The 144,179-nt window shown below is 38.5% G+C and overlaps 3 protein-coding genes and 1 pseudogene across 10 annotated transcripts in view; all 4 read right to left on the reverse strand.

Annotated features, from left to right (window-relative positions):
* Positions 1-26,508: 26,508 nt before the first annotated feature.
* VCPKMT (valosin containing protein lysine methyltransferase) lies at positions 26,509-33,750 on the reverse strand. Of its 2 annotated transcripts, XM_081140609.1 has the most exons (6): positions 33,437-33,749; positions 33,233-33,343; positions 32,991-33,063; positions 32,010-32,129; positions 30,200-30,304; positions 26,509-27,529 (listed from the first exon to the last, which is right to left on the reverse strand). In XM_081140609.1, exons 1-6 carry the CDS (start codon positions 33,700-33,702, stop codon positions 27,515-27,517), a joined length of 690 nt encoding a protein of 229 aa, XP_080996735.1. In that variant the 5' UTR covers positions 33,703-33,749; the 3' UTR covers positions 26,509-27,514. The 2 variants fall into 2 exon arrangements, with proteins under 2 accessions (XP_080996735.1, XP_080996736.1); XM_081140610.1 differs by lacking the exon at positions 30,200-30,304 and having other exon boundaries at positions 33,437-33,750.
* Positions 33,751-33,957: 207 nt separating this feature from the next.
* SOS2 (SOS Ras/Rho guanine nucleotide exchange factor 2) lies at positions 33,958-112,420 on the reverse strand. Its single transcript, XM_081119648.1, has 23 exons — positions 112,187-112,420; positions 94,777-94,902; positions 91,047-91,178; positions 89,992-90,156; positions 83,093-83,296; positions 79,234-79,377; positions 75,826-75,936; positions 70,199-70,297; positions 58,573-58,700; positions 57,424-58,079; positions 56,961-57,042; positions 55,097-55,219; positions 53,601-53,704; positions 51,796-52,018; positions 47,609-47,728; positions 47,294-47,456; positions 46,650-46,767; positions 45,253-45,425; positions 42,695-42,811; positions 40,806-41,067; positions 40,252-40,293; positions 37,148-37,257; positions 33,958-36,034 (listed from the first exon to the last, which is right to left on the reverse strand). The coding sequence occupies exons 1-23, from the start codon at positions 112,271-112,273 to the stop codon at positions 35,525-35,527; spliced, it is 3,999 nt and encodes a 1,332-aa protein (XP_080975774.1). The 5' UTR covers positions 112,274-112,420; the 3' UTR covers positions 33,958-35,524.
* Positions 80,585-81,619, reverse strand: LOC308548325 (large ribosomal subunit protein eL6-like; annotated as a pseudogene). Its single transcript has 2 exons — positions 80,969-81,619; positions 80,585-80,791 (listed from the first exon to the last, which is right to left on the reverse strand). The product of its transcript is annotated as a large ribosomal subunit protein eL6-like (transcript).
* A 4,562-nt stretch (positions 112,421-116,982) lies between the features above and the next one.
* L2HGDH (L-2-hydroxyglutarate dehydrogenase) overlaps positions 116,983-144,179 on the reverse strand; it is a 32,333-nt gene continuing 5,136 nt past the window's right edge. For 3 of the 6 annotated variants that reach the window (XM_081160147.1, XM_081160148.1, XM_081160144.1), the window contains 7 exons: positions 142,518-142,649; positions 138,538-138,700; positions 137,336-137,370; positions 131,042-131,209; positions 129,987-130,144; positions 128,510-128,641; positions 116,983-119,022 (listed from right to left, as the gene is read on the reverse strand). In XM_081160147.1, coding sequence (XP_081016273.1) covers positions 118,827-119,022; positions 128,510-128,641; positions 129,987-130,144; positions 131,042-131,209; positions 137,336-137,370; positions 138,538-138,694 — 846 coding nt within the window. In that variant the 5' untranslated portion in view covers positions 138,695-138,700; positions 142,518-142,649 and the 3' untranslated portion in view covers positions 116,983-118,826. Of the gene's footprint in view, positions 119,023-124,287; positions 124,448-128,509; positions 128,642-129,986; positions 130,145-131,041; positions 131,210-137,335; positions 137,371-138,537; positions 138,701-142,517; positions 142,650-144,179 lie in introns of all 6 variants that reach the window. The other 3 variants (XM_081160143.1, XM_081160145.1, XM_081160146.1) reach the window with 3 other exon arrangements.

Raw genomic sequence — 144,179 nt, forward strand, 5'->3', positions numbered from 1 at the left:
ATGCATCTTACAAGCAAGAAAACGGAATCCTAGAGAAAGTAATGACTTCTATTTGCTTTAGGAGTCCATGGCCTCCAAAGACCCTTTGTCTTAACATTCTCCGAAATCCTTGTGGCTGAATTGACTTTGCAACCTGGGTATCCTGGACCCCAGTCCTGTGCTCTCTCTCTTTGCTATGTTCTATCCAGTCATGCTGTAAATTGCCAGAGAATAAGAGAGGGAGGGGAGAGAGAGAGACAGAGAGAGAGAGAGAGAGAGAGAGAGAGGGCGGGCTACTTAAATAGTGCCAGCAATTCTGCCTGCTGTTCCACTCAATGAAGGGATATGAACCCGCTGCTCCCAATCCATCTTGGTCTGGGCCTCCCTCTCACTGTGTAGAACTGGCAAAGCTTTATGTAGTTCTAGCACAGCCCCTAGGTACAGGCCAACTCTTCACCTGGGGCTCCACGGAAGAGACACTATGTATTCTGTCCCAAAACTAGAGGAAAAGCTGGTCCTATTGGACTCAGCGAGAATGGTGTCATGGTCTCCAACATGGCAACTTCTGAAAGGATCCTCAGGGGTAATTTGGACCATTCTCACTGTCTTTAGGACCTAAGCCTGGGTGCGATGTGCCTCTGCTTTAATCATGGCCCACACAGGAGGCAGGCTGCCAAGAAAGGACCCATTCAGAGCAGGGCCAGGCGTTAAATCACCCCGCGGCGAGCTCTCGCTGGAGGGTCTTACGGGCAGGGGGCATGGAGAGAATGACAACCTGAACAAACTTACGCATCACTGACCTGTAAGAAGCATTAAAATACTGAAGAACTTAAGGACTTAATGACCTATAAAGATGGAAAACGTTGAGATGCAGAACTCAGTCATTCAAAATGCATTCTGCAAGCCATGTTTACCATCCATGAAAATGGGGGAGCAATACATTTAGGGTAAGGTTGCCACAGTTCCCCAAGAGGGTGGGTTAGAAAAGTGGTCCTGAGTGCCCAAGGAGACGAAAGCTCTCAGGTGCTCCCATTGCCTTTCTGTCACCATTCGAAACTGCAGCCAATTTGCCACTCCAGAGACTTCTGAACTGTGCAAGATGCAGAAGCGTTTTTCTGGGAGAGATCCTCTCCTGGGGAAGATGCCAGGAAGAGATGGGCTTGGCAGAAGCATCAGCAGGTAAGGCGGCTGGAAAAATGTATTTGCAGAAACACCGAGGGGAACTTACCAGAGAGCAAATTAGTCTCCTACCAATGCCTGTTGCTTTTTTTCTTACCAGTCCTTAGTTACTGTGTTAGTTTGATAGGGCTGCCAAGATAAATTACAACAAACTTAATGACTTAAAACAACAAAAATCAGCTCCTTCACAATTCCGGAGGACAGAAGTCTGAAATCAAGGTTGTTGACACGGTTGGTTCCTCTGGAAGGCCTGAGGGAGCCTCTGTTCCACGCTTCTCTCCGGGCTTCTAGTGGCTGCTGGCAACCCTAGGAGCTCCTCGGCTTGCAGACACACGGCTGTGATCGCTGCCCCTGTCTTCACATGGCCTTCCCCTCTGCGTCACGAATCTCCCCCTCCTTTCTCTGTAAGGACACCAGCCATCGGATTTGGAGCCCATCCTAAATCCAGGCTGCTCTCATATAAAGATCTAAAGATCCTTCACTTAATCACATCTGCAATGATCCTATTTCCAAATAAGGTCACATCCACAGGTACTGGGGATTAGGACTTGGACTATCTTTTGGGGGCCACGATTCAAACCGCTACAGATGGGAAACAAGTTTCACTTTCTCACAGCTGCCCATCTGAATGCTGATTCTGAGGAACCACCTGACATAACTCCGCTCTCCTGAGGGCAAACACGATGGGCCTGGGGCACAGCACTGAGCATTCGCTTCAAAGTTCTGCATCAAAGTGCTCTCGTGTGCGCTCACTTAAGCCTTGCCACGAAGCTGTGACAGTTCTGGGCTAGTGCATAAAGGAGGAAACTGGTCTCGGGAGGCTGCGGGACTGCCCAGGCTCACAGAACTGGCACAGTCCTGCCGCTCTCCTGTGCTGCGTTTCGGCTGGGATCAGCTACTGTGAGGAGTCAGGACCAAACCCTACTGTCTCCAAGGGAGTGGACGGCTGGGAGACCCTTACCCGAGACCAGGGGTCTAATCAAGATCCAGCATCATGCCAGCCAGTGTGTCACCCGCTGCTCCCGGGGATGGTCTGGCCACTTCTTTTCTCTCTCAGTTTCCCGTGACTTCCTTCGACTCCAGCGCTACGGACCCAGAGAGCCCTGTGCGTGCCCGGCGCCTTGGCCTCTGGGAGGAGCTCAGTAGATGTGACCAGACGATTTTCGTTTGCTTGTTTCTGGCTCAGCAGGCGGCCTTTTGAGAACGCACGGCCGAATAAAATACATCTATTTCCGGGACTCCGCCATCCAGGGGGCCCACAGACATACTCTGATGGACAATGAAACAGAAGCAGTGGGTTGGGACACTGGTCTCCTTGCTGTCGTCATCTCAAAAATGAATGAAAACCTGAAAGCGGAGCAGCCAGGGGCGCTGCTGGTGCCGCCCTGCCAGGTGGGGGCCCGGTGTCTCCAGGGGCTCTTGCTTCTGGTCTTGGTCAGCGATGCGATGTCAGCTTCATCTTTAGGAGTCTTCATGGCGGAGCCCAAAGGCCTGAGGTTTGCTCGTCCGCCTCAGCCAAGGCCACTGCTGCCTCTTCTAGGAATCAGAGACGCCTGTGGCTTGAAGGGCCCCAGCGCCCCGCTCAGGGCTGCTGCCCCCCGACCTCTGTCGCCGCCTCCCAGCCCTTCGGTTTCGGCCACCAGCATGACTAACTTACCATCGCTTCAAACTCCAGATTTCAAAAATCAACCCTATGTTCCCCTCTGACTTGTTACCTTCTAACTTTTTCCATCTGCTTGATGACACCACCTAGAAACAGGTGTCCCTGTTTGGCCCCCCCTCTCCCCTCTCCTCTCTCCTCTTCGGTCTCTAACCACAAGACGGGAGGTGCGGCGCGGAGACGAGGAGGTGAGGGGGGAGCCGACGTCTTCGGGCACCCCCACGCCGAGACAGCCATGTGCTCTGTGCTGACTCGCTGCCCGGCTCAGCAGCCCGGTGAGGTGGGGACAGTGTTCCTGCCCTAAGTTTACAGGTGAAAAACAGAGGCTCAGAACGACTCAGGGCCCTGAGGCCAGGCAGCTCGGGGGCAGAGAAAGATCAGAACCCACGCCATGCCGTCCCCCACTGCCACGTTCAGCCTGATTCATTCTCTCTGGGGACTCCCAGAGGTGCTGCTTCTCTCCTGCCTCTGCGGGCACTGCCCAGCCCAGGCCTCGCCATCTCCAGCCTGAGTCACTGCAAAGCTTCCCAGGATTCTTCCACCCCCCTTTTCCTGCTCCGTTTGCCCGTGTCCAGCTGCTGTACGATTCCTTCCCGTCTCCTCGGCGCCGGCCCGGGGGCTGGACGTGGGCAGATCCGCAGCACGTTTTGTTACTAGAATGGTACGGGCCTGGCACAGAGGAAGTTTACTTTCCAGCATCTAAGCAGGATGCTTTCGTAGGCTGGGTGCCTGGAGAAGACGCAGGCAAGTCACCCCAGCTACGGGCTGGCTTAGTCCCGCGCTTGACTTGCTGACCATCCTGTGACAGAGGAGGAGGGTGGAACTTGCGCAGGAAGCTCCCGTCCGCTCTGCGGGCTCCCGGCGGCTGCTGCTTTAATCGCCTCCCCTGCCGAGCCCGCAGCCGGCCTTGTTTCTCTCCCGCTGTACAACGTCAGGGGAGGACAGGAGGTCCCAGGGTGCTCACACTTACGCCCCAAATCCCCCAGCTTAGGGGGGAGTTTGTAGAAGCCACAAGTCAAAGGAATTGCTGGATCCTCAGGTGACTCGGATGAGAGAGGCCCAGTAACTTCAGCGTGACCTGACCCGGGAATGCCTCAGGATGCGGGTTGGACAGAGGGGAAGGTGGACTGGGCAGAGTCAAGTCCTCTGTGCTTATCTGGTGTCATCGGGAAAGTGTACACGTTTGAATCGCAGATATTCCCTTTACCAAGCTGGGTGTAGATCAGAGGGGTGTGGTGCTAGGGGGTCCCAGGGTAACATGGTCCCTGGTGCAGGGCCCATTTGCCAGTTACCAGACACGAAAAGCACAGCTGATTCTCCTTTGCTGTGAGAGTGTCACTGCCCGGAATCCCGCCCAAGCAACTCAAAATACTTGACAAATGCACCCGTTCTGTTTCATACATTTGCCATCATCTGACTTACCTGTCATACCACACAGCAAAGCTGTGTTTTATATGGAAATCTAGTCAGACAGCGAGGACACCAGACTCAGCAGTTACATTTTCTTTTCACTTAGAGCAAGTCGGTGCAGCCTCTTTGTAGGGTCCTTTGGAGATCTCAACTGGAATTTAAAATACAATTATCCTTTGACGTAACAGTTCCACTTCTAGGACCCCCCCCCCCATGGATAACAACAACAACAACAACAACCACAAAAACCAAGTCAACACAGAAATACACACACGTGTGTAAATATTTCAGAATTATTGGTAAGAACACAACTCTAGACACAGTGAAACGTCTTTAATAGACGATGGTGAAATGGATTCCGACACATCCAAACAACGGGGGAGGATGAGGTGAATCTCTGTGCGTATGCTGACTATGGAACATGCGACAAGATGTGTTACGTGAAATGCCAAAGGCGCAGGGGAGTGGGCAGAGCACGCAGCACGTGTAGTGTGTAGATTTGCCGCCGCTGGGTCCTTTGCTATTCTCCTCACTGAACGATCCTGCTCCCTTTAAGCTGGTCCTGGTGGTTCTAGGGGTGGTTCATATAAGTACCCTTTTAAAAACCTCTAACACTGAGCCTGGTGCTGGGTCCTTGCACCATTTGTGGACTGAAGAGCCGAGCTGGGTCCCGATTCTCACCCAGCACCATAAAGTCAGGGATGAACACTGGAGATTATAAAAGAGCCCACCTCTGTTTCAGGGAATTTCCAGACCAGCAGCATTGCAGGGGCAGCTAGACCAGGGGATTAGGGACCATGAGGTTCAGCTCCATACATTCCTCCTTGGAACAGCACGCCATACAAAGTATATGTCGCCGGCCGGGCGTGGCTCAGCGGTTGAGCGTCGGCCTAGGATCCAGGTGATGGAGGTTCGGTTCCCAGTCAGGGCACAGGCCCGGGTTTCGGACTCGATCCCCAAGTCGGGGACGTGCAGGAAGCGGCTGATCAATGACTCTCATCATTGATGTTTCTATCTCTCTCTCTCCCTCTCCCTTCCTCTCTGTGAAATCAATAAAGATATATTTAAAAAAAAAAGTATACGTCCATGAGGAGTGTCTAAATAGTTCTAGCCTCTTAGGTTTGGTACCTTGATTCTCAAGGTCATAGAGCATTGTGGGTAAGAGCAAGGCTCTGCAGCCGGATTCCAAGATTGAGTCCTGGTGATGCCGTCTATTAACTATTTGACCTTGAATGAGTTACTCTCTCACCTTAGTTTTCTCCTCTGTAAAATGGGGATAATCCTAGTATCTATCTGCTAAGGTCGTCATGAAGACTGAACAAGTAAATACAGGTAAAATACATACCAAGTACTTAACCAATGCTATTACATCCTTAAAAACTGGTCTATTTCAGGAAACCATTCATATTTCTGCATTTAAAGCTTCAACCCCCTCACTGCCTCTTCCCTTGCCAAGCTCCCTGAGGCCATGAATTAAATAACAGACATGATCTTTGTCCCTTAAGTGCAACAGAGCAGTTGTTCCAAAGCAATGTTTTCTACTGCAATGCAAATTAATGTAAACTATTCATTTTATCTCAAAATCATTTTGGAATCCCACAGTCATTAATTTCAAACTCAGACTTGCCTCGGTCCTTAATTATTAGTTATTTCTCAGGAGTCCAGAATGTAGTGCTTTCATTCATTTACATAAAGCTTAGGTGCCCCCTGTGGTGGTGGTGGTGCTGCTGGTGGTGTCTGAAAGGATCTCCAACGGAGCACTGGGGCTGGAGTGTTAGAAACTCCCATCTGCTGCTGCAGCAACGAGACACCATCTCAGTGGAATCTCTAGGCCCAAAGCACAGCAGTTTCCACACCGTGTCGGCAGGAAGTGGGATTCCAGAAAAGGAGGTAGCTGTGGGATCCTGAGCAAGCCCTCACCTGCCTGGACCCGCATTTCATCATCTCTGAAACAAAGGGATTGAAATAAATAGTCTAGGGGTGCTTTCCCGTCCAAAAGAACTCTAAGTAGATCTGAACCCTGTCTCCTGAAGCTGGGCTGTTTTTGGTTTAATTACACTGAAAACAGTCCCCTCTGACCCCAACATTGCCACCACACACCTAAGCACACGGGGGTGGTGAGATAGTAACAGCAGCTCCCATTTATTGAGTGCTAAGTGCCTGCGCTTTATACACACACTGCACTTAATGCTCACAATAGAACTGTGAGGTTTATTAATTTTTCAGATACCCAGAGAGGCCAAAGTGAAGGCTGAAGTGGGAGCCTAGATTCTCCTCTGTAGAAGAGGCGCCTGGACTGGATTCCCAAGGTCCCTTCCAGCTCTGTACCATCCTGTAAGTCCAGAGCCACCGCACTCTCAAGCCTTCCAAGTGGGCCGCATTCGGGGCGGGCCCGGCACTGGCGATCCCTGTGCGATTCCTCCTGACAACAAGGTCTGAAACGGCACCATCGTCTTTGGACTTCTCCTTTCCAGATGTGCTGTGTTAGCCACGCTGGCTCTACGGAGCAGCACCCCAGGAGCTCTCCTAGAGCCCGTGCGAGTCTCCAGGGCAGATGGAGATTCGCTACTTTTGATTCCAAACCCCCACCCTTCCTGGTAAAAACTCAGGCCCCTCCACAGTTTCACTCAGGAGAGAGAGTCAGCTGAGTTCCTCGCCGACGGCTCTCGGCCTGCGTCCGGCCACCGGGCAAGGCTACACCAGAGCCCGGAGTGATGTGACCTCACTTTTGGTGTCTGGTGTCAAAGCACAGACTTAAGTCTCTGATTCTGTCATAGCTGTACGTTTTCTGAGCCTTTTTCTTCCATCCCCGCCACACACACACACACACACACACACACACACACACACACACTCATTTTCTCATTCATTCTCCTTTTGACGATATTTCACAGTTGAAAATAAACACATCAAAATTAAGGCCGTGACAAGAACGTGTGTACAAAAGAAATGAAAGCCTGAGTTTTTAAAACCTCAGTCGCTGAGGAATGTCTGTGGAACCATCCTTTTCAGAGGGCTGAGGGCTGCCAGAGATAGAACCCCTCAGAGACTCAGGCGCGCTCAGAATAAGAAACACGCACGTTTATTATGAGCAGCTGCATTCGTCTGAGTGCCTGGAGGGATGTGGGAGGAAGGTGGCATTCACTCACTGCTCTGGAAAAGGCTGATGCCAACAGCACCCAAAGGAACAAGCTCCCAGTGCCATGGGTGGCGCCTACCAGGAAGCAGCATCCACACAGGCAGGGCTGTGTGGGAGGACTTCCTGAGCAGCTCCCCCAAATCCTCCAACGAGACAGCCCAAGGGCCCTTAGTCTGCGGCCTGCCTGAAGGGTGGGAGAGGGGCAGGACCCAGCTAGACAGCCTGCAGCCCCCTCCTCAGCCCCTCAGGGATGAAAGTCCTGCCCTCTGCAAAGGAAGGCGCCACTTTACTTCCAGTTGGGCCTTCACTCTGGATGGTGTTTAACCAATAGAAATACAGAACACCCAGTTAAATTTGAATTTAAGATAATGTTTCAGTATAAATATGTCCCAAATACTGCATGGGGCATCCTTATACTAGAGCATTTTTATTTCCTATCTGAGTTGAAATATCACTGGGGTGCTGTATTTTATCTGGCTCTCACGCCCCCTACAGTTTCCCTCCCGCAGGCCTTCCCAGGGAGTGTCTGTTCTCACCGTGTGCTCTCAAGCAGACACCTGGGCACTCGGATTCTCCTGGGATTCCTGGTAAAAAGGCAAAGACTTCGGATCACATCTACTGAACAAAGCCTCCAGGGGTGGGACCCAGAAAGAAACATTGTCTCCAGTTGTTACCTAGGTGATTCTGATACACATTTGTATCGGTTCTCTCTTGCTTCTGAACAAATTACCCTGAAGCACAGAGACTGGAAACAACCATAACAACATTTATTATCTCAGTTTGTAGGGGCCAGGACACTGGCTCGGGGTCTCTCACGATGCTGCAGACAAGGTGTTGGTTCAGGCAGCAATCATCTCATGGTGCCGCTGGTACCGGAGAATCTGCTCCCAAGGTTGCCCACAGGACCTTTAGCAGGCTTCGGGCCCTTGCTGCCTATTAGCAAACATCAGTTCCTCACCACAAGGCTGCTGGCTCTTCCCAGAGCTAGGGGTGGGGTTTGGGGGTAGGATGAGGAGGGAGACTCCCCAAGACAAATCCCAAGGAAGGGAATTACACAAGATCATGAACAGGAACCCCTGGGGGCCATCTTCCAGGCTGCCGACCACGATATTCCAGCCTGAGAATTACTGCTACAGATCCGTCCTCAACCTACTGCAACCGAGACCACATTTTAAAAATGGGAGCCAATTTCTTTCTTTACTATTTTTTTTTTCCTATTTCCATCCGTCTATCACCCTTTGGGGATTTGAGACAACAGCGAGGAAGTAAAAGAAAAAAATAATGAAAATGACAATCTTAGAAGAATAGCAAAAAGTTAAAATTTTAAATGTCTGCCAGTATTCCTTGAGTAGAAGGAAATTATTTCCAGGCGTAGATAGCTTTGTCCTGAAAAACTTTAGCCCTCGATGTTGCTCTTGAAGAAACTCCCGTGAAGACTTCTGGAAACATGAGAAGCAAGTTGACCAAGTGTCTCAGTTTGCCCAGGACGCTCCCATGTCCTGGAAAACCCCCCAGCCCCAGGCAAAAGGAAATGACTGGTCACCTTCTTAAGCAGAAGCCAGTAAGAAATCGCATCGGCCCCTCTGCCCGTCTATAGACTGAGCGGGTCCACCTCGTGATGAAGCGGAGAGAGCTTTCAGCTAGAAGCCCGCCCAGGTGTGCCCTTAGCTGTGGCCTTAAGCTATCTCGTACAGAAGACAAGGGCCATAAATCTGCTTTAGTGAAGTGTTAAAATAACGATGCACACGGAAGGGCCTCGTAAAACGAGAGGTGCCATCTGGATGCTCCGCTGCTAATCTGAAGACGGGAGCCACTCCCACCACCAGCGGCGGGACTAGAACAGTCACTCCTTCCCACTTTTGCATTTGGACCTGACATTTTCTCTTTCAATTGAAGCTGGCTGCGCTGACCTCCTGAAAAGGTGAGCACGGCCCACAAAAGCCACATTACACACCTTTAATTTTCATTTTAATTTGCCATTTAATCCCCAAATTACACTCTTCCCTCTGGAAAATGCTAAGCTACCAAAAAGGGCGGTCATCTCTCTTGTATCCTCAATGACAAGCTTCCCAGAGAGGCTGTGGGAAGATTTGATAGAAAAGACATGATTCATTTTTTATAGCTGCACATCTCCCAGGGAGAGAGCCCGTCACTGGCATCGCTCCTCCCCTCACCCTCCTCCACTTCCATTCCTCAAGGTCTGGGAGACTTTTTTTTGTTGGTAAGAAAGGGCAGTCATCTGTAAATTGTGTTCAAGTGCTCCCCCCTCTCTGCTTTCCTTCTGCTTCCACCAGCTTTGTGCAGGCCTACACATTTATATGATGTAAAGTCTCTAACTCAAGATAGACGATGCCGCCCTGGCCAGGTGGCTCCGTGGGCTGGAGCTTCGTCCCACTCACCGTAAGGCTGCAGGTTCAATTCCCAGTCAGGGCATATATCCAGGTTTTGGGTTCGAGCCCCAACTGGGGCACATATAGGAGGCAACTAAGCGATGTTTCCCCTTCACATCGATGTCTCTCTTTCTCTCTCCCCTTCCTCTCTCTAAAAGTCAATAAAAACATATCCTCGGGTGAGGATTTAAAAAAAAAGACAGACAATGCCATTTATGCGCGGCCCTGACCCTAACCTCTGCTCCCTAGGGGACTGTCCCCTGCTACTTTGCAGCCTTGTAACCTAGAACCTCTCTGAGCCTCAACCGGAAGAATGACGCCTGGCCTACCAGCAGCAGGGGGTGGTGTGCAGAGACCAAATCAAAAAAGATTAATGTAAATGAAAGATCTTTTAAAATCTTAGTGTCATATAAATGTAAGGTGTTTAGTTTTTATTAGAGTCCTTCCTTTGACATATTTCACGTATCTGGGCAGCTCAGTATTTCCCAGAGTATTATTATTTGCATTATTTAATAGGTGAGAATTCCTACTTACTGAACTTAGCAAGCTTACCTAATAATTACAGTAATCTTTAAGACTGCCCACAAAGCTGTTGCCTTATGATTTCTGTTTTATAATTTTAACTCTTAAGAGGCTGATTTTGGCCCCTGCAATTTAGACCAGTCTCCAAGGTGTGTCCTTTCCCTGGCATTCAAGACAATGATGTTTCAGTTTATGCAGAATTTAGCTTTTAGTTTTCTACCATTTCTACAGTTATAGAGTGTTTTAAAATTTTATTTTTGAAGTCAGCAGTTCTACCTCAATAAAATTGATTTTTTTTAAAAATGAGCAATGTTTAGCAAATCTTAAACAAGCACCATAATTAAAGAGAAGATTTAAAACATTTTCCCCTGGTTCATTAAGATGTATGCTAGCTTTAGTTAATACATAATTAAAACATTGCAGCAATATCCAAAGAAATGACAAAAGAAAAAAAAAAGTTCATCTACAACCCTACCAGCCTGATACAAGGGAAGAGACTGAAAATGAAACAAAGTAAATGGTTTCATTATAGCATTTTTCTTTTGAAGGAGAAAGGATGGGAGGGTTGAACTCAAAGACTTGACCTTATACCATAGAACTTTTTCACCTCTCCAGGGCATTTGAGAAGTAGGGGTTAGGGTCAGGGCCACCCATAAGCTCTCTCAGAAAATTCTTGATGGAGCTAGGCAAAGATACTGTATTAGTTAATCTTATGTGTCAACTTGGCAGGGTCACGGTGCCCAGATATTTGGTCAAACACTACTCTGGATGTTTCTATGGGGGTGTTTTTGGATGAGATTAACATTTAAGTTAGTGGACTTTGATGAAAGCAGAGTGCCCTCCCTAACATGGGTAGGCGGCACCAATCAGCTGAGGGCCTAAATAGAATAAAAGACTGGGGGACCCCAACTGAGTCCCTCAGCTTCTCTCGGCTACAGCACTTTGTAAACACTGCTATATAGTGTCCGTTGTAATAGTTACTTATCACACTTCCTAAATTAATAGTAAGAGCTAACATTTGAGGACTTTGTATCTGCCAGACTCTGCCAAGCACACATTCTTTCACTAGTCATCCAACAACCCCATGTGGTAAAGAGTAGTATTGTCCCCATTTTACAAAGGAAGAAACTGAGGTCTAGAGTAGTTAAGCCACCTGCCTTAGGTCACCCAACTGGGGTGCAGCAGAGCTGGGACATACACCTAGGTCTATCAGAACTAGGGAATGCTCTCCCTAATGATTAGCTCTGTGACCACGGGGAGTTGTTGAACTGCTTTAAGTTCTGATAGTCTTGTATGCACCCTGGGGCACCTGTCTATCTCCTAAGCCTGTAGTGAGAATTCAGAAAATCACATGTGGAGAGGCATCTAACACAGTTCTTGGTGTATTCTCAGAGAGCAATGAGAATTTCTACTATAGATCCCCCATGTCCTGCATCACCAGCCCCTGTGCACAAGTGGAGGCAGTTTAATCACATGTGTGAACAGGGGAGCAGCCAGATTTGCTGGAAATCAATGACCAATCTGCCACATTCATAGAAGTCTCATTTTAAGAAATATATTTCTTGCCCAGCCGGGCGTGGCTCAGCGGTTGAGCGTCGACCTAGGATTCAGGCGATCAGGGTTCGATTCCCGGTCAGGGCACATGCCCGGGTTGTGGGCTTGATCCCCAGTCAGGGGCGTGCAGGAAGCAGCCGATCAATGACTCTCTCATCATCGATGTTTCTATCTCTCTTTCCCTCTCCTTTCCTCTCTCTGAAATCAATAAAGATATATTTTAAAAAAAGGAAAAAAAGAAATATATTTCTTCCTGAAAAGGGCCAATGAATTTGAACAAATTTTTTAATGTTAAGACTTTTAATATGTTAAATGAATATCTTCTTGAATATATTTATGAGAAGTCTAAACTACTCTATAATGCAAACCTTTTGACAAATCAAACATTCCTTAAAATACTGATGAAATATATCTCATATTTTAAAAATAGCCGTAAGATTATTAGTTCGCTGGGGCTGCCATAACAAAAGAGTGCAGACTGAGTGACTTAAAGAACAGAAATTTGTTTTCTCACAGTAATGAATGCTAGAAATCTGACATGAAGGTGTTGGCAGGGCTGGTTTCTTCTGAGGTCTCTCTCCTCGGCTTATAGATGGCTGCCTTCTCCCTGTGTCTTCACATCATTCCCCTGTGCCTGGCTGTGTCCTAATCTCTTCTTCTTATAAGGACACCAGTCATATGGGTTTAGGCTCCACTCTAATGAACTCATTTTAATTTAATTGCCCCTTTAAAGCCCCTATCTCCAGATACAGTCACATTCTGAGGTACTGGGGGTTAGGACTTCAACATATAAATTTTAGAGGGACACAATTCAGCCTAAAACAAATATTATATTCACAATAAAAACAGATTTCTATTTATTGGACATTCAGAATCATTGACTGTGCATAAAGAATATATTTATATTCACTAACTATATTTGAGAAAAATATATGCACAAATATATTCATACGCACATGAATGAATACTTGAAATAAGCTTTCAGTTAACTGGTTATTTTGGTACATTTGACAAGTTGGCCATACGGTGAATGGATACTTTGTGGAATTGTATCTCTGAGAATTAACAACTGAGCATGTTGATCCAGAGCTGATGTAAAGCCTGGGTGACCAAAACCTAATGAGACCCCCACCCCCAAGAATATCACAAGGTTACCTGTGAGAGAAAAGCACCCAAAGCCAACATCATCTACTAAAACAGCAACAGCAATGAGTGAGTTGACAGGTAGCCAGCAAGGGGCCTTCTGAGGGAAGAGAGGAGGAGGGGGACTTCTGAACCCGGGAAGGCCAGCTGGGTGGGCAGCTCCCCTGAGAGAGACTGGGGATACTGTTACATATCGGATACTGTTACATGTCCTGAGGGTAGGGGAGGAAAGGAAAGAGAACCATAGAGGTAACTCCTGTTTCTGCATTACTTTCTCCCCCCTTTTCCCAAATCTCCACCCATCAGGCCACAGGGCCACTTTTGTGTCACAAATGCTGCTTGCAAGTCACCCCAGCAATAGATCCTTAGCAGCATAAGCTCCTTGCTGTGGAGGCCCAAGTCCCCTCCTTCATTCAACGGTCAAAACCCAAGGACATTAGTGGTGAACTCCTTTCTTCTCCACATCCAAGTCCAAATCTAGCTACATCCCCTCCCCCCCTTCCCATCAGCCCTGCTGAAGAGGTGGCCCCCCTTGTTCCAGAATCAATTCACCTGCCTGCGCCCCGGGTCATTCCTTCTCCCGGGCTCCTCCACACCTCAGTCTGCCCACCATCTGCTCCTCCCGGCACCCCGCCCCCCTTATCTTCAGCCACGGCCTCTCCCCTCACCCTCTCCTACAAGCCCTCCCCGAGCCCAGCCCTCATTCCCGCCAAAGTCTAGGAAACAGGCCGCAGCTCCCCCTCCGCTCTGTCGCCGCCCTTCTCAGGCACATCCGCTCATTTTTTGCAGGATCCCCGACAGCACCTGCCCCGCGCATCGTAGGTGCTCGAGGAAAGGTAGTTGGGTTAATTACTGGGCCGAATAATGGGATATTTATCAAGAATTAAATGCAAGGAGCGTGCAGGACGCGGGACTGCTCCGGTCTTTAGCAGGGGGCGCGGTGTCACCGAGACAGAAGAGCCAACCCGCAAGGCCCGGCCCCACTGGGAACGCGACCGCCGGCGGCGCTGCGGGCTCGCGTGAAATGAATGCACGTGGTATTTGGGGGCCTCTTTTGCTGAAAAGGACGGTGTCCTTGGGAGGAGGAAGCGTCCTGGACAAACGGGCTGCGTGGGGAGGGCGCCGAGGGGAGCGTGACCGCTGCAGGGTGTGCGGGGCGCCCTCGCTGGCTGCAGGCCTGGTGGCTTTCCCTGGCCTGCGCCCCTTTCCTCAGCTATACACGCGGAGCACGCGCAGCAATCTCAGGGTGATTGTCCCCCCGCCACGTCCGCCGCCACCTCCAGGGCCGCGCCCTTCCAGGCAGCCAGAGCTCTGGGGGAACCCTGCGGCCAGGCCTTCGGGTTCACCGGAGGAGCCCTGCCCATGGGCCAGGCCCTGAAGGCCCCTGGGTGCCCAGTGTCCAGTGCCCGCCGCAGTCTCCGCAGCAGCTTCCCACGGGCTGGGCTGCGTTAGGTCGGGCCCTGGGGCTCCCACAAATCAAAGCAACATTTACAGCCGCCCCGGACCTGCAACCCAAAGTGCTTTCTGGAACAAAAAAAGAAGACACAATGTTGCGCTGAGGAGTCCTTTCATTTAATAGGGCCAAGGAGGCAAAGTGAACACATTTGCAAAACCAGGCCAATCCTCTATGCTCCAGGAACAATAATACATAATAATAAATAATAAATAATAATAATAATAGGAGGACGACGACCAAGAGGAGGAATACGAATCTGTAAAATGCGTGGCATGTCCCGGGCGCTGCCCTACAGTGCTCAGTTCCTTTAGGAGCCGGCTCCCTTACAAGACACCAAGCAACTCGGTTTGCTGGTGGCCCATTGAACGCAAATGAGGAGAGAGATGGTGACTCTAGAGGTACCTGGTTATCTTCCATGAAGAAAAATGAGGGCGAAGACTGGTAAGACTTGGGCCCAAATCAGCTAGGGTCTGAAAGGAAGAAAGTCTGATCCACAGTCTATCTCCAGGCCCTTCTCCGGACCTTCGGCTAAGAACCCCCGCTCGCTGGGAGACCCACAGAGGGCGCGGGGGCCGAGGGCAGGCCTCCTGGAGAACTGGCCATTCCTTCTTGAATGGGGCCCTGGCGATGGAGAAAGGGACAGAGGGACTGGAGGGGGGTTCACATGGCCACTCTCCTCAGCGTGGTCAATACGTGGTGTTCGTTATTTGGAAAGATGGCAGCAAAACGCCCTGGAACCTCCTGGAGGAGTTGAGTCAGGGCACCTCTCCTGTGGTGGGAAAAGTGTTTCTGGAGAGCCAGGGGCTGGAGCCACTGCACCCTCCTCTGGCCCTGACCTGGGGAGGCTGCTCAGGCAGGTCTGGGCCCTCTCTTTGCAGACTCCCACTCTCCTGGCCAGGGTCCCCATGGAAGGACAGCAAACAATGACATTCTTTTTGCTGCAGAATAATGGTCACATTTTCCAAGGCCATCTGGCAAGTTATGCCTGTGCTCAAGAGGCATTGCTAAGAAAAATAAAGCCAAAGAATTTCTCCAGCCTTTCACCAATTAATTACAAATCTACTTACAGCCTTCACCCTTCCTTGCGCGCGCGCACACGCGCACACACACACACACACGCACACACACACACACACACACATCATACTCCACTCACATTTCACAGATCTGGGCAGAGATCTTTATCTAAATACAAAGCTCTGAATTGCTAAGTGGCAATGTTAGCTTGGGTCTTATGTTAGCCCTAATCACATTTAAACATTTAAACAAGATCCCATAAGGCAGCGCTTATATCAATTTTGACAGTCCTGAGCCCATCCATATACAACGGCAACATTTAATCTAGTTTCCTATTGGTTGGTAATTTAATTCCCCTATAACTGCAGCCAATCACCTGTCAATCATCAAAGCTGCCCTTAATATCAACCCAGACTCTATTATGGGGAAAGTAAGTGGTTGTTTTATGTTTTTCATACATTAGCCCTCATGAGAATCAGGGATCATTCTGGAAACTTTTGAAATTCATGGTCTTTTTTTTTTTTCCTTCCCAATTTGGTTTCAGGATGCCGTATAATCATAACATTAGGACATCAGGCATCCCATATAAGAAATAACAATTTTAAAACTACCTTACCAATTTATTTGGATAACATGGTGTGATATAAAAGAAAATTAGGCTCACTTCCATCTTTTCAAATACCTGCCTGCTCTGGACTGGATGGAGAGGTGGAGGAGTGGACATCTGGGGACAGAGGTGGTGGATTTGCTTTCTTTTTAAAACACAGTTAAATCAAATCACTCCCACAATGGGATTTTGTTTCTTCACTTGTGTATTATGACTAGTTTTATGATGTTTACTTTTGTAGTTTGATAGGTTGAGATTTGATCAACAACACTATTCTAGGAAGCTTGTAAATCAACTGCTAAGCAGATAACTTTCTGGGGAAAGTGGTGGTTGAAAGGACCTTAAGATAGGAGCAGGGCAGAAAGGTCTGAAGGCTCTACCGGCAAGGACCTGCTCCACTGCAGGGGAGAGAAACCCAACCCCAAACCAGCAGAACAAAGTTAACCGGGTTATATAACTGGGGAGCCCAGGGGGTGCAGCTGGCTTCAGGCATGGCTGGTTTCAGAGGCTCAACCAGAGTCACCAGGACAGTGTCCCGATTTCTCTCTTTGCATCTAAACTCTGCTTTCCTCTGTGAGAACTTTTATTCTTGGGCAGCTCAGGCTTATTTAATCCTTAGCATTAGTTACCCCAGAAAAGAAGTGCCTCTTATCCAGGAGGGTGCGGTGAAGTTAACTCGGGTCAGGCGACACCCACCCCTAAACAGTGGCTGGGACAGGAGGCTGTTTGGCTGGGTTTGGTCATGGGGCAGGTGGAGGGGTCAGTGCAGTGGGTTTGGACAGAAACTTGGTCTTTATCGGGCGGCTGGGCGAGTCTCATGGAGGACAGACATCACAGCCACAGCCGCCCACGACACGCAAAGATCATGAGCTAAGACAGAGGCAGCGAAACAAACCCATTCTGCTAAGACGGCGAGAGGGAAGCAGAGGATATGCCCTGAGGAGGGTGTCGACCACCAGCGGGGAGCTTCCCCCTGCGCTGCAGGCTCCGGCCCATGAGCAGGGTGAGCGGCTTGGAGTCCAGGTTAGGACAGTCTCTGCCACGGCTGTTCGCACAGATGTGTACAGACGGACTGGGAGCGGGAGGCTGTTACAGCAGCGAAAATGACGGGTAACGAGGCCCGAGCTGAGGCGATGGCAGTAAAATCACAAACTGCACGATACACTGGTTTTATGTAGAGGCAGGAGGCGCGGAAGACGGCCAGAGAATGAGGAGGCCGTTCGTAAGGCTAGAAAGGGAGGCAGAAGAGTCTATGTGGCAGAGATTTTGCTCAGAAATAGACACGATGCTAGCTGGGCACGCAAAGGAAGATAGGCAGGCAGCAGGCGGAGAGGGGAGGCCAGCGCCCCGGAGAGGGGAGGCCAGCGCCCCGGAGAGGGGAGGCCAGCGCCCGGGAGAGGGGAGGCCAGCGCCCCGGAGAGGGGAGGCCAGCGCCCGGGAGAGGGGAGGCCAGCGCCCCGGAGAGGGGAGGCCAGCGCCCCGGAGAGGGGAGGCCAGCGCCCGGGAGAGGGGAGGCCAGCGCCCGGGACAGGGGAGGCCAGCGCCCCGGAGAGGGGAGGCCAGCGCCCGGGAGAGGGGAGGCCAGCGCCCCGGAGAGGGGAGGCCAGCGCCCCGGAGAGGGGAGGCCAGCGCCCGGGAGAGGGGAGGCCAGCGCCCGGGAGAGGGGAGGCCAGCGCCCCGGAGAGGGGAGGCCAGCGCCCGGGAGAGGGGAGGCCAGCGCCCCGGAGAGGGGAGGCCAGCGCCCCGGAGAGGGGAGGCCAGCGCCCGGGAGAGGGGAGGCCAGCGCCCGGGACAGGGGAGGCCAGCGCCCGGGACAGGGGTCAGAGACAGAGGTCTTGAGAGGGGGATCCACAGTGAGTCTGCGGCAGGAAACGTGAGAACCATCAGGTCTGGAGGAGAGTTCACGGGGGTGAGCTGTGAGGCAGGCAACAGAGAAGGAAGGGGAATTGAGCAACTAATCGCCGGGCAGAGGGAGCAAGTTGAACCCACTTGAGTCTAACAGGAGGGAAGTTGTAGTTCCCAAGAGCGAAGGAATTAGACCTCCATGCCCAACACCGACCTCCAGGGTTGGTTCTGTGTCCCTTGGTTCATATCCTCGCTCCTTTCACAAGTGAACTCCCAAAGGAACTCCGACGAGCAGCCGCCGGGGCTGAAGACTGATGGCTTTCTTAGCGCCAGTCATTTCCGCCCTGGGCTAAGCTGTATACACTTGAGACCTGAGCTTCGTATTATTAGCATTAATGTATTCTTTTTTGGGGTTTTCTCTCATTTCTCAGGAATAAGACCAAATATTAAAAGAGCAGTCCAAGCGCCACTGTTGTGCAAACACCTGCACTGTGGGCCCGCAGGCAGTGTCACTGCGAGCTGGGGACAGGCGTAAACAAAGGCAGGTTGGAGGGGTCAGTGCATGAAGTACACAGACGGGAGGTGTGTGAGCCTCAGCGCATTTAAGTGGAGGACTGCTTGTCCCTGAAGCCAAGGGAGAAGGCATTTTCAAGATTTCTTTTATTGTTTTGTGTGTTCTCCCCCCTAAACATTCCTTTAATTTTGGTACTTCCCAGGGTCTTATCTTGGATTTTTTTCCATCTATACATTCAGGGTGATCTCTGTAAGACCTCACTGTTCACTACCCACCCGATCCTCTGCCGCGAAACCTATGTCTCTAGCTGCCCATCACATCATATCTAACCAGAGTGTTCAGGCTGTGTCCCGAAAAGAACGCCATTGAAAAGGGACATGATTCACACGGCAGATGTCGTTTTTTGTTTTGAAGTTAAAACAAAAAATTAAAATTATAACCATTGATTCCAGAGTTGTGCACCTTGTATATATGACAATTCTCTGGCAGGTGGTAATAAAACCTCCAGTTCCAATAAAACTAGTATATTAAAACACCTTTCCAACAGAAAGCATTTTAAAGGGACCCTTCCTGATGTGCGCAAGGGCACCCCGGGGGCTGTGCAGCCTCGACTCCACCAGGATGCTCCGCGGGCACCTCCACCGCCATTTCTTGTTCGGTCGAGCTCTCAGCTCCACCCCTCCCTCCCATTCTCACTGCTACCGCCCGAGTTCAAACCCTCCCACCCCAACAGCTCTTGCCCCGGCCATTGTTAACGCCGCCTCCCGCATCTCTTTGCCTCATGTTTTGCTCCCCTCCAGTCCATCATCCAGACCATCCTAATCTTTCTAAGGTGATTTGAGCAAGTGACTTTGCCGTTTGATGTCTTCCCATTGCCTACAGAATCCACCTTACACTCCTGAATACAGCCTAGACTCTCCGTGTCCTTCCCCTGCCCCCCGCCTACCAGCCATTGGCTACATACCCTGTGCTCCAGCCACCGCCACGTTTGATACAGTTGCAGGGATTTGTCTAGAACAACTGATAGGTTGCCCAGTGGATTCCAATTCGTCCTTTAAAAATCAACTCAATGGTCCCCTCCTGAAATCTTCCCTGACCAACTCGGGCAGCGTTACCACGACCCTCCTCTGTGCTGTCGCTGCGGCTTGTACCTTTATTATTGGACATCCCCGAGCTGCAACTGTTTTTGCATATGATGCACGAGTGAGCAGCGTAAGGTTATGGATTGCATTCTGTTGATTTGTTTTCCCCTAATACCTAACAGAGTACTACTAATGTGTATCCTGGACACTTAGCATAGTATCTGGTGACTGAATTGAAATAGCACCTAGTGTGTCGAATGTTTCGGACAAGTCACGGATGGTGGGTTTGATAAAGGCAGAAGGGAAGATAACTGTGGGAAAACGTCAACAGCGACAAGCCCTATTTCATTTGCTGTCCCCTCTACCGTATTTTGAGGGGTCTGCAGGAACTTCTCTGCCAAGTTCTGCTCCTGCCCTCTGCGGCCTCCTCTAGTCTGCTGTATCGGGGGCTACTTCTCTGTTTTGCTTTGGTATTACATTCTGCTGGGAAGTACCAAATCAGTAACGCCGTCTATCTTAACGTTTTACACGCTCTTTTTGGCAACAGCAATCTCGGAGTCGCCTCCCCTGTGACTTCTTACTCGCCCCTGCCTGTGGTGAAGGCGGAGTCTGGAGAGGAGGCAAAGGAGTCACGGCGGGACATAAAGGCAAATGAAAGGCACGCTGCTCGGAATCCCTCCTTTTTGACAAGCAGGCTGTTTTTCCTGGACCACATTATGTGTTTACTTAAGAAGACTTCGCACCTCTCTCATTTGTATGCGTTTGCCTTTCTGAATTCTCAGAGTGAACAGCTGAGGCTTACGCTGGGGAGATGCCTTCTTCCCTGGCGTCATCCTATCCCCATACGGGATGTACTCCGACCATGACCACGGTGCCAACCGGTAGATGGCGCTCTCGTTTTACACAAAGGGACGCGAATACACAGGGTTTAACTTGCCTAAAACACAGCTAGATGAGGTAGTCATCAAGTGAGCCATTTTTTCCTTAAGAGAAAACAGAACGTTGGAGCCTGGATGCACAAAGGGAAGGTGGTAGGATTTAGAACTGAACAGGGACTGTCTTCCAGAGTAAACTGGGAATTCGGTTTCTACAGGCCACACGAAGCCTCCGATATTCTCTCCTCTTCCTTCGACTCTCAGGTTAACCACCAGACACTCAACCAGACAGAGGTACCAGACTGACTGTGGGCGTCAGATACGTGCTTGAGAGTGAAAGGAGAGCTCCAAACAACAGAATTGAGAAAAAATCCTTGTGACAAGATTTAGAAAGAAGATAGCTATTTTAAAAGCACATTATTGTACCTACATTCATAAATGGCACTGAAATCCAAAGACACTCTGGTTAAACATTTATTATTTGTAGGAGTGTGAAACTTGTTTTTCCTGTTTTTAAGTTTCAAGAAACCAGGCCGATGCTCGATGTGAATGAGATTATTCTTTGCACCCATTCTGAATGTGAATGTAAAGCTTCTCATCTAAGTTTTGAATAAAACATGCTATTTATAATTTGCAGCACCCCAACATGCAGCTGTACTGTAAACACCGTACAAGCGGGTTTTCAGGACACATTCCTATAAGAACAAGGTCAGTTCCTGACTGTAGATACATGAGGTTGTTTGTACTGTACACACACAACTCTGACAATGATTTATCAAAGCACTAATGAGCCAACTCGAAGACCTGGAACTCAGACTGTTAATGCCTGGACTCAGTAGATTAACAAGTGGGAATAAAAGTTAACCTTTAAAAATTTACACCAAGAGTGTTTAAAAGCATTGACCCATCAAGGCTTTAACAGATAGTGGTACTTTATTAAAGCTAATAGCATGAAGGAAATGTGCTAACACTTAGGCTTCTAAGAATTGTACCTAGAGTAGCTTTTTCAAAAGCTTTCATTTTGTTTTGCAAGGAAGTAGCAGTTTTCAACCTTGTGAATACTAAAGTGTGAAATTACTCTTCATCAAAATGCTACTGTATAACAGTAATTGTCCCTAAAAATTATGACCAACTATTTAGTGTTCATGATAATCTTTTCATCAACTGAAAACAAAAAGGCCTTGAAAGTTTAATATAATGCAGTTAAGCACATGTGCTATTTTATACTGGCCGATGGAGAAGCAGATATAATTCAAGGTTCTGACTTTCATTCTTGTCTGTTGGCACATAGTCTAAGGGATTAGTTAAGCTACTGCATCCCACCACACATACTTATGACATGGTAAAAGATCATTTATCTAGAGGACAACTGGTACAGAGGCATTTTAGGGTCACCTTGCTCTTTTAAGAGTTAATACATCTAACCTATGAAGATGGTTATGCGGATACATCAAGTGCCAGACTTCAAAAAAATGACCTGCTGTACTTTAATTACCTGCTACCTAACTGGTCTCAGTTTAACAGAGCTAAGAGCCAAAGAAGGAAGAACTGGCTAAGAATCCAGGGCAATGGAATGTTAATCTTGGAGCTCCAGCCAGCAAGGCCAGGTTCCCATATTTAGAAATGAAGATTTTCTCTGTTTCTATTGGTTTTTTGTTTTTTTTTTTTAGAGAGAGAAAGGGAAAGGGAGAGAGAAACAGCAATGTGAGAGTGAAACACCGATTGACTGCCTTCTGCACACCCCCTACCAGGAATCAAGCCCAGAACCTGGGTACGTGCCCTGATCAGGAATCGAGCTGGCAACCTTTTGTTATGCGGGACAATGCCCAGTTGGTTAACTGAGCCACACAGGCCATGGCTCTACTGGCCTTTGAATGCTCAAGGAACTTGCTTTAGAACCATAAAAAGGAACAGCAAAGGTTTCTCTTCCACCATATTTTCTTTCTTTCTAAAATTGCTCAAATAATAGCACTGTGAAGCATTGTCAACCTCCTCCCATCATGATGGAGGAGTGATGTTTACATGGGTCCTAAACTGTCAAAAAGATGCCCACATTTTGCACTGTAACACGGGTAAAAGTCAACTGGCATTATTCACATGCTCCCAGTCCCCACATGTAAAATAATTCCACCCCTACTATAATCACATTTACAGAACACTTACTATGTGTCAGGTACCTACATGCACTGCATGTATTAAACTGATTTAATCCCTATGGCAAACTATGAGGGAGATACTATTACCCTCACCTTACATGTGAAGAGACTGAGGCACACAGAGTTTAAGTACCTTCCTCAAGGTCACATAGCTAGTTGTGGCAGAACCAGGATTCAAACCCAGATAATCTGGTCTAGAGCCTGTGCTCTGACAACACTGTTTTCAGAATGCACATGGGGAAAACATCATCCAGATAATTTGCTCTAACATTTTTAAAGTCTATTATTTTGAAAACTGTATTGCTATTAATAAATTACATAAAATGTATCTCACAATCAATGGACACACTAGATCTTCACAGAACTCCGCCAATACATAAAACCTAAGACAATGTTTTAAATGACCACAGATACTAATTGTTTTAACCTATCTGGTGAAAATGATTTGGGAATTTACTGCTTTCCCAACCAAAATTATGTAAAAACTTTGTTTTTCCATTACTTGATTTTCAGTAAAATTTTGTTCCCAATTTTTTCCTGTATTCATATTAACCTGAAGGTGTCTATGGTATGAAAACTGAATATTTTACTTTTACAATATTTATTATCAATGAATCAAAAACTCTTTCAAATTATGATGTTCCTGAAGAAAAAGAAAAACTGAAAGTCAAGTAGCTGGCCAAAACTTACAGGTACAAGGTACACTATAGCCAAAGACAGAGCTTTCAGTCTTTGATGTAAAAGCTATTTACAACTCTAGTGAGGAAGATACACTAGTTTGAAAAACTAATTAAAATTAGTAGTTTCAAGTATCTCAGATGTAAAATCGGGCATTATATAAAAGGTACTTTCAAGGTGAATTTTTAGAACTTGAATTTTAACCTCTTAAATGTCTCTTTCTCATAGAAGATTGCAGAGAAATGTTTTACGAATTACAATTTATGTAGCTTTATGAATGACATTCAAAAATTCAAAAGGCAAATCAGAATGCAATGGACAAAAGGATAAATCAGATACAATTTTCTAAGAAAAAAATCCAGTTTCACTTATACTGTTATGATCTGAATGTGTCCCCCAAATTTGTATGTTGAAACCTATTCCCCCAAAGTGATGGTATTTGGAGGTGGGGTCTCTGGGAGGTGAGCAGGTCATGAAGACGAAGCTCTTCATGGCTGGTGTGGCTCAGTGGTTAGAGTGTTGGCCTGCACATCAAGGGTCTAGGGTTCAATTCCTGGTCAAGAGCACGTATCTGGGTTGCAGGAATGTCAATGTATCTCTTTCACATTGATTTTTCTCTCTCCCCCTCCCTCCCTCCCTCCATCCTCTCTAAAAAATCAATGGAAAAAATATCCTTGGGTAAGGATTAAAAAAAAAAAGGGGGGGGGGCAGGGAGATCACCTGCCCTTCTGCCATGTGAGGTTACAGTGAGAACAGCTGCTCATAAGAAAGTGGGCACCTTGATCTTGGACTTCCCAGCTTCCAGAATTGTAAGAAATAAATTCCTGTTGTTAATAAGCCATCCAATCTATAGTAATTTGTTATAACAGCCCAAACAGACAAAGCTAATCACGTCATATTCTGAAAGCAACTCATAATAGGTAGGTAGGTTTATTCTTTAAAATCCGATTTAATTCACCTTTGAAATGCAAGTGTGATTCCACTTGAAAATATTCTATTTTAACAACTTCCTTTCTATAAACTATTTAAAGACAAGGTCAAGCATTGCCACCTACAGGGAACCTTTAGAAAAACAAGTCCTATTTCTATGACCCTCATTTTTTAAATGAATACATCTGTAGTCTGAGTTTAATATTGTATTTGGCATCATATAATAAGGAAACTTTCAAGGAAAAGGAAAAAAAAAATTTTAAGATATGCTGTGTAAAAAATCCCATTACCAATCATCATGGATTACTACTTCCTAAAATAATTAAAAATAACCTAACTTCACTAAGTTCACCAAACATATGACCTCTGGACCGTTGGTTATGAACTGTAGCAAGTTAATATTCAAAGCTATGCAGCCTCAAAGATCTTTAGTTGTAGCTGGTATAGAGAGGAGGCCCAAGTCGCTGGTGACTATACCTGCTAACGGTTTTCTTTTTCCAGCTATTGAATTCCCCTTTCCACTTGAGCAGTATCACCTTTTTCTTGGCTAGATTCTCTAAATTTTCAGATATTTAGTCAGTTTCTGAAGCTTAGTCCTGTTTATTTTAAAATCGATTTCGTGGAAGATTCCACATCGGATCTAAATCTCCTTTCCTCCCTACGCCGCAGTACAGGCCCGCTCTAATCACGGAGAGTTCGTTTTTGTATTTCTCCTTTCTGTGCTCTCTTCTCTTTGGGAAGCAGATGCTAGGTTTCCTTACTGCAATAGCTCTCAGTTTAGGCTATCCTAAAACCATCTGGAGCTCTTTAACAAAAACACCATGCCTCTGATAGCAGCTTTTAATTTTCCAGGTGACCCCATGTGTAGCCTAGTTTGAGAAACACTGCCTTATTGTGGTGGCTCCCTACTTGGCTGTGTTCTAGTAAGTGCCCTACGAGTTTCTGTGCACAGACTAACCCCCACTAGCGTGAAAGACCAGAGGCTCACTCCCGAGCAGCTCCACCCAGCACTGGCTGTGTTGAGATTTGAGAGTTGGCTATATTCTGACAGACCCTCTGCAGAGTGGAATCACCTCACTCATCTGTTGCCCCTGCCTTTTAACCTCCTCCGATTGCAGCAGAAGTTCCATAACCCCCAACTCACGTATCAGCTCTCAGGCTGGCAGGATCCACTTCAATGCCTCTCTAACAGTTCCCATGCTACCTCTCCAATTCCATTCCTGTGCTCTGGATAAAACAGCAAATGTGCTGATCTGCTAGGTAAACACAAATCCGATCAGGTGGAAAAAATGCTGGTCTGCCCTTCTTGGAGGCCTCCTGAATCTCGAATTATTCTCAGGCCTCCCTCCTGTGGTTTCTAAGAGCAGACAGCCGTTTTCTCCCCCAGGACAGAGCCCAAAGGACTAAAATTACACTCCTCCACACGACCTCCCCAGGCCTCCCTGGCTGGGGCGAACGGTGGTTGGTGACAGGGCATGTTCTAGGAACTGGCACCTCTCAGCAACCCCGGCAGTGCTCACTGGTCCTAATCACCAGCAGTTCTCTGATCTTAGAACATGGAGACGTGGTAACTTTTAACTTCCACTTTGGCCTTATTTCATAACAGGGAGAAATCCCAACCGACTCTGTTACAAATTACTTTAACTCTACAGCCAGTAACTTAGGTCAGTTCCCCAGAAAGTGATGAATGTATGCGAGTGACTTTTTTTTTGAGGCTTCACACTCAGCTTTATTAAATTCTAACATTTTGTCAAAATTGATGCAAGTGATTTATTAAGGAGATGTTAAGTCAAGTAAAGGACTGGGAATAGGACAGGAAAGGGAGGAACAACACACATGGGTGTGATTACGGCCAAGTTGAACAGAGGGTGACTTCAGCCTGACTTCTCTCCAGGAAGTTTTGGAGTGTAAGGTACACCTGTCCAAGGTAAAGTGGGCTTTTATACAGGAATGTCGAGGGGCACTTTAGGCTGAAGACCCACAGGTATACTGTACGTTACGAGTATAATGAAAAGGAGAGGAGGGTGAAAAAGGATGTGAGGAATCTGGGTGGCCTACTACAGCTGGTCAATAGTCCTAAGACTTCACTAATAGCTGGTGCTCTCTGCAACAAAGTATCACATGCTTAGGTCATACTAACTGCTTAGTAAACTGCTTAATAAAATGCTAAGGCCAGTATGAACAAAGTATTTGAAAAAGAACAGCAAAACAAACTAAAGACTGAAGTAAGCCTGAAGGAAAAACTGTTCTCTTGATGTTGATCCTTAATTTCTCTAAAGAGGGCTGCTTTTGCTCTTTCTGGAAAGCAGTTATCTACTTTAGATCTTCATTTTCTTCAAAGCCATTTCTGAAACATTCACAAAGTCACAGGATCTCAAAAAGAATATTTATTTTAACACATAAAATGTGCCACCTAGCACCAGAATTCTATCATCTACTATTACTCTTTGGAACTGATGAGACTTGACAGATCAGTCTGTGAGCAGGTGATAACATAAAAAGACTACACAGAATCAAAACCATTTGCTAAATGTATATAGAACTACATTTGTAGTTATTTAAACACGTTTCTGTTTCATATAAACAAGTTAACACCAGTGATTTTTAGCCACTTTTTCCTGGAAGACATACATGAAAAAAGTACATGAGCCGCATAAATGCACGAGGCTGAAAATGGGATTTATTCTCACCCCATCCCCTCTCCTAATCTTCTAACTTTCATTCTTACCAACTCACTACAGTATAATTTACTTTCTAACTCATGTAGACATGTATCGCGGAGGAAAGAATACAACTTTGGCCAATGTAACTACACAAAATATTTTTGTGGTTTTTAACATAAAAGAACATTTAAGTATTAAAGCTATCGTAAAAGCAACAAAGTGGAAGATACGTATGATAAAAACCACTGCATAATTATGTTAAAATGAAACCTTTTAAATTTACCTATCTTGAAGACAAACTAAAATTTACTGATTTGAATTTAAACTTTATTACATAGCCATATATATTTCTCTTTAGAAAATGGATCAATTTATCTATTTCTGGAAAATAAGCCAAATCAACCATGCTGCTTCACTGTTTATTTTTGGCAGACTTTAGGCTAACCTCAATACCAATTTTTATCTGAGGAGTGACTAATACACAATGTTTCTTTTAAGCATAAAGTAAGTTGGATTTCAGGCCCACTGGCTGGTAGACCGGCAGTCATTTTTTGTTTTGCAGGCAGCTCACGATGGTTGTCATCTATATATCAGACCTCTAAGGGTATTCTGGAAAAACCTGTGAACACAGTCTTCCCATGCTATATTCACATGCTCCATTCACATCTTTAGCTTACCCAGGTTGTTAGAGGCTTGGGTAAGATGACTAAAGATTTTACGACAGAAATTTCTGTAAGAAAAAAAATGGAAACTTTACAGAATGAATTCTTATTACAAATGAAGTATTTACGGGGTACTTAATACTAGATAATATGCTTAGTAATGGCTAAATGCAATTCAAATGAACCACCATGCATAATGTTTAGAGGACTTGCTGATCCCTAAAGCACAAGTAACCAAAGGAAAAAAAGATACATTAGACATCATCAAAATTAAAAACTTTTGTGCTTAAGGACATACTATCAAAAAAATGAAATAACAACTTAAAGAATGGGGAGCCCGGCCGGGTGTGGCTCAGCGGCTGAGCATCGACCTAGGATCCAGGCGATCGGGGTTCGAATCCCGGTCAGGGCACATGCCCGGTTGCGGGCTTGATCAATGACTCTCTCCATCATTGATATTTCTATCTCTCTCTCTCCCTCTCCTTTCCTCTCTCTGAAATCAATAAAGATATATTTTTAAAAAAATAAAAATAAAAATAAAAATAAAGAATGGGGAGAAAGTATTTGGAAGTTATGTATCTGGTAAGAAGAGTCTATTATCTAGAGTACATAAAAAACTTTTACAACTATCATTTCTTCATACCAACTAAGCAAGATGACTATGATAAAAAAGATGGACAATGACAAGTATTGGTGAGGACATGGAGAACTGGAATGTTCTAGTGGCTTTGGAATATAGTTTGGCAATTCTTCAAAAGCATTCCCATATGACCTAGCAATTCTATTCTAGGAATATACCCAACAGATTTGAAAACATATGTCACACGAAAATGTTTACATGAATATTCGCAGCAACATTATTCACTGGAGCCAAAAAGTGAAAAATATTAAAAGGTCTATTAACTGGCGAATGGATGAATAAGGTATGTGGTATAACCATACAAAGAAATATTCAACTATAAAAAGGGAGTTAAGTACCGATGTGTGCTACAACATAGCCGAGCCTTAAAAACACTGTGCTGAATGAAACAAGCCAGACCCAGGAAGCCACATCGTGTGTGATTCCATTTATAAGTTTCCCTCATGCGTTCCTATGAAACCTTTCATGAGCTGAAATGGCATAAAGCGATGAGTATCCCTGCTTTTGCATTATGCCACTTCGCTTTTACGAAAGACTACGTCAGTACTCATTTTCACTAAGCAAAAGAAATCCAAATTCTATAAAAGAAATTCACTTTTATAGAAGCCATTACCGTATGAATGCAGGTCTTTCATAAAAGCAAAATGGAATAACGTGAACTTTCAGAAAGCAAGGGATACCTGTATGTGAAATGTTAAGAATATGCAAATCCACAGAGACAGAACATTGGTTACCACAAATTAGGGGCTAGGGGGTGGGGTGGGGCCAGGAGGCAGAAACAGGAAGTGACCGCTAAAGGGTATGGGGGTTTCTTTCTGAGGTAATGAAAATGTTTAAAATTGGAAAGTGGTGATGGTTGTGCAACTGTGAACAAACTAAAAACCTCTTTAAAAGGGTGAATTTTATGGTACATGAATTATATCAATTAAAAGAAAAATGACTTTTTGCCAAAATAAAGCCTGTATATTTAGAAAATAAAACCTTTATGCCTCAAAAGAATTCTACTTTTAAAACTACACAACTTCAGCTAAAACTGACTCCCTTAAGGCATAAACCATTTTTTTATCTTTGTATCTCCAGCATCATGCCACATAAAAGTTGCTTCATTTGAATTACTAATCCCACCACTCCTCTTACCTATAGTCCTAACATCTATTTCTGATCCCCAAAATTACAAGTTATTTGCTTTTGACTGGAATTTACATAATCAGAACATTTCATCACAAATTCAATCAAAGCAAAAACAACAGAAAAAAAACGTGTGTTATTAAATTTAACATCCTTAATTCACAAAATTAATCATGTCCCTGCCTTATACCAACTTTAGTCACATATACTAAAGGTGCTAGAATAAAAAATGGATACAATTCTTCCTTTCTACAGACTCATACTCTAGGCATTTCAGAGGCAACTTGCATAAAATGTAATTGTTATAACAAGTAAAGAAAGCAGCAAAAGGGGAATATACATAAATTCTATTCAACTGAGTGCAGTTCTCATTAATGGATAGATCTGCCTTGTTATATTTTACTTTTTAAAATGTATTCTTTATTACAGTGTAGATGACACAAATATTATATTTATTTCAGGTGTACATAGTGATTCAACATACTAACTTTCCTGACCAGGAATCTAACCTGAGTTGGAGTGCTGAAAGTGCCAAATCTAACCTGAGCTGGAGTGCTGAAAGTGCCAAATCCTAGCCACTAGGGAAAGGTGGTTATATTTTACTTTGACTAGTAACAAATTTTGAATGGTTGGAGAAAGTTCACAAAGGTCAGAGCTGGCACTTAAAACCTCTAAGAAATAACAGAAACTTATATAAATAGCTAAGTTACTTGTCTGAGGTAATGCCCCATTATAAAGCTATATAATTTACAGCTGGAAAGGACTCTTAAAGAAGAAGCCTGTCTTATTTTAGAGGAAGAACCCAGGCCAGATAAAGTGACCCTTAATATTGAGAATTAGTGCCTGAATCCAGTGAAAAATCATAGCTTATTTGCCCACATCAAAATCAACATCTACACCACACATAAGCTCAGAGATGGCATCCAGCTAAAGAAACCTTCTCAGGATAAAGAGCCAGGAATGTATTTACCGATTTTTTCTTTCTGATGTATAAAATATGAATATCTTCACTTCGATATTCTTCATCATGTTTTTCCAAAGGGATTTTTTCAAAGTCAAAGTCTAGTTGAAGGAGCTATAAATTTAAAAGAAATATATTTCAAATTCAGTAATATGAACTCTCCTGTGGTGAGAAAAGTAAGAATGGTGGTTCCCTTTGGAGGAGTACTGACTAGGAAGGGGCACATAGGAATCTTCTAAGGTTGTGAAAATGTTCCATATCCTTATGCTGGGTGATGGTTACTTGGGTGTATACACATGAAAAATTGAGCTGAGCACTTGATATATGTGCATTTTACAAGTTTTAACTCAACTGAAACTGTTTACAATATAAAACTTTCAATGATAAAGTTTCAAAAGTTCATTAACATTCCTCACATTCAAGAAAAATATACAAATAAAAACTAAAAACATTTCAGCATGTATCTGAGGCAGAGTCATATATTTGCTTTTCATTTAACCAAAGTAGCCCTTTCAGTGGATAAAACTGCAAAGCTATATATGGTATGAACCCTCAAGAGAAGTCACTTGTAATGCGATGGATTTTTGCCCATAAAAAGGGTTTGGGCCTGGCTGGGTGGTTCAATTAGTTGGAGCGTCGTCCCATACACCAAAAAGGTTGCTGGTTCAATTCCTGGTCAGGGGACATACCTAGGTTGCGGGTTTGATCCAGAGTCAGGGCACATATTGGAGGCAATCATTGTTTCTCTCTCACATTGATGTTTCCCTCTTTTTCTCTCTCCAAAATCAATGAACACACCCTGGCCAGTGTGGCTCAGTTGTTAGGGCGTCATCCTGCACACTAGAGGGTCTTGGGTTTGATTCACAGTCGAGGACATATACCTGAGTTGCAGGTTCAATCCCAGCCTGGGAGAGCATGTGCGAAAGACAACCAATCAATCTGTCTCTCTCAAGTCAATGTTTCTCTTTCTCTCTCCCTCTCACCCCCTCCCTCCCTTCCACTCTAAAATCCAATGGAAAAAATATCCTTGGGTATTTTTTTTTTTAAATCTAAAAAAAAGGGGCTTGGGTGACCACTGGCAGAAGATGGATGAAAGATACATGGGGCTCTGTGTATTACTTTGGCAAATTCCAGTGCATTTTTATGTTAAAAACAAAACAAAATCAAACCCTCAAAACATAGGATATATTGGTTAAAGCTTTCACAAAAATGTAGAAAGCAGAGAAGTAAAAACATGTGACATACTAGGTTTCTATGATGTATTCTCTAAAAGTAACATATATGTCCATTAGTATTTTCCCAAAAGCCAGAATCTTTTTTTTGTTTTTTTTAAAAATATATCTTTATTGATTTCAGAGAGAGGAAAGGAGAAGGAGAGACAGAAACACCAATGATGAGAGAGTCACTGATCAAGCCCGCAACTGGGCACGTGCCCTGACCGGGAATCAAATCCCGATCGCCTGGATCCTAGGTCGATGCTCAACAGCTGAGCCATGCCTGGATGGGCAAAAGCCAAAATCTTTAATAAAGAAACACTGCAAACTTTCTCAGAAAAGACAAGAGCATCACCACTATAATTTCACATTGTTCTTTATATACTAGATCAACTAATTAGAAAATAAAAAAAAATAAAGGATTGGAAAATATGAAAAAAAGCAGTGGGCTTAGTACAATGATGGGTGGTGAAAAATCCTCCTTGGGTATCTACAACCAGAATATTTTCCCGATTCAAAATTACCATAATATACTTGAACACACAGTCACACACAGCCTTGCTGAAGGGTAATCATTACAAAGATAGATGTAGTAGAGTACTCACCTCAAAATATTTTTTCTCGATTTCTGGATTTTTCCCCATTGTTCGCTGTTCATAACAACATATAATACAAGTCTCAGATCCACTGAGATCTTTTAGAGTTTTCAACAGCGGCTCCAAAGACTGTTCAAAAAAGATATAATTTGTTTATAAAAATTTTAAAATATTTTTACTGTAAAAGGGGGTAGGGGAGATGAGGGGGTAATTATATCTCTTCTACCATTTACCCATCTTTGCATCAATCCAACAAAGTACATGTAGTTAAGATTCTAGCTAATGATTAGTAAACTCCCCCCCCCTTTTTTTTTAGTAAACTCCTCTTAACCATTGTATTGACTTCTGTTTCCAAAGGATTTAAGTAATTGCATTTTCGAGTTCCCATGGGAAAACAAATGGAATTGACTTCCCTTTTAAAAATTTAATTGTATTTAATCTAATTTAACTTGGGATTTAAATAATCAACAATTTACCTACAAAAGCAAGTCTGACCTAATCTGAACATAAGTTGACTAAATATTCATTATTTAAAAAAATGAGTGATGTCTACAATGCTTTACACAAACTGATAATTTTAAAAAATCATTCTGAATCTAATAAATCTTGCCACAGAACGAATTCCTTACAATGCAACTTAATTCTCAATGTCATGCTTAACACACTCAGTAGGAAAAGCTAAGTTTAAAAAAAAAAAAAAGGATATCTTAGCTTTTCTTAACAAATCCAAATGGCAAAATCCTTTTAAAACTTTACAGAGGCCTCTAGTAAAATGCACAAAACACTTTTCTCAACATGACTCACAGGCCTATATGTTAATCATGAGTGTATATACATAGTCCCTGGTGACCTTAATTTCTCTTTACCCTGTCATTAAGTACAGGGCAAATATCCTGAATTTAGATATCTTAAACAGTTAAGAGACGTGTGCTCTAGCATCTAGGAAATACGGTACATCTTCTAAAGAGACTTCTCTCATTGAATATTTACCTCTTCATAGTATATGCAGTCAGCCATCAGTATGTAGTCTGGCGGAGAAGGCAAGTCTTCTATTTCTTCCCCCCTTAAAAATGTCAACCAAATATTTTAACTGTTGCTTTAATAATTTAAAATATTCTTGTTTTAAAAACAAGATCCAGAATATCCCCTTCGTATTAACCGTGCTTTTAGTAAAACGCAATTTAAAGCAAACTACAAATTGTTATTAAAACAAGCCGAAAGGCCATACAAACCATTTCAGTACCTTGGCTTGAACAGAACCAGTGACAAGATGCTTGTTCATATTAATATTCATCTTCAGCAAGTCTTGCAATTCCTCAAGATCCGTGACTACAACATCTGCCCTATAAAATAACGTCGACTGAGGCATAGGCGCACGGTGGGCGGCCAGCGGTCAGTTCCCCACACACGGCGGCGCCCCTCCCGCCAGCGCTTACCCGAGGGTCGCGGCCATGAGCCCCACGGCCCCGGTGCCCGCGCCCAGCTCCAGCACCGAGCGCCGGCTCAGCGCGTGGGCGCCCCCGCCGGAAAACCCGGGCGTTTCCAGGTATTTAGAAAGAACAATGGCAGCGTCCCAAACTACGCAACCCACACCGCCGGAGCCATACTGCTGCAGTCGCAACACCGTGCCATCTCTCTTCTCCAAAATTCGCACAAAGTTCCCCAATTGGTCCTCCACGGGGGACCCCAGAGTAGCCTCCATCGCTGCCCCGGGACTGGATGTGGCGCACAAAGTGACGTCACACCCACGCGCACCACCCTGAGGCCCCGCCTTGAGAGGAGTGCGGCGCCTCCTAGTGGCGGGATTGGTACCTCGATTCCTGAGCAAAAGCACAAAGCCCGGAAGGCAGCGTTACCTGGGTGTGGCTGAGCGCTGGGCCGCGGCGTCCCGTGCGCGCTGGAGGGCCCCCCTCTCCCCTACATTACAAGTCTGGTTTAACGAAGAGGCAGTTTATATCACTTCTCCAGACAAAGAGTATTTTAATCTGCTCTTTAAAAGGCAAAGCCTACCTGATTGGAGACTCACACAGTAGTTATTAGTCTTAAATCCATCCTACTAAGGATCATTATAATCCTGCTTATCAAGAGTTACCAACATGATCCTAATTTTTCATCTGAATTCATAAAATGGTTGCTAGAAGCTTGCTGATTGCATTTAGCAGTGAAGACACTTATCCCTCTAAAATTTACATCACTTAAATGCCTTGGGATTTACAAACTGAAAATGTACAAAAATATAGAAAATAATGTGTGTGTAAATATTTCTACAGAACTCAACAATCTCTCCCCTAGTTCCTTACACCGAAAACACATATTTTAAGTCTTTTAAAAATGAAGACTGGGGTGATTTATTAATCTTGTTAAGCACTCTGATACAAAGCACAGTAAATGGCCACAGACCAGTAAATAAACAACGTGGCTTTGGATACCTTACATCTGCTGCTATGCCACTATCAGCAAAACACTTTTTCATCACTTTGAACAAAGGAGTCCACCAAATGGCAAATAAAAGTTTTACTCACTTCTCTGATTAAAAAGTTTAATAAAGCTTTAAGTATTTGCTGGTTTAAATATTACCAATCTAAAAAAAATATTTAAAAAAATTTTAGTTAACACAAGATTTATAAAGTTACTAGGTTTTGAAGGCAAGGCAGTTGGTTCCTATGCCATAAGAAACTTTTCTTTTGCGTTTATGAATTAGTAAAGTAACAGATTGTATTATAGGCCTCGAGTCACTTGAATTTATATAGGTTATCAGCATTATCTTTAAATATACAATATAAACAAAACTGTACATACATGGCATATTAACTTTGTTTTCCAAAACAATAGGCAACTCATTAGCTAAAGACACCGTAGTCTGCAAAAACAAAAGGCACATCTGAATAAGATACATGCCCTTTTCTCCTCTATGATTGGATTAGGTAGTCTTTTTGTTTACATTTTGACAAAATAATAAACACAGTGCATTCTATTCTTTTCATTCTATTTTTCATTTTTGTCTTTAGCAGCAAATTCTGGCATTTAAGACATGGCATTAAAGAGTTTAAGAACAATGGGTGTTATTCACAATTCTCCTAAATGTAAAAACTAGAAGATGGTCAAAGAGGTTTAAAAATCAATAACACCATACACCCCCTGTGTTTATGTAAATTTATTGCCTTAATAAGGCAGCTATTACTCAAATTTGAAAAAATCCACAAATGCACTATCCCTTTTCAGTGCAATCAATGTCACTTTAAAACATATTTTAACAGAGTCTACAGTGCAAATATAAATTCTTTATACTGGCCTTTTGGCAGCACTGAGGATCCAAGACAAGGCAATGCTACTGATCACCTGAGGATAATGGCAAAGGACTTTTGTATTTTTATTTTTCCAATTTTAAAAGCTTATTTGATCAGTAGCATTTTTAAGAGCATTATTTGTAAAAAGTACTAAAATACTATGCCTTTTTTTAATAAATTAAAAAAAAAAACCTTTACAAATACCATTCCAGTGTCAATGACTACATATGGCTAAGGTCATTGAGGAGTTTCTGCGTTTTCTAGCAAAGGCAGTCTATACAATGGGGGGTGTGAAAGCTCCCGTTTGTAAGTCTTTGGTGGCAGTTTTGGTAGGTGAGGGCTTGAATTCTGCCTTGGTGGAACAGGGGGAGCTTGAGGATGAGCAAGATTATTGTGACTAGAACTGAGCACACAGCATCGACGTGGTATCCTTGGAGAGGGTGTGCTAGGAGGAGTGTTTGGCGAATTTGGACATGTGCTAACGTCTCTGAACCAGTCTGGATCTCTGTGAAGATGTCCCAGTGGAGGTGGCTGAAGGTTAAATGGACAGTTTATAAAGTGTTCTGGAGGCCGAAAGGGAACTGGTGGAGGAGTATCAGGAAGAGGATCTCTCGGCGGCGGTGGAGGTGGACTAGGCAGAGGCCCATCAAATGCACCAGTAGGAGCAGGAACTCTGGGTTTTACCTTTGGAGGAGGAGGTTGTCTTGGTGGAATAGCAGGGGGGTCATCATCAGATTTCATATTTCCCTTAAAAAAAAGTAATTAAATTATACTTCTGTTCTCCTGAAAAATCTGGAAGAAAAAGTTTTTAAAAGAATTGCCTGGCCAGTGTTTCCCAGTGGTTAGAGTGTTGGACTACTCATCAAAGCATCTAGGGTTCTATTCCCAGTCAAGGGCACATACCTGAGTTGCAGGTTCATCCCTGGCCCTGGCTGGGCACATGTGGAAGGCAACCAATCGATATCTCTCTCTCACATCAATCTCTCTCTCTCTCTTTCCATCTCTCCCTCCTACTCACTCTAAATATCAATGGAAAAAATATCCTCCAGTGAGGATTAACAATGAATGAATGAATGAATGAATGAATGAATGAATGAATGAAAGAAATTTAACTGGGCCAAGTTAAATCCAGACATTCAAAATAGGTTAATTTGATTTAATGATCAGGTTTATGAGTAAATTACTCCCAGTTTAATTCAGGACCCAGTTTAATATTTTGATTATATATGAGATGTTTTAATTGAAATCTTAGAACATAATGCCACGTTATCCTGCTTTGCCTATACATTTCATAAACTTATGCATTTTAATTATAATAATAGGCAAGTGAATGAAAAGAATATATAGTTTTGTGGACATGAAAGAACATGATATTAAGAGGACTTAATATCTAGTTTCTGCTTTCTGGCCGTCTATTTCTACTTTCCCCAGTGAGGCTTCGAATCATGGTTTGAAAAGTGTGATCCAGGGACCAGCAGCATCAGCAACGGTGGGGAACTTGCAAGAAACGCAAATTACTGAGCCTCACACGAGACCTACTGAATCAGAAACTCTGGCCATCTGGTTTTAACAAGCCTTACAGGTGATTCTGATGCACCCTAAAGTTTGAAGAATGCTTTGAATACTCAAGTTATTTCAACCTCTACAGGAAAGAAAATGTACTTCTGAGTATCTGTGAATCTGCCCAGCCTCTTCTTTTAGAAAAAGTATTATGAGGATTAAAAAATTATTTAATGTATTTTTCAAATAAAACAACCCAAATGTTTAAAAACCATAGAGAGTAGCCAGATTCTAACTGACAGACTCTTTAGAAGAACACACACTATTTAAAAAATTTACAACTTGGAATGAGATGACTACCTTGGAATTTGAAGCATCATGATCAAATTTTTTTCGAGGAGGAAGAGGAGGAGGAATCAGCAGCTCTTCACTTAGTTTATGTAAACTACCACACGAACTGAAGAAAGCCTCTGTGGGTTAAAAAGATTAGTTTAACAACAATTCACAGTGCAATCATTACACAAATTTAATTTCAACTTGTGATAAACTCTGCTATAGCATCTGTCAGACTGTATTATAGCTGATTATTGGTTTATCTAATCTCTCCATTAAACTGTAAGCTTTTTGAGGGCAGTGTGTATTTATTTTTTAATCCTCAGCACTTAGCACAATGGTACTGCCTGGCACGTAGTAGGTACTATATAGCTAAATAAAACCATACTATTTAATTAAGATTAAATAGAGATGTCAAATAAGTCACTGAATGTCTAAGTCTAAAGGTCAAGAGAGAGGTTCTGGGTATAGAAAAAAATTGGGAAATTATTATCATATAGATGATATAAGACTGAATGAGACAATCAAGTGAGTGAGAAAAAAGGTCCAGGGACTGAGTCTTGGGCCTTCCAATGTTAATAGGTTAGGAAAATGAAGAGAAACCAGTAAGAGATGAAGGAGCTAAAATTAAAGTAGAGAAGCCAAGAGAGTGGATGAACGATATGATTTTCACGTATGTTACTTCTTTCCCAAAAAGATGATATTCTGTATAAACAAAAGCTGAGACACTGTCTTTCTTGTTAGCCACTGAATCCCTAGTACTTAGCAGAGTGACTGGTACAAAGTAAAGACTAGATTTTCTGTTGAATGAATAAGACCAAAGGATGTGAACATTTTTATGGTTAGACATGTTTTCAGATTGCTTTCCAAAAGGGTCAAACTAATATAGCAATTTATAAGGGTTAACTGATATATGAAAGAACCTTTTAACAAGGGCTTGCTCATACTTTGATGTGAACAGTTTATTCATGTCCATTGTTAATGGATTCTTGCTGTTTTTCTCATTGTACAGTGAGCACTTTTCATACTTATTGTAAATACTTTATTTCTTTATTTCAAGATTTATTTTAGGATATTCAGGATTTTAGGCAGTTATTCTCAATATAACATTGTCTATTAAATTTCAAAACTATTTTCTTTATCATGTGAAAAATATATTTTACTACCATCCAAAATAATATTTAGAAGTTATGGTTCTAAAATGACATAGTGTTACGGACTGAATGGTATCCCCCTGCAAAAGATATGTTGAACCCTAACCCCAGTGCCTCTAAATGTTACTTTATTTGAAAATATGGTCTTTACATATCTAAAAAAGTTAGTATGAAAGCGGGCCCCAATTCAGTATGACTAGTGTTTTTTATAAGAGGAGAAGGGCCCAGCTGGCGTGGCTCAGTGGCTGAGCGTCAACCTATGAACCAGGAGATTATGTATGGTTCGATTCTTAGTCATGGCACATGCCTGGACTGTGGGCTCGATCCCCAGTAGGGAGGCGTACAGTGAGCACTTTTCATACTTATTGTAAATACTTGTAAATATTGTAAATGCTACTGCTATGCAGGAGGCAGCTGATCAATGACTCTCATCATGTTTCTATCTCTCTCTCCCTCTCCCTCTCCTTTCCTCTCTCTGAAAATGAAAACATATTTTTTTAAAAAAAGAAGAGGAAAAGAGACAAAGACACACAGGGAGAAGATGGCCATGTGACAACAGAGGCAGAGACTAAAGCAATGCATCTATAAACCAAAGGATGTCAAGGATTGCCAGAAAATGCCAGAAACTACAAGAGGCCAGGAAAAATTCTCCCCTACAGGCTTTAGAAGGAGCATGGCCCTGTGAACACCTTGATTTTTGGACTTCTAGCCTCTAGAACTGTGCTCTTTTAAGCCACTCAGTTTGCGGTACTTTATTACAGCAGCAACAGAAACTAATATACATAATATAAACATTTCTACCACAGAACAAGGAAATTAATAAAATACACAAACTTCAACGAACCCAGGAAATATCTGAATTTTGAAGCATCAATGCATGAAGGTAGACTACAATGTATATGAAGGAGACAAATGGAGTAAGATGAAACTCACATGTCTACAGTCAGTGAAACTGAGAAAAAGCAGCAATTTTGCCCCCAAAGAACCAAGGGATCAGGAGTTAAAGGCACTAGGTACAATGGAAGGCAGGGGCATGAAAACAGGAGACTTGATTAAGTCTATATAAGGGACAATTAGAACCCTAATCCCATTCTCCTCTTTGCGAGGCCAAGCAACCACCTCATTCCCACCACTGCAGGAGATTGGGGTTTTATTCTCAGGAGAATCTAAAATTCAGACATGGGGATACTAGTTTATGATAGGGAACTGCTGTTTATTTCATTTTAAGTATTTTAGCATTATTTGTTTTTTTTTAAATTAAAATAACATTTGGAATTAAACATTTAAAAGAATAAACTTACTTTTTTCATAAGAAAGGGACTCTCTTGCTACTATCTAAGTCATATACATTTTACTATGATAGAAGCAAAAGTCCTCCAGATTGGGAGAATTTTTCCTGAAGCTGCTATGTTGTTCCTCAGTTACTTTGTTTTAAACAAATGACCGTAGAAAGAAAGGTGATAACATTTATATCATAAATTATGAAATAAGAATGGCAGAATAGTGATTTACTTAAAATACTGCTTTAATAAGATCACGTGAAGAAATAAGTGATCAAGGGCCAGCCTGGGAACCTAATAAACATTTAGTATAGTATGCTTATGGGCAAATGGATTGGAAGGGGTGGGGAAGAGAAGAGGTAACTGATATGAAATCACTCTTCATTCTGTGCCAAGTAATGTGCTAGATGCTCTACATAAGTTATCTCATTTGATCCTTAACAAACTTACAGATGCTAAGTAATTTGTTCAACGGTTACACAGCACCTACAACATAGGCTGTAAAACGATGAAAACAAACTATAGTAAAATTTAAATAGTACCCACTTGTAAGCAAATAATTCAATTTATTATAAGAATTTCACTCATATATTAAATTTTTTAAATGATGTTAAACCCAAAATACTCATACACAAATTTAATCAACTTAATTATTTTCATAGTCATTTCATTAGAATCAACTCAAGTTCTTACTTACTTGAATGTGGCAAAAGGACTGGAGCAAAGATGCTGTTGCTGCCTATTAGAATGAGAAAAATTAATTTGAAAAGAAAGATATATATGATTTTTATTTTTTAAATATGTCTGCATAAAGTAACATGTAGTAACACACACAAAGTACAGAATTTTATCATCTTTTGCAATGTAAGTTTTTAAAGAAATGAACCCAGTACTCTGTATCTGGAATGTTTTTCCTTTATTGGCGTGAGTTTCCTCTCTATCAGTCTCTTTTTAAATTTCCTTCTCAGAATTTATATGCTTTTCTTATTCATTGTCTACTGCTCTCTTTATAGTAGTGGGCCTCAAATATTCACTTCACTATTTGTTGAGTGAATAAATTAGAAAATATGCATAAATAACACATGAATGATGCTTTACTCCCTTGTGTTAATCACTATTTTCACATTTCACTGTCATTTTCCATGCTAATAGAGTCTGAAAAGGATTCTATAGTTCCCTAATTAAAATGATGAGAATTACTTTAAACACAAGATTCCTTTTTTTACCAAATGGTTTACATCAAATACATACCACAGGAACTGTTGAGATCCACATCTAAAAACACACTAAGGTCTGAAGAAGCAGATACTGGTGGAGTAGATGGTGTATTTGGAGAGGTTGGTGCTGACACTGTTGATTCAAGCTCAGTTTCAGCAATCCGGCTAAAGCTTATTTTACATGGTTCTCTTTCTAATGGTGTTGGATGACCTCGTAAAGTGCCTGAGGTAGAGCCATGTCGACCTGTATTAGGCCTTATTCCCGGAGATTTTAAAGAGAAAGTTGATTTCCTGGGCTAGGAAAAGCAAACATAATTACCATTACTAATTTGCATGTATTTTATTTTTATGACTTAGTGCTACTTTATTAATTCTTAGCATATAGTTACAAGAGTACAATAAAATCCCAATCTGCAAAAACAGCCTGTAATATTCTAGTAAAATACTTTGGATATATGACACACAGACACAGACAACAGTATGGTGACAGCCAGAGGGAAAGGGAGGCGGGGGAAGGTGGAAGTGGGCAAAGGGAGGAAAATGAGGACTGAAAGAGACTTTACTTTGGGGATGAGAGCACAATGCAGTATGTGGACGATGTTTTATAAATTCAATTTTAAAAAAGAATACTTTGGCATTTGATTGGCTTAATTTTAAGATGAACTTGGATATAAGTAAATCTTTTTTCATACTGCAGAAATAAGTCTTAAAAATCTATGTAAATAACATTTTGCTCTCGAAATACTTTAAACTTCTTCAAGTCACTGATCAATTTTACAAATATTTACTGTGGACATAATATATACAACATATTATGATAAGTGCTCCAAAAGAAAAAAGAGAGACCTTGCTTTTTTCTTCCTAATAGTAAATGACCAAGCTCTACAACAGCACTTTAATCTTTAGAAAAACTGCTATCATTGTTTCCACCTCAACCTCTACTTCCTATTTAAAATTTTCATAGTGGTAACCTAATAAAAATACATGAAACTCAGATTTAAACTTGAATTAAAATCTCAACTATGTCAATATCTTAGCTATGCAGCCTTGAAAAAATTATTTAACTCCTTTGAGTCTCAGTTTTTATGTTTATAAAATTAGAGTAAGATGTATATCATACAATTGCGGAAATGAGATAATATGAAACTACAAGCGTGCTGCTCAGCCCCAAACTGGTGTTTTTACTTCCTTTCACATCTTGCTTCACGTTTAGCTAAGAATTGGTCTTACACTACTTCTATTGCCACTGCAAACTCCAGGAATAACTAGAAACTGTAGCAGCAAATTTTAGCAAGAGAGGTGGGTTCCAGTGACAACCATGGTGCTCTAATGGCAGGAGTCATGGTCAAGCCAGAAGAGCCATGATACATCTGCTTACTCCTTCTCAGGTCTTTTTGTTTCCTGTTCCACCCATCTACGGGTCATTTTAGGTTCTCACTTTCTCACAGCTTTCCCCCTTATATTAGGAAAGATAAAAAGTAAACAGATAAGTAAGAGGTACTAAGATAAATGATAAACCAGGTTTTATCAAAAGGCTAACATCCCCCCCCAGTGTATGTAATTTTAGAAATAGTGCAGTGCTGCAAAACAAAAACACTTAGAAACAGCTATTCAAGCCCTGGCTGGGTGGCTCAGTCGGTTGGAGCATTGTCTCATACACCAAAAGGTGGCAGATTCCCCAGTCGGGGTGTATATGGGAGGCAACCGATTGATGTTTCTCTCTCGCATCAATGTTTCTCTCTCTCCCTTTCTCCCTAAAATCAATTAAAAAAACAACAAACCAAACCAAAACATATCCTTGTGTGAGGAGCAAAACAAAACAAAACAGTTATTTGAGTAAATTACAATTTTAATGGAAATAGGCTGTTAAACAGTGATAATACTGTTTTAAATACAATTTTTCCAAAATTGTAATGAACTTACAAATCGAGGTGGCTGTTTGCAGTTTCGGGGTTCAATTTCTAGTGACTTGTTGAACAAATAATCTGTAAACTCTTTTTCAGAAGCACTTCCCATGGGGTTAAGGTTTTCAAAGAATCGCTGGAATTAAATACCCATAAGCATAATGTTTCAGATCTTATTAAAACACTTATTACATCAATTTAATACAAAAAATTATCAACAAATCAAAAGATCATAATGTCTGAAGTCCACAAGGATTGTGGATTCCAATCTTTCTGCTTTTGAATAAAAATGTATAATTTCTATGGAAGTTATATATTCTAGTCTTAAAGTTCTATTAAGAGGATGAGCAGATTTTCACTTATTACCATATAATGGCTCTGTATCCTTGTTAATATTATCCCTACTCATTATAACAACAAAATGATCATCACCAGTAAGCTATCAAAAGTGTTTACAACAGAATTATAGTTATAATCCACAATTAAACTTTGGCAATCACAAAAAAAAGTAGAAATAAATTAGACTAAGGTTTATTTAAAAGCAATTTCAAGAACAATAATAAACAAACTTATCTAGTAAAATAATTTTTTATCTTTATGAAACATATTTTACAAGCTTAAATTTTTTAGGTAGAAAACTTAAATGATTTAGTAAAGTGCAAAACAACAAATAAATAGTAATCTCATCATTAACCAAAGATCTCACTGTTAACATTTCACTATTAAAATATCCTTGTTTTGACTGTGTGTGAATATATGCATGGATATATTTATTACATTTTTTATGCAAAATTGGGGTCACACCATAGTTATTTTTAACCTTTTTAAAACTTATATTGAATTATTTTTTCCCCCTGTGGTTTACTTACTTTATAAAACACAAATATTAACTCTATAATATTTCATCAAATGGATGTTTCAAAAAGATATTTCACCAATCTCCATATAGACAGGTTATTCATATAGGTGCTTTCTAATTCTTTGCTATAATAATAATTATTATTGTTGTTTATTAACTCCTTGTGCATAAATTTTTCTGTATATTTCTGATGATTTCCTTAGAAACATTCCTTAGAAACAAATTACTGGATTTAGCTTTATTTAATTTTGAAGTGGTTTAGTTAGATTGTATATAAAAACAAGTACTAGGTTTTAGCCTTAGCAGTAGGCAAAATGAGCTATAGAATTTGTAGTGTAAAATACTTCCATTTTTCAGGCATTCTGTCAATTTCAAGAAAATTATATTACATTGAAACAATTTAGGTTAACTATGTTAAATCATATGAACCAATAGTAATTGACTTTTATAAAGTTATAACAGCAATATTCTTGTTTTTCTCATCATTTGCTCTACTTTTTAATACAATTTAACTTGGTTAACTATGATTTGAAAAGTGAATAGCTACTTTATCTACATTTGAAACTTACTTTGATTTAACCATAAAGAAAGTATTCTCTGCATACCACCCCACCTCATCCCCAAAAGAATGCTTTAAAAGATGGTAGGAAGTCTAGACTGGATCACATATGAATGTTAAAAGTACTAATTTCAAGTATAATCAAGTACAATGTAACATTATTTCTGTGGGGGAAATATATTGTGAACTCTAATCTGGGCTTCAAAAACATATTTTCTTAGCCCTGAGAAGCTCCATATCAAAGATGGTGGCCCAATGGTGAGGGAATGAGATGAAATAGTAGCTTATTTTCTTTAGAGCAGGTATCTGTCTACATTTTCATCATGGCATACTTTAGAAGTTAGGTCATTATTTCTTAGGACTTTCGGGTACTTTGTTTTGAACTGAGAACAAAAAAACAATTACCATTTTATAATTTAGGAGGGTAGGGGTGATTGTAGTGGCCATTTTCACTCAATATGCCCAACCTATAGACTACATCTGAAAGTTTAGCACAATATTTAATGTGACAGGTGAACTAATTCTGATAGTTATGTTCTGACTTTCAAATAAGTATAATACCATAAAATTAATTTAACATAAACATAATATCGTAATTTACTCTAATTTAGAAGGTAGTCCACATCTTATAGTACCACAGAATCAATATTATGAATTATTGCTCAAAACAGAACATCAATTGATAGAATGCTTAAAAAATTAATTTTTTGCTATGCATATACACATACCATTCTTACGAGCACCTTTCCATTTAAACCCAGTGTTCTTAAGAAGGTATTAATTACTTAATGTTTTATTGGTGCATAAAATACCTAAAATGGATATCAACCAATGATAGTACTAGTAGTGGACTTTCTTTTTACTTCATGAACATCAGAAAACTTCTTTTACTCCGTTTTCTCATACATTTTTGCAAATGTTACTTGAATCAGTTACACAAAAAAAGCAATACTTTCAAGAGAAAATACCTAATAATATTAGTAACTTCAGATTGTTAGTGCAGAATATCTAATATTTACCACTTCTATCTGTTGATTATTAACTAATTATGTTATTTTCATAGAAAAATAAATAGGAGAATGTGTGGTTGTGATACTTTTTAGAGATGGCAGAGGATTTAACATGTTCTCTTTCAAAGGTAAGCAAAGAAAATATTTACCCTCATTTCTGGTTCAATCCGTAAACAATAAGGTTGATTCTGATACTGCTGAATTTCTCCAGTAATTTCAGCCACTTTCCTCCTTTTACTGAAATTAATTAAATCTTTCCCTTTCTTTTTTAAAAAATCATTATTTCCTTCTTCAGTCTTCAGAATATTTGTTAAATATATTCCTAGTAAAAAAATTTTTGAAGAAAAATTATAAAATTGGTTATTTAGCCATTTGGGAAAACAATCTACTTTGAAAAGTTGAAAGATATACTACAACCCAGCAATTCTACTCCTAAAATGTTGATAAGTCTCTGATAGACTTAATAATTAACTCTACATTCAGAATGTAACATGAAAACAATTTAAAATAAAAAGAATATTAGGCCTAGCCAGTGTGGCTCAGTGGTTGAGCATCGACGCATGCACAAAGAAGTCGTTGCTTTGATTCCCAGTCAGGGCACATGCCCAGGTTGAAGGGTTGATCCCCAGTAGGGGGAGTGCAGGAGGCAGCCAATCAATGACATCGATGCTTTTATCTCTCTCTCTCCCTCTCCCTTCTTCTCTCTCTAAAATCAATAAAAACATTAAAAAAAAAAAAAAAAGACTATTGGGGTTTTGGAAAGCTTAATTTGCCATTTCTTAGACTAATAGCCTAAAATAAAAAGGATTTGTTCACAAAGTCAAAATTGTAAGTTTTAAATCTATTCTAACCATTTTAATATTTGGTTGTAAATATCTAATGCTAATGATCTTAAATGATTACTGATCAAATCAATAAATTAATTTTAAGCCAATTCTGATTAATAAGACTACAGATTTATAAACTAATTCTATTTCGCAAAGTCCATAATTTAGATAGAAAAAGAATTATTTCTCACTCTAGGACAGTAAGAAAGTTTTTAGTTCCTTTTTTATGGATAATTACTGATTTATTTAAATCAGTAGCTCTCAACTGGAGGCAATTTTGTCCCCCAGGGGATATCTGAAAATGTCTGGAGACATTTTTGGTTATCACAACAGGGTGTGTTTCTGTACACGCATGCATGCTATGGTATAAATACTCAAAACTCCTATGTTGAAATCCTAATGCCCAATGTGATGGTATTAGGAGGTGGGGCCTTTGGGAGGCATTTAAGTCATGAGGGTGGAGCCCTCATGATGAGATATGTGTTTTTATAGAAGAGACCCCAAGGAGCTCCTTACAACAGCTCTATGAGGTAATTATCATAATCATTTTATAGATAAGGAAACAGAGAATTTAAGTTTTACTTACTAATATAATAGAGACAGCTAATAAAAGTAGATGCTCTCAGATATAAAATAAGAACAATCTGCCTCTAAAAGATGGTCTTTTTTGTACATAATACACTCTCCCCCAAAATATAAGTCCATATTTACTAACTTACCAAAAAAAGGCACACAAGGTGGATTGATTGACTTAAGTTTTACTAGGTATTTTTTAAAGTGATCTTGACTTAATTCCACAGCTTCATCCAAAATTCTCCTTTTTCTTTCCTGCAAGGCCTTTCAAAATATATAGAGTAAATTTGTTTTTACAATTCAATCATATTTTATGAATGCACAGCTTTTAATTTTATACAATTTTGCAAATATTTGAGGAAACAATTTTTTAATAAAAAGTAGTATTCCTTTCTGCACTCATCTGAAATGATTTCTCTTCTGATATTTATAAATATAAAACTTATTCTTTGACTATCTACCAAAGATGATTAAAGTAATTTGCATACTTATATTTGAAATCCTTTGTCATTATTTGCTACTATCAATCAATGTGCTGTTGAAAATACCCATTTGGAACTTCATTACATTTTTGGTAAGCATATTTAATTAAATGGAAGTCACAAGTACCATATGCTTTTATAAACCCAAGGCTTACTAGTGTATATTGATGTATTTTCTAATATCTTGATATCACTGCATTTAAGGGAATAAGATGGATTTACAACAAAAGATCGGTGGTAGAAGGAATCTCTTTACATTAATTTTATCTCCCCCCCAAAATAATGAACTATTTAAGCCTAAAACTTACCTCAAAGGTATGATCTAGTCTGTATACTGACACTGAATTTACTGCACTGACTATCTCCAATACACCATTGAAATTATTCAAATCTTGAAAAACTTGCAGAATTTCTATAATTCTACTTAGCACTGCCACCCGTTCCTCAAAATTTTCTGCTTCCACAATGCACCTAACAAAAAAAGAAAAAGAAAAAATTCATGGTGTAGAAAGCAATTTCCTTACCTCATATAGAAAAGAAGAAATATATTTTCAGCAAGGATTTTGGCTTATATATGGCTTAATATTATTATTAAGAATGAGACAGAGTAAGTAAAAACTTACTTTTCAAACCAGAGCGTAAGATTTGTAGTATGGCGAATCATTTTTAATAAATTCGGAGAATTTATTTCTTTGTCTTCTTTGGTCCACACACTCCCTACAAGTTCAGAAGGTTGAACTTTCCTGTGGAACCAAAAATCAATGCAACTTAACCTACAAAGGATTATTATCAAAATCATTTAAAGGTCTAATACTTAATAAGAAAAACACAATTACCCCAAAAGATAAATGGACAAACATAAGAAGAGGTAATTCACAGAGGAATAGATCTGACTAGCCACAAATATAAAAAATACTCTCTTGCCTGGCCAGTGTGGCTCAGTGGCATCCACCCATGAAAAAAGAGGTCACCGGTCCGATTTCCAGTCAGGGCACATGCCAGGGTTGGGGGCTTAATCCCCAGTGGGGCAGCCAATCAATGATGTTTCTCTCTCATTGATGTTTTTATCTCTCTATCCTTCTCCCTTCCTCTCTCTCTAAAATCAATAAAAACATTAAAAAAAAAAAAAAAGGCTTGTGTTTTAAAAAAACCCAACTTTCTCTTACTCAGGGAAAAGAACATTAAAACACAATGAAATCCCATTTTATTCCTGTTAGACTAACAAAGGTCTGATATCAAATGGGTAAAAGTGTGAAAAAACAAGAAATTTCCAACACTGATGTGCAAGTAAAAACTGATACAACTACTTTGTAAAGCAATTTGTCAAAATCTCATAATACTGAAGATATACATACTAGATCACTCAGCAATTCTATACCTAGGTATAGACTCTAGATAAAACAGGTTATAAAAAAAATTTATAGGAATGTTCAGTGAAGCATTGTTTGTGAGAGTGAAAAGTCCCAAACAACCTAGAGGCTCATCATTCAAGAGACTGGATAAATTATGGAGAATTCATACAATGGAATATCACACAGCAATTAAAATAAGCAAACTAGAGCTATATTTATCAACTTGAACAAGTGCCAGTAACAATTTAAGTAAAAAACAAATTGCAGAATGATACACAAATATAAACAGCTTCAAAATGTGCAAAACAAAGCTATATATTGTTAATGAATGTTTATATGTATATAAATTATAAAGATATACACAGAAATAGTAAACACCAAATACAAGATAGTGGCATTACTTGGGAGAAACAAGAGAAACAGGATTGGGAAGAAATACACAAAGGATTTCAACTTTACTCATAATGCTTTTGTTGTTCATGAGCCCTTATTATATTGCTTTCTACATTTTTTGGAATACCTGAAATATTTAATAAAAAAGTAATATAAAAGAGCTGATTAAATAATTATACACAGTGAGTCAGGATTACATAATCTAAAAAAAATGACCAGGGCCCAGCTGGCATAGCTCAGTAGTTGAGCATCAATTTAAGATCCAGGAAATCAAGGTTCGCTTCCCCATCAGGGCACATGCCAGGGTTTTGGGCTTGATCCCTAGCAAGGGGCGTGCAGGAGGCAGCCGATCAATGACTCTAGTCTCTCATCATTGATGTTTCTATCTCTTCTTTCCTCTCCCTTCGAAATCAATAAAAATATGTATTTTTTAAAAACTGACCAGGGCTCTGGCTGGTAAGGCTCAGTTGGTTGAGCGCTGTCCCATGCACCAAGAGGTTACTGGTCTGATTCCCCATTCGGGCACACAACTGGGTTGTGGGCTCATGCAGTAGGGGGTGTGCAGGAAGCAACCAATCAATGTTTCTCTCTCTCCCTCTCCCTTTCTCTCTCTCTTTAAAATTAATAAAAACATATTTTTTAAAAATTGACCAGGGCATTGCTATCATTGTCCTACAGATTAGGTTTTAACTTTTAAAAAATGTATACTTAAACAGTAAATTTGAGTACAAATGGGTACTTGCTAAGTTTTTAAAATAAGTTTTCTTAAAGCGGTTCTATTATTTCACCACAAATTTAGTTTAGTGTCAAAGTTTTATGTATGTTACCCATCTTCCATAATACATGTATCACTTAACAAAGGGATTCCTATGTTCTGAAAGCAAGTCCACATAGAGCTAAGTATTTTTGTTCTTTCTGATGTCCATTCATGTAACAGTCACTATGAAGAAAAACTTGATTCAGAACTATTTGCTTTGTTATCTCAAGTAACAAGTCCTTTCATTCCTACCTATCACAAATCCTACAATATAAACAAAAACCCACCTGAACTCCAAATTACTGAAAGTATAACGTAACACTCTGAACCAGATGTTGACAACCTCCAACATGTGTGCTAGGATAAACCAGAGGCTCAATTCTAAAGGTGAAGTTTTATGTTTAAAACTAATGAAGAATAAACCAGGATAAACCAGAGGCTCAATTCTAAAGGTGAAGTTTTATGTTTAACGCTAATGAAGAATGTGCTTTCCTACATTCCCCATTAGCACTAAACTTTATATGTTGTTACTTTTCTGTGTAATCCCTGTTAAAAACACACACAAAAACTTGCTGCTAACCAGAACAATTTCTCTTTATATATATGTATATTTTTAATCCTCACCTGAGGACATGCTTGGAGAGAGGAAGGGAGGGAGGAAGGGAGGGAAGAAGAGAGAGAAAAACATTTATCCGTAAGTGCCACGACCGGGGGTGGAACCCACAACCTAGGTATGTGCCCTGACCAGGAATGGAACTGGTAACCTTTTGGTGCACAGGAGGACACTCAACCAACAGAGCCACTCCAGCATGGCCAGGATAACTTATTATTATTTTTTAAAATATATTTTTATTGATTTCAGAGAGAGGAAAGGAGAGGAAGAGAGACAGAAACATCAATGATGAGAGACTCATTGATCGGCTGCCTAGCCCACAACCTAGGCATGTGCCCTGACTGGGAATCAAACCCTGATCACCTGGATCCTAGGTCAATGCTCAACCTCTGAGCCATGCCCGACTGGGCCACGATAACTTATTAAAGGTATTGTATTTTAATAGGGGTTCCTGAATGCAGAAAAGTTTTTGATGGGATAATAATGGTGGGGTTTTTTTGTTTTTTATGAGAGTGGGGGGGTGGAGATGGGGTATAATGTTACCTAAGAGGCTTATACTCTTCACAGGAGCATGGGTTTAAATCAGGGGTGGGGAATTTGGTCTGGCCCTGCCAAGGCAACCACAGGTGGGACTCGAAATTCAATAAATTTAGGAGCTTTTCCATACCTAGTTTTTAAGTTGATAATTTTGTATGGCCCTTGAATAATGTTATAAGTATCCAAATGGCCCCTGGCAGAAAAAAGGTTCCCCACCCCTGGTTTAAATGAAAGATGAAAGCTTAAATTAGGAGGGAGGACAGAAGGAGGCTATGCACTGGGAAAGGATAGTTTAAAAAAAGATGACAGAGGAAGAAGTTGATAAAGCAAGCTGAAGGAGAGAAGACTGCTTAGGAAGCAATGAGATGCCTGAATGAGTAATTTTGGAATAAGAACAATTTGGGGTGATAAAAGGATATAGCGCGATGGCAAGAACGCTTTATATATAAAGACAGGTGATGAGATACAGATTAAAACAGGGAAGCACATTTCTAGTGATCCTTATAAATGACAGAAAATGGTTCAGAAGTTTTAAGTGTGGTTTGTCATCACACTACTTCAGAAATAACTTTTCTTTAAAGTTAATACTAACTTCAAAGAGATAAAGTTATTTTAGAATCCTTAAAAAAAGTTAAGAAATCTATTCCTCTAACAATTTTGTTATTCATTTGGCTAACAAACATAACCCAGTCTCAAGCTCCCAAGTATAATTTTGGTTATGTAGAATCTGAAACAAAAGAAAGGAAAAAGAAGAAAGTTTGTCTCACTCAATATTCTATCTACTTAGTGGCCAAGAGCCTAGCATCCATACTGACTGACTTAGCTGAAACAACTCAATAAAGCAATCTGAAAAACGTATTAGAAGTAGGAGTCAGTGACTACCTTGAGAGTGGTTGCTATTCTATTGCATTAGTCTTCTCTCTGCCAGTGCTCTTGAGAAGAACTGCTAATACCAAATCTAGGCCTAAATAGCAATGTGTTTTAAGACTTTTACCTGTAGAACAGACTGTAGTTAAAAACTGTGCTATGAACTTTCCATCATACCCACAAGAATAGATGAGGTATTTTTAAGCACTCATGAATAATTTGCTAAATGCTCTGAAAACAAAGGTATGTTCAAGCTTCTTGAAAACAGAGCAGATTACTGTTAATGTCTACCTGTAGAGATCAGATTCCAAAAGTGTCAGCTGACGTGCAATTTCTATTGGATGAAGTGTCATGAGATCAAATGTTTCAAACTGTCCCGGTCTGCTGATATGCCATTCAATTGGTGGAGGTGGACTTTCAAAGGTAATATTATGGCTTATTCCATTTGCCTGAGCTTGTTTCTTCCTCTTGATGATCTTAGCAATTGACTCTACCCATTTCTTCATGGCTTTCCCTAGAAAAAGACACAAAACAAAAATACCTTTTATTTGATAGATAACTGTAAATCTTTATATAATCTTTAACCTTTATCCAGTTTCAAGAATGATCAATTCAATGGCATCTTTTTGTTTCATCTAATCCCACTCATGCCTTCTCTTCTACTCGTTATTTAAAAACAAATCTAATATTTAAGTATGTATCTAAAGGTTAAAGATTTTAAAAAATAACAATACCACTATCACATATAAAAAATGACAATAACTTCTTAATATCATCAAATATTAGTGTTCAAATTTCTGATTGTCTCATAAATGTTTTCTTATAGTTGGTTTGTTTGAAATAGGATTTGAATGAGATCTGAGTCAATGTGTCTCAAGTGTTCTTTAATCTCTCATTTTGCTTCTAATTTATTTTTTGCTCTGTGGTTCTCCAAATCTGAATCTTGCCAATTCTGTCCCTGTGGTGTCACTGCCATGTTTCTCTATCCCTGCATTTTCTGTAAATCAGACAAACAGAGACTTTATCTGATTCAAGATCAAATTTTTGACATGAATATTTGCCAGAATATTTCTAACAGGAGGCACAGAATAACCAGTTACTTCTCTTTTGTGATGTTACTAGGAGTTGAGAAATGGTAATATTCTAATTCTATCACTCTTTCACTTATTAGTTATACTACTTGTATAAAAAGAAACTTCCACACACCAGCTATTTGGTTATCCTGAGGTACACGTATAGGAAAGGCCTTTAGACATTAATATAAACATTAACATAAGACTTACTTGCTTCATTCTAATATGTGTGTGTATTTTGGAAGCTTCTTAGATTACATATAATCTAGTGTCCCTATTAACAATATTATTTAAATTAATTTAGTACTATAAATAATTTTAAAGTACACATGAAAGAAATGTACTTAAATATCTCAAAATTGAAACAAAGGAATCATATTCTCTATTTTAAGTAAAATTCCCCTTAAAGAACAAGTAGATGAAACAAGCTACGCTTAGTTATAGTATGCTAAATTAATGCCTTATACTATCAGATAAAATACAAATGTTCTTGATTCAATAACATACATTTGATGACACATACATCTGTTTAAATGTTCATGGCCTACAGCTTCATTTCATGGGCTGTGTTCTGAAACTTCAGGTAGGAAACTCCTATCTTTCAGGTGCCAAAAACACTAAAAACTTTTCTGGGGGTAAGTAAACATTATTTAAAGAGCTGTTAACTATTCAAAACGAAATAATAAGATTAAGGAGAATAAAGAAACAGATAAAATTAAACAAATATTTAATTAGTTGAAGGAATGGCAACCTTGACATGAAATAAAAAGGCTTAAATTTATTAAAGAGGACTTTTGACCTGAAAAGACATATTCTTCTAAAATATTTGAAAAGGCAAGGTTCTAAGACTTAAGGTTGTTCTAAACATACACAAACTCCTTACAGTCTATAAAAATCATTCCAAATGTTATTTCAACTTTTTAAAAATAAAAACTAGTTTAGCTTCTTAAATTAAAAGTCACACAAATTAAAAAATAAACTCATGTGCAACATAAGATTCAATCAAACCTTTAAATAATATACCTCTTACACTTGAAATGAAGAATTCTAGTCTTTCAAGCAACTCCAAATCTCTTTCAAAGTCATAAAAATGGTGTTCAACCCAGTGCCGAAATACATTTAAAATCCTGATAAAATGGGGGGAAAAACACATTTTAGTGAAACCTAAGCATTCAATTATACATTTACTTCTCTAATGCCATGGTCATCGCTTTACATACAAAGGCCATTATAACACTTAAAGAGTCTGTAATTTGTATTTACTTAATATGTTAAGTGCTTCAACAATATGAAGATAGTATATCTCCAAACTGTTTATTAATTTAAAATAATACTTAAAAAAATTATAAGCATAAAAATTGTGGGTTTTGCACTTAATTACCAATTTATGTTCAGGAAAAGTACCTTTCTTTATTTATATGTACAAAATGCATTCTCTATACTATACAAAAACTATTTTTAAGTGCTTACATTAAAAATAATTTTTAATTATCTAAATTTTTATATAGTTTCCATATAAGATGGAAAATCAACTATGATACTGTATTTGGTTCTAAACTCAAGTATTATCATCAAATTTCTATGTAATTTACATGTATGTCCATGTAAATTTACATGTATTTTATTCTATGTAATTTACATGTATTTTATTTCAAAAGACAAAAATATTTCTGACAGCTATTTTGTTTTGTAGTACCACAAAAATACTACTTATAACCTCCCAAGTAGATATTTAATCAATCTATACAAATATAACATTCCACTCTCCACCAGAGACTTAGAGATACTGTAAATTAATTATATTAGCATTTTTCCTTCATTACTTCAATGGGTGACTATTTCTATTTTTTTATTCAATTTATTGGAGTGACATTGGTTAATAAAATTATATAGGCTTTACATATACAATTCTATAATACATCATCTGTTATTGTATTGTGTGTTCACCACCCCAAGTGAAGTCTCCTTCCATCACTACTTATCCCTCCTTTATTCTCCCCCACCCCCCTTTCCCTCTGGTAATCACCACACTGTTGTCAGTTTATGAGGTTGGTTCTTCTTATTTGTTTGTCTTACTTAATCCCTTCCTTTTTCGCCCAACCCCCCACCCCCCTCCCCTCTGACAGTTGTCAGTCTGTTCTCTGTATATGAGTCTGTTTCTATTTTGTCTGTTAGTTTATTTTTGTTCATTAGATTCCATATATAAGTGAAATCAAATAGTATTTGTCTTTCTCTGATTGGCTTATTTCACTTAGCATAATATTCTCCAGGTCCATCCATGTTGAGGGGTGCTGACAGTAGGCCAGGAAGCATAACACATGTCAGATATCTGATGCAAATAACACATATTTTAATAATTAAAATTCTTCAGGGTATTTAAGAGTAGCTTCACAAAGAAAGAACTTAACTGCTATGACGTTAACAACAATACCTATACCTGAATTAAGAGGTAAAAACTTTTGTGCTAACTATATATTGAAAATTGAAGGCACACTGAAAACATAATATACAAGCCAAACCTAAGTTGTACTGGTTGGACGTATTCCTTGCGAAATCTTTTAAGGTCTGCACTAATTGGTTGTTCGCCTTTTTCTGCTGCCAATTTATCTGCTTCAGTAGGTTCTGGCTCTGGAATTTCAAATCTAAGAAGAAAAGCAAAATGAGAGAAATTTTTCATTGTTTATACATAAATGAAAAGGATTTCAAATACAGCAGGAAAAATATTTTAACTAAGTAACCTTCTTTCCTACCATTTATGTGAAAAGTACAATTACTGATAAACTTTCGTTAAAGCATTACATACTATCAAAAATTGCCCTTCGGCTATACAGTACTAAGGTTTTATAGTCTTACTTTCATATAACAAAAAGTTTAATAACTAGCACTTATCAACATAGAAAAGATCAACAGGAAAAGATTTAAGGAGTATAACCTCTTTAAAGAATATAACAGAGATGGCTTATTTAATAATCTATCCTTAATATTTATTTTTTAAAATGCAAGTAGACATAATTTTCCTTAAATAAATGAATATAAATCCAAAGAGAAGGTCCAAACTGAATTTTAAACAGTATTTAAAGAACATACCTAAGTGGATAAAGTAAAAATCAAAGTTTAAAAAAAAACCTGCCCAACCATAGGAAATATAGCTAAATTCTATAGAAGTCTAATATGTGTGCTTTGCTAATTTTGGACATGGAAATATAAGCGAGTAAAACCTTCACAGCTCATTACACTGACTCAGTCTGGTCAACTTTGTTTCACAGAACAACATAATGATAGAGGTCAAGATAAATTTCTGATACTAAGTTTTTAAATGTGAAACAAAAATTATTTTACATTTTGACTTATAAAGCATTTTAAATGCCACTAATATACTCAGTGAAAGACAAAAAGTCAATTTAAAACTTACTTTTCAAAAGTAATCATAAAAATGTTAATTTTTAGGTCTAATAATGATATATTATGTTTTTAATAAGAGTACTTATCTTTTAGGAATATAACTGAAAATATTTACAGATGAAATATACTGTCTGGGATTTACTGCAAAATATAGCTGTCCCTTGGTATCCACAGGGGATTGGTTCCAGGACCCCAGCAGATACCAAAATCCACTGATGCTGGAGTCCCTTAGACAGCCCTCCATATCCTTGTATATGGAGATGAGTAAGGATAATGAACCCGTGGATATGGGGGCTGACTGTAATCCTGGGGTTAGGATGTTGAAGTGGCAGGAAAACATGACACAAGTTGATAATTACTGAAGTTGGATGATTGATAAATGGGGTTACTATATTTCCCTATTTACTCTTATATACATTTTGAAATATTCCGCAATAAAAAAGTCTTGACCGGCCTGTGTGGGTCAGTGGTTGAGTGTTGACCCATGAACCTGAAGGTCATGGTTCAGTTGTGGTCCAGGCACATGCCTGGGTTGTGGGCACAATCCCCAGGAGGGGCGTGCAGGAGGCACCTGATCAAAGATTCTCTCTCATCACTGATGTTTCTATCTCTCTCTCCCTCTCCCTTCCTCTCTGAAATCAATAAAAACATATTTAAAAAACAAGAAAAAAGTCTCTTTTAAGGAAGCATTGTTTTATTGTACAGAAAAAAAATTCATTAAGATAGTTTTTTACCCTCTCAAACTGGGTCTTTCTGATCACCACTATAAATATTGCTAAGTTCCAAAAGACCTCTGTTACAAACAGGGATTTCAGGTTAAGCACACTATTTAGAGTGAACAGAAATACTGCTAATTTTATGCCAAATAAATTATATTCAAAAACTACTTGAGCACATAGTAGGTATCCAGTACTTTACAAGATACAAAACAGTTAAGTTTTTACAAAATGTTAATATAAGTGAAATAAAAATTTTTCTTACCGTTCAATCAGTAAGCTTAGCAATTCCTGTGGTTTACAAAATGAACGATATGTAGTAAGAAAAGTACGAACAAAATTGGGATCTGAAAAGGTAGAGCATAAAACAGGTTGCATGTTCAATTTATTCAGCATATTTTGGAGGCCTTACTTCCTTTTTCTTTTTATTCTGGTTTCTCCCACTGTGGCTCTTCCTGCCAATCACAGTATTTCTTGATAAATGAGGATTGTTTTCAAATTCAAGATTCATGAATATACAATTTTTGTGAATATTTAACTATTAATGAAATTAACAGTATTATATTTTAAAGACATTTAATTAGTTATTTATTCCTTTTGATTCTGCAGTATTCTTTTCATATTTTAGAGGCAATCCATTTTTTTCCAGGCCTCAAGCCTTTTGAATATTCTTGAAAAGCTTTGAGCTCCTTGGCCCTAGATAATCACTTGTAATAAGTCTCACATACCTGCATACATATGATATGTTAATCTTTCAATTAACTTCACAACCGTTCCTCCTTTAATAATGGGGATTCCACTTCTACTTTGCAAGCTGTCTTCAAAAACAATGTTTTCCTCAGAGTCTTTTACCACAAAACGATACACTTCAGGACTTGGTAATCTCAGTGGTTGTTCATTTTCTTCTTTCAACAATACTGAATCTAGCATTCGATCTAGAGTACTACGATAATGAAGAGAAATAAGTGCTGCCATCCAATTATTTTTCTCTTCAGCCGATTTAGCAGCAAATATTATGCTGTTTTCATCTTTGGATACTAATTCAAAAGCATGTTTGTACTCACAAGTGTCTTCTTTATCACATATTTGTATTTTTCTCATGACAAACTTTTCTTTTAATCTGTATTCTGCACTACTGTAACCTGGAAGGCGTGACTGGCTATGATTGGGTTTGCAGCTAATCATTAAGCCATCAAAGAGAAAAATATGCCGTTCATGCTTAGCACCAATTCTTGTCAATGGACCTTCCATAATAAATTCATTACAACACTGTCCAATATCTTTGCCTTCCCATCCATCTATGTTTTTCTGAATTTCATTCATTTTTTTAATAGCCAGGTGTTTGCTTCTTAATTGGCGATTGTAAAAAGGGCAAACAGGATCCCTAAAAAAAAAATACCAAGACAAAGTTAGCTTATTCAATGACTAAGCAACCCTAATTGCTTAAGTGTAAACCTCTTCAAATCAAGTGACCAAAATATTAAATGACCAAACACTAGATTTTGCACATAGCATTTACTTTCTTCTACTAACTCTCCCACTACATGCCTCAATTTCATTATTGTGAAAGAGAAGTACTAGAGGCTCTACAGTTCATTCCTATTCCCATAAGAATTAAAATTACAAATTTATTTCTTATATAAATTATACAAAAATTACTAAATATGTCTTTTAAAATTTTATTACATTACTACCTATACCTTAACAATATTACAATGCCAATTTAAAAGACTAGAAGGCCAAAATAAAAATGTAAAACAAAAGTATAATTTTCAAGAATGCAACTATCACTATAAGTAACACTTCTTGAGAAAACCAGGAATCAGATGTAAGTGAAGTATGCAGAAGCAGTCATATTTTCAACAGTTTGGAATTACCCAGGTCGGCGTCGAGGTGAATACTGCTTGTAAATTCGGTCCAAACTACCTTGGAGATTCATGAGAGCAGTAATCGCTTGGTTCAAACATTCTCTGTCTTCTTGTTCTTCACTACATGCTTTCAATTGCTAGGAAAACCCACAAAGAAAGATTAAACTTGCCTTGTTCAGTTATTTCCCTTTCTCGTAATTAGAGGAAGCAGCAATATTATAACTCTAAGTGAATTCTAAATGTACCTAATAAAAAGCTATAATTTCATATAATTATGTATAAACCAGTCCTCCCCTTACATGTTTATACAATATAGATACAAAGTACTATTACCATAGCAATCAGGGAAAAAAAGGCAACTGTGATAACCACTTGGACATTTTCCAGATATATAAAAATAGTTTAAAATGTGCAAAACATGAAGCTTAAAAGTGATTTTTATTTGTTAATAATTATGAATAGAGAAAATAAGATAAACACACAAATTATTCTATATTCTTTAATAATTACATTCTTAAGTTTTAGAGATATTTAAAAGCTTGAGTATCTTTGTTATATAACATAATCAAGTTGCTAACTTTAGCACTTCAATCCATCATAAACTTTTCTGAAAACAGCACCCAAAAAGATTCAACTGATGTTTTTTACAACATAAAATTCAACCATTCTAGTAAATATCAAAAACCATGAAAGTTAAAATTCTATCTTATTAACCCTTAGAAATAGGATTTATAAACTGCATTATTAATCTTAACAACTCTGGCTTTATTTTATTTATCTAAAAATTTCTCTTGTATCTCACTCTCAAAATGGAAGAAAATTGACCTTATAATAAATAAATATAGAGAACATATGGATACAGATATACATTTATTCAAGAATATGGAAAAATTATAATCATTTCTTTCAGAAATTTAAAAAAATTTACATCTATTTCCTGATCTTAAACTACCTTACTAGAAATTTTGTGACAAATTTTCCTTATATTCCAAGAACCACCTGAAAACCATTCAGCAATGGTTCTCCTTCCTCAGCAAGGAACTGAATTGATATTGAGTACTAGATCCATTACTTCTCATTTCTATGTCTTAGAAATTATTCTCTATATGGAGCACAGAGCCATCTAATATTTTACAAGATACTTGCAGAAGTACTGCTATCAAAAGATTTGCAACATAAATAATTTGAGTGACTACCATTAGAAGTAAAACCTTAATCTCTACTAGATTAAGAAACAAAAAATTGAAAAGATGAAGGAAAGAAAGTTTATAAAATACAAAATTCTGCAGTAAGTTTGAAAAAGGATCAGCACTTAATCATCCTAACTTCTAAAGGAGAAAATTACTACCAAATCATTTATTATGCTGTGTATATTTTTGTTTGCTTTTTTAAAATCCTCACCCCACGATATTTTTTCCACTAATTTTTAGAGAGTGTGGAAGGGAGGGAAGGAGTAGGAGGAGAGAGAGAGAAAAACATCGATGTGAGGGTGACACACTGATTGGTTGTCCCTTACCAGGGTCAGGGATCAAGCCTGCAACCCTTCAGTGCTCGGGCCGTCACTCTAACTAGTGAGCAACATAGGCCAGGGCTTATTAAGTTGTTTTAAAGATTTCTTACAAAAAGATTCTTCTCAACCATTAGGAAGATGGCGACGTAGGTAACAGCTGCACCTGCCACCTCCCACAACCACATCAAAATTACAACTAAAATACAGAACAACCATCACTCAGAACTTCCTGAAATCTAGGTGAACAGAAGTCCTACAACCAGGGAACTGAAGAAGCATCGAGATCAGGGTGTGTCCAGCACAGCAGCTTTTTGGCTGTAGTTGCAGCTGGTCCTCACAGCCGATTGGCACAGGGGTCAATTCCTCCCAGTGACGCCAACAGCAACCAAGGCTCAACTACAACAGGACAGAGCACACAGCCCACACAGGGGAGCACCTAGAAGGCCCAGCTCAGATGACTGGGGAGGCTGAACCACTGGACCCTACAGGACACCTACTACACAAAGTCACTCTACAAATTCCAGGAGACATAGCAGCTCTACCTAATGCATAGAAACAAACACCTGGGAGCAACCAAAATGTGGAGGCAAAGAAACATGTCACAAAGGAAAGAACAAAAGAAATCTCCAGAAAAGGAACTAAATGAAATAGAAACAAGCAAACTAACAGATACAGAGTTCAGAATTTTGGTTATAAAGATGCTCAAGGATATTAGTAAGACTATTATGAAAACAAGTGAGACCATCAATGACCTAATAAAATACCCATCAGAAATGAAGGCTGCATGAACTGAAATGAAGAATAATTTACAGGGAATCAGCAGTAGAGTAGAGGATGCTGAGAATCAAATCAGCAATTTGGAACATGAGGAAACAAAAAACACCCAACCAGAAGAGCAAAAAGAAAAAAGAATCCAGAAATATGAAGATAGTATAAGGAGCCTCTGGGACATCTTCAAGAGGCCCAACATTTGTATCATTAGGGTGCCAGAAGGAGAAGAAAGAAAAGAAGAAATTGAAAACCTATTTGAAAAAATAATGACAGAAAACTTCCCTTACCTGGGGAAAGAAATAAACTTACAAGTCCAGGAAGCTCAGAGAATCCCAAACAAGAGGAACCCAAAGAGGCCCACACCAAGACACATCATAATTAAAACTCCAAAAGTTAAAGACAAAGAGACAATCTTAAAAGAAGCAAGAGAAAAGCAGTTAGTTACCTACAAGGGAGCACCCATATGACTGTCAGCTGATTTCTCAACAGAAACTTTGCAGGCCAGAAGGGAGTGGCAAGAAATATTCAAAGTGATGAAAAGCAAGAACCTACAACCAATATTACTCTACCTAGCAAAGCTATCATTTAGAATTGAAAGTCAGATAAAGAGCTTCTTAGACAAGGAAAAGCTAAAGGAGTTCATCACCACCAGAGCAGTACTACGTAAATTGTTGAAGGGTCTTCTTTAAGAAGAAGCTAATCAACAAAAGAATCTGACAAACTAAATGGATCCAGAGACATTGACACATGCAACAGACGATCATATTTCAGAGGGAAGAGGGTTGGAGGGTGGGAGATTAACCAAAGAAGTTATATGCATATGTGCATAACCCATGGACATGGACCATGACAGAGTGACAGCCTGGGGAGGGGGTGGGAGCAAGGTGGAGGGGGTCAACTGAGGGGGAAAAATGGGACACCTGTAGTGCTTTCAACAATAAAGATAAATTTTTTTTTTAAAAAAAAGATTCTTCTCAGTTCTACTCTACAATATTTTCTTAGTAAATATGGGTATTGATAATATAAAATACTTAATTACAGGTTTTTTATTCTTACTACTTTTATTGATTTAACCTTCCACATTATCACTAATAATGAGATTCTACCAAAATGATAACTGCTTTTCAATATAGGTATACGAGAACACAAAATTTCTACTACTGACTTGGTTTTCACAATACTCAAATTCTTCCACATAAATTACCATGTCATTTCTAAATATCCATGTAATAATTACACGTTGTCAAAGAGAAATAAAACTTCAGGCTATTTAAAGCACAGGGTTTTCTGGTGATATAAGTATAAAAAATAAGGCTTTATTTGGTATAACCTTAGTCCAATAATTTGCTAAACATTCCTTGAATTTTCTGCAGTGAGATTTAATAAACATCCAATTAATGAATATCTAAGCTAATTCCCTACAGACATTTGAAAAAAATGTATTCTAAACATCTTCTATTGACATAGAAATTACTAACTGAAGTGCCTCCTCCTTATGAGGCTCTTCTCTTTCCTGACCCTTAAATTTTTCTTTTGAAATAATATCAAATTTATAGAAAAGTTGTAAAAATAATACAAATAACTCCTAGTACTGTCACTAATTTTTAACATTTTGCCACATACGCTTCATCTCATTCTGTGTATAGTGAATGTTCACCATTTCCCTCCTTGAACTATCTGAATAGTTTGTGATAATATCCTTTCAGTTCCTTGCTGAGGAAAAGTACCTTTGCCGAATGGTTCTGAGATTGTTTTTGGAATATGAGGAAAATTCAAATGTATCAGCAATTACTCTCAAACAGTATCATTCCCTTTTACTCCTTTAGTATTTCAGTGGTATGTCTAACAACAAAGCTATTCTGTCACAATATAATGATCAACTTCTGGAAGTTTAATATTGGTAAAGTTCTATTATCTAATTTACAGTGCATATCCAATTTTGTCACTGTCCCAATTCTGTACTTTAGGGTAATTTTCCACAATATAGGACCTAGTTAGTGTTGCACTTAGCTGTCAAGTTTCTGTTGTCTCTTTTAATCTGCAATAGTTCCTTGGTATTTGTCTTTCATGGCTCCCCCAAATAAATCTCACACACAGACACGCACACACACACACATAAAATCCCTATATATCTGACACCCATATTAATTTTTTTCTAACTTCCCTAGACAGAGTTAGTTACTCCTGCCTCAGTGATCCCATAGTACTACTTATATTAGGCACTTATATTGTAATTATGTTTGACACTCATCTTCTTCACTAAACCATGACCTCCTTAAATATGGGGATATGTTTTACTCATTTTTCGTATGGGATCTGCAAATGATAGGTAATTAGAATGAATGACTACTGTATAAATACTTGTAATTTTAAGTGTTTAGACAAAACAACCATGAACATTTACTGAGCTCTTATTCTATGCATGCTCTTTTATGTATTGGTTTATTTAATCTTTGTTGTAACTCTGTAAGATAGGTATTATCATTATTATACATGTTACAGATGAAGAAACTGGGGCACAGAGAGGTTAAGTAATTCACCCAAGATGAGTAGGAGTCTGTATTCAAACCTGGGAATGAAATTCAGGGTCCGTTTTTTGCCCTACTACACGGTCTGCCTCTCTACAATGACACCAGATACAATTATGCAAAGTACTGGTCTATACCTAACCCTGGAGACCAGGAATTGAAGGGAATCCCCTCTATGTTAAAAACAAGCTGGATAATTACTAGTTTAAGAAATAAAATGAAGTAAATGTGCTTTGGAAAAGAGGTCAAAGAGAATAAATGCCCTGCAATCAATATATGCTTTAACTAAGTAAAAAAGTGGGAGTGAACTTTTATTAATTTGTAGTATCTTATGAACTTGACTGAATATACTCCTTGTTTAACTGATAGTTGCCTGTTTCTCTCATCCAAGATTTTGCACTTCATATAAGTTTTCTTCTTATCTCTAAAGACTTCACTTAAATACTTACGATGCTTCTCTTGAATTCCTATAAAATGCTGTGTCTATTATGAATATCTGTGTGCCTAAAGCAAGGGAAATTTTAATAAATTATGAATTTGTCTCTAATTCATTATACTAGGAGTTCATTGTAGATGTGAAATAATATATATGATCAATTCTTTTTTGGTAACAATAAACCTCTCTAGATTTACATAAAAATAGTATGTTAGTAATTTGGTGGGAAATTCAACTCACTAAAACTTATTACTTTTCTTTATGTGTTTAAAAAATGCATTCTTTCTTCAGATGTCCATGAGTGACTGTCAGTACTGAAAGTGTAAATATTATGTGGCAAAATAATCTTCACAGTGTTTTTCAAGAGTCAGAACATTTCTTTTAATAGACATTATCTCAAGCTCTTGATGTTATGAATACACTTACTCGAATATAGAAACACAGGAACACAAAGGCAGTGACAAAGCAAATATCACCTGTTAACAATTAGTAAATCTAGGTGAAGGGAGCTTACTATACTATTTTTGTAACTTTTTTCTGTTTTCCAAAGTAAAAAGTAAAACAGTACTACTTAAGAACTCAATTGTCTCATATTTGAAATAATGGCTTATCTTTCCCAATGAACCTCATTAAAGTTATTAGTACTAGGTCTTCCTGTTAAGCTTTAAACTAAAGTAAGATTAAGTTCTCTTGCGTGGAAAATTTTTATTCTTCCCATTACTAAATTTCCAAGGAATGACCAGAGTTAGAGAGTAAAAGAATGCTACTTGTCTTTAAATAAATCAATTCTGAAGTGAGAGAGTAGATATGTTCTTGATAACAGAAGGATAAACATAGATTTTTTTCTTAGAATATAAGAAGTATATTATAAAGTTACTTGTAAGTCAGGAAATAAATTGTTTTTTTTTTCATTTTCCTCTTACATAAAAATTAAAATATATGCTAAGAAAAAAACCTAAAATTTATCTGAGAAAAAATAGAAACTGAAAGTAGTTCATGATTAACCCCAAAGGCGTTTGAATTTGAAAAGAACAAAAAATATATAATATCTATAAAATAAACTTTAAAGTATTGCTATGAATAAGAATAATCCAACAATGTACTCTAAAATAATTTCAGGCAATCTATATATGCTGTCCTATCATTTTTCATTATATAGTTGTTTTTCTATTTGCTTATCATAAACTCTGATTCTGGGAAGTAAAACTTGAATAATATTTAAATACTATGTTTACACATAAATCTCCCTTGGTATGTGACTAAAGCAGGTATTTCAAGTTAAAAGTGCTCCAGGATTAAGTTTACTATTCCCAAAGGAATGTGAAGAAAGCCTTAAGTCACACTGGTCCAGCTTTTTTCATATGGTTCTCATCCCAAAGTGACTGTAATATGAAATATAATTTCTTTTGGATGAGTACTTGAGTCCAAACAGTATCATAAAAAGGCAAGATACAAAATAGTAGAAAATATTTGCAAATGATATATGTGATAAGGTATTAATATCAAGAATACATAAAGAACTCCTACAACAATAATAAAAATACGAACAACCCAAATAAAAAAAGGGCAAAGGATCTGAATAGACATTATTCCAAAGAAGATATACAAATAATCAACAAGCACATAAAAAGATGCTCACCATCACTAATCATTAGAGAAATGCAAATCAGAACTACAGTGATATCACCTCATACCGATGAGGATGGCTCCTATCAGAAAATAAAAATACAGAAAATAACAAGCGGTGGCAGGGATGTGGAGAAATTGGTACCCTGCACATTGTTGGGGGAGATGTAAAATGGTATAGCTGCTATGGAATACAGTACAGTGCTTCCTCAAAAAATTAAAAATACAATTACTAGATGATACAGCAATTTCACTTCTGGGTATATATCCAAAAAAACTGAAAGCAGAGTCTCGAGGAAATATTTGTATACCCATATTCATAGCAGCATTATTTACAATAGCCCAAAAGTAGAAGCAACCCAAGTGTAAAACGACACTGGATGCATAATAATATACTCAACACCACTGAACTATATACACTTAAAATGGTTAAGATAGTATGTTTCATGTTATGTATTTTTACCACAATTAAAAATAAATTAATAAAATGCTTTATAAAACCAACAGTGTCACAGTCAGAACAGATATAAAAATAGTCATTTTTCATCTGCCCATGTGATAATCCACTTAGCTTGGGTCTAGAATTAGTCCTTATTTCAGTGGTTTTCAAACTGCATGCTATAATCCATTAGTGCATCATAATAATTTTTTTTAAAGAAATGGAAGAGACTATGTCAGAGAACACTACATAAAACTTTCTGGTGTGTGTGTAGTCATAATGTTAAATGAATTTCTTACTATGGATCATTCCCACTGTATAACATCAAGGTGATTCCCACAAGACAATAAATGCCATAAATAAGTGGGCCACTTTCTAGAATACTTAGGCCCTTGGAATCCCACTAATGAAGTCATATGCTTACCAAGAATCAGTACTATATGTTCCCAAATATGTTTATGACAGTTGTGTTTATGTTGTAATTATGTAATTTAGTTACCCATTTTATAAGTCAAAGAAACGTATAAAAAAACAATATTTATGTGAAAACTCAATCAAATAATTTTAAAGGCAAGTCCCTTTAAAAAGGTATAGGGATGACAAATGTAAAAGATTTGGAAGAATTATAAAAACATAAGTTTCTGCACTAAGATTGCTTTACAAGTACCTTCAAGCTCATGTTTTATCTAAAAGAAAAGGAAAATAGAAATCATAAAAGATAACTTCTGCGACTTAAGCCAGAAAGATTCATATTCAAAGAAAAAGTTTTACTCTAAGTCAACATATTAGCATATAAATACACATAAATGGCCCAGCCGGGCATGGCTCAGAGGTTGAGCATCGATCTAGGATCCAGGCGATCGGAGTTCGATTCCCAGTCAGGGCACATGGCCCAGTTGTGGGTTTGCTCAATGACTCTCTCATCACTGATGGTTCTATTTCTCTCTCCCTCTCCTTTCCTCTCTCTGAAATCAATAAAGATATAGTTAAAAAAAAATACACATAAATGTTCATTTGTAGGGATTTGTGTGTGTTTATTAAAATAAAATATATATAAGATTTCATTTTATGATTCTTTCCTTTATTTTACTTAACTAACCAACTACTAGTCCCAATCACAATGGCTAAGAGGACTTGGAGTCCAGTGATTAATTGGTGCCAAAAGTAGGTATGGCCTCAGGATAAGGCCACGGGGATTTTAAATACTCAGAAACCTAAGCATATACGTTCTTTTTTACAGGCAAAAGGAAAGAAACCATTATTTGTACAGTTGATCCTGGAAAATATATGGAGTTTGTATGATGCTGTCTTTTAAATGCCGTCTTTTAAAGGTTAAAAGCTAATCATCTAGACAGGAAGAAAAAAAAAAAAGCTTCTATAATTATAGAGTTAAACCAGGATTTTAAAAGATTGGCAAATATTAGAAAGCAACTATAATACTAATGGTAGGACTTCTAATTACACATGAATATTAACCTAAAAAATTTTAAGAATCCAAATATACATCTGGGGCTGCCAATGTATTATTCACATGAGGCCTATAAAGCTTCTTATGAGTTCTTTATAGATCCATTAGTCTCCATGGAGATATACACAATCAAGTTGCTCATCTATTTGTGCACAAAAGCTAGTGATCTCCAGCAACACACATTATGGGTTATAAGACTCCATAAAAAAGAATTGTTGAGAGAGGCAGTCATTAGAAAGCATAAAATGTAAGCACCTTGCCTAGATGCCTACAAAATATAGAGTTATTCTGGCTTTTACTTTAATATTATTACTAACGGAATAGAGAAAACTTGAACAGGTTCTTTAAGCCAACAACATGATATTCTAAAGGAGAGGTACAAAATGCTCAAGCAGAAAGACACCTTGGTTACAAAAGAGCAATAAAAAAGTCGGGAAAGAAGCCCTAGCCAGTTTTGCTCAGTGGTTGGAGCATCAGCCGTCGGTCTGAAGGGTCCCGGGTTCCATTCCCGGGCATGTACCTCAGTTGTAGGCTCAATGCCTGGCTCTGGTCAGAGTGAGTGCAGGAGGCAACCAATCAATGTGCCTCTCTCACATTGATGTTTCTCCCCCCCCCCCCCCGAAAAACAATGGAAAAATATCCTCGGGTGAGGATTAAAAAAAAAAAAAAGGAAGACAATTTTACTGAGCGAGATGTGTTGAAATTACTATTAAAAAGGGAAATAATCTGAAAGTAAGCAGAAGTCCTTAGATGTTAGCTGTAATCAATGAAGATCAGTAGCTACGGAGTAGAGAAATGAGAATGGAAAGTCCTCCCCAAAATCTCCATCTCTCCATATGCCCTTTTGGTATCTTAAATAGCAAAAGAAAGTTCATATGGAACCTGAAGTAGAAAAAGGAACACTTGAATTCTGATGCTTGTCCAAAGGCAGCAGATGTTCTTTTATAACTAGGTAGTAGTGCTTTACAGCTTCAAAGCATGAATAATAAAAGGAAATCATCCATCACTCATCAGTGAAAACTATAACCCTTGGAGTAAATATGGAATACATTCAGGTATAATGCACAGCACCAAGAACAAATAGAAATGTGGAATGCAAAGACAAACCACATAAGATAATCAAAATGGCAAAAGGCTTAAATAACTCCACAAAAGATTATCCAAAATACCAATAAACACAGTATACCCAAGTTCATTAATAATCAAGGGAATACAGATTAAAACCATCAGAGATGATTATTAATACACCAGATGAGAGAAATTTAGAAGTATGAAAATATGCATAGAGGGAGATATCTCATGCATTCTGGCAGGAGTATAAATTGTAATCTTTGGGAAGCTGTTTGGCATTATCTATTAAATCTGAAAATACGCATACCCTAAGACCAAGCAATTCCATCCAAGTATATATTCTAGAGGAGGGGTTGGGAACGTCTGGCCCGCCAGCTATATCATTTGGTCTGGCCCTGCCAAGGCAACGGCAGGTGGGATTCAAAATTCAATAAATCTGGGAGCTTTTTTCATAGCTAATTTTTAAGTCGATAATTTTGTATGGCCCGCAAATGATGTTATAAATATCCAAATGGCCCTTGGCAGAAAAAAGGTTCCCCACCCCTGCTCTGGAGAAGTAAAATGCATGGATATGTGTACCAAGAGATACGTACAAGAATGTCCATACCAAGTGTTCTAAGTAATAGCAAAACAACCAGAAAAGAATAAACAAATCATGGTTTATTCAAACTGGAAGGAAATTAAATCAACATACAATAACATCAAAAACATCTTATAACTCTGAGAGAAGATATAAGCTAGAAAATAATATATATATAATTTGATCCAATTTATATAAAATTCAGAAACAGGCTATATATATGTACATTTTTAAAATATGTCTTTACTGATTTCAGAGAGGAAGGGAGAGGGAGAGAGATAGAAACATCAATGATGAGAGAGAGTCACTGATCGGCTGCTCCTGCATGCTCCCTGCTGAGGATCGAGCCTGCAACCGGGTATGTGCCCAGACCAGGAATCGAACCTTGATCTCCTGGATCATAGGTCGATGCTCCACAGCTGAGCTATGCCGGTTGGGCCAGGCTATATATATATTTTTAGTGATATATATATATATATATATATATATGTGGTTAAACTGGAAACAAAAGCAAGGAAGTAACTGCCATTAAAGTCAGGGTAGTGGTTTACCTCTGATGTGTTCACACATTATATTTATTTATTATATAACACATTTATGTTTATATTATGTTTTATTACATACTTTTCTGTAAGTATATAATGTACCATAATAAAGTTTATACTGTTTATTAGAACTTTCAGGGATTCAATATATTTTTATATTTACTGATCTTTGAAAAGAGTTCAAGTTTTACCATGATTTTTTTTTAAATGCTGCTTGGGTCCTAGCTAAGAGAGGAAGAATACTACACTACATGAAAAAATGTCAACTTTAAAAGTGCTTTACTTAATAAGTTAAAGCAAGATAAAAATTTAGAATGTTATGTATAAAAGTTATTAATCACTTATTTAAAATAAAAGTTAAACCTCCAAAAATTAATTTTAAAAAGTAAACTCTTTTTTTATAATGTTAGTATTTTGAGAGTCTATATTATAAAATGACAGATAAAGATACATTTTCCTGTCTCTAGCCACCATTTGGAAGTTACATAAAGATAAGTAAGAAATACAAGCTTTTCTTCATGGTCTGTGGAAAGAAGGTAGGCATTTAAGATAATTTATTTTTATGAATAAAAAGTATTTTAAAATAATATGATCAGATCAAAAACTAGTTTTTAAGCCTCATATATGCCAATACTTTTCGTTCAGAAAGCTTTCATCTTACCTTTAATAATTCAAAATAGTGCCAACAGTGATACACGGGCACCAGCATAAGGCGTGGAAGGACATAACGAACTGCCTCTCTAAAACCGTCAGCAATGGACTGCAAAGCAAAAAGATATAATATTATATTTCTGATATCAAGGATATATAACAACAAACAGTGCCGAACAGAAACAGCTTTTTAAAATATAAGATATAGACTTATCAAAACTATAATGAAAAACATGTTCTATATTAAAACTGAAGTGCTGTCAAGTTTTTTTCTCTTTTTTACTCCTTAAAGTTATTAAATACATACACTTTTTCATTTCCCAGATGGCTAAATAACTTTCACAACAGTCCTCTCAGCTTTTTTAAAAAATTTAGGGTTCTATATATTCTACAGGAATTTTGAAAAGCTATGATTAAGCGCATGGTTAAGCGGATGAGCATGGACCTATGATCCAGGAGATTGAGGTTCAATTCCAGGTCAGCACATGCCTGGGTTTCGGGCTCAACCCCCAGCAGGGGGCATGCAGGAGGTAGTCGATCAATGACTCTCATCACTGATGTTTCTATCTCACTCTCCCTTCCTTTCTCTGAAATCAATAAAATTAAAACAAAACAAAACAAAACAAACCTTGCAGCTGGGAAATATTAGGGATTTGGGGGAAAAACAATATATTTTTAAAAAAAGAAAGAAAAGCTACGAACTTTTTTGCACATTTTTATGTCACCATTTGAAATGCTTTAAGTTTAAGTAGTTACAAAGGATATTTCAGGGGGGATGTAATGTGTATACTATAGATATGATTTAAATATATTTCACCAAACAATGATTAAATAAGTTTCAGATTTAGTTCATTTAATTTATGAAAAATGTCTGTCATATAACTTAATTGACAGAGCCAATCTTCACTGTCAAAATAAACAGATCAGACTTAATTTCTGCAAAAACTCTGACTTCATTCTTAAATTCAAATACATCTATTAATGTCACAGTCTTAAGTGTGGGAAGCATCTGGAAGAACCTAACATCCAAGTATGAGAACTTTAACTTTACAAGTCTCCCTCTCATTTATCCCACTGTCCAATGAACGGTGAAGTACCTTTTTAAAAAGTTAATATTCACCCTGTTACAACCATCTCACTTCTTAATTCTTAGATAGATATGACAAGACATAGGTAGATATGACATGCCATTTCACCTACCAAGAGTTTTTATCAATCAAAAGAGTTCCCTTGGAACTCTTTGCTTTGCACTCAATGAACTTGTGATATTGTGATTTATAAGATATTTGGTCTTCATACACAGTTTGAGGCTCGAAGCTTCCCCAAACCCTGAAAATTTTCTAAATTTAGAGAGTGAAAAAAGTGCCTTTTGTTATGTTAATGGTGCCTGGTCGCCTGGAGAACCAATCCTGTGATTAGAGGCTTGGAATTTTTCAGCCCACCTGAACAGAAGCCCTACAACCAGGGACCTGAAGAAGCATCGAGACCGGTAGGAGGGGCAAAGATGGGCAGATCTGGGCTGAATCCAGAGACGGGGCCCAGGGCCCACACCCGGTGCTGCGGGTTAAACCCGGGAGGGACATCTCAGTGGTGGAGGTTTCCTGGAGGAGTGAGCGATCCCAGCCCCACATCAGGTCCCCCAGTCCAGGGCTACAGGGCCCGGAAGAGACATCCCCACAACTTTAGGCTGTGAAAACCAGCGGGGACTGTCGCTGAGGGATGTGGAGGCTGTGGGAGCCCCAGCAGCTCCTCTTAAAGGGCCCGCGCACGGATTCACTCAGACGCGCTCCCTCTGAGCCCCAGCACCGGTCAGCAGCTTGAAAGGAACCTAGGACACTCGGGGAGGAACTAACCTGCCTGAGATTGGGGTGAGAGGTGGAGGGGCAGCTTTCTCCCAGACAGAAGAGCTGGCAGAAGCCACTGCTCCTTTGGCAAGTCCTCCCCCACACAGCTGGCAGGCACCATATTTGAATCGCCAGCACCTGACTCACACCTTTGGCCCCACCCTGGTGATTCCCAGAAGCCCCACCCCTCCCTACTTGCAAGCTCATCTAAGTTATTTCCAGTGGCCCTTCTATGCAAGTGGCCTCTCTAGCCTCATGCTTAGGACTTTCCAAAAATCTCTCAAACAAGCAGCAGCTGGCCTCAGCATGCCCCATACGTCTTGGTAAGTGGCCCCAGGCCTGGCACTAGTGGCAGCCTGGATTGGATCATAGATTGGCCTCTCCTGGACACCTCCAAGCCCAGCACAAGTAGCAGCCAACTATGGCTTGCTGTGGAGCTCATGCTGGGTGCCCTGGGCAAGGCACTGGCACAGGCTGACTTTGTACCTCCCGGGAAGCCCCAGAGACAGTACACCTGGTGGTCAGACTTGACCAAGCTGTATTACAACCCTACCACATCCACGAGTGACACACTCAAGGGGCACACTTGGTGAACACCAAAGCTCCACTGAAGTAAATCCTGCTCCACAGGTGTGTCTCCAGCACAGCAGCTCTTCCGCTATAGTTGCAGCTGGTCCTCACAGCTGATTGGCCTGGGAGTCAATTCCTCCCAGTGACGCCAACAGCAACCAAGGCTCAACTACAATAGGAGAGAGCACACAGCCCACACAGGGGAGCACCTAAAAGGTCCAGCTCAGATGACTGGGGAGGTTGAACCACTGGACCCTATAGGACACCTACTACACAAAGTCACTCTACAAATTCCAGGAGACATAGCAACTCTACCTAATACACAGAAACAAACACCTGGGAGCAACCAAAATGTGGAGGCAAAGAAACATGTCACAAAGGAAAGAAGAGAAGAAATCTCTAGAAAAGGAAATAAATTAAATAGAACCAAGCAAGCAAACAAATACAGAGTTCAGAATTTTAGTTATAAGGATGCTCAAGGATATTAGTAAGACTATTATGAAAACAAGTGAGACCATCAATGACCTAATAAAATACCCATCAGAAATGAAGGCTGCATGAACTGAAATGAAGAATAATTTACAGGGAATCAAGAGTAGAGTAGAGGACGCTGAGAATCAAATCAGCAATTTGGAACATGAGGAAACAAAAAACACCCAACCAGAAGAGCAAAAAGAAAAAAGAATCCAGAAATATGAAGATAGTATAAGGAGCCTCTGGGACATCTTCAAGAGGCCCAACATTTGTATCATTAGGGTGCCAGAAAGAAAAGAAGAAATTGAAAACCTATTTGAAAAAATTGTGACAGAAAACTTCCCTTACCTGGGGAAAGAAATAGACTTACAAGTCCAGGAAGCATAGAGAGTCCCAAACAAGAGGAACCCAAAGAGGCCTATAGCAAAACACATCATAATTAAAATGCCAAAGGTTAAAGACAAAGAGAGAATCTTAAAAGCAGCAAGAGAAAAGCAATTAGTTACCTACAAGGGAGCACCCATACGACTTTCAGCTGATTTCTCAACAGAAACTTTGCAGGCCAGAAGGGAGTGGCAAGAAACACTCAAAGTGATGAAAAGCAAGAACCTACAACCAAGATTACTCTACCCAGCAAAGCTATCATTTAGAACTGAAGGTCAGATAAAGAGCTTCACAGACAGGGAAAAGCTAAAAGAGTTCATCACCACCAGAGCAGTACTACGTGAATTGTTGAAGGGTCTTCTTTAAGAAGAAGCTAATGACCAAAAGAATCTGATGAATTAAATAGATCCAGAGACATTGACGCATGCAACAGACAATCATATTTCAGAGGGAAGAGGGAAGGAGGTGGAGAGTGGGAAGAGATTAACCAAAGAAGTTATATGCATATATGCATAACCCATGGACAAAGACAATAATGGGGTGAAGGCCTGGTGAGGGGGTGGGAGAAAGGTGGAGGGAGTCCATGGGGGGAAAAATGAGATACCCGTAATACTTTCAACAATAAAGATAAATTTTTTAAAAAGTATTCCTTCATTGAAGTAAATTTTGAGAATTAGTTGTAATTTTTATTCCAAGTTGACAAGTTTTTGAGTAGAAGTAGAAGATAATAATGGGAATTCACAGTAAAGAAGGCAAGGAAAAGATGGTAAGTTCAGTTCTGAACATTTATATATTTGAAGTGCCCGTGGAATATCTAAGTGAATTGGGGCAGCTGGTTATATGAAAGTCACACATCCACTGCTCAAAAGAGAGTGATGGCTTGAAAATACAAGTACAAAGTTCACCAAAAAAAAAAAGGTGGAAATTAACCTTTTGCGACAGTATGGATTGACCTGGAGATTATTATTCTAAGTGAAATAAGCCAGTCAGGGAAAGATAAAGACCATATGATATCGCTTATATGTGAAATCTAATGAACAAAATACAGTGTTGAACAGAACAGAAACAGGCATGGATACATGGAACAGACTGACAGCTGTCAGAGGGGAGGGGTTGTGTATAACACATAGACACAGGCAACAGTGTAGTGATAGCCAGAGAGAAAGGAGGGTGGGAGATAGGGGGAGGTGGGCAAGGGGGGGAAATGGGGATGGAAAGAGACTTTGCTTGGAGCAATGGGCGCATGATGCAGTGTGCAGTTAATGTTTTACTGAGTTGTACACTTCAATCCTGTATGGTTTTACGAACCAATGTCACCCCAATAAAAAACATATATGAAGTCACCAGCATATAGGCAGTAGCTAAAACAAAGGGTATGAATAAAGTCACTCAAGGAAAGCATTAGAGGGATAGAAAATCAGAAGCTGACCATAGATGTTAGATAATACCTGCAATTAAGGAGACTGAGAAAAAGAAATCCGAGAAGATGAAAATTAGGAGAAAGTATCAAGAACCATTAAGGACAAGAGGGGGACTGACAAATACTATAGACATAAATATGAAATCAAAATATCCACTTTGTTCGGTGGTTAAGTTCATTGTCACGGCAGTTTTTAGTATTATACCCTGATTCAGACAGAAATGGTAGCAGTTTAATGAAGAATGGGAAAAAGTAATATGAAGACAATTGGCAACAAAAGGGGGAAAAAACAAAAAAGAAAATGACAAGATTTATTGCTTGTTTTAGGACAATAAAGATTTGATCATATTCATATGCTAAGGGAGAGATGAGCCTGTCTAGATTCAGGAAGTTTCTACAGCAAGAAGTAGTCAAGGATCATCAATGTCAATATAACCTTCGTTTAGTGTTAGAAAAGTAAAAATATAAATTTTATTTCTCTCTCTACTTTCATTTTATCTAAGTGCAATACTTAATCAATTAACTTGTGTACTTCCCATTAATATATTTATTTTCTTAAATTATACTCCTGATAGAGAAATTTGTATGAGTATACATGAGGATATTCTCCACTCTTCAGGATTTCAGTTCTATCTTGTTGAAAATAAGAACCTGAAATAGCTCTCCATAATCATCTTTATCCCAAATCTAGAATTTGCCAGGTTTCAGGTTTCTCTGGTAAATCAGTATTTGTGATGGCATTCTATAAAAGATTTCTATATTAAGGACAGATTAGTTTTTTCAATCTAAAATAGGCTTAGAACAAACAGATTTTGAAAGATAGGTGAAAATTTTCTTCAGTTGCTTTATGAAAGGATTCTAAAATTACAAATATTTGAAGAATAAGATGGTAAAATAGTTCTTTCATTGCTTTATTTTGAAAAATGAAATTCAATTTAGGTTTACCTGAAAGTGTAGAGCCACTGCTGGTCTGGCCATCAACTTACTGAAATGATCATTAAAGTCTGGTGAAAGAATGTCCTGTGATAATGTTTCATAAGGATCAAATGCTTGCTCCTATTTTTAAAACAGAAAATGCATTATGTTTAAAAGATCATCTTTTCTACTAATATGGCACAGATTATTTAATGGCAAGTTTATATTCAAGTCCTTAATAGTTTCAGAACTCTTTGCCGTCTACTTTGCAGGGACAAGCAATAACTATGGCTGTAACTGAAAAATTTTCGTAAATGTAAGTAATGACCTCCAGCTATTGATCACAGGAAGATACTAGTCTTAAAATAGGTCACTGACTGTGTTCACAAGTATCAAACTATTAAAATGCATATGCACATTTATTAGTAAAACAAGGCTGAGATTTGAAATTTCAGTTAGTCTTACCTAGGTTGAAATAAGTTTACACTTACGATACTTTCAAAAAAAGCAAAAAGTGATACCACTCTTTTGGATAAAGATTAGAAAAAGAAAGCAAATACTAACATACAGTAAAATAACAAAGCAGAAACTGCACATATTTTGTCCAATGTTTATATTTAAATTCCTACTGTTTGATAATAATCAGTATCTCCAATGTTTAGTTAAAACTAAGAGGTTTGTTTCACTTTTGTATTTAAAGAACACAGTATGTTTTTCAGAAATAATCAGTATTGGTAAAAACGCAGAGAAATTGGAACCCTCATCCACTGCCAGTGATAATGTAAAATGGTATAATAACTGTAGAATATTTTTGGCAGTTTCTCAGAAAACGAAACAAAGATTTACCATATGGCCCAGCAATTCCGCTCCTAGGTATATACCCCAAGTAACTGAAAACAGGGACTCAAACAGATACTTGTATGCCAATGTAACTGCAGCATTATTCGTAATAGCAAAAAGGAGGAAAAAACACAAGTGTCCATCAATAAATAACTGTATAAACAAAATGTAATATATACATACAATGGAATATTACTCAGCCATAGAAAGGAATGGAGTTCTGATACATGCTACGGACATGGATGAACCTTGAAAACATTATGCTAAGTAAAATAAGCAGACACAAAGAACAAATACTGTATTATTTTACTTGTATCAAATATCTAGAATCAGCAAATTCATAGAGACAGAAAGTAGATTAATCTGTTGTGCAGATTAAGTTACCCACGGTTGTGCCGGCTGGCATGGCTCAGTGGTTGAGCGTCAACCTATGAACCAGATCACAGTTCGATTTCAGGTCGGGGCACATGCCCGGGTTTTGAGCTGGATCCCTAACAGGGGGCGTGCAGGAGGCAGCCGATCAATGACTCTCTCTCATCATTGATGTTTCTATCTCTTCTTCCCTCTCCTTTCCTCTCTGAACCCAATAAAAACATATTTAAAAAAAAAAAAAAGTTATCCACAGTTGGAAGGAGGGAAGAATAGAGAGTTGTTGCTTAATGAGTAGAGTTTCTGTTTAGGGCAGTGAAAAAGGAAACAGCGGTAATGGTTGTATAATATTGTGGATTTAATTAATGACACTGAATTGTATAATTAAAAATGGTTAAAATGGCAAATTTTGTTATATATATTTTACTGCAATAAAAAAAAATTAGAAAATACATTGTTTGTAAACCATATTTTTAAGAGTATAGCAAGCAACCAAACTACAAATTAATATGCCAAGTTATCACAATATAAAAACTTTCTAATAAGAATGAAAGTTGAATATTTTGGTTAGGCATCAGTAAATGAATTATTTCTACACTATCAGTTTCACTGTCTAGAAAACAGATGTAATGAAAGCGATCTACATTTTCAGAAAAATATAAACAGATTATAAAATTAGAAAATTTACATGAATTCTAAAGATGCACTTTTAAAACCCTGTTTTCCAAAAGAAATAAAAAATGGCCAATGAGTATGACAAGATGTTCAACATCATTAGTTTAAAAAAAAAGCAAAATTAAAGAACGGTGAGATGGCAGAATTTCTTTTACCACTAGACTAACAAAAATTAATGGCATAATCTCAGAGTTAGTGGAGGTGTAGGGGGAAAGGCCTGCATATACTAGAACTTATTTGGAAGGAAATTTGGAAAAATGTTTCAAAGTTCTAAAAACATACCAAGTCTTTAGTACTATAATTCGTCATCTAGGAATATATCCTAAAATAATTATTAGGCTATGAAAGCATAGCATGAATATGTTTGCTGCACTATTATTTACAATAACAAAAATGGAAACAATATACATGCTCAACGATAATAGATAAAATGTTATGATGTCTCCATAACAACATGGTACCATTTGGATTTTAATACTGTGTTGATGCCCGACTGGTGTAGTTCAATGGTTAAGTGTTGACCCATGAACTCGAAGGTTACTGGTTTGATTTCAGGTCAGGGCACATGCGTGAGTTTTGGGCTTAAGCCCCTGTGTGGGGTGTGCAGGAGGTGACCGATTGACATTTCTCTCTCACTGATGTTTTTCTCTCTCCCTCTCCTTTCCTCTCTCTCTAAAATTAATAAAAATATATTTTTTAAAAATTGTGTTGCCCAGATGGTGTGGCTCAGCGGTTGAGCATCGACCTATGATCCAAGTGATTGTGGTTCCAAACCTGGTCAGGGCACATGCCCGGGTTGTGGGCTCGATCCCCAGTAGGGGGCATGCAGGAGGTAGCTGATCACTGACTCTCTCATCACTGATGTTTCTATCTCTCTCTCTCCCTCTCCCTTCCTCTCTCTGAAATCAATAAGGACATTTTTTTTTAAATTGTGTTGAAGTACATTTATTAAGCTGAAAAACATTTGTGATATATTCACAAATGAATGAAAAAAAAGATAGTAAGAGAGTAAGATCATGTTTTTCTAAGTACACATATGTATGTGTGTGTAGAAAATATTGTACGTTATAAGGATAACTTATCTCTGGGTGTTGCAAAATGGAGTGATTTTCATTTTATTTATATTTGCCTCTTTGTGACTATTTTTACAATGAGCTACATTACTTTTATAATCATTTAAGACAACAAAATGATTTTTACTTTGGAAACAAAATTAAAATACAAACTTCCCTTTCAATTTTTGGAAATTAAGACTAAAATTCACAAAAGTTAAACAGCTATGGTCAATAAAATTTCTTTTACTTTAAAAGCACTTACCATTTAAAAAAATCTTAAAAGTTACTATTCTACCAACTTTCCCTATAAGTATTATCATAAACACACTATGAAGTGTCATTACAAATACAGTGTAACTGTACTTTGCTATTGGTTAAATCTTAAATATTTTTTATAATAGCCAGCAGTGTCTTCTAATTTTCACAAAGAATATGTTACTAAATTTCTTGATACATCTTTCAAGACTTAAATGAGAATAAAGCAGTTTATAAAACTTACTTCTGCCAAATCTTCAAAACAGCTGCCAGCTAAGGGATGAGGACTGCTTTCATCAGTCATTTCAACTGTGTCTTCAATCAAACCTAAAAGTTTTACTGTCAACTCATGTATATCTAATATGTTACTGAAAATCTTTTCAATGTCCTGAAAAAAAAAAAAAAAAGGTCAAAATGAGAGGTTGAGAATTTTGTTTAAAAGTTACTAAAGTAATAGAAGTATTAAGGGTGTATTTTCACCCAGTCACATATTAATATATTCCAAGACATACAATATACTCCAAAACGCAGCAAAAGTCAATCACAAGGAAGGGAAATTAATAGCCTTTTGAATTACACATAATAAATGTACTGGAAAATATAGATTCTGGAGAGTTTTTGTAAAATTTATTTTTCAATTACAGTTGACATAAAATTATATTAGTTTCAGGTAAACAACTCTGTAATCAAACATTCATATACCTTACGAAATATGTACCCCAATAAGTCTAGCACCCATCTGACACCATACATAGTTATTACAATATTATCAACTATACTCCTTAAGCTGTACTTTACATCTCCATGACTATTTTTATAACTGGCAATTTGTGCTTCTTAATCCCTTTCACCTTTTTTATCCATACCGCAAACCCAGCCCATCTGGGGATTATCAATTTGTTCTTTGTATCTGTAAGTTTGTTTGTGTTTCATTTTGTGTTTTAGAGTCCACAAGCGAAATCATGTATGTCCTCTGACTTATTCCACTTAGTATAATACCCTCTAAGTCCATCCATGTTGTTGCAAATGGTAAGATTTCATTTCTTTTCATGGCTGAGTAATATTCCATTGTATATATGTACATTTTCATCTAGTCATCCATCAAAGGACACTTTGGTTGTTTCCATGTCTTGGCTACTGTGAATAATGCTGCAATGCACACTGGGGTACAAATACCTGTACAAATGTTTCAAATTTGGGGGGTAAGCACCTAGAAGAGGGATTGTTGGGTTGTATGGTAGCTCTATTCTTAAATTTTTAAGGAACCTCCATACTGTTTTCCATAGTGACTGTACCAATTTACATTCCCACCAGCAGTGTATGAGGGTTCCCTTTTCTCCATATCCTCTCCAACACTTATGTCTTGTCTTATTGATAACAGCCATTCTAGCAGGTGTGAGGTGCTATTTCACTGTTGTTTTGATTTGCATTTCTCTTATAGCTAGTGAGGTTGAGCATCTTTTCATTTATCTGTTGGCCATTTGTATGTCTTCTTGGAAAAAGTATCTGTTCAGGTATCAGCCAGGTTTTTTGTTTATTTTTTAATTTATTTTTTTAAACAGATCAGATATTTAATTAGGTTCTTCATAAGAAATTTAGAACACCAGTTTGTGAGGATAAATTCCATTTGTGAGAGCAAACACAGAGTGAAGGTAGCCCTGGAACTGAGAAACAGCTTTGATTTTTACCAGAATTTGCGAGTCTACAGCTTTCTGATTAACTTTGTGCTGCTCTATAATCTCGTATTGCTCTTTCCCTGTGTCAAAGATCTCACCATCCTGGTGTCTGGGCTTGTGCAGCTTCTTCTCTTTTTTTTTTTAAAAAAGTTTTTTAAAAAAATTTCATTTATTTTTTAGAGAGAGGAAGGGGGAGACAGAGAGTGAGAAGCATTGAAAGGTTGCCTCCTGCATGTGCACAGGACGATGTGCACATGCAGGAGGACAATGCTCCAACCGAGTCAAACTGGCCAGGGAGCACAGTTTCTTCTTGAAATAATCAGTGAGATGTTTGGGGATTTTTACACCACTGACATCAATTTGGGTGGAGGTGGTGATGACAAATTTCTGGTGTGTTCTATGCGGAGGAACTTAATTAAATGACAGAGGTCCAGTCACAAGTAGCAAGCCACTGCTCAGATGCTTCAGGAAAACCACCCTCTTGCCTCTGTAGTGCCGTTAGGATGATCAGAGTGATCCCTGGGAGTGATGCTGGCCTGCAGTTTTCTTACAGGCTGACTGAAGGGTTTCTTGTCATGGTTCAATAGCTTTTGAGGTACATCTTCAGTAGGATAAGATATGGGCATTTTGTAAAGTTTAATCAATCACTCAGGTACCACCATTCTTCTCGCCACCAACTGATTTTGTGACAGTACTGAAAACTTTCTTTCTCTTTTCAATCTTGGATTTAGCTACTGAATACTTCCTCTTGCAAATGGTCTTTCAGGAATAGACAGCTGATCAGGAATATCTGCCAATTCCTGAGTAGGACAGGGTTTCCCTGCAGTGACGCTTCCCTTTCTTAGGCATCTTGGTCTTGAGGTTATCCTTCTTAACCTTGCCACCAGCATTAGTCTTCCTGGCTTCAGGTTTCTCCTCCTTAGTATCCAGCTTCTTAGCTTTTTCACCCACCATCTTGCAAGCTGCGAAAGAGGCTCTGCCCATTTTTTAATTGTTTTTGTTGTTGTTGAGTTGTATGAGTTCTTTATATATTTTGAATATTAGTCCCTTTTCAGAGGTGTTGTTTACAAGCACAAACATCTTCTCCCATTTGGTTGGTTGCCTTTTTGTTTCCTATATGGTTACTTTTAAAATGCAGAAGTTTTTTATTTTTACGTACTCCCATTCATTTAATTTTGCTTTCTTTCCCTTGCCTCTGGGGTCAACTTCATAAAAGCCTCTCTGAGATCAAGGTCCCTAAGTTTAGCACCTATGTTTTCTTCTATGTATTTTATTGTTTCAGGTCTTATACTAAGTGTTTAATCCATTAAGTTTTTGTATACAGTGTCAAATAGCAGTCTAGCTTCATTCTTTTGCATGTGGCTTTCCAATTTTCCCAATACCACTTATTGAAGAGGCTTTCCTTTCTCCATTGTATGGTTTTGACTCAATATCATACTGTTTTGATTATTGTAGCTTTAGTTTAACTTAAAGTTGGGGAGTGTGATACCTCTGACTTGTTTCATTTTTTTGGGATGGCTTTGGCTATTCTGGCTCCTTCACAGTTCCATACAAATTTGATGGGTTTTTGTTCTATTTCTTTGAAAAATGTCCTAAGGGTTTTGATGGGGATTGCATTAAATCTATATATTGCTTTAGGTAATATGGCCATTTTAACTATGTTGATTGTTCCAATCCATGAACACAGAATATCTTTCCATTTCTTTGTGTCTTCTCAATTTCTTAAACAGTATCTTATAGTTTTCAGGGTATAGGCCCTTCGCTTCCTTTGTTAAGTTTATTCCTAGGTATTTTATCCTTTCTGTTGATATTACAGATGAAACTGTTTTCCTCATTTCTTTTTCTGATATTTCATAGTTAGTATATAGGGGGGAAAAATTTTTTTTAAGAGTATTTGTCTAGCTGAATTCTTTAGAGTTGACTTTCAAAGCCACAGATACAATAAGATGGACAAAGCTCCCTAAATCCCATCCTACTCTCCCCACTCCCACCCTGTCTTCCAACAGAGCCGCTCTGCCTTTGTTTGTGTGACATTCTGCATACTTTTATTCCTAAAATGTTCCACTGTTAAAACTTTAAAGTGCTGCCTTAAAGTACTTACCAAAAGACAGGAAAAAGCATGTCTTTTCTATACCATATATCTTTTTCACCATCTTCAAATGAGTAACTATAAATCTTAGATACTGCATAATAGAAAAATATTTCATTCCAGTGTAATTCCCCTTTCTCAGTTTGTGTCTAATTTTCACTGTCATCAAACTTATTACATTAGTATAATAATTCATGTATTTAAAAATCCCACAATACTACATGAAAGAATTTTTTTTTTTTATGTACTCATAAAGTATATGAAGTTACTATTTATGATTTTAAGCTGCTATCTGACCTTTGGGATAGACAGAATTTAAAACCCAAAAAGTAACTTACAGAAGGTTTAAACAGCTTTTTGTCGGAAAGAAAGGCTTCTCGAAACACTTTTATGATCATATTTAGTTCCCGCAGATACTGTCTTTCTTCTGCAATTTCAGTTCTGACAAGATCGTAGTAGTTTAATTCACCTGAGGAGCTAGGTTCATCTTCACAGAGAGAAACCAAACCTATGTCATCCTGATCAAACATGTCCATCAAAACCTGAGAAATAAATCAATAATGCATAACTTATTTTCCTTACTTTTATAAAACCATCTCAAAGTACATGCAATTCAAACATTATACTAAACAATGAGAGCTGTGTATATTACAGGCTTATATACAGGAAAAAATTCAAAGTAAGAGAAATATGAAAAGTTGAAGGGGGAAAATAAGTATTTCTGGAAATAAGAAAAATCAAATAGTGAAATGTGTGTGTGTGTGTGCGCGCACAGAACAATCCAAGTGTAAATCCTAGTTCAACTACTTACTACTTACCTGTGATTACAGATGTTTATTCTTTTAAAAGTCAGATTCCTTATATATAAAATGAAACTGATGAAAGAATTCAATGAAATAATGTATATAAAATGCATACTACTATGTCTGCCAAATAGCAGACATTCAGAATGATAGTTCCTTGCCCTATAGTAAGGATGGTTGTATGAACTTAGATGAGTTCAAAGGAGAAAAAAATAAAATGATACTTATAGTAGAGGGACTCAATAGATTAGAAGTGTGATACTTTTCTGAAGCATATTTAGTACATTAACAACTGCTATTAAATTCTTTTGTTAAAATCAAGCACCCCACAGAAGCTTAAATTGCTATAGCAACAATTTCCCCTTTCAGAAAATAATAAAGATTGCTACATAAGTCATTTAACAGGCAAAAACTAGTGGTGAATCAAACATAATAGGAAAAAGGTGACCATACTTTCCAGAATTAAAAGTAGTTAATAAAGAAAAATTGGACCTACTTAATTATATATTCAAGATTGACTGAAAACTATTTTCTTAGAGTTCAGGGGGAAAAGGCATAATCCCAAAAAGGAAGCTCCGAAACATAAAACAACTTCAAAGAGATGAGAGGAAATTCTGACAACACACTATGAAATAATCATTCATTTATTCATTCTGAAACTACTCTGATTTACTGATCACCAGAAACTGTGCTATTTATTGCTAAAATATAGCAATGAACGAAATAAACACTGCCCTCCTGATTCAGAAATATTTCTTGAATGTGGTCAATTACATCTGCTATACTTTCTCCTACATGAGTTCATCTTCTTAGATGATTTTCAATTACTATGTACATGATAATGACTCTTTAAATGTGCTTATCTCTAGCCTCAGCATCTCTCTGGACTCTAGACAAGTGTTATGAAAGACTTGCTAGTTATCTCCCTGTCTGACCAAGACTATATAGGAATACTCTACCTCAGCATCACTAATAACAACATCAATTACTTGATTGTCGTAACTAGAAAACTTGTCATTACCCTAGAATTACCACTTCTCCAACTTCTGTATCAAATCTGTCCCCAAATCCTGTTAACTCTAATTCAGAAACATCTCTTAAATCTGGTTAGTTCCTTGTATTCTCCTCTGTGTAGAATGTCTTCTCTTACTTCCCTTCCAACTATTGCATTTATTTATCTGACAAATACCTAGCTATTTTCATCACTTGGCTCCAATATAATTTTTTTGTATAGCTTTTCCCACTCTCCCTGGTTCCCCTTTCAGAATCTTTTCCTCTGGCTTCAGTCCTCTAGTAACAATCTTCTTTCTTTCCTACATAAACATTTGTATTGAAATTTCTAAGGATAAGAACCATGATTTCATCTTAAAATCCACAGCATCTGACAGACAATAAATGCACAAATACATGTATTAAAGAACATACATGCATTGTATATGTTTGTAAACTATTAGACTTGTAAAGAAGGCTAAAGTCCAAATGAGTTAAAGATCAGAAAAATATGTTAGACCAATCAAAAGCATTTTTTGGTCATGTTCAAAGAAGTAGAGCCAGTTGTTGGAACAGATGGAGTAATATTATCATGAAAGAAAAAACAAAGAACTCAATTCCTATTACATCTGGGCCTGGAGAAGAAAATTTCAGAGCTGCTCTGTGCTGTCTTACTCTCTTGCCTTTCTTAGACATCAATTTTCCTCTTAAGCATATGTGTTCTATTTTTCCAGTCTGAATATTATTTTCCTTAATAGTTACAAAGATAGCAGGGGTTGAGCTATACAATTCTTTCCTGTGGTTGTCTATTCTAAGCAACCTTTGATGTGCCTGAATACCTCATATAGTCAAATGTTGCTTTTATTTTTAAATGTAAAGGAAAAAGGTTGATTCTCAAGTTCCCTGCCTGGCAAATTATATGACCTTGCCTGGCAAATTATGCAAATTCCTAGAAATCATTTACTCAAATAGTTTACTAAACAAGATGGTTTCTGAGCTCTTGAAATAGAGATCACTAAAAATCGGTTTAGATTTACTAAGATCACACTATGTCATACTAATCTCATTATTCCAATCACAGCACTAGACTCACAAATAAAGTCATCTTAATTTTAAGCCAAGCATATGACAATCTCTTATAACAAATTTGGGATCATGGTAGAAAAGGATGGGCAAACTATAGCACACAGGCCATATCACGCCCACTGCAACAGTTTTACTAGAACACAGCCCACACTCATTTGTTTATGGCTGCCTTCCTGCTTTATAAAGGCAAAGATGAGCAGTTGCAAAAGAGATTGTATGACCCATAAAACCTAAAATACTTACCCTCTGGTCCTTTACAGATAAAGTTTGTTGACCACTAAGTTAGACAAGAGGCAAAACAGTAGCTGACTAAAAAGCCATCAAAAAAAAAAAAAAAGTGGTGCCCGGCTGGGCATGGCTCAGTGGTTGAGCGTCGACCCAGGATCCAGGCGATTGGGGTTCGGTTCCCGGTCAGGGCACATGCCCAGATTGTGGGCTCAATCCCCAGTCGGGGGCATGCAGGAGGCAGCCAATCAATGACTCTCTCATCACTGATGTTTCTATCTCTCTATCCCTCTCCTTTCCGCTCTGAAATCAATAAAGGTATATTTTTTAAAAAAAAGTGGTAATTTATTCTTAGAATAATGCTTCTAATAACGTGAGAAGTATCATTTTTTATACATTTTTTTCAGTATTTTTAATAATTCTAACTAAAACTTTCTCAGATTTGCATACATTTCAAAAAGCTGGGTAGGACATTGAAAATGCTGAATGACAAAATTAGTTTTATAATACCTTGATATGTTAGAGCACAGTCTCAATAACAGTGTGAAATGTTATAGAGATAAATTTGAGTTCAAACTTACATGAAAAAAAATCAACAGCAAGTTCTAAGAAATCAAAGACATAACATAATAAATAGTACCTCGTGAAAATTCCTAGGAAGTTTGGATATCTGCAAACTCAGTAAGTAAACAGATTAACATGGGTGCCAAAAAAAAATGCTGAAATTATAACAGAACAACATGGAATAAAGGAGGGCATTTCATTGTTATTGGTGTTGGTCAGACCAAATCTAGAATGTTGTCTTTAGTTTTAGAAATTATAGGCTAAGAGCAATGTAACAGTGGGATCTGAAAATCATGTCATATGAAGATTGTTTTTTAAAGTCTCAAAAGGTAAAGATTTAGTTCATAAAGAAATGTTTCAAATGATGTATTCTGAAAAACACTTTGATTTTATGTAATTCAGAAGAAAGAATTAGAGTTAATGAATGGAAGTTAATAGAGAAGTCTACTTTAACTTTGAATGAGAAAGATATTTCACCCAATTAGGATTTTATAAAAATGGGTGAATAATTTTTAAGGACTAAGTACCCCAGTGTCCAAACAGAAGCTATGTGATGATTTGTCAGTTTATTGTGAGGATTTGGCCTGTTGTAATTCTGAAACTGTAAATTATTTAGAATTTAATTGTTTTTACCTTTAAAAACAGTCATGGAAAAGGTGAACCTCAAATATGGTATAAAGTCTTCCTTTCCCACAGTTCCTCAACAATTCTGGCCAAGGCTAATGGGTGGGAGGGGGAAATGGAGCAAATAAGGTAAGAAGCCCTGCAGGGTGAGGGTGGGGAAAAGCTGGGGTGGCTCATCTTAGGGTGACAGACTCTGAGTGGAGTACGGCGGATGTCTGTAGAGAGGAGCACACATCACAAGGGATGTTGGAGATCAACTGGGGTGTAGAGACTATCCATATGACAGCGCAGCTTGATGAAGGGTGTTGGAGAAAATAGTCCACAGCAGCAGCCCAACATGGGATTGTACAAGCTTGGTGGGGTGGGAGGGTAAGGAGAGTATATATCAAGGGAAAAGGGATTCCCGAGCCAAAAGAGGGTTAAGGAGGGTGCCTACACCAGTGGGAAAGAGAGGACTGCCAGAAATTGGTTAAATAGGAGGATTGATCAAATAAGAAAATAATATATTAAGAAAAATGGGAGCGTTTCTTCCTATCAGAGAAGGGAACTACAAATATGAAAAAGGAGAGGCTAGCCCTGGCTGGGTGGCTCAACTGGTTGGAGCATCATCCTGTACACCAAAAAGGCTGCAGGTTCGATTTTCAGTCAGGGCACATATCTAGGTTGCAGGTTCCATCCTCAGTTGGGGCATGTACAGAAGGCAATTGATCAATGTTTTTTTCTCTCTCTCTCTGTCTCCCTTCCTCTCTCTCTAAAATTAATAAACATAGCCCTAGCCAGTTTGGCTCAGTGGTTAGAGAATCAGCGTGTGGACTGAAGGGTCCCAGGTTCGATTCTGGCCAATGGCATGTACCTCAGTTGCAGGCTCAATCCTTAGCCCCAGTCAGGGTGAGTGTGAGAGGAAACCAATCGATGTGCCTCACATTGATGTTTCTCTCTCCCTCTCTCTCTCTCTTACTCTCTCTTCCTTCCACTCTCTCTGAAAAGCAATGGAAAAAAATATCCTCTGGTGAGGATAAAAAAGTTAAATAAACATATCCTTGGGTGAGGATAAAGAAAAAGAAAAAGAAAAAGAAAAAGAAAAAGGAGAGGCTAAAGTAAACTTGTGAAACTTGGTTTGGAGAGATCTGTGAACTTATAAGAAATAAGTGTGTGTGTGTGTGTGTGTGTGTGTGTGTGTGTGTGTGTGTGGTTTGGAGAGATCTGTGAACTTATAAGAAATAAGTGGTTTGGAGAGATCTGTGAACTTATAAGAAATAAGTGTGTGTGTGTGTGTGTGTGTGTGTGTGTGTGTGTGTGTGTGTGTGTGTGGAGAGATCTGTGAACTTATAAGAAATAAGTGTGTGTGTGTGTGTGTGTGTGTGTGTGTGTGTGTGTGTTCCTTAACTCTGGCCTCTAAGAGACCAGAGCAATGATACTCAAATAGCAGTAAGGTCATCTAGCACCCAGATCTTTTTTTAAAATACCATTCGCCACTAAGAGGAACCAGGATATTTTAGAAAACAATTCCAGGCTTGAGCAGCAGGTAAAGAACAAGCTGAACCTAGAACATCTTGTGTCAAAAGAGTGTTCAAAGAATAGGGACAAAGAAACCAACCTGAAGGAGCTCCCACTGGCCAAATGTGGGACAATCTGAGTATCTAAATAATGAAGTAATGGATTAGGGCCCAATGAATAAAATAAGAATCTGAGTCCATATTAAAATAAACAAATGGATAAATTTAAACTGTGGTTATGTAGGAAAATGTTTTTGTTTGTAGGACACTAAACCATGTGGCAACTTACTCTCAAGTGGTTCAGGGAACGGGTAATTTTACTAAAACTCTGAGATAAAAACAAAAACAAAGTTTAAAAAAAAACATGCCATCATAATTTTCGAAGTCAAAATAGAAATAAGAAAAAACTTCTATGAAATTTAAGTAAAAAATCATTTTTACTTAATCATTTTTGCTCATCAGAATCACCTGGGATACTTTCAAAAAATCTGAAAATACTGAGGCTTGGAGGCCTAACCCAGGCTAAGTAAATTAGAATCTTTGTGGGTGAGACACATCAGTATTCTTTAAAAGCTTTCTGGTAATTTTGATGTATAGTCAAAGTAGAGAACCACTAGCATATGCCAGGTCCTGAGGGCTATTCACCCTTAGAGGTCTCATTTAGGCATCTTCTTTGTGAAGTGTTCCTGGTCTCCCCTACACCCCTGACTTATCTATTTAATAATTTTAAATACATTATGCTGCAATTATTTGTTTACAATATTCCTATTTCCCATTAAAATAAATTCCTTTTAACACAGGGTTTGCTGACTTGTTCACTGCTGTATCTTCAATGCTCAGAACAGCAACTGGCCCATGAAAGGTACTCAATAATATTGATTTAAAAAGTAAGGAAAAAAGAAAGAAAAGTAGAAAGGAAAGGAGGAGAGAAAAAAAATACTCAATTTTTTTCCTTAGTAGCTTACAGCCAGAAAGGAAGAGATATAACAAATTATCAAAAGGAAGTAACTTTGGCATTGCAAAGTCTTTTTCTCTCTCCTATGCCCCACTAGACTATTCTATGAAACCAAATTATGTTTCCCAAAATGACTTCTTATGCTTAAAAGTATCTGAATACTCTGTACATATTCTGTTCCTAAAACTATAAAACTCAAACAAATAAATAAATAAAACTATAAAACTCAGACTACTTTTCTTAAATTGGTTTGAGGTTCTGCATGTTTTTTTTCCTGTAGGTAAAAGATTCTTGTTGGGAAAAAAAGAGATTTCCATCTTGTCATATGGTGAAAAATCTGGAAATATCATGGTTAGTCTGTAAAGCCAGCATTTTTCTGTCTTCCAAAACCAGGAGTTATAAAAATTACTAATATAATCATTAAAAAGTGGGAGATAGAAGTAACATACAGTCACTATTATTCAACTTAAATTTAAATATCTTTTAAAACTTACCTTATCTGCACACATTGACACTTTAATGTCCTGCTGAGATATTTCATAATGTCGAATATTATAAACATAATTACCAGCCAATTTCAAAATATCAGCTGAGATATACTCTAGTACAGCCACAATATATAAGGACACATGGTAGTCCACTTTGTACCCTAAAACTTCCTGTGGAAAAAAATAAACAATTCAATTCTAAAAAAATGACACTATCAAGTACCAGTTAAACATTTAAAACTTTAACTTAACATTCTCACTTATAAAGAACTTTCTATAAACCAAATGTCTAAACTTACAGGTACCATACATATAAAATGAGTTATTGGTCCCAGTACCAAGGGATTTTTAAATAAAGAGACATTTAATCTAATAAATATGCCTTTAGAATCAAACAAAAAGATAGTTCATTCTGATATAGAAATCTTGGGGTGGACTTCACTGAAAACTTCCTAATTAATACATTATCTAAAACCCTTTGAAAAGTATCTGCTATCTCCAAGGACCTTGCTTTAACCAATATCCTCGAATTATGGTTTCTATTGAGAGAGTATGTATATGTAAAAGGGAGGTTCTTAAAATTGCTACGAAGGGGTATTCAAATCCACGTACACTCCAAGTATTTCCTATAGACAAAATAATATTCCCTAGTCTACTTTCCTATATATATAAAAATATCTGTGATAAACAGAGATTAATTTAAAAACAGTTCTGAACTCAGTTTTTGACATGTATTTTCTTAATCAACAAAAGACTGAAAATCAGCCAGGGGTAGGAGTCATCAGAAGATGCCACGAAGATGCATTATTGCTTATCATTAACTTTTAATATTATCTGAAAGGCAATCTGATTTTTATCAAACTATACTTATTTTTATTTTGTACACATATTAAGATATACATGTGTAAGTACAAATATACACACACGAAAGTGCACAAATACAATAACATAGACCATGTTATATAAATAATGTATATAATGTATATATATATCAATCAATACTATATAAGTATTATTTGTTATAAAGAACTTCCCCAATGTTTTATTTTTTTATTTATTACCTTCAGTGAAGGATGGATTTTGTCCACAGGCAGTAAGAGGGGATTTCTTCGTTTTCGTTTCTCTATGGCAGACTGTGCATCAGCAATAGCCCATTTATCAATTGGATGAGGAAAGGTCTTTTGAACTCGTTCCTGTTTAGATCATAGCAGTATTATTAATAGAAGTGCTCATAAGTGGAAAATTCATACAACATTATCACCATTCTTTTGTTTTTGTTTTTCTTAATCCTCACCCAAGGATATTTTTTCCATTGATTTTTAGAGAGAGTGGGAGGGAGAAGGGGGGAGAGGGAAAGAGGGAGGGAGGGAGGGAGAGAGCGAGAGAAACATCAATGTGAAAGAGACATATCAATTGGTTGCCTCCTGCTCATGCCCCAACCGGGGTTGGGGATGGAACCTGCAACCCAGGTACGTGCCCTTGACCGGGAATTGAACCTGGGACCCTTCAGTCCATGGGCCAAGGCTCTAACCATTGAGTAACACCAGCCAGGGCTATCACCATTCTTAATTGTAGCAGGTAATAGTAATATAATGTTTTTATTCCTATAATAAGTAAAAATTTTTTAAAAAATTAACAATCAATATTTTTCCACGTAATTCCCATAGGTAAATAAAAAGGTGAAATTTAAACAGAAAGCTTTAAGTGTAATCATAATTAAAATGGAACTGAAAAAAAAAACCACACAAAAGTAATACTATTAGGAGATTAAAGCTAGCATAAGATATCAGAGATTATACAGTAAGGTTTCCAGGTAGAAAAAGTTAACTCATTATTAATAATTATTAAGCAGTCGTTTTCCTTTTGCTAATCTTAGAGCTTCAAATATAGAGAAGAATTTTAAAAAGAAGAGAGATCATGTACCTCTTAGAGGATCAAGTGGGTGGCAGAACTTAGAGAGTGACTTAAAGAAATGCATCTCTTAGCAAAAAAAGAGTCCAAGCCTTTTAGGTTATTATTATGGTTTATCTAACCTTAACTTGAACGTGATTGGCACGAATAGTGAGAAGTAAAGACAGCTGAATCAAACCCCAATTTAGCAGAATTTCTAATTTTTTAAATTATACTAAGCTTTTAGCATCTTTAGCTATTGAAAAGTATGCTTTTATTACATTTATTTAATGACCAATTCTTACAGCAGAGATTAGGGAAACAAATGCTTTACTTTAATGTCCAAAGTCCCTGAAACTCTTAATAGCTCAATTACTCCAAAATAAGATTTTCCTTCATACTGGAAGCCGTTGCCTTATTATAGAAACAACCTTCAAAGGAAAGGTGATATACACAGTATAGTGCAAAAGGCAGACTCATAGATAGAAAGCAAGCTGACAGCTGTTGGGGAAGGGGGGAGCAGGCTGGGGGTGTGGAGGGATTAAGCAAAAGAGAAAGAGAAAAAACTCTTGGGCCACAGACAACACGGACAACAAGGTGGTGATTTCGAAGCAGGGAAAGAGGGGGGTTGGGGGAGGTGGAGAAGGATATAGGAGGAATAAACAATGATGGACGGAGACTTTACTTGGGGTGAGCTCACAATATGGGGTACAGATGATGTGTTGTAGAATTGTGCACCTGAAATCTGTATAATTTTGTTAATCAGTGTCACTTCAATAAATTCAATTTTAAAAAAGGAATTTCTGAAAGCTATACTGACAGTTATTTCTAAAAATCTAAAAATACTCCTATGTAGCTGAACCAAAATATTTTAGCACTACATCCTTGAGATTTATACTAGTCCTTTATTTTTTATTTATTTATTTATTTTAATCCTCACCTGAGGATATGTTTATTGATTCTAGACAGAGGGCGGGAGGGAGGAAGAGAAACTGACTAGCTGCCTCTCACACACCCAACTGGGGTAATGTGGATCAAACCCACAACCTAGGTATGTACCCTGACTGGGAACTGAGGGTGTGACCAACCAACTGAGCCACATCAGCCAGGGCAATATATTATTCCTTTATTGAGGCAATTTCTTTTTTTAAAATCCTCACCCAAGGATATTTTTTCCATTGCTTTTCTGAGAGAGAAACATCGATGTGAGAGACACACCAATTGGTTGCCTCCAGCACTCCCCCCAAAAGGGGCCGGGGATCGAGCCTGCAACCATGGTACATGCCCTTGGCCAGAATCCAATCCAGGATCTCTCAGTCTACCTACCGGCCAACATTCTAACCACTGAGCCAAACTGGCTAGGGTGAGGCAATATTTATACGCAGCAAAATGCACAGATCTGAAGTGTACAATTCAATGAGCTTTGAAAAATGCTTTCCTAATCAAGATACAGAACATTTCTAGCATCTAATCTCCACCCCTCAAAGGCAGCCACCCATCATCCTGATTTCTATCACCATTAATTTTAGCTGTTTCTGAACTTCACTTAAATGGTATCATACAATATGTACTCTCTGGGGTCTGGCTTTTTTTGCTCTATGTTATGTCTGTGAATTGTAGCTATGTTATTGCATATATCAACAGCTCATTCTTTTCTTTTATTACCGAGTAGCATCCCATTTTATAAATCTACCACAATTTGTTTACCCATTTTCTTTTTCATTTTTTTTAAACAGAGGAAGAGGGAGAGAGAGAGAGAGAAACATCAGTGAGAGAGAAACATCATCGATCGACTGTCTCCTGTTCGCCCCTTACTGGGGATTGAGCCTGAAAGCCCAGCATGCGCCCTGACTGGGAATCAAACCATGAGGGCTTGGTTCCTGGGTCAATGCTCAACCACTTAGACACACCAGCAGGGCCCCATTTTCTTGTTGATGGAAATTTGGTTGTTTCTAATTTCTGGCTATTATGAATAAAACTGTTTGGACATTCATGTGTGCCTTTTTGTGAACATATATTTTCATTCATCTAGGGTTAAATACCTAGGAGTAAAACTGCTAGGTCATAGGCTAGATATATATTTAACTTTATAAACAACTGCCAACAATTTTCCAAAGTGGTTATACAATTTTCCATTCCCAATGTAAACAGTTCTCTTTGCTTTACATCTCATCAATACTTGGTGTTATGTCTTTAATTTTATCGCTTTCAGTGGGTTTGAAATGGTATCTCATTGTGGTTTTACTTTCTATTTCCCTGATGACTTGTGAGATTGAGCAACGTTTCATGTGTTCACTGACCATTAGTAGATCTTCTTTTATGAAATGTCTATTCAAGACTTTTGCCCATTTGGGGTAAAAGTAGGGTGTCTTTTTATTATTGATTTGTAGAAGTTCTTAACATATTCTGTATACAAATTCTTTGTAAGGAATACATACTACAAACATTTTCTCCTAGTCTGTGACTTACACCTTTTTTTTCCTCATTAATTTTATTCTTTAATACTTATTGTATTTGAGTCCTCTGTAAAAAAGAAAACAAAAAAAACTTGCTTAACCTCAGGTTATGAAAGTATGCTCCTGCATTTTCTTCTAGAAACTAAAGTTTCAGCTTTTAAGATCATGATCCATCATGAATTAATTGTGTGAGATAGGTTTCAAGGTTTTTTGCTCCTTAAATTTAGATAGCTGTTCTAGCATTTTTTTTTTGTTTTTGCTGAAAAACTTTCCTTTCCCCATTGAATTGCCTTAATATGTTTGTCAAAAATGAACTGACCAATAGGCCACATATGATTTGAATGGAGTTAGTTTTCACAATAATTTAGAATGATATATATTTGGATTCAAAAATTTATTTGTACAGTAGTTCAGTGAGTTTTTGAAATAACAAAATAGTTTTTACCTCCACATCTTGAACAGTCCTTGGTTGGGCCATGCATAATTTATTAAGCAGCTGAAAAATCAGCTCTTCAATATAATAGAGAGATTCTTCATTAGCTGAGAGATTGGGATGTACTTGCTCTTGAACCTTTAAAAACAAAGTTCTCAGTTAATATACAGGCAAAATAATATTTTACTGAATAAAAGTCAGAGACTTTTATGTATAATTAATATATATCAGCATGATTACTCAAATACTGACATAAAACACACACACACACACACACACACACACACACACAAAACACAATACCTGTATTTGTTGATCTTTGTAAGTCTTTCTTAACCCACAGAGCAGTGGTTCTTAAACTTTTTTGGATCCTATGAAAGTCTATTGGCCCTTCTCCCTCCTTCCCACCAAAAAAGCATATACACATGAAATATTCTATACAATCTCAGAGGAATCACAGATACTCTGAAGTTAACTAATAATACACCTACTAAAAGTCCCTGAACACTAGGTCAGAAATCCCAGCTATAGAGGTATCTCTGACTAGCCATACTATTTTACAAATTATAGAACTGCTCTACAAAATAGATGCTAGTCCACTTCCTTTTACAATTGTATACACTCCTTCCTTATTGTTGCCATGTAGCTGTGCTGAGCCTTTTTTGTTGTTAAAGTTCTTATTTTTTTTTGCCCTTTAATAATTTTTTATTTTTCAAATATAGTTGACATACAATATTATATTAGTTTCAGGTACAATCCTGTGATTAGATATTTCTATAACTCACAAAGTGATCACCCTGATAAATCTAGTACCCATCTGACACCATATGTAGCAATTACAATATTATTAACTATATTCCCTATGCTGTACGCAATGACTGTTCTGTAACTACCAATTTGTACTTCTTAATCCCTTCACCTTTTTCTCCCATACCCCCAACCACCCTCCCATCTGGCAGTTGTCAAAATGTTCTTTGTATATGCCCAGCCAGCATGGCTCAGAGGTTGAGCATCAACCTATGATCCAGAAGATCACGGTTTGATTCCCAGTTAGGACACATGCCCAGGCTGCAAGCTTGCTCCCCAGTGGGGGGTGTGCAGGAGGCAGCTGGTCAATGACTCTCTCATCATTGATGTTTCTATCTCTCTCTCTCCCTCTCCTTTTCTCTCTCTGAAATCAGTAAAGATTATACATTTACACACACACACACACACACACACACACATATATAAATATTAAATCCTTACCTTCCATGCTGGAAAGTCAACAGATAATGTACACAATAAAGTACTTTTTATCCTTAGTGATATGGAATATTGTAACAAATCACTGTGAGAAACATGATTTGAAGCAAGGAAGTGGGAAAGAGGAAGGACACATAAGACAATAAGAATATTTTTTAAGAAGTTTGGATAAGAGTTTAAGTAAGGCAGTTAGAAATTCATATAGGGCCAACATACAAAAAGTCAGGCTTTATGTTTTCTTATAAATTCAAAATGGATTTGGGGGAAATAAATATTTCCTCTTACATCTTGCACTTTAACATGACAAGAGGAAACTTAACTACATCTTACTATATATTTCTATTAGATCAATATGATTAAAAAGACTTTCTTTTTTTATATAAAATGAAAGTTTACACTGGAAGTTTAGCAGTGGAGTTCACAGAATTATTTCTTTCCTTTTCTTTTAATGTATTTTTTTAAAATACAACTTTATTGATTTCAGAGAGAGGAAGGAAGAGTGGGGGGAGAGAGAGAAACATCAGTGATGAGGGAGTCATTGATTGGCTGCCTCCTGCACACACACACACCCCGCACTGGGGGTCAAGTCCAAAACCCAGGCATGTACCCTGACCAGGAATCAAACCTCGATCTCCTGGATCTCCTGGTTGATGCCCAATCGCTGAGCCATGTGGGCTGAGCCACAGGGCTATTTCTTATAACATCATTCCATAAAAGCCAAGGACCCTACTCAGTGGAAATGTGAATGAGAATTAAGATAATGTCTAACTGGGATGGATTTTTTTTCTATGACTGTATTTTAGTAAATGATCTGCACAGGAACTTCAACACTGAACATCAAAGTTTCTTATGCCAAACTTCTAAAAGTAATTGCAAATATGAAAAATCATAAAAACAAATATACAATGTTAAAATCCTACCCATGAATACTAATAGGACATCAAGATGACAATAAAAGATAATCATACTTTGCAGTTCGACAGATTTACTATCTCAGCTCCCTAAGATACAGTAAACATAAAAGTACCACATTAGAACAAACTCACCTATTATTTTTTTTCTGAAGGACTAGTCAGAAAAAGAGCAATTAAAATAATTTTCAGTCTTTAATAGTAGATTAACAAGTCAGACTTGTATTTTAGTTACATCATATTTTCAAACTGCCAGAAGGTATTTCCTTACGCATACACTGTAAACAAAATAGTCATAGTACTACAGATCCAGGCATCAACACACATAAAAGCATTAAACTTTAAATTATTTTTTACCCCAATAAACACTAGATTTGATGAATTTCAGAATGTTTCCTAACTTATATTTTTAAGTTCTCAATATTCACAATCAAATAAAAATTCCTGCCAGTGTATTTGCTCAATCAACTAATATTTGAGTTTCTGGCACAATGTAGAAGTAAATCCCTTTGGCTATACAGTGTGACATTTATTTATGTCAAATTCTTCATTCCATTGCCAAGATTTCTGCAAGGCTGCAAATGTTGAGAATACTGGAAGTTTTGTTTGTTCTGAATGAGCTAAAATTCAACTTAAAAAGAAAAAACAAGGCTTTAAAATAGAAATTGACAGGCTGATTCTAAAATCTGTAGAGAAATACAAAGAACCTAGGTTAGCCAAAGAAATCTTGAGAAAGGAAAAAAAGAAAAGGCAATAAATTTTGTTCTAAAGATATACACTAACCAGTACAAAATATTGCTGACAGAAAATTTAAAAGGCCTAGATAAATGAAAAGATATACTTTATAGGTTAGACTACTCAATATTATTAAGATGTCAATTCCTCTCAAATGATATATAAATTCAACACAATCCCAATAAAAATTCCAGCAGATTTTTTTTGTAGAAATTGATATCCAGATTTTAAAATTCTTATGAAAATACAAAGGTCCTAGAATAATCAAAACAACTGTAAAAAAGAACAAAGTTGGAGGGCTAAAACTACCTGACTTCAAAAATTTTTATAAAGCTACCATAATCAAAATATTGTGGTACTGATGTAAAGATAGGCACAAAGATCAATGGAATAGAATAGAGAATCCAGAAATAAAACCACATATATATATATAGATAAATGATTCTGTAAAGGCACAAAGGTCATTAGCAAAGGAGGATAGCCTTTTTAATAAATGGTGATAGAACCACCAGATATCCATACGCAAAAACACAAACATAAAATATACAAAATTCTCACCATATATAAAAATTAACTGAAACAGATCATAAATCAAAATGTAAAACCTAGAACTATAAAACTTCTAGAAGAAAAAAAGAACATTTTTGTAACCCTAAGTTAACTAAAGATTTCTTAGATATGACACTAAAGGCATAGTCTCTACAAAAGCAAATGGATAAACTTCATAAAAATTTAAAACTTTTGCTTTTCAAAAATAATATTAAGAAAATAAAAGATAAGCTATAGACTAGAAGAAAATCCTTGTAGAGCATGTATCTGATAAAGAATTTGTATTCAGACATATAAAGAATTCTCAAAACTCAACAATAAGAAAACAAACAATGGGCAGCAAAAATGGGCAAAAGATCCGAGTACTTCACCAAAGATAATATATTGATGGCAAATAAGAACATGAAAGATGCTCAACATTATTAACATCAGGGAAATGCAAATTAAAACTACAACAAGATACACATCTATTAGAGTGGCTAAAATTAAATTAAATACCAAGTGTTGGCAGGAAAGAACTAGAATTCTTGTATGGCTGGTGGGAAGGTAAAGCTGTATAAATATTTGAATGGAAAACAGTTTGATAGTTACTTAAAATATACATCTACTATCTGAGTCAGCCATTCTTCAGTAATTATCCAAAAGAAAAGGAAATACATGGCTATCCAAACACTTGTACACAAATGTTTACAGCACCTTTATTTGTAATAGCCAAGATCTGAAAACCAAATACACATCAACAGGCGAATGAATAAACAAACAGTGTTATACACACAATGGGATACTACCGAGCAATACAAAGGAATGAACTGTTGATATACGCAATGACACAGATGAATCTGAAAATAATTACGTTCAGTGAAAGACACCAGACAAAATACTGGATAATTCCATTATTTTAAAAAACTCTAGAAAGTGCAATCTACAGTGATAGAAAGCAAATCAGTGATTGCTTGGAGATGACAAATGGGGAAGAATGGGAGGGAGAATCACAGAGTCATGAGAAAATTTATGGGGCTGAAGGATATACTCACTATCTTTATTGTGATGGTTTCACTGATGTATATACATGCATAAAGACTTAAACTGTACACTTTAAATATGTGCAATTTATTGTACATCAATTATACTTCCAATAAAGATGTTAAAATAATAAAAAATATGTAATCTGATCAAGGTATATAATCAAGAATTGAAACCAGAGTTGAATGCTATAAACTCACTAAGGCCGGGAACAATTTCTTATGTTTTTGGTTTCTTCCTACTTCTCCACTCTATTCCTAACACACAGGTAACCTAGTACCTACTATGCCATACATAAAGAAAGCACTCAGTAAATACTTGCTAAATAAATAAACTTCACAGTAGCAAACAGATTTCTTGGCATGATTGAAAACTGGAGGCTGGGGAAAATTAAGCACTCTATAATATTTGTTTTTATTTCACCAGGTATGTACCTGGGACTCAGTTATCTCATGAAACATTATAAATGAGGAGATTCTCACTCTATGTTCCCCTATTCCCACTGTCTATTAACATTCACTTCTCAGATTCAAAGCTCTTAATTAGGTGCTTGACAGGTTTTCAATGTAGGTTTATTTAAAATGAGGTATTACTGGCCAGGAATCTCACTCAATTTAGCTTAGGTGAGGGCTCACCATAAAATAATCAAAACATGTAAAAAAGACTATTAGCTGAAGCTAAAATTTTTGTCATTAAAATTGTCCTTGACTGTAACGAAATGGCATGTGAGCTCTAAGTACCTTCCCATACAGGTAGGCCATTAGCCTGTAAAGCCAAGAAAGTACAGGCTAGATCAATGGTTCCCAACTTGTTCCAGTGGCAGAGCATTTGGAAGTCACAGTGCTCTTGGCAGAACACGAAATATTAAGATATTTATATTTCACCATAGTAAGCAGGGATACTGTTAGTATAAATGACTATATAATTTTAAACTATAGGCCCATGTTTGTAAGAGAAAACAAAAAGTATCATAAGCTGTTTTCCCTGTAAAATTTCTGTATCTCTTGTCCATGTATTTTATAACGTTCCACTACCCATTAGCAAGTTAGCTGAAACAGGCACCACAGACTTAAGAAAAGCTCATGAGAAAAAAATAAAATTGAAAATAAAAGTAATATTGGCCTTTTTTCCTGTGAACTGGGAAAAGATCATGATTACTAGATATATTTTATTCAGTCAAAGTTAAAGCTCCTTGGGCATACTACCAAACTACCATGTGTACTCTTTCTTAAAGAAGATCTGTCTGACAAGGTGCCTGTACTAAAAGAGTAATACAGGTTCTCCTTCCCCACCTCTCCTTCACAACTGCCCTCTTCCACTTTACTGAAAAAAGGCAGGCCCTGGCCAGGTAGCTCAGTTGGTTAGAGCATCGTCCTGATACACCAAGGCTGCAGGTTCAATCCCTGGTCAGGGTACATACAAGAAGTAACCAATGATGCCCGGCCTGTATGGCTCAGCGGTTGAGCGTCAACCCATGAACCAACCAAGAAGTCATTGGTTTGTTTCCTGGTCAGGGCACTTGCCCAAGTTGCCAGTTCAATCCCCAGTAGGGGGCGTGCAGGAGGCAGCCCATTGATGTTTCTACTATCTATCCCTCTCCCTTCCTCTCTCTAAAAAACCAATAAAAACATATTTTTAAAAAAAATCAACCAATGAATGCATAAATGGAACAAATTGATGTTTTTTTCTCTCTCCCTTCCTCTCTCTCTCTCTAAAAATCAATAAATAAAAATTAAAAACATATATATAAAAGAAAGGCAGACCTCTTACTTACCCTGAATCCACTATTTTGTGTTGCCCTTCGGTGCAATAAAATAAAGAAATAAATTCTAAGACACCAAACAAAGAGATAAATATATTTTTCATTTAAGTACCTTGGTTCTTCCATCCCCTAGCCCAGCGATTTTTAAAAATATGTTTTTATTGATTTCAGAGAAAGGGACAGAGAGAGAGAAACATCAATGACGAGAGAGAATTGGTCAGTTGCCTCCTGCACACTCCCTATGGGGATCAAGCCTGAAACCTGGGCATGTGCCCTGACAGGGAATGGAATCATGACCTCCTGGTTCATGGGTCAATGCTCAACCACTGAACCACACACCGGCCAGGGCACTGCAAGAATTTTTAAAACATGCAATGCCTGACTATTTAGTCAGGGACACTGACCTCTTTTCCCTTAGACTGTCAAATAAAAAAATGACAACAGCCAACAAAACAATAGATGATTTTTTTTTTTTTGGTCAGATCGGCAAAAAATTTATTTTTGGTGTGCCACAGAATTTTAGTAATTAGTTTATGTGTGCCATGAGATGAAAAAGGTTGAAAATCATTGCCCTAGCCTACTGTCAAAAAAATGCATCCTATAGAGGGGGAAAGCTCATGAGGGGTTGGCATGTGACATGTATTTATATTCATTTGAATTGAAAAATTAGGCCAGACTTTGTCTGAAAGAAGATAAATATGATTAGGTTTGGTTGGTTTGACAATTAAAATTGACCTTGACATTTAGGTCATGTGGTTGATATCTTCCATAAAACGAATGAGTGTGGTAGGCAGGATTCTAAAGTGACTCCTAAGATTCCCACCCCTGGAATACATCTGTCTCCTTGAGTGAGGGCAGCACCTGTGAATATAAGGGAGTATCACTTCTGTAATCAGGTTACCATACATTGCAAAGGTGGCTAAGGTTCCTAATCAGTTGAATCTGAGTTAATAAAAATGGAAGATTAGTCTGGCTGCCGTGGCTCAGCGGCTGAGCATCGACCTAGGATCTAGGAGATCGAGGTTCAATTCCCGGTCAGGGCACATGCCAGGGTTGTGGGTTCGATCCCCAGTAAGGGGCATGCAGGAAGCAGCCGATCAATGACTCTCTCATTATTGACGTTTCTATCTCTCTCTCCCCCTCTCTTCCTCTCGCTGAAATCAATAAAGATATATATTTTTTAAAAAGGGAGATTATCCTGAGTAGGCCTGACCTAAATCAGCAGAGTCCTTTAAAAAGGGTCTAAAAGTGTGAGACAAGAAACAGCAGCAGATATATTCCTGTTGGCCTGGAAGAAGCAAACTGATAGTTATAGGGAGAGTCATGTGGCAAGGAATGGAGGGCCTCTAGGAGCTGAGGGTCTCAGACATGCAACTGAAAGAAAATGAATTCTGCCAATAACCACAAAAGCTTGGAAGAGGACCCCAAGCCTCAATGAGACTGCAGCCCCAGCAAATACCTTGATTTCATCCTTGTGAGACCCTAAGAAGAGAATCCAGCTAAGCCATGTCTGGACTCCTAACTTACAGAAACTGTGAGAAAAATAAATGTGTTGTATTAAGCCACTAAGTTTTTGATAATTTGTTATGCATCAACAGAAAAGTAATACAATAAGCTAGATCTGCAGCTCCAAGGACTGAATGAAAATATATTTAAAAGAATGTGCTGGGCCAGTGTGGCTCAGTTGGTTGAGCATGATCCCATGTACCAAGAGGTCACAGGTTTGATTCCCAGTGAGGGCACATGCCTGGGTTTTGGGCTCAATCCCCAGGAGGAGGTGTGCAGGAGGCAGTCGATTGATGTTCTGGTCTCACATGGATGTTTCTCTTTCTCTCTCCCTCTCCCTTCCTCTAGCTCTAAAAATCAATAAAAAATATTATATTTTAAAAAAAAGAATATAACGAGGTAAAATACATTTTATCAATACATACTGTCATGGCCTTGGCTGGGTGGCTTAGTTGGTTGGAACAACGACCTGTACACCAAAAGCCTGCAGGTTCGATTCTGGTCAGGACACATACCTAGGTTGTGGGTTTGATCCCCTATTGAAGCATGTTCGGGAGGTAATGAATCAATGTTTCTCTCTCTCCCTCTTCCTTCCTCTCTCTCTAAAAAAAACAATTTTTAAAAAATCTTTAAAAACAAACATGTCCTCAGGTGAGGATTAATTGAAAAAAAGAAGGAAGGAAAGAAGGAAGGAAGGAAGGAAGGAAGGAAGGAAGGAAGGAAGGAAGGAAGGAAGGAAGGAAGGAAGGAAGGGAGGGGGAGGGGGGAGGGGAGGAGGGAGGGGGAGGGGGAGGAGGGAGGGAGGGGGAGGGGGAGGGGAGGGGGAGGGGAGGGGGAGGGGGGAGGAGGAGGAGGGGGAGGAGGGAGGGAGGGGGAGGGGGAGGGGGAGGGGGAGGGGGAGGGGGAGGGGAGGGGAGGGAGGGGAGGGGGAGGGGAGGGAGGGGAAGGGGGAGGGGAGGGGAGGGGAGGGGGAGGGGAGGGGAGGGGAGGGGAGGGGAGGGGAGGGGAGGGGAGGGGAGGGGAGGGAGAAAGAGAAAGCAAGCAAGCCAGCCAGCCATGGCTAAGGTGAAGTTAATACTGTTTTATTTCCCAATCTTTCTTGGATATATTAGACTAAACAAAGTACCTCTAAATAAAAAAAAAAGTGAAAAAGTAACATTTAAATTAGCATTTGACAAGTCCTGGAAATGCTAGAAAATGAAAAAGCCAATAACTCTAAAGATCAGGCAACAAATCATTTTGCAAGTCAGGGCGTTTCCAACTTTTTGCTTTAAACAAAACTGAAGGAGAACCTAACTCAGTTGCTGGCTGATACATCATTAAAAATAATTTTTGATAGATCACAATAAAAATTTTGGTACATAATTTGAAGGACATTTTTAAATTGAGTTTGATTGCTTTAATTTTTTTAAAATATATCTTTATTGATTTCAGAGAGAGGAAGGGAGAAGGGGAAGGGGAGGGGGAGAGGGAGAAAGGGAGAGGAGGGGGAGGGGGGAGGGGGAGGGAGAGAGAGAGAGAGAGAGAGAGAGAGAGAGAGAGAGAAACAACAATGATGAGAGAGTCGTCATTGATTGGCTGCCTCCTGCATGCCCCCGACTGGGGATCAAGCCGGCAACCTAGGCACGTGCCCTGACTGGGAATCGAACTGTGATCTCCTGGATCCTAGGTCAACACTCAACCACTGAGCCATGCCCAGCTGGGCTACTTTACTTTTTTTCTTCTATTTATATTAACAAGGGTTCTCAAGACTTACATCTACAGAAATGGAAATAGGAATAAAATCTATGCTGAATCCTGCCTGATTCACAAGAGCAAGACCCTGTCTCATTCTAGGAATAGGTAATCTTCACCCATGAAACATAAACTAATTTAAACATAATACAAACAGCTGCATAAATGTTATTGAGTAATGCATTTTCAATAAAGCTTTATGATTAATTATTTTTCAAAATTCATGACACTTATGTTCTTTTGATCAACTACGTTCTACTAATAATTCAACCCAAAAGAAAGGTTTTAAAGCTTTATAGTCATTGGGGAAAATTTAATAGACATTTTTGTTGTTATGAAGTATAAATACAAAGGATGGATCAATCAAAGACTTTTTTTTTTAATCCTCACCTGAGGATATGCTTAGAGAGACGAAAGGAGAGACAGAGAGAGAACCACTGATGTGAGTGAGAAACATCAATTGGTTGCCTTCTGTACGTCCCTAACCAGGGACTGAACCCACAACCCAGGTATGTGCCCTGACCTGGAATTGAACTGGCAACATTTTGGTGCACAGGATGCCCGACGCTCAACCAACTAAGCCTCTCAGGCCCGACCAATCAAAGACTTTTAAACACAAAAATATTTTATTAGAATATAATTATGTAGAAGTGGAATGAAAAGTTCACACACACAAAACGACAATGTAAAATTTTCAACTGTTAAAAAAGCACTTTGTCATGTATATTTTAAAAGGATGAATGGTGAATATCAAATTGTTATGGTCACCCGGCCAGGTGTGGCTTAGTGGTTGAGCATTGACCTAGGATCCAGGAGATTTCGGTTCGAGTCCCAGTCAGGGCACATGCCCAAGTTGCAGGCTCGATCCCCAGTCGGGGGCATGCAGGAGGCAGCCGATCAATGACTCTCTTATCGTTGGTATTTCAACTCTCTCTTTCCCTCTCCCTTCCTATATTTTAAAAAAAATTGTTATGGTATTTAGATTTCATTGGATACATTTAAAAGGCTGATGGAGCTGTTTCACTTTAAAATGTCAGTATTTAGAACACACAATTATATCCTCTGCAACTATTTGAACTTAAAGATGAAAATTTTTAGATGTCAACATAAAAATGTGTGAAGTTTTCAAAATTATTTTGGGAACACATAGCAAAAATGTTAGAAAACTCATTTTAAGAGAAAGAATCACGAATCTCTTGATTAGTTGTGAGCCTAGTGTGAGAAAGAAGGGACTGATGATGACCAGCTTTCTGACTTGAGAACTGAGCATATCACTTATCTTAGATGTAAGTTTATGAAAGATGATAATAAGCTTGGATTGGGTCATGTTCTGAACATCTACAGAGGAATGTCCAGGAAGCAGGGGATTTAGTAGTTTTAGACAAGCTGCAAAAGAAGGCTTCTTCAAGATGAAGGTTGTTTGCCTGAAGACTTAAAGGAGGTAAAAGGGCTACTCGTGTCTTTATCTGCAACAAGGTTTTACGCAGAAGAAATGAGTACAAAAGCCCTAAGACTAGAACATGCCTATGTGTTGTAGGTACAGGAAACCAGTGTGGAGCAAGAGTAAAGCAAAAAAAAAAAAAAAAAAAAAAGGACAGTATAAATGAGGTCAGTGAGGTAAAAGGGAGGAGGAGTTAGTACCAGACTGTAGAGGGCCTAGCAGGCCACTAAGAGGACTTTTATTCTGAGAAGCAATGACAAGAGTTTTGAACAAAGGAATTACAAGATTTCACTTGCCTCTACAGTGTTGAGAAAAGACTGAATGGGTCAAAGGTAGAAGAGAGGAGAGCAGTTAAGAGGCTATCTTAATACTTCAGGCGACTGGTGATAATGACTTGGTCATAGATGGTAGAAACAGAAGAGTAAGGCCTGGCCAGCATGGGGTCAGCGGTTGGGCATCGACCTATGATCCAGGAGATAGAGGTTTGATTCCTGGTCAGGGCACATGCCTGGGTTTTAGACTCGATCCCCAGCAGGGGGCGTGCAGGAGGCAGCCGATCAATAACGCTCATCACTGAAGTTTCTCTCTCTCTCTCTCTCTCTCTCTCCCTCTCCCTTCCTCTCTCTGAAATCAATAAAAATATATTTTAAAAAAATAGAGTAAGAAATGGTGACTGAATATAATTACAGTGTGAAATAGAGCTAAGAGGATCTGCTGACAGATTAGACATGGGTTATGAAAGACAGGATTCAAGAATAACTCAAGAGTTTTATTCTGAATAATTAGAATGATGGAGTAGCCATGTACTGATATGGAAAAGTAATACAAAAGGAGCACATTCGAGGGGGAAGAGGAGGAGTTCAGTACTGGCTGAGATGCCTATCATACATCTGTGTGGAAGTATCAAGAAAGAAGTTAAATATCCAAAGGAGAGGTCCGAGCCAAAAATATAAATTGGAAGCAATGAGACTCGGTGGGATCTCCAAGAAGTAGACTGTAAATAGAAAGATAGGTCCAAAAACAAAGTTCTCGGAGGTCAGGATGATGTAGTCAAGAAGATGAGGAGGAATCGACAAAGGAGAACACTTAGAAGGAATAGCCTGAGAGGGAGAAAACCAGCAGAGTTTTGTGTTCTGGAAACCAAATGAGGAAAGGATTTCAAGGAGGAAGAGATCAACTGTCAAATGCTAACAGGTCAATTAAGAAAGAATTACAAAGTGCTATGTAGTAAGAGGTAGTATTTGAATTTACAAACAGATTTCATAAGAAAACTGGGGTACTGAAAACTTTACTTGAAAGAGACAATAGTAGTGCTCACATCTAACTCCTGATGTTATTTTCATTGTGTTGCTTCATTCTCTACACATTCAAATGTGAAATGTGGAACACTTTACATATTTCAAAAGCTCCCTACTTAACTATCATATATTTTATGCAAAAGAAGAAAAGAATTTTAGGTTGTTAATTTTTAACGTGACTACATGAGATAATGCTAACTCCATTAGTTCCATTAAAATTCCTTCCTGATCGAAATATGCAGGCTAACAGAGGATATAATCAAACTACTGTTCCCTTGAAAGAGAGGCTATGGTTAATATAAAAGACATATACTTGATTTATATCAAGTGGTAACACAGGTAATGCTTTGCATACTCAGCATAAAACATTTTAATGGAATAGTATTGCTGCAAATATACCATACCAAAATTAAACTGAAATTAGAAGACTACTAAATCATGCCTGACAGGGAGCTATATGCAGCAAATTAAAATACATCCCCAGTGCTCATCCAGTTCTGGCTTGAACCCCTTGTGTCAGTTTGGGTCATCCTTAGTTTGGAATAATTCCAAATGACTACCTGGAGTTCTACTGTTATATTCAGTGGCTTTAGGAAATCCAGAACAGGTCACAAAAATCATAGGATGTCCTATTTCTAGTTTTCAATTGCAGTGATATTTTCAAACAGCAACTTTGATCAAGTTAATCTAATTACTTTGTTATATATAGGACTTCCTTAACCTGGTCTACCCATATTCTCCCAACTAGCTCCATCTCCTTCTTTTGATTTGATCTTCATTCTTTAAAACAAGTCCTGTTCCTACCTCTCTCTTGGCCACAAATCCTTTCTTGCCCCCTCTCCTTTGTTAATTCCTGTTGATCTTTCAGATAACTATTTACTTCTTTATTTTCTGTCTCTCTCACAGCCATTTAGGATGGAAGCTTTATGAGAGCAAGGGCTGTGCTACCACCTCAGTATCAAGAATAAAATAGTGCCTGGCATACAGGAGGCACTCAATATATTCCTGAATATATGCTCCAGAACTCAACACAATGTTACTTCCTTGACGTTCTCATGTCAGTGATACCACTTTTATTTTCTCAAAGCATCATACTTTTCTTCTAGGCCCCAGGAAAGATCCAGTGCAATCTTCTAAAACAGTTTCAAGAGACATTAGTACAAAGGTAGAAACTCCAGAATCTTTCAGATTCCACAAAAGCATTTCTGAAACAAAATTCCCCACTCTCTTTTTCCTCAGACATTCTCTCACACTTCTTAAATTTTAGACAGATATTTAAGAGCAAACTGGTGGTTGAGGTGGGGAGCCAATATTTAGCCTGAATCAAATTAGACTGAGGAACAAAGTAATTCAATCCATTCTTTCTAGATCTCTATGAGATCTGTAACTATGGATGACAGTAAAGGACAACAGATAATTTCTTTTCCATGACTAGTCTGCTGAAGAACACCTTATAGAAGAAAAGACATGTACAAGGGAAATATCAGGGACTAAAAAACCTGATAAAATTACATTAAGGTCCTGGCCGGGTGGCTCGGTTGGTTGGGGCGTCATCCGGTACATCAAAAGGTTATGGGTTAGATTACCAGTCAGGGCACATACCTAGCTTGTGGGTTTGACCCCTGGTCCCGGCACATACGAGAGGCAACCGATCAATGTTTCTCTCTCAAATCAATAAAAACATATCCTTGGGTGAGGATTATTTAAAAAATTACATTAAAGCATGTTTCCCATATGTAGTATGCTGACACTGACACTTCTCAGCATACAATCAAATAGCACATGCACAAAGGCATTTCAAAGACACAGGTAATGAGCTGCATTTACAAATATATCCCACACTCTTTTCTCCCCCAAGTAATATGATAGCATCAATGTTCTTGGGGAGTAGTGGTTAAAGCATTTATGTTTCTGGCTCTTTTAGGTAAGATACATAATTTAGCAGTAATGTTAACAACGCATGTATTATCCATTAGTAGTGTCATTTTGTTCTGTTTTACCCTTTGTAGTGCTGTGTGTATTTAAATGCCAAAGATGAAATTCTGTGTTAAAAGTTAAAACAAAAACAAAACAAAAAATTAGAGAGCACCACATTTCTATTTCCAAAATTATTTTTCCATCAATGTTCATGTTTCTACATAGCGAAATGAATATTTAATGTTGGTTTTAAAAAACCTCTTGCATTTCAAAGTCAACAATGGTCACTTTACCAAATATATACATATATATATTGGTTTTCACAAAAATTAGTCAAAATTTGAAAATAAGCAAAAGAGAATACTAGGTGTTCTTCAGTGCAGTGCTGTGCTAGGAACTTTGCTTGCTATCTATTGACTGGGCTATTACAAATCTATAAGATTAATTTAGAGATTTTTGTCTGATACAGATGCAAATTCACATCAGTTGTCTTTTCTAGGATAACCCAAAATTTACTGTTTATATTCCTGTAGGATATTAACTAATTTTGTATTTAAACCAATAATCTTACCTTAATATTCCTTTATTAAATTGCCTCTAAATACCTACCTCCTCAAATTTTCATATGAAGTGGCTTTAACACCTCATGAGTTTCCTCATTAAGTAATGAGTTGAATCAAAATCATTGACATATTTATTTATACAGGGTGGGGCAAAAGTAGGTTTACAGTTGTTCATATAGAAAATAATACTACGAACAACTGTAAACCTACTTTTGTCCCATCCTGTATTTGGTGTCATGATTTTATCTTTCTTAAAATTATACTTTAACAGTTTTAGAGGTTCCACCAAGATGCCCATTTGGACTACAATGATAGGGCCAATTAAACTACATTGCTTCTTTCCTACACACATATAGATATTCCTTATAGAACTTCTGAGCTCAGAAGTACCCTCATTTATATAAACCAAAACCTCAAAATTTAGAATTTCAGCCTAGACAGTAAGCACTTTAGAGCAGGGCGTTTGCTTTTATTCATCTTTGTATTCTTAGGATCCAGTATGGTGCCAATACGTGTTCAACAAATGTTAAATGAAGGTAGAGTACACCACATGGTTAATAGCAACACCAACTGTAAGAGAAAATCCTATTAGTCCATTGCTGCTTCTACTACTAATGGTAGCAGTCTTTGTAACTATCTTGTCAGGTAGAGGAAGGAAGCCAAGTTCCAGATGCATTGAATGTAGAGATGGAGCCTCCCCAGAAATGGCAGGAATTCTCATTGTGCAAAGACATGGGTGGAAGGTACATACCAGAATTTAACACATCCTGCAAAGAAACTCTTAGCAGACACTATAAACCTACATGTTGCAATACCACAAATACCTAAATACCACAAAACTAGACATAATCCAAATTACTGACGCCAAAAATTTTCCAAAAATATAAAAAATGGGTTTTCCATGGAAATATACCCCAATTGTATAATAGTAAATTAATAAATTAAATTGAAATTGCTTTTTGAATTCACCTAAAAAGACCAAATTTTCTTAGATGTATTTATTCCATAAGCAAAGGATATACAAGAGCTGTAAAATAAAACAATACAAATCTACAAAGCACCTGAGTTTCAGGAAAACAAACATAATACATAAATGCAAAATAACCACCTCAAAGCAATGGACTAGGATTGGATGCTAGTTCTGGCTTTGTTTCCAGCCTAACCTGAAGAAATCAATTTGTATTTGTGCATGAAGGATTATCAGGGTCAAAGCTACTTGTTAAATAAGTTATGCAACACATATTCAAATACTATTTTCTATCAGAAAGTACTAATAGATACCTGCCTCACGGTGCCAATAATACAGACCTACTGGATAACTGCATTCACACTTCTGTGTGGTTGAAGGATCAATTACTATCTAAACATTTTTCTTTGCTCTTAACTCAGGCCAGGGTTCATTACCACCACTCAGCACACTTTCCATTTCTTTCCCTCTCCTTTTAAAATAGGGCTGCATATGGAAGCAAGGTCAGTTTAATAGTTTTAACACCTAGTATACCAGTGAAGTGATAGCTGTCTTAAGTGCCTGCCCCTAGTCACTTCCACCAAGTTCTTTAAAAGACATGACTTGGCTCAAGGAAGCAGGATCTCCTTGAAAGAATTATGAAAAGAATGAAAAATCTGAAACTCTGAATGCATGAGGAAAATGTTTTTACCTTTAATATATACTACTTCCTTCCATTTATAGAAATTTAATGTATAAAAATTTAGTTTTCAAGTGCAGTCTTTTAAATTAATGTTTATTTTTCTTTATTTTAAAATGTATTCTTTGTTATTTTGTACAAATGTCAGAAGGAATTAAATTTGCATAGATGGCATGGAAAGCCCATGTTCAGAAGGCATGATATCTTATCCTGAACTCACAGTCTTTAAATTTGTCTTGAACTTACAAAAGCGTTATTATAAACATGATAGTATGATTATTATCTAAATTCACAAAGGATCGACAGCATCTACAGGAGAGAGACACCCTAGCGATGCTCTCAAACTTAAAAGATTGCTTTTTTTAATGAGTTACACCTTTTTTTGTCGTCTTAAAAAGACTCCAAGTGCTAAATTGCACCCAGTAGAGAAACTGACCAAATTTTATAGGGGAAATCTCTTGTAAACAAGAACACCTTCTTCAGGAAGTGAAGAAGCACTTTAAAGTTACCTCGAAAATTTTAAATGGGAGAGCATAGCTCACTGACATTCCGCACATGTCAAACGCATTCATGTTACAAAAAAGTACTACCCCTTAAGTGAGTAGACGCCCTTTACTAGCAAACTGCCTAGGGGAACAACCCCAAAGAACTGGATTAAAAGTAATCACCAGGCCTGAAAATGTGCTTTTGTTTTAGAAACTGTCTAAATACCAGCGGGACTTTCTCTTGCCCGAATCCAGCCTGAGGACAACAAATTGGTCAACGGCGGAAGTTGCCTGACGAAATGACTGCAACATGAAATCCAGTATTAAGATCATAACAAAACCTTCCTTCCGGGCCAAGCCAAAAAAACAAAAACAAAAACAAAGCAAAAAAAACTTAAGAAGACATCCTTTTGGATGCAACAGGCAATTATGAGCGCCCCCCTCGCGAGCCAGAGACTAACAGGGGGACCCGGGACCTGGAAGGACGTGCAGTTCCCCGTTAGAACCGGGGCACCCCGCCCGCCTGCCGCCCGGCTCGGCCCACACAGCCCAAGGCCGCCCCTGCACCTCCCTCGGCCCCCGCGGCCGCCCGGGCACCAGCACTGACCTTCCGCAGGGCCGAGACCAACAGTCCCCGCCATTTCGGACTGTTCTCTTCGCTGAAGAACTCGTAGGGCTGCGGCGCCTGCTGCATGGCCCCGGCGGCAGCGCCTCCGCATCGGGGGCTGCCCGCGGGCCAAGCCGGGCCGCGCCGGTGGCCTGACAGGCAGGGCGCGGGCCGCCTCGCCTCGCCGGGCGCCGCCGCCTCCCACCTGGGCCGCAGCTACGGCCGAGGCGGCTCGGAGGCGGCGCCGGCGGGCGGGCGGGCGGAGACTCCGGGGGCGGCTTCCTCGGCCCGGGTGGCCTCGCCTCGCGCGGCGTCCCCAGAGGAAGCGCGGAGGCCCGTGAGCCCAGGAGACCCCCGGCTGCGACCGAGGCGGCGGCCTCCTCTCCAGGCGGCGCTGCCCGCGCCTCGAGCGGCTCCCCCTCCTTTGTCTGGCTTCGCAGTCCGGCGGGGCTCCGGTTGGCCTCGCCCCCACCCCGACTCCCGCTACGGCTGCGGCGGGCGGAGACCGACGGCGGTGGCTCCCCTCCTCATCGCCTTATCTCCGCCCTCCCAAGTGGCAACGCTGCTCGGCCCGGCCCGCCCGAGTCACCTCCAGAGGGCCCTGGAGACCGACCGGGCGTGTGCGTCGGCCGAGCGAGCCACACTTGCGCGCACCCAGGGCCGCCACCACCGCCGCCTCTCCAGCAGCCGCGCACAGCGCCCCAGGGCCGCGGCGGAGCTCCGGGTCCCGGCAGCCGCGGCTCGGCCCGCCCCCTGGGCCCGGCGCTCAATAGCCCGGGTGGCCCGAGCAGCCCAGCGCCGAGCATGCGCAGCGCGGAGCGGGCCGAGGCGCCGGCCCGGCGCGGGGGCGCGGAGACGTGGGGGCCGGGCCGCCGGAGTCTGTCTCTCTGCGGGGCTTCTGGGAGCCTGCTCCAGAGAGACTCCCCAACTTACTGCCTTTCACACAGACTCTCCCGCCCCTCGACCTTCCCAAGACCACCCTAACGCGGTGCCTCTCCTCGAGCGCGTTGAGCCCCCGGACTTCGGTCGTGGGAAGCACGCTGCATGGGAATGTGGCGAGAAAGGCGTTCGGGCTGGACACAGTATTGAACCTATTTGCGTTATTAAGCCTGCCTATTCTGTATATAGGAGGTAGTAGCTTATCAGAGAGAGGTGGTGTGGGGAGTGAAGGAGGTGAGGCGTGGAAAGCTCTTCGCACACGGTAGGGGTGGAAAAGGCAGATGACAGTGACGTTAACGGAGCTTGAACTTAAAGGTCCTTCTTTTGCACGGTCCCCTACGTGTTTACAAAATCATCGTTTTTGTAAAACTGTCCAAATATATTTTTGAATTTTCCTTAATGATGTCCTCCAAATTGTGTAGGCGTCAGGTCCCACAAAACCTGGAGCTGCCCGTGGCCCAACCATACTCAATAGCTCTCAGGAAAGATCCCCCGACCATAAGCTTTCCTGAGTTGGAGAGGCATCGACTCTGGAAACTTTATCATTAGCATAAATTTCATTCCACTATAGATGCTGCCCATATGGATTATAATAGATTGTCCCTAGCCACCAGCAGCGAGGAAAGGAAAGAAGGTGCAAAAAATAAGTCTGCTACACCTTAGTTCCAGGACCAGTAGCTGAGCATTTAGCCTCCCCTAAAACACACACACCAAACATTCTGTCATTTTGACAAGATCAGAATGGCAGGGTTGGAAAATTTATATCTTTTTCTAACCCAAGTATCCAATGAATCAAGAATGTCTTCTAATAAATGGTAACATCCACATTCCCATGTCCTGGGGATAAAAGTGAAATGCGTATGTTTCTCCAAGTAATCTTTCCATCAGTGAGGGCAGACTTTGGCTTACATGGCGGGTCTTTGCTTTTCTCTCCTCCTGAACTCCAGCCATAAGCTACTAAGCAAACTACTAGGCGATGATTGTATTTTCTCAAAGGAGAGTAAAGTGGTTATTGGAAGTTTCATTCTTGGCCAAGAATATTGGAAGCCTTCTCTATAGGCCAAATCTGGCTTGAAGACATATTTTGTTCATCCAAGGCTATATTTAAATTCTTAGAATTGTTAACATTTAAAAAAATCATTTTGTATATCTGGATTTTCAGCTTCTCTTGACAAAGATCTGGCAACACTGGGCCCTGCTGCATTCCTGCAAGGGAATAATCAGAGTAGTGGCTGCCCTCTTTAGGAGAGTATGCTATCCCATTTCCAGTTGGCTACATTCCCCACCTGGCACTCTTCACCCTTTTATGTAACCTGCCTAGTCTCTACAGGCATCTTAGTTGTGATCTCTGGGCCAGGCAAACAGAATGTGATCCACGTGTGTGTGGAGGGTAATCCAAGAAGGCCAGACAAATGGGCCATCCAGAAAAAAATGTTGGATCCATACCCCTCCACTCTACACTAGGATAAATTCCAGATGTGTCAAAGATTTAAATGCAAAAAATAAAACTATAATTTGTTTATAACTTCTGAGTACAAAGGACCTTTCTACTATGATATAAAATCTAGAGGATACATTCTATTTTTAAAAATGTATTGGGGGAAAAAAATACCACAAACTAAGCCAAAAGGCAAATGACAAACTGGAAAAAATACCTGCAATTCATTTCCTAGAATTAATTTCCCTAATATTTAAGAGTTCCTATAAATTAAAAAGACTAAAACTCAGTAAGAAAATAAAGGATAAAAGATAGGAAAAGACAGTTTACAGAAAAGGAAATATAAATGTCTCAAACACATTAAAGACGCTTAACTTTACTCAAATTATGAAAAATGCAAATTTAAATTATATTGTTATTTTTACCTATTTGAATAGCACAGATAAAAAAGTTTGATTATACACTATTGGTCAGAGAATGGAGAAACAGGTACTCTAATATATTATTGGTGAGAGTGTAAACTAGTTCAACTTCTATCAAGGACAACTTTACAATATGAAAGTTGCAAAGGCACATACCCTTTGACCTAGCAAACTCTAGGAATTTGTCCTATAGGTATACTTGCTCAAATGTGAAATGACTTACCACAAGATTACTCATTGCAGTACTGCTGTAGCAAAAACAAAACAAAAATACCCTGGAAATAAACAATTTAAATAATCATCAGTAAGAATAAGGGACTGGTTCAACAAAAAATAGTAAATCCATAGAATGGAACCTATCAAGTCATTTTAAAAGAACCAGATCACTGTGTTCAGGCCACTTGAATGTTCTCAAAGTTACACTACAAAGTGAAAAGAGCAAGATGTATAATATAGTATTCAGAGTATGCTACCACTTACATCAAAAAATGAAGGCAATGTATTTTATTATATATAAATATTTCTGCGAAGTTGCACAAGATAGTGACAATTCTTGTTGCCTCAGGAATGAGGACCAGGTGGCTGGAGGAGGGAGGACTTTTCACTGTGAACTTTCTTGTGATTTTCAACCATACGAATGTTGTATTTATTCAAAACATTATTTAAAAACTTTTTTTTTTTCTCTCTCCCCATGCCCCAACTTGTGCCAGTGTTATAACTCAGAGTGTGTCTTTACACACTGGATAAAAGCTATTTTTAAGCAAAAATTTTCTAACCTCATTATAAGCACCTGTTCCAAGTGTTAAAAAAAAATGCAGCTATTGCCCTGGCTGGGTGGCTCAGTTGGTTGGAGTGTCATCCCATACACCAAAAGGGTTGCAGGTTCGATTTCTGGTCAGAGTACATGCCTAGGTTGTGGGTTCAATCCCTGCTCAGGGTGCTTGCTGGAGGCAACCAATCTATGTTTTTCTCACATCAGTGTTTCTCCCTCTCTCTCTCCTGCTCCCCCACCCCGCTTCCTCACTCTCTAAAATCAATGAAAACATATCCTTGAGTGAGGATTTTTAAAAATGCAACTATTAAACACACTAATACTATAAGAGGGAGGGCCTGTGGATATATAACAAAAAGCTCAATCATAAATTTGAATTAAAATTAATATGCTATCATAGTAATAATTTGATAGTAATTTTAACTTTTTAAAATTTAGAATATCTTTGGGAGACAACTTGAATGACCCAAGCACATCTCAGATTTTAAAAGGCAGTTGAAATTTTACCACCAATATTCTCCCACTGAAAGCATTTTCGAGAAGTACTTACTCAACATTTCTCCCATGTACTCTCTCTTCCTCAATTTATTTAAAGCTACAAGTGCTGTCAGTCAGTAGCAAACCAAAGCAACACCACAGGAAACAATAAATGTCATTGTCACTCACTTTCATGGTTCGTTGCTGTAGCTAACTTTGGTTCTCTTACAGTCCACCTGCTGGAAATAATTTGGAACAGGTAATCAGACAGATTGTTTGCCCTGTAATGGGAGGCTGATGCCCAGAAGCCCAACCCCCTGTAAGAGATAACATGCCAGAAATGTCTTCCCAAGAACTTTAATTTTTAATAAATTTCCAAAAGATTGATTATTGAACTCTCTTCCCCCCAACCTCCACCCAACAGAAAGCACTGTGTGTTTATATGCTATAGACATTCTGCTATGAAACAAAAATAATGTCCTTTGGTGCTCTGCGGTATAAAGATGACAGAGGTCAGCCAGATATTGCCACCATCAGAAATCCATTTTTGTAAGTGGGCAAGTGCTCCACTTTTTACCCAAAGTATCAACTACTCTACCTCATTTCTATATTATATTCAAATACAGAAGGTTTTTGTTTTTGCTTTTAAGATTGGCTGCTATCTAAAGCTAGTTCAAGTTTTACACACAAAACATTTATTTGAATCAGAGTTTTTATGAAACTAAAACTCATGTTCACAACACCAAGGCTCATTAAAATATTTTTAATATTAATATACATTTTCTTCTCTTTCAGTAATACACAAAACTTTTAAATATTATATTAGTGTTACATAACAAAACCCAATTGACATAAATACAAAATGTTTTACAAGAGAATAACACATATTCAAGACACTTTAATTTTTTTCACTTGTATTTTTGGGAGGTATAGTACAGACCCACCTGGAATGAGGGTTGCTTTAATTAGGGCAGTTATTTTTGTAATTTCAGTCTTTCACAGCTTAGTGCATATGCAATCTTACTGTTGGTGAAATAGAGAATTGTAATATTTTCCATTTCTTAACAGTCTTGTTATGGAACAGAAAAATATCCTGTCACATTTCTTGCAGGAATCAGTTGTTATGAAGAACCATTAGGGCTTGTTTCTTCTGTGAATGGTTTCTGAATGCTTTAAATATGCTCATCCCAAGTTTTGAATAATTGCCTAGCCTATTTACCTGGGATGCGCTTCTTTTTGAACATAAGCAGATGATGTGTAGCCTTTCAAATTAATGGGTGAGGTAGTTCGATCAGTGTAATCAAGGAGGCTTGATGTGAAAGGAAAAAAACAAAAAAGCTTTTTCTATCAACCAAAGTGCACATACCTCTAACTCATCCATCACACATCTTTGGAGTGATAAGAGGAAAGAAATAACAAAGGGGGTATGGTTAACCCTGAGAGAGTACAGGTGAGGGAATGGGTGAAAATCTCACCTAAGAGGTGGTTCCGTAATAAGTTTCCCCAATCAGTAGGCAGCCTTATTTTCATTTATATTTCTATTTTCCAACTTTCTGAATTGCAAGAATCCTTTCAACAGATACCACACACATATATACAGTATATAATATAAAGTATGGCACTGGCCAACGATTTAAAATACTCATGAAGTACACATGAATGTAAGGCACTTGCGCGGTTTATAAAAGTGAATGCCTCAAAGTCAGGTATTTTCCAAAAATGAAGAAATATCCTCATAAGTTGACAGGAGCCCTGAAAAACCAAGTTGGCATGAATTGTTAGTGACCTTGGCCAACATCTGAGAACCTTGGTGTAACTCAAGAGCAGAGATAAGAGGTAAATGGTTTTTAAATTACGGAGTTCTGTATATCAGTGCCAGGATTCTAAAGCTGCTCTCATAAAAACCTATTGGTTCTATGTTCTTTCAGCTTCTCAACAACAGAAAACTGACGAGTTGGCAACAACCATTCATAGTGTACTGCTGCTGTTTAGATTTGGTGATGACACCACCCCAAGTCAGTTATAAAGAGACTGGGAATAAAAAAGGCTTTGAGTTTCTCTGCAAATATTACAGCTCAGTAGAATCTTACTCAAACTACTTAAAAATGTGAAATTTCATGTATTTTTTTAAAATCAAGAATTCCCAAGTACAAATATTGTTGCTCTAAATATGAGCTTTTCTATAACTTCAAAATTAAAAGGTTTGCAACTTGTAATACATTATATTTTCCTGCCTATAAGAGACAAAAAAGCTTAGACATTATATAGGCAAAAAGTTAAGGAAATATGCAAATCTCTATGCCATCATTCGGAGAAATTCCAAAAGAGCCAAATCTCTAGATCATGGTTAGTGAGGACAGGTCATTAAAAAAGTCAAGGATTCAGGACAGATGCCACTGTACCTTTCCTCTTTATTCACAAAGTAAAAGAGCATGGATTTTAAAGTTATTACTATGTTACATCAGTTTAACAATTCAGTGGTTATTAAATGAGATAACTAAATATGCTATTTTCAAACCATTTTTCTTAAAGAATGTAATTAGTACATTCTTGTGGATGTTGCTGAATGTGGAGACTAGCTCCTTTCATTATTTACAATTTAAATCTTTGTTGCACTTCATCTGCAATCATTCCAGAAATTGCAAGGGAAGAAGTAGCAGCAGGGGAAGGTGCATTTCTCACATGAAGAATGCGTTCTCCAATAACCCCAACTCCTCCATCAAATACAAAATCTTCTACAAGATTTCCATCTTGATCCAGAGCTTGGGCTCTTACTCCAGCTGGACCTCTGCAAAACCAAGAGTGGCAGTCAACTTACTGGAAGAGACAGGATACTTTATAAGTCAGTGATCTCAAAGTATTCTTAAAGCATTAAAATCTTTATTCTTCTAAATGCACAATCATGTGGAAACCCAATAGGTTTGTCAGTCATAGCCTGTAAAACTTATGTCCTCAGTCTACAGCATAATGCCTGCCACACAACAGTGCCAATAAATGCTTATTGAATGAATATACAAATGGGTTAGTTATAAATATCTGTTCTTTCCAAAAGTAGCAGATAAATCCATATTTAATTAGAATAAATGTACTTTTACTTAAATTTATAAAATGAATTTATTATAAAACAAATCAATGAAAATAATAAGGCTCTTCTGATTAATACAAAGCAATTAAAAATAGGAGATATGTGTATCTGTGCATTCTTATATCCACTACAGAATTCTATTTTTGTGTTTTGTTTTGATTGTACACTATTACAATTTATGGAGAAATATATTTGGAAATGGCAGCAAGTTCTTATTTTGTAGTTTGTTTAAATTTTCAATAGTTTAGCCTTCAGTATCAGGCTAACCTTCAATTAATTAAACAGAAGTAACAGGATAAGGTAAAAAATAAATTAACTTAATAGTAAGTTAATACAGTAAGAGTCTTTATTACTAAAAGTGCTGTTTTATAACACTTGAGTTTACAAATTAGATTTTTTGTTTTTAAAATAGTTTAAAAATTTACAGATGAAATCTGAATAAAATATTTCTGGAATCTAAAAGTACCTTCATTGAATCTGCTCAAGAAAACAGAGTTTGAAAACATTGCCTTATACACACCACCAAGACTCAAGAAATCAGACAATAATATGAAACATTTTTATTGATTCTGGACCAGTGTAGATAAGTACTTGAGGAACATACAGAGAACAATATGGGAACACTGCCCTCTAAGACCTTGGCCTGGCTGAGAGAGAGTGATAATAATAGCTATTATTTACCAAGTGCTTACTCAGTGTTAGGAATTCTTTCATTTAATCCTTGCAACAACTCTAAGAGGCTGATAACAGTTTATATTTAACGGTGAAGAAACACAGAGTGATTAAGTAACTTGTCTGAAGTTACACAGCTATACCATTCAGTTGTAGAGAAGTAAGTAAAGATTACAACAAGGGTGAAAGTTTCTACAATAAAAGTAAGGAATCTGCCCTATAGAAGCCTGCAGGGAATCTGGACAAGAGAGTTTTGAGCTTAAGGATTTCCAAGAAAGAATGAGATACAATACTTAGAACACAACAAGATACAGATGGCCAACAGACATATGAAAAGATGCTCAACATCACTAATCACCTGTGAAATGCAAATTAAAACCACAATGAGATACTAACTCACACCTTTCAGAATGGCTATCATCAATAAATCAACAAACAACAAGTGCCGGTGAGGATGTGGAATAAAGAGAAACCTCGTGCCTTGTTGGTGGGAATGAAGATTGGTGCAGTCACTGCATGGAGTTCCCTCAAAAAATTAAAAATAAAACTGCCTTTTGACCCAGCAATTCTACTTCTAGGAATATATCTGAAACACTAATTTGAAAGAATATATGCACCCCTATGTTCATTGCAGCATTATTTACAATAGCCAAGATTTGGAAGCAGCCCATATGCCCATCAGTAGATGAGTGGATAAAAAAGCTTGGTACATTTAAAAATGGAGTACTACTAGGCCATAAAAAGGAGAAGGAAATCTTACCCTTTGTAAAAGTATGGATGGACTTGAAGAATATTGTAACAATGGTGATTGTAACCCTCCCAACCATTCTTTTGACATTGTTTATGTAAATACTGACTCTGACTAATGTGTAGCTTGTAGATAAACAGCATGTTTGTATAAGAATCCTAGAAACTAACTTCAGAAGACAGAGATATGCTGACCTTCAAATGTAAAACCAGGATGACCCAGAACCAGGATGACACAGAAGCAGACAGACATCAGACCATCACGTGACCAGATTCAAGGTCCTTATTGGAATGGACTGTGCTGGACTGCACGTAGAGAACTTTTCACCCCCCTCCCCTTGGTTTCTTTGTTCTGCTTTCCCTCTCCCTCCTTATAAAAACCTCTGCGTGCACTGATATGTTGAGATGGGCTTTGCAACAAGAGTTCCCCATCCTCTCAGGTAACTGGCACTTAAATAAACCACTTTCCTTTTTCACCAGCATCTGTCTCATGAGTTTGGTTTTTGTGGCAGCAGACAGCCAAACTTGGGTTAGGGTTACAGTATTATGCTAAGTAAAATAAACCAGTCAAAGAAAGACAAGTACCATATGATTTCACTTATATGTGGAATCTAATGAACAAAATAAACTAACAAAATAGAAACAGACTCATAGATACAGAGAACAGACTGACAGCTGTCAGAAGGAAGGGGATAGAGGGCTGGGTGAAAAAGGTAAAGAGATTAAGGGGGGAAAAATAAATGCCTCATAGACTAACAACAGTACGGTGATTACCAGAGAGAAAAGGGGGTGGGGGGAGGGTAGGAGAGGGTAAGGTGGAGAGAAATGGTGATGGAAGGAGACTTGACTTGGGGTGGTGAACACAGTACAATACACAGATGATGTATTATAGAATTGTACCCCTGAAATCCATAATTTTATTAACCAATGTCACCCCAATAAATTCAATTAAAAAAAAAAGTCACATCTTAAGACACCATTTAAAAAAAAAAAAAGAACACAGCAAGATGGAATGGGACTGAAGCTAAAATTTCTTAAGGTAAGGATCCATATCAGTGTATCATTTTGTACATTCTGTATTTGAAGCTCATCTCATCAAAGCAACATTTCTCCCCTTTTCCTGGAAAATGCAGCTGTTTCTATTGAGAGTATCACTATGAGTTACTTGTCGCTCTCCTTTTATCTGACAGAAGACCAACATGTAGGGGATACACAGTGCCATAACCAGGCACTGATGTTGTGTGGAAAATTTCCTTTATACGAAGGTTTAGTTAGAACATTCCCCTTAGTCATTCTAAACAAACAGAAGTTAATAGTCATTAACTACAATTAAAAATGTATCTACTTTTGCCCTGGCCGGTTTGGCTCAGTGGTTAGAGTGTCAGCCCATGGACTGAAGGGTCTCAGGTTTGATTCAGGCCAAGGACACGTACCTAGGTTGCAGGCTCGATCTCCAGCCCTGGTCAAGGCACGTGCAGGAGGCAACCAATAGATGTGTCTTTCTCACATCGATGTTTTTCTCTCTCTCCCTTCCACTCTCTCTGAAAACCAATGGAAAAATCCTCAGGTGAGGATTAAAATAAATAAGTATATATATATATACACACACACACTTATTTTTCTTGCAGCACCAATTATGTTCTCAATATCCCCTACATTCCTGCCCAAGTGTTCAAAAGACCTATAATCCAAACTGTAAAAAACTATGCAATATTAAGTTTTTCTAAGGATCTCACTTTAGTTCAAACTAAAGTAACTATATAACATGAAATATTTAAGCTACCAAATTCTTCAGTTCCCTATTCAGCACTTGATGCAACTTCAGTGTTGTTGTTGTTTTGCATGACTACATATAGGCTTTTTCCCTCAAAACACCTCAGCTTGAGGTATTATAATTTGAAATTTCAGGTTAAGAGAAACCATAATTGTCTTGAGGGCCAGTACAGCATCTTGTACAATCCCACTATTTCACCCCCATGTCTAGATGTGTACCTTGTATATAGTAAGCATTCAATAAGGCTAGAAACTTTTAATTTCTGAATTTCTAATTTTTAAAATTCTATTTTAATAGCTGAAAGAATAACCCATCAAACTTAATATATGTGAATTTCACCACATTTTTTTAGTGTTTATAGCCGTGTATTTTATTATATTGGTAGCTACATTTAATGCGAATGTACATCTTAGACCTTAAACATGTCCAGAAACAACAGGTGAATATATAACTAATGGCTTCACTCATCAGAGAAGTGCTGTATTTACTGTTTTATCATTCTGTGGTAGGCATTATCCTGTGGGCTGGAAAACAGCTATGACAGGCTACAGCTGACATCTTTGGCCAGTTCCAAATAGGCCAATTTAGTATCTTACAAAACTCACCATGGGATCTGTTAATCTAAAAGTAGAAGTTCACATGAGCATATTTAAAGTAGGAATGGTGGTATGGAGAAAGTAAACCATTCCATCTTAATTTCCAAACATAAAGGAAGGATATTTTGGCTACTAATCTTCAACCTAACTGGATTATGACAAGAGAACTTGGTTTTTCTATGCCCAATTTTTGAATTTTGTTGAGAACTTGGCTTATGACTTAGAACACTTTGAGCCTTTGTAAATGTTTTGTGAGGGTTTGAATAACACAAGTATTCTGTAACAGGGGTGGGAGAGTTATATGAATCCACTAAATCAAGTGTTATTTAAATCTGTATTTTACCTGCTTGATCTCTTCTACCAATAGACATAAAATCATCCACCACAGTTGTGCATTTGTTGATTTCTGCTTGCAGTTATGCCAATTTTTGTTTCCTGTACTTCATATTATGTATATGCAATAAGTTTATGGTGACCCTCTTTATCTCTAATAATAATTTTGGCCTTATGGTGTATTTTATCTGAAATGGACCTAGTACTCTATTAAGTACATTTACATTTGTAATTACTGATATGTTTGATTTCTACCATATTATTAGGCTTTCCCATCTCCTTTCTTGACTTACTGAATTTTCTATATTCTTTTTTCCTCCTTTACTGACTTGGAAGTTATATAATCAATTTCCATTCTTGCATTTAGTTTTATTTATTCAGATGGGACTCACTGTGCATCCTGAATTTTGTCTTTTTTGTCAACTCTAGAAAATTCTCAAATATTCTTCAAAGTACTGCCTCTTCTCAATTTCTCTGGAACCCTTATAAGATATAGCCTAGAATCTTTTTATTTTCTTCTTGATATCTTTTATTATCCACATGATGCATCTGTATCTTGCAACACTGTTCTCTAAATGCTTCAGATTTTAATTTACTAGTATCTCTTAGGGTCTAACTCAGCTGTTTTAAGTTTTAAAATTTAAGAACTATACTTTTATTTCTAGGAATTCTAATTACTTGGTTTCCAAAGTTGCCTGAGGTTTTGTTGTTGTTTTTGGTTGTTTGTTTTATTCATGTTTTCCATTCCTTTTAATTCACTGAAGCACATTTGCTTTACGGTTTCTAATATTACTATTACCCACAGTTATGAGGGGTCTCATTCTGATATTTATTCTATCTACTTACTCTCACTTCTGGTGTTTTGTAACTTTTGATGGTGAGTTTCTGTTCGGCAGGACTTCGTCTGGGAGAATACTGTGGGATCTGGGTTGAGGTTTTGTCCCTCCATAGAGGTCTTACATTTGCTTCTACCAGGTGCTCCAGGGATATTACCAGCCTGGGAACACTTATTTTTTAAATGTACAAAAGTAGAATGAACAATATAATAAACTCTCATGTATGTATTACCCACATTCAATAATAATCAACACAGCCAATCTTGTTTTATCTATATAACCACTCACTGTCCATCTCTCTCCCCTGTACTATTTTAAAGCAAATCCCAGGTGGCACATCGTTTCACTTCAATGTTTCTTTCTTTTAAAAGGATTCTTAAAATAATAATAATAGTAATCAAGTAATTGCTGCTTAGTATTATCAATAGTCAGTCTGTGGTCAAATTACCGATTTTCTCTCTCTCCCTGTGTCTCTCTTGGTCTGTCATTCTCTCCCTCTCTCCCTCCCTCCCTCTCCTACTTAAAGTGAGAGAAGGAGTAAGAGAGAGAAATAGTTTGAAGGAGGATCCGAACAAGTCTGGACCTACTTTTTAAATCAGTTTCTCAGCATAAAGTTCCTAGATCAAACTGGGTGGTATAAATTCAAACTACAAGCACTTGTGAGGAGAAGCCTAGGGTTCTAGATTTTTAGGAGATTCTACCAGCCCTACTTTCCCTCTTCCCTCAAGATGAGGACAGGCAAAATTCCTTAACACTTTCTGGTGCCAAGGGGAGTTTTTTTTAAGACTTCCTTTTCACTGAGAGTGTAGCCCTTCAAGAGTCCCTGGATTAACACAGGGGTCTCAGTTCCAACTTTCAACCTTTTATAGGCCCATGCCTCCCTTCCAGCACTTGGGTGGCAATTAAAATATAAGTCCCTAATGTTTGGTATCTTGTTTTGTGTGGTTGATACATGAGTTTATACAATTGTCGAAATTCAGTGAACATTTAAGATCTGCATTATTTTACTGTATGTAAATTACAAAGCAATTAAAAATAAAAGTTATATTGATATAAAAATCAGCAAATCCTTCCACCCCTCCAGGACAGCATCAGCACCAATTCTTCTCAGTATTTGGGTTTTCTACTTCCCCTGCATTTTTGCTCCTGGGATTCCCCTTACTTTCTTGCACTCTCAGCAATATGTATTTCAAAGGATTTTTATTGTATTTTCTCCAGACTTTCTTAGTATTTTGTAGTATAAGGGTTAGCAAATTCCCTAGATTAGTGGTTCTCAACCGAGGGAGATTTTGCCCCCTAGAGGACATTTGGCAGTGTCTGCAGACACTTTAGGTTGTCATAACTAGGGAAGTACTGCCGGCATCTAGTCAATAGAGGTTAGGGTTGTTGCTAAACATCCTACAATGAACTGGACAGTCTCCCACAACAAAGGCTTATTTGGCCCCAAATGTGAATAGTGCCAAGACTGGCAAACCCTGGTCTAGATCACCTCTATTGTGGGAATATTTGGCTTTCACTTTTATATTTCACAATGACACATTATAGCCTTTAGCTACCACTCGGGATGAAAACATCTTGCCTAAAAATTTACTCTAGAATTCCCCAAATAAGAAATTTTTCAAAGTGAAGAACAGGGAAAGAGGAGATCTTAATATATATGTTTTCATCTTTTACATCCTTACAATGCTAACAGATACAAACTACTATTAGATTTCCATGTCCAAATTAATCACAGAACAAATTAAAGGACTTTAGAGCTAAAATTAAGTATCTTAGAAATCATGATTTAACAATGAGTTTATATGCCGGATGCATATATTTGACAGATTATAACTTTACATTCCAATCTAATGTTCACCGGTAAATTACTGTCCAAGTTACTGTCAAGCTGGATTCCCATTGCTGGTTACGGCAATTGAAGAACATCACCCTGAGCTAAATATCCCACTAAAAGTGCTGCTTCAGTTCTCTTTGACTATCTACAACTGCTTAATAGGCTTCTGCCTCAATATTAATGACAAAGCATCTATGGTTTTACTAGACTGGGTAGCAAGATAAGCAAGAATTGGACTTCAAAATGTGGGAAAGGCTAAAGGGACATCTGTAATATTTTAAACAAAAATAAAATTTAAAAAAAAGTGAGAAAGGCTACTGATCTTTATTATTATTATTATTTAATATTTCAGGCATATGACAAGATACAAAGAATAATATAATGAACACCTGTTTTCTTACCAAACATCTTAAGAAATAAAGCATTATAGATATGATAATAGCCCCTGTGGAACTCTCTGGATCCCATTCTCTTTTCTCCCCAGAGGTAACCGCTCTCCTGAATTAGGTGTTTATCACTATACTTGTTTTCATTTTCACATTACATGTACAATCCATAAATAATATGCAGTTCTGTTTAAACCTATATAAATGGTATCAAACATATCTTCTACAACTTCCTTTTTGTTACTGATAATTTCCCACATTTAATAGCTATAGGAATGGAATAAAAGGGAAGGAGTAAATGGAATTGCTAAATGTGCTTAGCTTCTCTATCTCCAAAGAGAAGAGAAACTTATCTGTGATTGGGTTGAATTAGTCCCCAAATGCACCTGCCTACAGTGCTGTGTACCCTTGTCTACTGCATGCTAATGAAACTGGTAACTGAAATTGACACCTTTACAGGCAGAGACAGAGGAGTGGTCACCAAAACCCACAGGCCCCAGTCCAGCTCTACCATATGAAATCCACTGGTCTAAAGAGTTTTCCTCAGGCTTCTACAAAAGGGTGGCAATCAAATATGAGTAGTGAATTCACTGCAACTGCTTATACACAGGATTTGTTATCCCCACCTATTGTATTTTCCAAGGAATATTAATAGCAGTAAGACACCAGATTTGACCAACCTTTTTTCAGATATAATACATAACAAGTTGGCTAAAGCAGACCACTGAAAACATAATAGCCTTTATTTATAGGTGAGTGAAAGAAAATAAAGCCTAGGTTTTTTATCCCTTCCATTTCAGAAGGTAAGTAAAGGGGTGAGAGAGATAAGAGTAAAAACATGAGCTGGGTTTTAACAGTTCTAAAGATTCAAAGAGGCAGCTCTGAGATGATATATTAGAGTGAGATTTAGACCAGGACACTCCCCTAAGGTAGACAGCTGACATGATTATTGCCCTCTTCCCAGATAGAGTCAAGCTGCTGACATTTTACACCGGGCAAGTTCAGCAGCTGTTACTGAGGTGACAGGCACTTAGTTCTCTAGTGATTCATGCGATGGATGCATGGAGGGGGAGTACCTCAAAGTATACTGCTGATTAGGCTTGTTCAGGGAAAAAGGTGAACACCCTAAAAATATCACCAAAGAGAAAAGGAAATAGGCTTGGGTAGTATTTAGAACAATTTACAGATCAAGCCCAGAAAGCCTTTTACCTTTAAGAAAAAAAAATTTTTTTAAGTAATTCTTCTCTGCCCCACATCCTTGTTACCCCTGTAACAAGAACTCAGATTGATGGTTACCACACTACTTCCCACTTCTGTCCTGAAAGTAGAGTCCCTGAGTGGAGTAGGACCCAAAGAAGAAAAGAAGCAGTAGAGAAGCAGCAAGGTAAGATGCCAAGTACAGGAGTGTGTTTCTAAAAGGAAACAGCCCATCAATGTTTCTTTCTCATTGATGTTTCTCTCTCTCTCCCCCTCTCCCTTTCTCTCTCTCTAAAAATCAATAGAAAACAAACACAGAAAAACATACGTAAAACATAAAAAGAATCAATCAAAATAGAATGTTTTGATGTGTTTCTTACCTAATTAGTTAATATGGTGCTCAATGATCTTATACACAATTAAAGTCAAGAGGCTTTGGAATCACAACAGATAGAGGCCAGGGAGAGTTAAAAAATTTCAGGCAAGATGTTTTTTATCATGAGTGATAGCTAGACACAAAGATGAAGGTGGAATATCAATATAGCAGCAATGGAGATTTCAGTTTAATGCTGTAAGGTAGTCTAGATAATTATAAATGGTAGATGCAGTTCAAGCACTAAGGGTTGTGATGCAGCAATGCCCGACTCATGCACTGCAAAGGGAATGCAACAACTTGTTGGGAAAGAGAGAGCACACAAAGATTCAGTGCACACGCTGACTGAAAGGGTGCCTATGAATCACCAAGTCAGACCCACCTCCCAAGTTCACTGAAGTCATGACTGGATGTATTTACAATCCTTATGGCTTTTCCTTACCTAAGTATATCACTGACAGTAATTTCAGGAATAAACTTTTGAAGGTGCTTCACTGTTGCACTGAGAAAACAGGCTTTATACATTTCACTGACTCCATAGGAGAAATTCTGGGACACCAGTTTAATCAGGCCACTGAAAGCAAAGAAAATAAAATCTTTATGAGAGAAAGGAATTCTTTATTACTATTAAACAACTTTACGACTATTAGATGTGGGCAGGGAGGGCTCACATAAATCTAGGCAAAGTCAGAAAAACCACGTATTAAAAGAAAATCAATAAAAGAAGGAAACTTCATCAAAGGAATACTCTCTGAAGTCCAAAGGCAAACACCTTTCAAACTCAAATTACCAGGGAATGCTGGTTTCAAACTAGGATTCTATAAAGCCTGCCAACAAAAAGGCTTTCTGATACAAATGTTACATGCTTTCAAAATGCACCTAAAAGGCATAAGCAGATGTTTAAATCAGGACATTAAAGAAGTAAGATAGATTATTTACCCTACCTTTTTTTTTTATCAGCCAGAGGTAAGATACTCTACTAGTGATTCTCAATTATCTTAATAACAGCAATTTCTCCAGTGGAGCCTATGTATATACTTATTTTTAAAAGCAGACATGCTAGCCTGGCCAGTGTGGCTCACTTGGTTGAGCACTGTCCCATGCAACAAGAGGTCGCTGGCACAATTCCCAGTCAGGGCACATGCCCGGGTTGAGGGCTCAATACCCAGAAGGGGGCATGCAGGAGGCAGCCAATGGATGTTTCTGTCTCATCGATGTTTCTATCTTTCTCTCCCTCTCCCTTCTCTCTAAAAAAATAAAAAATAAACCCATATAAAGCATATTTAAAACAACAACAAAAAGCACACATGCTTGAAAATTCTATCCCAAACCTGTTTCAGAATCTGTAGAAAGTGAATCTCAAGTATGCCTTAAAAAGCTTTCTAGTAATTTTGATGTGAAACTCTCTGGAAAGCAACACTGCTGAAAGGACCAAAAAACAAAAAAACAAAAAACCTCACTGAGCTCTTACAATACAGTAAAGATTCTGTGTCCAGGGTCAATGCATTGTTATTTTTCCACAAAAGGAAACAACTTTGGTTATCAGCAATTTCTCCAGTGGTTTTCATAATGATGGTGACTGGCTTGAAATCACTTTATCAAAGTGAGCCATCTACTGATTTTGAGAGAAACAATTTTTTTCAAACGCAGCTAGGTTAGCAAAACAGATCTAGATTGTCAGATATATGACTGGGTCTTGTTCTTTTTAACCAAGACTTCAGCCTGGATCATCAGAATTTTCTTGAAGTAGTTAAACATTATGCTTATTCCATAAAGCTCTTAATTTGGATTAATAAAAAAATCAATGTTAATCACAAATGCGAGGATTTACCCAATAAATAGACTATCAAGAAAGACAAAATTTCCCACATTAAAAATATAAACACATGAAATCATTTTTTTTAAGTAAATAAAGTTACCTCTTGGTAATTACATCCATAACATCTCTGGCACTGAAGTCAAAGGGTTTGTAGCCCTCTCGTTTAAAGGCAAGAACTGCATTAGGCCCTAGCCAAATACTGCCATCCATCCTCGGCGTAAAGTGAACTCCTAAGAAAGGAAACCGGCTATCTGGGACCTACAGATTTAACACAGCAAAGAACAGTTAGCCCCACTTCATACTGCATTTTACTATGCATTCAAATAATCAACTGGTAATATAAATCACTTTCTTCCCATGCATTTAATTTGTATTATTTTGACCTGTACTGAGATACATTTTTCATTTACATGCTTCAGCCTAGAAATGCCACATAGGAAACACTGATGCTATTGACACTAACATACACTCCCATCTACTCCTCTTTCTGGGTAAAGAAAAAAAAAAGAACTGCCCTGCTTCAGGTTATTCCCCCCCGCCCTCCCACCCTGCCCCCAACGAGGGATGTATGTGGCTGGCAAGTAAAATCAGAGCTGCCAAAAAAAAACCACAACGCACTCATAGCACAGGTTCTTGTCAAGTTGGAATGTATTGGGTTGGAGCACATGAAATGGATATTTTGGCAAGGTCAAAAACATTAAGTAGCTGAATATTGGTACTTTCATCTGGTTCAATCTAGTAGTTCCATACAGAATGAGCTCTTCTTAAAGGGCTCTGTGTTCTACATTGTGAAACTACAGAGTGGCCACAACCTCTTTTCTGCACCTGTAGGCAGTGAGCTGAGAAAGAGGGCTGAGTATCTGGGCATGCAAAAAGGGAAAGTTCTCTTTTGAGTGCTCCTTCTACCAGACAGGAGGAAGAATTGGGTTCTTTCTTGAGAGCCCTTCCCATGGTGTACCCATGCTTTCTGAAGACATGTGCCTATGATATCAGAATAAAGAATTAGGACTCTAACCATAAGGGAAAAACATGAAATGCTTGCACAAAAAGCCCTTCAGAATATCTTAGTTCTGACCTGGATAAGAGTTTTTTGTTTCATTCCCTTTCTGCCCAGTCATTATGAGAAGGATGAGCGAGCAAAAGCATCATACCTACCGGATAAATATTTCCTTTCACAAGATAGCATTTTTCTGGCCTCAAGAGCAGGTAATCTCCCCGGAATGGTACAATTCGAGGATCGGGATTGCAGCCACTCAGCTCGGAAATACGGTCTGAGTAAAGTCCTGCACATGTCACAACATACTGACATTGAACTTCCTCTCCCTAAGAGAAGAGCAGTGATATGAGTACGCAGATTGGAGAACAGGTCAAGGGCAGAAACAGGTGATAGAAGAGACAATAAGGACACAGAAAAGGACTTTTTTTCTTTTTAATCCCTTTTAAATGAGGAAATTAAATACAAGTATCAGCAAAATAAATTCTTCAGCATTTAGGTGGTGGCTAGAAACTTAGGGTAGTGGTGTGCAAGAGGATGCCACCTTGAATTCTGTACTTTAAATTAAATTAGGTTCGGGATTCAATGGCTGACCTACCAAGTGAGGATATTTAACAAGACACACACACACTTTACTAAGACCATGGAAATATTCTTAACTATTTATCGCATGAAGAAACAAACTTCATGTAGATGGCCCCCACCAATTTGGCGTCCTCTGTATTTCGGACAGCTTCTCCTGTCTTATCTATGAGTAATTATCCTGTTACTCTCAGGTTGCTTCATACTACAACTGTAACCCACCACCAGCCAATTTCTCCTTCCTGATCAATATCTACTTTGCAGACTGAGGCTACTTTCAAAACCCCATTCATTCAATACACATTTACTCAGAACACACACTACAGTCAAGGTTTGCTTTAACAACCAGGAGATTGCTAATCTTAGGCTGTTGCATTTTCCTACAAGTTTTATTTTGTGATTATTATCTACATACTTTTAGATTAGCCCTATTAGGGTTAGCCAATTTACCACCCTATTTCCTAAATAATTTCATTTAACCCCGATTCACCACCACACTCCAATTCCCATCTCTTTACTTCTTACACAGTAAACAACCTTGCTCTAGGTAATTTTTTGTTCTTAGATTTCCTCCCAGGAGACCTGTTTCTGAAGCCTCGGAGTTCTCACCTGTCTCAATAGTCCCTTTCTTTTCAGCCTGTAGTGATTCAACTTATTCCATCTTTGTATGCATCCTATTTTTGCCTAGTTACAAAAGTAAGCCTCTTTTCAAGAGTTATTCAAGTCACACTTCTGACAAAAATCAGATGAAACTTCTCTGCAGTGAGTTCAAATTAGCTAGACTAAACCATGATAGTTTAAAGACACTTGAAGTCAAAGAGTTATGCCAACAAGAAAAACATGACTTCTAAATTGGTTAATATCTTTCCTGTTCATCTAGAGTTATATAACAGAAGTACAAGAAATAATTTTTATGTGATATAAATCTACTAGTCCTTACTTGAAATGTCAGCAATTCTTTTATTCTTAGAACATAAAATGTAGATAAGCCATATGATAAATGTAATGATAAGAGAATTTGTAGAATGGTACCGGTATGCTAATAACGCAAAAGTTCTCTTTAAAAACTTAAGGAACAGTTTCAAAGGCACAAATGATTAAACACTATCACAAGCCTCTGAAATCATTTTATGGTATATAAGAAACAATAATTAAATTCAGTAACACACTAATTTCACATTGAAAATGTAAATTTAGATAAACATTGAATGATACATTTGTTAAAAAATACATTTCTTAAAAAAAATTAAACAATGAATCTGTACTGCTATTTAAAAAAGTGAAACAGACTTTTCTCCTATATGCAATCTATAAATTTTAGCTTCTAAATCCTCTCCCCAAAACTTTATTTTTTAAAATTCCTTTTCTTTTAACCTCATAAAAGCATAGATGTTCAACTCAATAAGTTGACTCAAATTCTTAAATTATCATTTAACTATACTAAAGGAAAATGCCAAAATAAAAGGCAGCAACTATAGCAACTGTGGGTGAAACATATTTCCATTGGTATCCCATAGGCCCCTATACATCATTCATCATATGATGCCATACTCTAGTGAAAATATCCCTTAAATGAGGGTAGGGGCAGAAACAGACTTTTAATTCTTTGTTTTTGTTTTTTAAATCCTCACCTGAGGATATTTTTCCATTGCTTTCCGGACAGAGTAGAAGGGAGAGGGAGAGAGGGAGAAGGGGAGAGAGAGAGAGAGAAACACATCAAGTGGTTGCCTCCTGCAAATCAAGCCTGCAACCAAGGTACATGCCGTTGGCCGGAATCGAGCCCAGGACCCTTTGGTTCAAGGGCTGATGCTCTAACCACTAGGCCAAACCAGCTAGGGCAATCCTTCTTTGAATGGAGACCCTGGTTGCTCTGCCAGCACATCTGATAGTAATCAAAGTGTCTGTGGTAGATAGGGATGTTTTATAGAGACTTTGGTAGGCCCCTGTAGGCGAAATCCAAGCACAGAACTTTAGGACTTTGGAGGAAAGTTATACCATCCTCTGCAGATAACTATCCTCCTTTTGAGAAAGTGCTTCTGGCTTTGAGTCAACACTTGACCACAGGTCACTGAGTTACCATGTGAACTACCCGTTATTAAGAGGGTATTGTCTGACTCACCAAAGCCACAAAATCGGGTGTGTACGGCAGCACTCTGTCATCAAGAGGAAGTAGAATATACAAGATTAGGGTTGTATAGGTCCTGAAGGCACAAATAAGTTGCAGAGGCGAGTGGCTGAAATTCCCACGATCCCTACTCCTACTAAATTACCTCCTCCTGCCCTGCTCCGTGTGGCTTAACAGTTAAGAGTGTCGCCCCATGCACCAAAGGGTCTCGGGTTTGATTCCCAGTCAGGGCACATACCTGGATTGCAGGTTTGACCCCTGGTCCCTACTGGGTTGCGTGTGGGAGGCAACCAATTGATATGTCTCTCTCACATAGATGTTTCTCTCTCTCTCTCTAAAAATCAATGGAAAAAATATCCACAGTGAGGATTAACAACAACAAAATTACCTCCTCCCTCTCAACTTGCCCCTGTGGCCCCATGGGAAGTTCTCTATAATCAGGTGGACAAGGAAGAAAAAATACAGGCCTGGTTTACAAAGGTTCTGCACAACATTCTGGCCCCACGTGAAGGTAAACAGCAATAGCACTATAGCCCCACTTGGGAGTAGCCCTAAAGGACTGTGGTGAAGGGACCTGCTCCAAGCACGCAGAACTTTGAATACCATATGGTTGTTTATCTCACCTAGGAGGAGAGATGGCTACAAGTATGCATCTACACAGTTTCATGTGCAATGACTAATGGTTTGGCTGGATGGTCAGGAAAAGAAGCTCTGGAGAAGAGGTATGTGAATAGACTTCTCCAAACACGCTAAAGGTATTTCAGTTCCATATGAATGCTCACTGAAGAGTAACAGGGGCAGAGGAAGATTTTAATAATCAGTAGGCAAGATGAACTGCTCTGTGAACATTAGTTAGCCTCTTTCCCCAGCCACCCCTGTCCTTACCCTATGGCTTCTCAAACTAAGTGATTATGGCAGCAAGGATGGAGGTGATGTGTGGGCTCATCAACATGGCCTTACTCACTACAGCCACTGCTGAATGCTCAATCTCCCGACAGCAGAAATCAAAAGGGCCACTGATATGATCCCTGGACCACTTCAATTTAAAAAAAGGGGAGAGGGGTGCAGTACTTAGTCCTTGCTCTGGATATAGATCTGTCTTCCCTGCCCACAATGCTTCTGGGGAAACCACCATCTGTGAACTTACTGGATGCCTTGTTCAACATAATGGTATTTTACCCAGAAGCATTACTTCTGATCAGTGAGGTTATTTTATAGTAAATGAAGTGTAACAATAGGCTCATGCTTACAGAATTTACTGATTTTATCATTTCCCCCATCATTCTGAAGCTACTGGGTGACAAAGTGGAATGGACTTTTGAAGATTCAATTAACAGCACTAGCCAGCCAGCAATACCCTGCAGGGCTGGGGCAATGTCTTCCGGGACCTTCTATATGCTCTAAATCAGTGACTAATATATGGTGTTTCTCTCACAGCCAGGATTCACAGTTCTGGAAATCAAGAGGGGGAAATGGGAGTAGCTCCTTACAATAATCCACTAATTTCTGCTCCTAATCCAAATTTCTGCTGCCTAGGTCCACAACTTTGGGCTCTAATGGTTTAGAAGTCTTAGCTGCCAAGGCAAAAATGCTTCCATTATGGAAGCAATGGTTCCATTATGCTAGAAGTTGATACTATCACACCTGGCCACTTTGGGTTCCTCGTGACAGTGAATCAACAGGCAGAGATTACTGTACTGAATGGAGGTTACTGATCCTGACTCACAGGAGCAATAGAGTTGCTACCACACAGAGAACTTGGGGATGATAAAGAGGAGTGTGTCTGGAATATAGATCGCCTAGGCTATCTCTTTGTATCCCCACGCATTGTTATAAAAGTTAATGGAAACCACTACAACACAAAACAGGCAGGGCTGCTAATGGCAGAGACACTTCAGGAATAAAAGTTTGGGTTACCATACCAAACTAGGAACCATAACCAGCTGAGATGCTTGCCGAGGGCCAAGGGACTATGGAATGGATAGTGGAAGAAGGGAATTATAAATATCAGCTATGATATGCCCACATGATTGGTGAAATAAATGAGGAATGTAGTAGTTATTTCTTCCTTACTGTGAAACAAATATACTTGTCTATAATTATCCAAATCTTTTTCTTCATTGTTATAATATGAATCATGTCCCCCTCCCCCCCAAATTCATATGTTGAGGCCTTAACTCCCAATGTGACTATATCTGGAGACAGAGCTCTTAGGGAGGTAATTAAGGTTAAATGAGGTCACAGGAGTGAAGCCCTAATCTGATAAGATGGTGTCCTAATAAGAGACACACCAAAAATTGTGAATGCTTTCATTCTCATTCTCTCTCTCTCCTCCCCTTTCCCTCTCCCACATGAGCACGCAGAGAAGACCATGTGCGGACACAATGAGAAGGCAGCCATCTATAAGCCAAGAGAGTTTTCACCAGAAAGCAACCCTGATGGCACCTTGATCTTGGATTTCTAGCCTCCAGAAATGTGACAAAATAAACTTCTTCTGTTTAAGCCTATGATACTCTGTTATGGTAGAAAGCATGTATGTCTTCAGTTGTATGAAAGATAGTTGAACCTTGTAGGTGGAAGCATAATTTTACTACTGCCTTTATTTGGAAATTAAATGTGGTTATAAGAAGTGTGAATGGATGGTAAATTGGAAAGGGATGGAGTGCGGGGGTTTATACTGTGTCAATTTGGTTACCCTGGGAACTACCCTCGACAGAATCCCCTTCCCTATATGGTTCCAACTTAAAGTTGACCAAAACAAGAATTGCATATGATTTGACAGGCAGAAGTAAAACTGCAGCCACTATTCTCTGAAGGTGATTCTAGGCCAATGTGGTGACAAACACCCACTGCCAAGTGATTATAGCTCCATATCCAGCTCTGCTTCCCATTTACTGATCCTACTGACCAACTGCTGCCCTAGCCTACTACCTGGGTGTAGAAAAGGGCTCCTCCAGATCTCCTCATGAGCTTCTGATTTGCAGTTTCACTTCAGCAGCTGGATACACTTGGTTCTCAGTCTAGCTGGATACACTTCTGATCTACCAACTCTCCTTCTAAACCTTGGCTTTCCCAGGTCCTTTCACAATTGTATGAGGCCTAATTCCTGTGATAAATCCTGCTACACTCATTAAATACTCAGAAACGTAAGCATATACGTTCTTTTTTACAGGCAAAAGGAAAGAAATCATTATTTGTACAGTTGACCCTGGAAAATATATGGAGTTTGTATGATGCTGTCTTTTAAATGCCGTCTTTTAAAGGTTAATGACTGCTTTCCTGGCTGAACTCTGACCCATTCAGTGAACACGCAGTGAATGCAAAACTTCTATGCCATTCAATAGTTGTTTTAGATTATGTGAAGATGAAAGGAAGCAGTCCATCTCCCTCTGTACAATCTGTGTCACCCAACCCCACCTAAATTTTCTCATTAGTAGAGAGCTAAGTTAATGTAGAAGAGCAGGTAGAACAATCAAATATCCATCAGTTTTGCCTTAAAATTAAACACTCCAAGTACTTAGAATCCTATTCCTTGCTGGCACTGTAACTATATGAATACATTTCCAAGTTGAAACCCTTCTTAGAATGAAAACTTTTACACTGCTGTCAAAGAATTTCTCTCAAAATAACTTTACACTACACAAATTTCATTCAGTGACAGAAAATAAAGCACTGTGGCTAATTCAACTTTTTAAGAAAGGAGAGGGAATGAATATAGATATAAGGAATTTTGCTTAAGAATCTTTACCTTTGTATTCCTTATAACAATTGGATATTTCATCCCTGGGGGGGGGAAAAAGGAATTAGTGATTTATTTTTAGTAAAAAGAAGGCTTACAGTATTTGAAATATACTAATAACAAATTTAAATGAGTTTCTTCAGTCACAACCATGATTACTTTCCACATTTCATTCTGAAGCTTTTACCAAGCAACGAGATTAAACTAGTTCATATTTGACAATATATAAAACTCTGGCATGTTTTTTAGATTATTTTATATGAATTTATTTAATCTATGATTATCAACCTTTCCCCACTTCAGCTCCAACAGAGGCAGTCCCAGCTTTTCTCTGAACCACAAACCTAGAAACCATGCTATAAAATGCATCATTGTAAGTCAATATGTATTTTCCCCCAGAACTAATGCTATGACACTTGTTGTTGTTCAAATGCTGGTTGCTGAATCTTTGTAGATTCCAGGTTGTGAAACAAAGTAAGAGTTATTAAAACACTAAAATTTCCAATAATAAAGTATTTAAAAAATTAGTTTCCAATCAGATAGTGGGGATCTCAAAGTCTTATAAAGCACATGTACAACAGGTAAAGAATATAATCTACTTGTACCATAAACAAATTTGATTGATTATGCTACCTACCTATAAAAATCTTAATTATTTAACAATTTTGCTCATAATCTTAGAATTTAGTAGGACACTAGGAGAATGATTCGTATGGCCTAAATCTCCTAAAAAGAAAACCTGTTAAGTAAGAATAAACTCAGCACTACATTTTTCTTCATTCAAATTTCCCAAAAGCAAATTCAAAATTTACATTTCTTTTTTTTTTTTTTTTAAAGAAGTCTCCAAAGTTCAGAATGGCTAAGTCATGCCCTAACCCCAGACAGTCTGATTCAGTAAGACTGGGTATTGCTAAAGTCTGCATTTTTAACAAACATCTCCAAGGAATTCTGACCCTAACCTACATATAAACAGGCTTGGCAGCTCAGGTTTTAGCACTAGTCAGAAGTGTCTGATCAGTGTCTCGTTCTATCAACACTCAACTCACTGGAAGTCCCAGTTCACCCACATCTAGCCTTACCCTCTGCACCTGCCTCCAGCTCTGTGCCCTACTCTAGCCCAGCTCCTGGCAGACTTCTCCCAGCCAAAAACAGTCCCCAATTTGTTTAGAAGTCAATACAAACATTCAAAAGAAAAGACAAGGATGGCTTACCATCTTCGCATCCTGAAGGACTTTCTCTAGCCATTTCAATATCTTTTACTTCAAAATTGGTCAAGACAGAGCCACCTGCATCTTGGAAATCCTGGGCAAATGACAAAGCCACCTGACGATAGTCCACAATGCCAGTATAAGGGCAATCAATGGCCATTAGTCCCTGGGACAGAATTATGTAAAAGTCAAGATAATACAACTAAAAATCATTAAGAACAGTTTGTTCAATAAATTTTATTTTGTGCTGAAAATTTTTACTGTTTATTTTGATGGGTAACACACATTATGGTTCCTTAGAAAAAAAATCTCATAGTTTTAAAGAAAAGTAAAATAATAACTTGCTCTGTAGTGCCTGAATTTAAACTTGAGTACAATGGGTGGGGCAAAAGTAGGTTTACAATTGTTCCTATGGAAAATAATACAATAATTAAGAATATATACAAGAATAAACTCTGTGTTTCACAACCTCACAACTGTAAACCTACTTTTGCCCCACCCTGTATGATGTATGTATACATACACACACACAGTATGTCTAATAGATATACGAGTTAAACAAGAAAATCTCTATAATCAGAAATAATTCTCCTGCTTAAAGAGTTCATTTTGCCAGGCTCCTCCAACTACTACAATGCCTTTTTCAGTTTTATTCATCCTTCATCCTATCTGATTCCAATTCATATCTGATTGAGTCGAATTCTATATTACTAAACAATTATGTTTTAAATAAACTCCACTGAGTTTTCCCAGTAGTGGATCGTATGCCATACACGCTCAGTGAGAAAGCTGAATCGCTCACACATTTGCAGAGCGTTGATCTGATTTGCTGCAGACTCTATTTTCAAGACTGCAAATATTGAATGGAGGTTGCATGTGGTTAATTCAAACTTTCTCTTCAGGCAACATGAGAAATTAACAGCGTGGGGTTTTTGTTGTTGCCAAGATATGTTCAAACTCTACAGATGAATGATCTACAAGAATACTTATTTAATTTTTTGGAATAAACGTATCCTTTCCTAATTCTGAAGAAAAGGATAAGAATAGAATTCCACACACGAAGTACTGATTACAATTTGGGGAATCCTTTGTAATAGTTACATTTTCTCTTGCCTTATTGTGCATGAGAATATCAGTTTTGCCAATCAATCTCCCCCCTAAGAGGGCTGCCTGGTTCCCAGGATAACTAAGACCCAGAAGCTGAGTGCAACCAGCAAATGCTGCCGTCTTCTTGTTTGGCCAGCACAGCATGTCATTGTTGTGGTTTTGAAGTAATATTTTATAATAGTATTTTAAATATTTTATTCCTATAGTGCCCCACCCCTACCCCCAATACATTTACCTACTTATCCTTTCAAAGCTTTAGACTTTGCCACCCACCCCTGATCGCCACATAACCAGATCACACTAAGGCTCACAAAACACCCAACAGTTTCTTTTCATGCTTTTCAGTCTTGAAAGCAACATTTGAAAAACTTCACCATTTTCCTGATGATCTGCTTCCAGAATATGAGAGCATTTGCCCAAGTATAGGAAATCACTCCTTTTGTTTTGATATAGTAGATACACGTGATATTTCATTAGACCTCATGTGGTTTGACAATCCCTAAATTCACAGGTCAATAGCTATAATTCAATTTCAACCTATAAATAGTATTTTGGGTACAATAACCTTGGAATCTAAATTAGGAAAATACCAAGAGTTCAGTCACAAAAACTTCCTTGCCTAGCGTAAAACTATGTGACAAGTATAAGAATGTAAAGGTACTCCATATCAATAGTTTTTTGGAATCCCGAATATCCTCCTTATTCATATTATATTTCTATCACCTAGCACAATGCCTGACACATAGAAGGCACTCAAACATTTACTGAATGAATGAACTTTTGAGAGCTGTCTTTTTAAACATACTAGATTTTCTCCCCTCTAAACCTTTCCTAAAAGGTCTCCCTTCTTTTCTTTCCCTTTCTAGTTTTGGCTTTGCCCCTCTTCATGAGATGCTGGTGAGCCCTACCTATGCATGTACATTGGGGAAAGGTGGAAGATGTCACTGCTGCCAAGCAATCCAATGCCCTGGCCCAGGATGGGGCTGGCGGACAGGCTAGCCCTCAGCCAGGAGCTGGGCATGCCCTGTCCAGATTACCAGGTCAGAACCTGAAATCTGAGGCCACAGCAGGTCAGATGGCTAGAAAACAACCAGACAAGCAAACAGGGAACACTGAGTTAGAAGTCAGTCAGGAAGACAGAGGAATAGATAAACATGTGGTTGACCAATTAAAGAAAAGGCAGACAGATCAGTACAGCTTAGGTCAGAAGAAGCAGTCAGGATCTGCCCAGAAAGAGAGCTATCAAGAGCTATCCTTCAGAGTCAAAGTTCACAGAGGCAGTTTAAAATTTTCCAAGATGCTCCCCCGGGAGTACTTAAATCTTCTGCTGAAAGGAATCCAGTCCAAGAAGCCCTTTAGAACTGCCTTAATATGCTTTTTCTTTCTGGAGGTCCTGGAAGAAAAAGAAGTAACCCTGTTCTATATAAAATTTGCCCACCATTCCTGGTAGTGGTGGTGAGGTTAGGGGAGAAAGGAGGAATTTATTCAAGACACCTTTATGAAATAACCAAGCTATATTTTTCTACTATATATTGCCACCCCTAAATAGGCACTGAAAATTACAATGTGGCATTACATAAAGCAGGTCACTTCTTCAGTGGCCTCAGAGAAAAGCAGGATTCCTCTTTTACAAGTTACACTCCTTAGTCATCTTCCAAGTGAGAGTTCACCTCCGAGAAGGCTTTCCTGAATTCTTGGACTAAACTAAAAGCTTCCGATAAGCACTGCCTTGCAGTGACTTCAAAGTCAGACTCTTTAACACAGGTACCTGGAGTCCAGCTATTGCATAGTCAATAAAGGGTCAGTGAGGAGAGAACAGGAGATATAGCCATTCACTGAAATGGCCAGTGGAACTGGTGTTGAACTGATAGCTTCTGAAAGGCTAGCAAAGAAAGTTGATATGCAGAATATTATTATTCATGTTTCTTTCATGAATAAAAAGGAAGATCTGCTTTTCCCCACAGCATATTTTGAGCAAGATACTCTACAACCCACCCTTCATACTCATGCCAGCCTTATCTTCCTGAAATACAGATTGGATATTATAGCCACTCTCCTCAAAAATTTTCAGTGGCTTCTATGCCTACAGGATAAACTTCAAAGTTATTAGCATGAATATCAGGCCCTTCATGCAGGCCTAATCCTGACTTTCTAGTCTCACTTTTTATATTTCCCTACACGCCCTGTGACCAACCACACCTCACCACTCAGTGCTTTCCAAACATGTCATATGGTCTCAGACCTCCTCTTGCCTTTGCTTACGTTCTTTGGACCTGGTATTTTCTCATGAGTGAGAACATGGAAAGTAACCTCACAAGGTGATCTGATCATAAATCCCTAACTGGGCGGGTCCTGGTGGGTAGTCACGCCCCAGGAATATAACTTCTTTAGTAAAAGATTTATCTTTGCCTTGGGCAAGCCCAGTCTATTGTTCTTGTGCATTTAGGTTAACACACCATAAAAATAAACTGTAACGACCTTGTTACATAACATAATCTTGTTAACTACCATGTTATCCAATCCCTGCCTGCTTTCTCCCACCTTCCTATAATCTTCCCGCAAAATTTATTCTTCAGAGCATTTGAGATCTTGCTTCCTGGCATGTGTCGGCAGTTTGGCTCAAATAAACTCTTACAAAAATTCTCTACCAGTTTGGACATTCCTTACAACAACTTAGGGGAAGAAGAAATCAGGTGTCCAGAGTTTGTGGCAATGTCCTCTTCTGTTGGTCACCTCGCTGCTTTTGTGACAGGATTATCTGTTTCTATATAATTCCTTCCTCTTATAAATTCACTCTCAGCCTCCATGTTCACAAGGCTGAGCCCTAAATGAAAATATGAAAATGTCCCTGTGTGTGGAGTTAGTGAGTCACTTACCCTACAATATGGCTCCTTCTTTTTTATATCTTCCTGCTGGATCAGCCTCAGGCCCTGAACACCATTCTGCAGGCCTCTTTCATATAGGGCCTGAAGTCTGGGGATTTCTTCTTGTTCGACAGCTACTATAAGCTTCAAAAAATGATATGAATAAAGTTAAACATACCATCAGCTATGAAAGACAAAGTGACTAGAAAACCATAAATTGTTGCAGGACTCAAATTGGGTTGATTTAAAAAAATTTTTTTCTTTTACGTGTATCTACTTCAACCTTTCTTCATGACTTCATTGTCGTCCTCCACTGAAGAGAGTTATCTTTGCATGCCCCCTGCTGGGGATCAAGCCTGAAACCAGGGCATGTGCCCTGACCAGGAACTGAACCATGACCTCCAAGTTCATGGGTCGACGCTCAACCATTGAGCCACGCTGAGCGGGCTGAAAAAAGTTGTCTTAAGAAAACTGCATTAAAACAAATTTTCCTTACCCAGCCGGTATTGCTCAGTGGTTGAGCATCGACCCATGCACCAGGAAGTCACAGGTTTGACTCCCAGTCAGGACACATGCTTGGGTTTTTGGCTCGATCCTCAGCAAGGGGTGTTCAGGAGGCAGATGATCGATGTTGATGTTTCTCTCTCTAAAACCCATGAAAACATATTTTTTAAAAAGTAAATGTTTTAAAAAGAAAAAGACAAATAACCCAATTTAAAAAGTGGACAAATTATTTGAATAGACATTTTTTCAAAGAAGACAAATGGCCATTAGCCATTTGCAAAGAAGAATGGCCAATAAGCATAACTAGGGAAATGCAAATAAAAACCACAATGATATACGACTTCACATCCTCTAGGATGGCTAAATTTAAAAAGACAGATAATAATAGGTGTTGGTGAGAATGTGGAGGTATTAGAATCCTCATTAATTGTTGTTGGGAATGTAAAAAACAGTGCAGCACTTTGAAAAACAGTTTGGCAGCTCCTCAAATGTTAAACATGGAGTTACCTATAACCCAGCAATTCCACTCCTAGGTACGTGTCCGAGGGAAACGAAAACACAGGTTCACACAAAAACCTGTACATAAATTCCATAGCAGTGGTATTTACAATAGCCAAAAGGTGAAAACAACCCAAATGTCCATCAACTATTAAATGGATAAACAAACTTTGGTATACCTACACAATGAAATTTAAGAAGGATGAAGTACTGATTCATGCTACAAGATGAATGAACCTGGGAAATATTGGGCTAAATGAAAGAAGCCACTCACAAAAGACAACATATTGTGTGATTTCATTTACATACAATATCCAGAATAGGCAAATCCAGAAAGTATATCAATGCCCAGCTGGGCGTGGCTCAGCAGTTGAGCATCGACCTAGGATCCAGGAGATCGGGATTCGATTCCCTGGGTTGTGGGCTTGATGCCCAGTTGGGGGTGTGCAGGAGGCAGCCGATCAATGACTCTCTCATCATTGATGTTTCTCTCTCTCCCTCTCCCTTTTTCTCTCTGAAATCAATAAAGATATGTTAAAAAAAAAAAAAAAAAAGGAAAGTATATTAACAGTAGCCAGGGTCTGGGGAGAAGTAAGACTAGGAAGTAGGGGGAATGGGGAATGACGATTAATGGGTATACAGTTTCTTTCTGGGATAAAGAATATGGTCTAA

Source organism: Miniopterus schreibersii (genome assembly GCF_964146895.1).
Source record: "Miniopterus schreibersii genome assembly, chromosome: 1".
Taxonomy (NCBI): Eukaryota; Metazoa; Chordata; class Mammalia; order Chiroptera; family Miniopteridae; genus Miniopterus; species Miniopterus schreibersii.

Bases quoted from the DNA above. Each gene is read 5' to 3' on its own strand.
- VCPKMT (XM_081140609.1), bottom strand. From the start codon at position 33,702: ATGGAGGCTACTCTGGGGTCCCCCGTGGAGGACCAATTGGGGAACTTT. The intron at 33,344-33,436 runs GTAAGCGCTGGC...GTTATTTTATAG, and splicing joins CTCATGGCCGCGACCCTCGG to GGCAGATGTTGTAGTCACGG. The intron at 32,130-32,990 runs GTAAATATTCAA...TTTTTTGAACAG, and splicing joins ACTGCATATACTATGAAGAG to TCTTTGGAGCCGCTGTTGAA.
- SOS2 (XM_081119648.1), bottom strand. From the start codon at position 112,273: ATGCAGCAGGCGCCGCAGCCCTACGAGTTCTTCAGCGAAGAGAACAGT. The intron at 70,298-75,825 runs GTAAACCTAAAT...TTTGCTTTGCAG, and splicing joins CAGTGGCTCTACACTTTCAG to TCCATTGCTGACGGTTTTAG. The intron at 58,080-58,572 runs GTAATTCCAAAC...TTTTTTTTTTAG, and splicing joins TCACCTCGACGCCGACCTGG to GGATCCTGTTTGCCCTTTTT.